At 43.5% G+C, this 144,179-nt stretch overlaps 5 protein-coding genes across 14 annotated transcripts in view; all 5 read left to right on the forward strand.

Annotated features, from left to right (window-relative positions):
• mta2 (metastasis associated 1 family, member 2) overlaps positions 1–26,364 on the forward strand; it is a 32,023-nt gene extending 5,659 nt beyond the window's left edge. The window contains exons 2-18 of one of the 2 annotated variants that reach the window (XM_020491667.2): positions 3,121–3,188; positions 6,612–6,705; positions 11,249–11,366; positions 12,769–12,832; positions 14,933–15,050; positions 15,779–15,881; positions 16,376–16,475; positions 17,651–17,839; positions 18,018–18,092; positions 18,242–18,300; positions 18,396–18,496; positions 18,631–18,788; positions 19,032–19,260; positions 19,358–19,447; positions 22,133–22,254; positions 22,594–22,736; positions 23,229–26,364. In XM_020491667.2, coding sequence (XP_020347256.1) covers positions 3,121–3,188; positions 6,612–6,705; positions 11,249–11,366; positions 12,769–12,832; positions 14,933–15,050; positions 15,779–15,881; positions 16,376–16,475; positions 17,651–17,839; positions 18,018–18,092; positions 18,242–18,300; positions 18,396–18,496; positions 18,631–18,788; positions 19,032–19,260; positions 19,358–19,447; positions 22,133–22,254; positions 22,594–22,736; positions 23,229–23,382 — 1,985 coding nt within the window. In that variant the 3' untranslated portion in view covers positions 23,383–26,364. The remainder of the gene's footprint in view (positions 1–3,120; positions 3,189–6,611; positions 6,706–11,248; positions 11,367–12,768; positions 12,833–14,932; positions 15,051–15,778; positions 15,882–16,375; positions 16,476–17,650; positions 17,840–18,017; positions 18,093–18,241; positions 18,301–18,395; positions 18,497–18,630; positions 18,789–19,031; positions 19,261–19,357; positions 19,448–22,132; positions 22,255–22,593; positions 22,737–23,228) is intronic. The other variant, XM_020491668.2, reaches the window with a different exon arrangement.
• Positions 26,365–27,074: 710 nt separating this feature from the next.
• Positions 27,075–29,225, forward strand: cth1 (cysteine three histidine 1). The gene is made up of 2 exons (XM_020490731.2): positions 27,075–27,546; positions 27,943–29,225. Exons 1-2 carry the CDS (start codon positions 27,538–27,540, stop codon positions 28,867–28,869), a joined length of 936 nt encoding a protein of 311 aa, XP_020346320.1. The 5' UTR covers positions 27,075–27,537; the 3' UTR covers positions 28,870–29,225.
• Positions 29,226–52,040: 22,815 nt separating this feature from the next.
• On the forward strand, positions 52,041–114,796 carry LOC109897114 (EH domain-binding protein 1-like protein 1). 9 transcript variants are annotated; one of them, XR_004211070.1, is made up of 26 exons: positions 52,042–52,358; positions 68,344–68,401; positions 69,195–69,290; positions 69,407–69,460; positions 69,725–69,906; positions 70,414–70,562; positions 71,349–71,408; positions 80,241–80,300; positions 82,764–82,920; positions 88,683–88,946; positions 90,353–92,430; positions 92,524–92,590; positions 92,913–93,092; positions 93,474–93,983; positions 94,530–96,938; positions 97,199–97,289; positions 97,517–97,683; positions 97,840–97,888; positions 98,013–98,534; positions 98,649–98,706; positions 99,424–99,461; positions 99,631–99,914; positions 100,240–100,313; positions 111,603–111,717; positions 112,055–112,216; positions 112,248–114,796. XR_004211070.1 is itself a non-coding variant. In XM_020491669.2 (26 exons), exons 1-26 carry the CDS (start codon positions 52,255–52,257, stop codon positions 112,149–112,151), a joined length of 7,851 nt encoding a protein of 2,616 aa, XP_020347258.1. In that variant the 5' UTR covers positions 52,043–52,254; the 3' UTR covers positions 112,152–114,796. The 9 variants fall into 9 exon arrangements, 8 of the variants coding, with proteins under 8 accessions (XP_031688360.1, XP_031688356.1, XP_031688357.1 ...); XM_020491669.2 differs by having other exon boundaries at positions 52,043–52,358; positions 99,631–99,742; positions 99,815–99,914; positions 112,055–114,796; XM_020491670.2 differs by having other exon boundaries at positions 52,043–52,358; positions 98,655–98,706; positions 99,631–99,742; positions 99,815–99,914; positions 112,055–114,796.
• Positions 114,797–120,502: 5,706 nt separating this feature from the next.
• si:ch73-40a2.1 (tyrosine-protein kinase receptor TYRO3) lies at positions 120,503–133,575 on the forward strand. Its single transcript, XM_020491675.2, has 15 exons — positions 120,503–120,820; positions 121,244–121,308; positions 121,587–122,235; positions 122,433–122,588; positions 122,870–123,205; positions 123,672–123,843; positions 124,546–124,637; positions 124,803–124,922; positions 125,042–125,122; positions 125,503–125,595; positions 125,737–125,852; positions 125,967–126,076; positions 130,177–130,336; positions 130,553–130,686; positions 132,792–133,575. The coding sequence occupies exons 1-15, from the start codon at positions 120,739–120,741 to the stop codon at positions 133,114–133,116; spliced, it is 2,691 nt and encodes an 896-aa protein (XP_020347264.1). The 5' UTR covers positions 120,503–120,738; the 3' UTR covers positions 133,117–133,575.
• A 785-nt stretch (positions 133,576–134,360) lies between these two features.
• rab1ba (zRAB1B, member RAS oncogene family a) overlaps positions 134,361–144,179 on the forward strand; it is a 13,900-nt gene continuing 4,081 nt past the window's right edge. Inside the window, exons 1-6 of the mRNA XM_031832502.1 lie at positions 134,361–134,658; positions 138,581–138,653; positions 138,782–138,877; positions 141,920–142,015; positions 142,243–142,374; positions 143,762–144,179. The exon at positions 143,762–144,179 is cut by the window's right edge and continues 4,081 nt beyond it. Coding sequence (XP_031688362.1) covers positions 134,645–134,658; positions 138,581–138,653; positions 138,782–138,877; positions 141,920–142,015; positions 142,243–142,374; positions 143,762–143,956 — 606 coding nt within the window. The 5' untranslated portion in view covers positions 134,361–134,644 and the 3' untranslated portion in view covers positions 143,957–144,179. The remainder of the gene's footprint in view (positions 134,659–138,580; positions 138,654–138,781; positions 138,878–141,919; positions 142,016–142,242; positions 142,375–143,761) is intronic.

The following is a 144,179-nucleotide window of genomic DNA, read 5'->3' on the forward strand; positions in this document are numbered from 1 at the left end:
TTTTTCAACAGACTGTTGGAAAAGCACTCCAGGTGAAGCTGGTTGAGAGAGAGCCAAGTGTGCAAAGCTGTCATGAAGGCAAAGGGTGGCTACTTTGAAGAATCTAAAATATATTTTATTTGTTTAACACATTATTTTGGTTACTACATGATTCCATATGTGTTATGTCATAGTTTTGATGTCTTCACTATTATTCTACAATGTATAAAATAGTAGAAATAAAGTTCCCTGGAATGAGTAGGTGTGTCCAAACCTTTGACAGGTACTGTGTGTGTGTAAACACATTTTGTTATAACATAACACCTGAATAACGAATGAACCGTATATAAAACAAACCAGCCTATTGAACATAAGTGTTGTTCCAAAAAATAAGGCTATAAAAACAATAACCCACATTTGGAAAGGCTACAAATTACAAAAATGGGCCCAAATAAAGTCAACCAAATAGCCTTTGTACGAAATTAACCAAATAAATGAGTGCAAGTAAGTATTTCAAGGCACACTTAACAGAATATTTTAGCCTGGGCCTGAGCTACATTTCCTTCGAAATAAGACGCATCTGTGAAAAGGTTTTGAAAATTGAACAAATAACTGCAATGAAGAACATTTCGGCCTATGTTCCTTTTCGTTATATCTTACCTAAAATGTTTCTGGCAAGGAACACAAGCATGTTCACCTTTTCTGGCTTTAATAGACTCTGGAGTGTGGTAACAATCAGTAACCTATTGCCTGTTGCATTGAAAACACAATAAGACGGAAGACTTGTTGCACAGATGCAGAGGTAGGCCTATTTGCGGGCGACGTTGGCCCAGAGAGCAAAGTGACCCTCATTCGCTCTCCACCATGAGTGGGTCATCAGATCCACCGATGACATCTTCGAGTAGGTAGAATGTGAGCTCTGCGCTGGCCCACTGTGTGACAGGTTTACTCCGCTCTCCCAAGTCGACCGCCCAGGGATGTCTTCTATGGTGAACATGCGCACTCGGTCTCAGTGGAAATGGTCAGAAATCACAATTTGAAAGGGTTTCGTATCACACAGGAGGTCAACGATGTGTGGTTACAAATCACCATTCAAAGGTGTCTGGTACAACATTACCATATGATTTGGTTTATATTTGTTTATTTGCAGACAAGAAAATATGATTTCCACATTGTACGCCAATGATTAGATTTAGGGTGGTTTGTGCATTACACAGGGTCGTCACTAGTTGCCACAGACATAAATCCCGCCTATTTCTTCAATTCTTTAATTAAAATCTGCTTTTAAACCTCACCCTAACCTCCACCCTAACCACATTTCTAACCTTAAATTAAATATATATTTCCCCCTCATTAATTTTCTCGATATAGCCATATTGTTTACTGCGTTGCTCGGTAACTATGCGCTTCCCAAGCCCCGGAATTAAAAAACAACAACTATATCAACGATGTTTGGACAGGTCGAAGGGAGGATGTGTCATTCCAGACATTGCCCAACCCTAGTATTTCATCACCAGTTATCATATATTTGCTTGTGTTTTGTAGATGTGTTGAACAGGGCTTTTGATTAGTCAGGACAGTCATTTAGCTGAGAGATATGGTACAGGCCCAGTGGTCTTTGCTGTGACCTGCAAATGACCCCTAAAACACACGGGTAGGTTTCCCTTCCACTCCACTGCTAGAACCAAAATATTGGCCACATGGGGCAAAATATCATGCGTCATGGCATATAACTGGTGAGGAAGCCGTTATGGTGGGTTAAGGTTTGATATTGTAACCTAGACCTTGTTTGTAGGCTAGGCCTATAATAGTGCAGGCATACAGCAAACCTATTTTTGTGTTGTCTTGGAAGTGATTGGAAATGAGTAACATCCTGGTTAATTCATTATCACTTCAGCAACTCTGGAATAACCGACTACTCTTCCTTGGTCAAACATTGGTTAGCCTAGTATTTAAATCAAATCCAATTTTATTGGTCACATACACATGGTTAGCAGATGTTAATGTGAGTGTAGCGAAATGCTTGTGCTTCTAGTTCCGACAGTGCAGTAATATCTAACAACTAATCTAACAATTTCACAACAACTACCTTATACACACAAGTGTAAAGGAATGAATATGTCCATATAAATATATGGATGAGTGATGGCCGAACGGCATAGGCAAGATCCAGTAGATGGTATAGAGTACAGTATAAACATTATATAGAGTGGCATTTAGGCTGTGCCATTTGAAAATAAACCCATCCTAGCCAGTGTGAAGGCCGACTAGTAGCTATAATCTTTAGGTAGCTTGTGTCCGCTGAGGAATTTAGCCTGATGACACTGCAGGCAGTCTTTTGAATGGGATATTCAGTGTTCGTCAAATCAAAGTTTATTTGTCATGTGCACCCGATACAACAGGTGTCACCTTACAGTGAAATGCTTACTTACAGGCCCTTCCCAGCAGTGCAATTTTTAAGTAAAAAATTGGTATTAGGTGAACAATAGATAATTACGGAAATGACATTAAAAAGACAGTGAATAATAACAGTAGCGATGCTTTGTACAGGCACTGGTTAGTGCCGTTGACCCTGGATAAACTATCATTGGGCTGTGTGAAAGAGATGCAGGCCCACCGTCTCTGTAGGTAAAGTCTTAGAGCTTAGTTCATTGAATGGAAGTCTCATTTTTGTTCACTTTTTTTAGTCACACCAGTGTCTTTCATAATGTAGCTGTATTCTGAGAAGTGAGGGAATTAAATTCCTAGACCTCGCAAGCAAGCACCAATCATGTTAGGAGGTAGCCTGCCATGTCCGAGTGGATATTACCTCACTTGTCTTTTGAAATGGAAGACACACAGACAGGACAGGACGTGTTGTGCAAAGCTATTTGCTCTCCCTACCCAGCACCAGTCGCCATTTTTGCTAGATTGATTTTGCCTGGCCAAAGCCAGCCTGCGTGACGTCATTACTGTAGTGGGTTCCCGTTTAGTCATATTTAGTAATTGACTGTACAAGGACTCACAGTCCCAAACTCCTCACACAACAGGGGTTTTCCTTTGAACATGTTACAGTAACCGAAGAGATCAAGTTCAAAGTCCTACACACTGAATTGACATGATACAGATTTGTATGATTTCTACTTTCTCTTTCCCTTTCAGATTACGTGTACTTTGAGAATTCCTCCAGCAACCCTTACCTGATCCGCAGAATAGAAGAGCTCAACAAGGTTGGTGGAATAATCGGTCCTTCACATCTAACCTCTGATTTGGTGCGTTTACATTTAAAAAAATCTTGCTGACATTGACAACCCCTTTATAAAGGTTATCATGTCTGACCTTCTAGCCAGTCTGTCTGTAACCCATTCATACCCTGGGATGGTGCTGGTGGTAACACACACACACACACACACACACAAACACACACAGACAGACACTAGTGACAAGATGCTGGTGCAAGAGCCATTACATAACGTGGCTAGCTGTAGCAGTCGTGTAGCGGCGTATGGCACATGCTTGTTTCCCAGTCAAAGGATTAAGCTCATTTATGTAACACTCTTAAATTGAAGGGTTTGTGGCAAACACCACTATGAAAACTCAATCTAATGGAAGTAGATGAGAAGAGGAATAATCTACAGTTGAAGTCTGAAGTTTACATACACCTTTGCCAAATACGTTTAAACTCAGTCTTTCACAATTCCTGACATTTATTCCTAGTAACCATTCCCTCTCTCAGGTCAGTTAGGATCAACACTTAATTTTAAGAATATGAAATGTCAGAATAATAGTAGAGAGAGATTTATTTCAGCTTTAATTTATTTCATCACATTCCCAGTGGGTCAGAAGTTTACATACACTCAATTAGTATTTGGTAGAATTGCCTTTAAATTGTTTACTTGGGTCAAAGGTTTTGGGTAGCTTTCCTCAAGCTTCCCACAATAGGTTGGGTGAATTTTGGCCCATTCCTCCTGACAAAGCTGATGTAACGGAGTCAGGTTTGTAGGCTTCCTTGCTCGCACATGCTTTTTCAGTTCTACGGGATTGAGGTCAGGGCTTTGATGGCCATTCCAATACCTGCCATTTTGCCACAACTTTGGAAGTATGCTTGGGGTCATTGTCCATTTGGAAGACCCATTTGCGACCAAGCTTTAACTTCCTGACTGATGTCTGGAGATGTTGCTTCAATATATCCACATAATTTTCCTTCCTCATGATGCCATCTATTTTGTGAAGTGCACCAGTCCCTCCTGCAGCAAAGCACCCCCACAACATGATGCTGCCACCCCGTGCTTCATGGTTGGGATGGTATTCTTCGGCTTGCAAGCCTCCCCCTTTTTCCTCCAAACATAACGATTGTCATTATGGCCAAACGGTTCTATTTTTATTTCATCAGACCAGAGGACATTTCTCCAAAAAGTATGATCTTTGTCCCCATGTGCCGTTGCAAACCGTAGTCAGGCTTTTTTATGGTGGTTTTGGAGCAGTGGCTTCTTCCCTGCTGAGCGGCTTTTCAGGATATGTCGATATAGGACTGATTTTTACTGTGGATATAGATACTTTTGTACCTGTTTCCTCCAGCATCTTCACAGGGTCCTTTGGTGTTGTTCTGGGATTGATTTGCACTTTTCGCACCAAAGTACGTTCATCTCTAGGAGACAGAACGCGTCTCCTTCCTGAGCGGTATGACGGCTGCGTGGTCCCATAGCGTTTATACTTGCGTACTATTGTTTGTACAGATGAACGTGGTACCTTCAGGAATTTGGAAATGACTCCCAAGGATGAACCAGACTTGTGGAGGTCTACAATTTTTTTTGAAGTCTTGGCTGACTTCTTTTGATTTTCCCATGATGTCAAGCAAAGAGGTACTGAGCTTGAAGGTAGGCCTTGAAATACATCCACAGGTACACTTCCAATTGACTTCAATTAGCCTATCAGAAGCTTCTAAAGCCATGACATCATTTTCTGGAATTTTCCAAGCTGTTTAAAGGCACGGTCAACTTAGTGTATAAACTTCTGACTCCCTGGAATTGTGATACAGTGAAATAATCTGTCTGTAAACAATTGTTGGAAAAATTACTTGTGTCATGCAGAAACCTACTTGCCAAAACTATAGTTTGTAAACAAGAAATTTGTGGAGTGGTTGAAAAACGAGTTTTAATGACTCCAACCTAAGTGTATGTAAACTTCTGTACCAGTCAAAATGTGGACACCTACTCATTCATGTTTTTTTAATATATATATATTTTTCTACATTGTGGAATAATAGTGGAGACAAACTATGAAATAACACATGGAATCATGTAGTAACCCAACAAGTGTTGAAACAAATCAAAGTATATTTATTTTATATTTTTCAAAGTTGCCAACCTTTGCCCTGATGACAGCTTTGCAGAAGTCTTTTCCAACATTCTTGAAGGAGTTCCCACATATGCTGAGCACTTGTTGGCTGCTTTTCCTTCACTCTGCGGTCCAACTCATCCCAAAACATCTCAATTGGGTTGAGGTCGGTTGATTGTGGAGGCCAGGTCATCTGATGCAGCACTCCGTCACTTCTTTGCAGCAGTTTGACCATGAATGCCTGATTCACGTAGTCTCCTCTGAACAGTTGATGTTGGGATGTTTCTGTTACTTGAACGCTGTGAAGCAATTTCTGAGGCTGGTAACTATCTTATCTTAACTCTGGGTGGCGGTCCTCATGGGAGCCAGTTTCATCATAGTGCTTGATGTTTGTTGCAACTGTTCTTGAAATGTTTCGGATTGACTGACCTTAATGTCTTAAGGTAATGATGGACTGTTGTTTCTCTTTGCTTATTTGAGCTTTACTTGCCATAATATGGACTTAGTGCTATTTGGTAAAAGACCATCTTCCTTGTCACAACACAACTGATTGGCTCAAACGCATTAAGAAGAACATCAAATCCACAAATTAACTTTGAAGAAGGCACACCTGTTAATTGAAATGCATTCCAGGTGACTACCTCATGAAGCTGGTTGAGAGAATGCCAAGTGTGCAAAGCTGTCATCAAGGCAAAGGGTGGTTGCTTTGAATAATCTCAAATGTAAGATATATTTTGATTTGGTTAACACCGTTTTGGTTACTACATGATTCCATATGTGTTATTTCATAGTTTTGACGTCTTCACTATTCTACAAAGTAGAAAATAGTAAAAATAAAGAAAAACCCTTGAATGAGTAGGTGTCCAAATTTTGGCTGGTACTGTATGTATCTATGCATGTATGTATGTATGTATGTATGCAGTTTCATTACTATTATTTTGACTGAGGATGCGTCAGAAATGGCATCCTGCTTCCTATCTAGTGCACCACTTTTGTCCAGAGCTTCATTGAGGCTGCCATTTCATGTCAGGCTGAGAATTGCCAAGGACCTTACGACAAGATGTTATCATGATACTTCGGTGCTGATACGATGTATTGCGATTCTATATGCGTTATGATTCAATAACGTGATTTTATTGCAATTTTTCCACACGTATTGCTCACTACGTTATATGTCTGCTGCAGAGAGACGAGAGCTTGAGATTTGTTTTGATCAGTCATGGAAATAGAAAGACAAATATTCAAGAAAGGCAATTTGGCAAGCTTGGGAAGTGCCGCCCAATAGTAATTGACAGCTCTTGTCACGTCTCTCTCAGACGGCCAATGGGAACGTGGAAGCCAAGGTGGTGTGTCTGTTTCGAAGGAGGGACATCTCGGGCAACCTCAACACTCTGGCCGACAGCAACGCAAGTGAGTACAACCGTCTTTCTACCTGTCTACTTCAGTCTCTCTCTTAGTCTGTCAGAACTGCTTTTCACTGCTTTCTAATATATACTGCTTGAGAGCGGGCTAACTCGTATCTCTATGCTAAACTAATGCTGTGTAGTCCATGCTCTCTGTAAAGTTATTGAAGAGCATTATTAGTCTAGACGAAACATCCTCTTTCATAAACCAGTTTATTATCTCCATCCAGGATATGAGTACTGTTTTGTGTTCCAATCAGATTGGCATCTCCCTCTGCACTACCAGCAGGCAATTGGCTCTCTCTCTAAGTAGAGGGATGCTCCGGTTGCATCCCAAACGGTACCCTATTCCCTATGTAGTGCACTATTTTTGACCAGATCCTTATGGGTCTTTAGTGCGCTACTTTTGACCCATCTATGGAATAGGGTACCGTTTGGAACACACCCTCAGTCTCCTTCTGAAGCACAACTGTGTGTGAGAGACTGTGCATAGTGCTGTTCCACTGCAGCTTTTAGTAGGAAGCGGATACTGATGTAGGATTCATTTTCTATGGAGAAGGGAAAGTTAGTTTTTGTTTCTATCGTGAATCACACTGTACTTGTTTGTTGTAGTAGGACTAATAGTGTCTGGTTATTGGTTTGAGAGTCAGTGTTTAAATCACACACAGTCAAGGGTATCTCACTGAAGTGACCTGGTGCAGAGAGGTGGCGATGAAGGGGTAGAGAGGGAGAGAAAAGCGGGTGCCGAGGTAGTTAGGTGATGCTAATGACACACCGATGACTGAGAGTTCTCCTTGGATTCTCTCTCTCTCACACACACACACATATCTAACATGGTGGGCTGCATTCAGTGCTCCAGACAAGACACAACGATCCACACCTCAAAATGGATGCATTATCCATCGACCTGGAATGCAAATTTATAGTAGTAAGTCACTCTGGATAAGAGCTTCTGCTGTGAAGTAAAACTTTGGTCATGTCTGTGGCTGTTTAGTGACATTAGTCGGTCTAGTAGGAGGCAGGCATGGCCAGGAGGAGCAAGGTGGATGGGTGATCTCCTCTCCTGCCTCTCAGCCCTGGAGCTCTGCTAGCCGTGTGGTTATGTCACCGCGGTGTGCTGGCGTTATCTGGCCCTGTGGCCTGTGTGCTGTGGAGGTATTCCATCCACCCTCCCCTGGAGGTCAGCGGAAAAACAGACAGAGGGCCCTCAAACTGGCTGAAACCAGTCTATGAGCCTGGGAGAGAGGAGGAGGCTGAGGTTGTGTTCCAAATAAACGGCCACAACTGGTCCGGAGTGCCGACCGTGTCCAGTCTTGCCCCAGTCAACCTTTGAGAACTGGTCTGGCCTTGCTGCCTGGTCCGCTCTGGTCTGGCATGCTTTTGTATATACACCCGCTTTCGGCCGTTACGCTGCTCTACGTCTTCGTTCTCCCTCTCCTGCGTTTTGGCTCTGGCGCCCCCAAAACAAAATGCCTGTACTCCAGCCTCTCACTCGGCAGCACGCGCCACTGCTTTGGCACTGTCCTGTTATACAGGACCAGGGCTTCTTTCTCCTCTCCCACCAGACCCCCTCCTGCCCCCCCAACACCCCCTCTCATCTTAGTGCAGCCCCCTGCACCCCTCCCTCTCTGCCTATCCTCTGGCCCAGGCACGCTGCTCAGAACAAAAGGCCCTTGATGTGTCCCACAGGGCTGCGGCACGCAACGGGTTAACTCTGACTTGCCTTGTGTCTTTGTCAGGGAAGAGTGTATGTGAGAGACTGTGTGCAGGGAGAGAGAGAGAGCGCGTGCACTGCTCTGCCCATTTGTGTGTCCCTCCTGTCTCTGTGTGTGTGTACAGTATGCGTTTCTTTTTTACGTGTGTGTGTGTGTGTGTGTGTGGGTAGATAATGGGGGGGATGGGCGCCTCAGGTTTGGTGCACAGGGTTTCCCACTTAGTCTGGCAGGGACTCGCCGGACAAGGGAGGGGGGGATGGTGGAGGAGGGGGGATTGAGGGATGGCAGGAGGGGTTAACAGAAAGGGGTGTGGTCTGAGGTCCCGTCCCCTCTCTCTACCACTGACAGGGTTTCCTTTGGCTGAGTGCAGGGGCGGAGTCCGTGGAGATCGAGAGATAGTCCTGCCCAGTGCTCTCTCCCCGCTCAATTCACCACCCCCGCCACCTCACACACATTACTGACTCACCCTCCTGAAATTTAGGAATGTACAATCTAGTAGTGTAACACAAGGTATAATACAAAACTGTCTTCCGTATGAGGAAAATGAATGTTTCTTTATCAGCATGGACTCATTTTAGCCTGCCAGATCATAAAGGCTATATGCAGTATTTTTTTTTACATTGTAAGGGCATACTAGGTCAGTCCCTAGAATAGACAGGAATAGTTTGTCCTTCCGAGTAGGAAAGGATGTTCATGGTCGTATTGGTTACACTTACGTAGTAGGGACCGGTACAAGATAAAGTACCAGGGCATACAGTGCGTTCAGTATTCAGACCCCTTCCCTTTTTCCACATTTAGTTACGTTACAGCCTAATGCTAAAATGGATTAAATAAATGTTTGTCCTCAGTCGACACAAAATACCCAATAATGACAAAGCGAAAAACAAGTTGTTTAAAAAAAAGAAAAGAAATGGCAGATGTTTAAAAAAGAAATATACCTTATTTACATAAGTATTCAGACCCGTTGCTATGAGACTCGAAATTGAGCTCAGGTGCATCCTGTTTCCATTGATCATCCTTGACATGTTTCTACAACTTGACTGGACATTGATTTGGAAAGGCATACACCTGTCTATATAAGGTCCCACAGTTGACAGTCCATGTCAGAGCAAAAACCAAGCCATGAGGTCGAAGGAAAGGTACCAAAACGTTTCTTCAGCATTGAAGGTCCCCAAGAACACAATGGCCTCCATTTTTAATTGAAAGAAGTTTGGAACCACCAAGACTCTTCCTAGACCTGGCCGCCAGGCCAAACTGATCAATCGGGGGAGAAGGGCCTTGTTCAGGTAGGTGACCAAGAACCCGATGACAGAGCTCCAGAAATACCTCTGTGGAGATGGGAGAACCTGCCAGAAGGACAACCATCTCTGCAGCACTCCACCAATCAGGCCTTTATGGTAGAGTGGCCAGATGAAAGCCACTCCTCAGGAAAAGGCACATGACAGCCCGCTTGGAGTTTGCCAAAAGGAACCTAAAGGACTCTGCCAGTGAGAAACAAGATTCTATGGTCTCTTTGGCCTGGTTGTCAAGTGTTACGTGTGGAGGAAACCTGGCACCATCCCTATGGTGTAGCATGGTGGTGGCAGCATCATGCTGTGTGGATGTTTTTCAGCAGCAGGGACTGGGAGACTGGTCAGGATCGAGGCAAATATAAAAGGAGCAAAGTACATAGAGATCATTGATGAAAACCTGCTCCAGAGCACTCAGGACCTCAGACTGGGGCGATGGCTCACCTTCCAACAGGACCACGACCCTAAGCACACAGCCAAGACAATGCAGGAGTGGCAAATCTCTGAATGTCCTTGAGTGTCCCAGCCAGAGCCTGGACTTGAACCCAATCTAACATCCCTGAAGAGACCTGAAAATAGCTGTCCAGCGATGCTCCCCAAACAACCTGACAGAGCTTGAGAGGATCTGCAGAGAAGAATAGGAAGAACTCCGCAAATACAGGTGTTCCAAGCTTGTAGCATCATACTCAAGGCTGTAATTGCTACCAAAAGCTATTCGACAAGGTACTAGGGTCTGTAATGTGTCTGAATATTTATGTAAACGTCATATTTCAGTTGTTTTTTTAAATGAGTAAGTTAGCTAACATTTCTAAAAACCTGTTTTTGCTTTGTCCTAATGGGTTATTGTGTGTAGATTTAAAGTTTTTTTTAAAATTGAATCAATTTTAGAATAAGGCTCTAATGTAACAAAATGTGGGGGGTCAAGGGGTGAAAAAGTCAAGGGGTCTGAATGCTTTCCATTTGCACTCTATATAAAGACAGACATTCTTGCATTTCCAGATTTATATGAAATGTGACCTATAATTAGTTCAATGTAAGTGAAGTAGTTTTCCTTCCATAAAAATGGTAATTAAGTTTGTTAAAAGCAGATTTTCTGTGTTGGAATGGAGTGGGCGTACCCCTAATTGGGCAGCTCATCATGACATCATCCTCTGAGGGAATTGATTTTGTAAATCTTTTTTTTAAATGGTCTGCTTGAGATACAAATTTGAGGTGGGGTTTTTGAATTGTGTCCACCCCACCCCATTTTTTCCCCCTCCAATTTATGCTTCGCCACAAATAGGAGTATAGGATGAGTCAACATATGTCCCCGGAGGCAGCTGTTCGATCCTGTGTTCCGACACTCACTTTCTGAGCTTTATCCTTTTACTGTAATCCATCAAATGTTTATTTCTCAATAAAACTTGAAAAATATATATATTTTAAAGAAAATATACAAAGAAAGGTAAAGCGGGATCTTCATAGCCACAATTAGCAATCAGTTGTGTTGATGTGAATTGGAAAGTGTGCTTTGTTGCTCATTTTGTTTTTGTGTGTGTTTTCATAGGAGACTTTGAGGAGGAGTCCAAGCAGCCCACAGTGTCTGAACAGCAGAAACACCAGCTGAAACACAGAGAACTCTTCCTCTCTCGGCAGTTTGAGTCTTTACCAGCCACTCACATAAGGTAATCGAGAGAGAGAGAGAGAGCGTGTGTGTCCTGAGGCGTAGACTCACCACATAGCAGTAGCTGCAAACAAGAGTTCTGCCATTGAACCAGTTCAACCCTGACAAGATATAGTGTCATATGACAGGACTGATATGTCCAGTCCTGACTTCCCTCATCAACTCATCCATGACCACTGGCTGTATCCTCTCTGACTTTAAAATGGCCACAGTTGCGCCCCTTCTCAAGAAACCAACACTCGACCCCTCTGACGTCATAAACTACAGACTGGTATTCCTTTCTTTTCTCTCAAACACTTGAGCATGCTGTCTATGACCAACTCTCTCGCTATCTCTCTCAGAATGATTTTCTTGACCCTAACCAGTCAGGCTTCAAGACGGGTCACTCAACTGAGACTGTTTTCGGTGTCATGGAGGCTCTCCTCACTGCCATAGGAACTCTCTCTCGCTTATGTTCCCATCCTACCGAGTTCTATCCGATGCCTTCGACACGTGAACTATCGGATCTTCCTCCCCAGCCTCTCAGGCCATTCCTACCAGGTGACGTGGAGAGGATCTGTGTCTGCACCACATGCTCTTACTTCTGGTATCCCCCAGGGCTCAGTTCCAGGCCCTCTTCTCTTTCGACACCAAATCACTCGGCTCTGTCATATCTTCACTGGTCTCTACTATCATCGCTATGCGAATGACACTCAACTACTCCCCCGCCCCCCCCTTCTCACATCCAGGTCGGCCCACCACTTCAAGCTCAACATCAACAAGAATGAGCTGCTCTTCCTCCCAGGGAAGAGTCCTTAAGGTCCTTAACTCCCGTCTGGACTAGTGCAATTTGTTTTTGGCTGGGTTCGCCACTCGTGCCATCAAACCCCTGCAACTTGTCCTGAACACCGCAGCCCGCCTGGTGTTCTCCCATGTCACCCCACTCCTCCACCCCACTCCACTCCACTGGCTTCCAGTCGAAGCTCGTATCCACTACAAGACCATGGTATTGCCTACGGAGCAACTACCATGCCCCTCCCTACCTTTAAGCTATGCTCAAACCCTACACCTCAACCGGAGTACTCTGTTCTGCCACCTCTGGTCTCTTGGCCTTCCCACCAAAACGTATCTATGGCCTATTCATGACCATTAAGCCAGCAATGTGTTCAAACTGTCCCTTCGTAACATGAACCATCACAGTTCAGGCTCTTGATCTCAAAATAAGTTAAGGGGTTATAAGTGTAAAAATACTTGAATTGTGTCAAAGTTTTCTTCAATATTTACAACTTGTTCATTTACAGCATTTTCCAATGCCTTATTGGGGATATATTACAGTAGTTAGGATTGGTGCAGGTCAGTTCAGATGAATAGTGTGTATTGCATGGTACCTTCTAGAACTCTGAATGCTCTTCCCTGGTCCCCAGGGGGAAATGTAACGTTACACTCCTCAACGAAACAGACGTCCTCGCCGGGTACCTGGAGAAAGAGGTGAGCTTCACTTTTTCTTTACAATGATGCAAACTGGACACTAAGGATTTATTCCAAAATATTTGCATCCCCCCCGAATATATTTGTATTACTCTTTGCGCAAGGACTGTAAAACACAAGGAGAAATTAGTACTGTAGGTACTGAAGCATTGAGTGACTGTGTAAATCCGGGATGGGTAACTGATGCAACTCAATAGATCAGGGGTCGGCAACCTTTTTTGTGTAGATTGTCAATTTTACAATTTGTTCTACCAATTCTAACGATCTGCGTGCCAGTAATGATTTGCATATGTGCATTACAACTAATTGTCTGTATTGAACATCTAATGGCCCACAAACAGATGAGTTCCATAGGTCGCTAAACAGAGGACCTGTCCATTAGCACCACGGGCTTGATCTTGGAACACAGATTCTCCTGGTGAATGTGATCCTGACAATCTGATCTAAAATCAGCTCTGTGAAGCCTTTGTTTCCCCACCATAGCGGGGCCACTGTCAGTTGTAATAGCCAATAGCTCTCTCCTAAAAATTACCTGCGATGGCTAATGCCACATATTTCCCTTGAGTAGTATAGTGCATGGGTTTTATCCCTGCTCTGAGTCAAAGTATCATGGAATGTCATTCACATCCACACTCATCAAGAGCCACACAGGTGCATCTTTTACCGCTACAGTTTGCTGGTCCTATACATTTCCGTCCATCTCGGTAACATGCCTTTTCAACAGTTCTGGCAGACACAAGCATGCCTTTTATCTTTGGGATGATTGTCTTTGTTCGGCCATCCATCAAATAAAGCCTGTGAACTACTGAGGGAAGCCTCCTTGATATATTCCCCATTTAGTAAATGGTTTTCCATGTTTAGGAATGCACTGCTCAACTCTCTCTCCCCTCTGTAGCTTGATTTCTGACTGCATGTAGATTTGTAAGAACACTGCTTTGCTTTTCATACCTGGACATGGCCCTCTTGATTCCTTCATTATTGTCCGCCTCACCCAGAAGTTTTTCTCATATCTCGTTTCAAAATGACGCCGTACACTTGATGTCCGACAAACCAAAGTTTTTACGAATCCACACTCCTTTGTCCAAGTGGCAATACATGAGTGGACATCTGCCTTATTTTCCTTTGGACATTTTGTGTCCTGAACGTTTTGAAATAACAAAAGAAGGCTTGCTAGCTGCTTGGCATGTGGAAACGAATCTCATCTTCAGTGTTGCCTTGGTTTTGAATTTGGCGGGAGAGGCGAGGTGGGTCGTCTTGCACAGAACTAATAATATGAAACTCCTGCGAAATCTTGAAAGCCCATTGGCTAATCAGGGTTGACATACCTTGGGAACTACAACATTGCAGTGAATCCCAATGTAATTTTGAAACCAGTGCCTGCAATTTCAATTATTTTCTCCAGTTTATACCAAATAACCTATTGCCAAAAAGAAGTGAGATAATAAACGTCAAACCAAGGCTTAGCACGCCACGCTAAAACCTGTATTACACTTTTATCTTTTTTGGGTGGGTGGATTGCCAAGCCTTGGCCGTTTATTGTCTCACCGGTTGCCGACCCCTGCAATAGATGTTAGCCAATATGCAAAGTAACACTTGTTAGGTAGCTAAGATAGGCTAAATATGACTAAACTGGAAAGTACATTTCCTGAAGAACGTTTGTGGGCTTGCTTCAGCTCAATCAAGATATTTTTTTGCCATTCCATAGCCATTTAATCTTTTGATACATTGAAAGAGCAAGTTATTTCAAAAGGCATAACAGGCGTTCACCTTCCGGGGTGGGGGGGGGGGGGGGGGGGTTAGAAGTCATGGAAAAAGTAATGACATTTGATCTTTCAAAATGTATATGAATTCTGGCTAGAGTAACTTAGAGTAACCAATTATTCTTTTTTAAATTAAAGTTAGCTGACATGGGCTAATTGAGTAACTGTCAGTTACATAAGAGAAAAGAGAAACTGTTTATGCGCACAACCCGTATGTGTTGCTATTCTAACTCTCAACAGTAAGTTAAGAGTTATATTACTGAGTTTCTGAGTGGAAATTGGTCAGAAGGGGGGCTGTCTGCCTCTAACCCCATCCTTCCATCTGTTTTCTGTGCTCCAGGAGTGTTTCTTCTACTCGCTGGTGTTTGACCCGGTCCAGAAGACCCTGCTGGCGGACCAAGGAGAGATTCGGGTGGGCTCCAAGTACCAGGCCGAGATCCCCGACAAGTTAGCCGAAGGTCTGTGTCTGTCTGTGTGTAGAAGGGGGGGGGGTGTTTGGGTGGCTGAACTCTGACCTTTTACACCGGCCTATCAGGTTGCAGCCTATTATAGTGATCATAGTGCTGTCAGACTAAACCCACATTTAAGTTGTGCCCCATTTCTAAAAGTGCTAGGTTTGAAGAATGTCTGCTATCTGTCACGTGTCTAAATGATTTGAGTTGTATGGGATCGTAAGCCTGTGGCATTCAAAAAAACGACTCGGCTGTACTTTTTTTATTGCCAAGTAGGGAGAAATCGGTCATGTTTTGGAATGAAAAGGGGGAATCTGTGTTCCTGTTGGAGAACTCAATTTTCTGACCAGTGAACACGACATCACTTCCCTTCTGGCAGCAAGTAATGTAGTTAGATGTTGCCCTCTTGTTTTATCTTCCCTTGTGTAGCCTAGCCAGTGTTAAGTTGAAGGTTGCCATTTTGTGAAGGTTGTTTGTGCCCTTGTGACACTAGTTCAGTCTGGTTAGACCGACGTGCATACTTGTCCATTTAGTTGTTTTCACCTTCTGCTCTCATTCATCCTTTTCTATTTCTCTTTGACTCATCTCTCTCCTATTACTTTATTTCACCATTTCCTCTCAAGTCTCTCATTCTTGTTTCCAAAATAGTGGGTCACGCAACCACAACCAGTGTCTCTGTCTGCAACATTAGTTAACATGTCTGATGGTTGTCCTCTTGGTGTCATCCCTCCCAGGTGAAGAAGACACCCGTATTCAGGAGAAGCTGGAGGTCAAGGTGTGGCACCCCGACAACCAGCTCAAAGACCCACAGATCGACCAGTTTCTGGTGGTGGCTCGGTGAGTGTCCCCTGGCCCTGCCCCCCTCCATCTGTCACACGTTGCCCTGGTTACGCACAGTTGCTATGGAGGTCCTTTGCTGGCCTTGTTGTCATGAGCTTGGAACACATTCTGATCTGAAGTAATGTAAACTAGATAGCTTTGAGTTGCAAAGTGTCCACCTTTTTGAGCTTGATATTAGTGTATTGAGATGTTGCAATGTTCTCAAGTCATCTTTGAAGGGTCTTGCCTAAGCGGTGTAGTAGCAGTAGGACCCCAGTCAACATACAGCATGTTTGGGCCCAAGTCTGTTTTTGGAGGGAATCAAAATTATGTAGGGAATGACCTCAAGCTGCAGCACCATCTAGTGGCCATGTGGTGAAAATTCACACTGATTTACAAAACTGCAGTCGATAGGGTATTTTTGTCTAGTTCTTGATAAGTTAGGAGTTTGTTTGTTTCAGTACTGGGTTTGTCATTTGATTCTAATGATATTTGATGGTTGTGTGTTCCAGTGCTGTGGGGACGTTTGCCCGAGCCCTGGACTGCAGCAGCTCTATCCGTCAACCCAGCCTGCATATGAGTGCTGCGGCCGCCTCCCGAGACATCACGCTGGTGAGACACACACTTTGTCCATGTCCCATGGTCACGAGACAATCACTAAGCGCCCTACATATAACCCTTAAAACAATGGACATCTACCGTATCCTAATTAGTACATGTAATGTTATTCATTATATTGGACTATACACTCAGTGGGCAGTTTATTAGGTACACCACCCCGTTCATGAAAATGGTTCGCTCCTACAGAAGGTGAGTCACGTTGCTGTGGCTTGCTATATAAAGCATGCAGACAGGCATCAAGGCATTAAGTTACTGATCAACTGAAAGTTAGAATTGGAAAAACCAGCGACTTTGAGTGTGATATAATCATCGGTGCCAAGCACACCGGATCCAGTATCTCAGAGACGTCCGCCATCCTGGGCTTTTCACACACGACAGTGTCCAGAGTTTACTGAGAATGGTGCAACAAACAAATAACAATCACTCAGCTCAGGCCTGTGGACGAAAACAGCTGAGACGTCGAAGGAGAATGGGAAGAATTGTGCAAACTAACAGGCGCTCCACAAACAGTAAAGGACCACACAGGGTTCTACCCTTATCACTTAAAAACAAGAAGAAGCGTTGGGCACGAGATCACCAACACTGGACAATTTGAAAAGTGGAAAAAGATTGCCTGGTCCGAAGAATCCCGGTTCCTGTTGCGTCATACTGATGTCAGAGTCAGGATTTATCATAAGCAGCATGATCCCATGGACTCATCCTGCATGGTATCAACGATACAGGCTTCTGGGGAATGTTCTCCTGGTACACATTAGACCGCTGCGCCACTCAGGACCTAAGGCACTGCATTTCAGTGCTAGAGGCGTCACTACAGACACCTTGGTTCGAATCCAGGCTGTATCACAACTGGCCGTGATTGGGTGTCTTATAGGGCGGCGCACAATTGGTCCAGCTTCGTCCAGGTTTGGTCGGTATAGGCCGTCATTGTAAATATGAATTTGTTAATAACTAGCTTGCCTAGTTAAATGAAAAAAATATTTCAGGCAGTTCTGGGGGCAAAGGGGGTTCCGACCCAGTACTTGATGGGTGTACCTAATAAACTGGCCACCTAGTTTACCATTCTAATACCATGTAATGTCATTTCACATTTTTAAAACATTTTGAATACGGTAACCTGTGTCTAAAATGAGCAATATATCTAATGGTCCTCCGCTCTCCCCCTCTAGTTCCATGCAATGGATACCCTGCAGAAGAACGACTACGACCTGGCCAAGGCCATGTCCACACTGGTGCCTCAGGGCGGGCCCGTGCTCTGCCGTGACGAGATGGAGGAGTGGAGCGCCTCGGAGGCCATGCTGTTCGAAGAGGCCCTGGAGAAATATGGCAAGGACTTCAACGACATCCGCCAGGACTTTGTAAGTGTCCTCCCGTATTCAACTAATAGATATCTGGCTTGTGTTCAGAAGGAGCAGTAGGTCAAATGTTTTGAATCAAGAAAGAGAAGTACCTCCGGAACACCTCTCTATATTAACTGTATCCTATGTGCTTTCATCTGGTCAGTGTTGAAGGATGTTCTGTCTCTGTTGTCCCCAGTTACCATGGAAGTCACTAGCCAGCGTGGTTCAGTTCTACTACATGTGGAAAACCACCGACCGCTACATTCAACAGGTAAAATACACCACTCTGCCGTTCAGAGCCACACTCTTACGAAACAATGAGATCGTACAATGCATTGGCTTAAGTGATGTATAATGCAGAATTGTCTTCACAAGCAGAGCTACTTGTTGTTACTTTGCAAATGGAAATGTTTGTTTCAGAAACGACTCAAGGCAGCGGAAGCAGACAGCAAGCTGAAGCAGGTTTACATCCCCACCTAGTGAGTAACTGTCTGAACTGCAGCAGAGCCAATGCACAATCTCCATCGTTACCACAGTAACTAAACACATCAACTCTCTCTCTCTCTACCTCCAGCACCAAGCCCAACCCCAACCAGATCATGGCTCCTGGTAACAAGCCTGGCATGAACGGGGCCGCTGGCTTCCAGAAAGGACTGAGCTGTGAGAGCTGCCGTAGTGAGTATTCTGCCATACAACTTTAGTTTGTGTTTTGTGTCTGGTCTGTTGTCTGTCTGACTAACTGTAGTGAATAATCCCATGTGTGTAGTGTAGATGATTTTGACGTATTTCTTTTTCTGGACATCTAACAGACCTCCCCTCTGTTGCAGCCGCCCAGTCAGCACAGTGGTACGCGTGGGGTCCTCCCAACATGCAGTGCAGACTGTGTGCATCCTGCTGGATATACTGGAAGAAGTACGGAGGCCTGAAGACCCCCACACAGCTAGAGGGGGCCGCAAGATCTGGCTCAGTATGTCTGCTTTTATTAACCTGCTACCCTAAACCACTCAAATACTGGGTGCACCTCAGTAGCCTAGCTTTCCTTTATCTGCATAGGACAGGGAAGAGCGAGTTAATATCGTTTTAATTTCCGAGTTCTTGGTGGCCTAGCCGGTGTTATCAGATCATTACAGCGGCAGCAGAGGAGAGGAAGCCAATGTAGACTTAGCTATTCAATCATGATATTTCGATATGTTAACTCTTGGCCCCTCAGGAGTCAACCCCCCGAGGTCACATGACCCGCCAGGAAGTGCAGGGCCTGTCACCGTTCACGACTAGTGGGGGGCGGGCCAAGCTGCTGGCCAAAAACCGGCAGACGTTCATCCTGCAGACCACCAAGCTGACGCGCATCGCCCGCCGTGTCTGCACTGACATCCTGCAGCCCCGCAGCGCTGCACGCCGCCCCTACGCCTCCATCAACGCCAATGCCGTCAAGGCCGAGTGTGAGTATATGGACACGCATGAACATACACACACATTATATATATATATATATATACACACACACTTTCTGTAATGCTTATGGTGTTATTTTCTCAGGTATGATAAGGCTGCCTAAAGCGACCAAGGCCCCTATAAAGAACTGCTCGATCCCTCGACCACCGCTGGCCACCATAGTGAAGGAACTGGGTAAGAAAATAGTCCAATCACAGAAGAAATGATCATTGAGATCCTGAGAGGTCTTATGTCGCTGACACTGTGTATTTACCCACGGTTGGCACGAACACTAAAATAACTTGTGTGTAGTTTTTCTCCCTAATTGCGTTTACGTTTCCATGCTCCAGCTGTCGAAATACAGTACCAGTTAAAACGACCTCCTCATTCCAGGGTTTTTCTTTATTTTTACTATTTTCTACGTTGTAGAATAATGGTGAAGACATCAAAACTACAAAATAACACATGGAATCATGTATTAACCCAAAAATTTTACACAAATCAAAATATGTTTTAGATTTTAAATTCTTCAAAGTAGCCATCCTTTGCCTTGATGACAGCTTTACACACTCTTGGCATTCTCTCAACCAGCTTCACCTGGGATGCTTTTCCAACAGTCTTGAAGGAGTTCCCACATATGCTGAGCACTTGTTGGCTGCTTTTCCTTCACTCTGCGGTCCAACTCATCCCAAACCATCTCAGTTGGGTTGAGGTCGGGTGATCGTGGAGGCCAGATCATCTTATGCAGCACTCCATCCCTCTCCTTCTTGGTCAAATAGCCCTTACACAGCCTGGAGGTGTGTTTTGGGTCATTGTCCCACTAAGCGCAAACCAGAAGGGATAGCATATTGCAGCAGAATGCTCTGGGTGTCATGCTGGTTAAGTGTGCCTTAAATTCTAAGTAAATCACTGACAGTGTCACCAGCAAAGCACCATCACACCACCTCCTCCATGCTTCACGGTGGGAACCACACATGCAGACATCATCCGGTCGCCGCCTCTACGTCTCACAAAGACACGGTTGGAATTATAAATTATAAATCTCCAATTTGGACACATCAGACCAAAGGACAGATTTCTACCGGTCTAATGTCCATTGCTCATGTTTCTTGGCCCAAGCCAGTCTCTTCTTATTATTGGTGTCCTTTAGCAGTGGTTTCTTTGCAGGAATTTGACCATGAAGGCCTGATTCACACAGTCTCCTCTGAACAGTTGATGTTGAGATGTGTCTGTTACTTGAACTCTGTAGCATTTTATTTGAGCTGGTAACTCTAATGAACTTATCCTCTAGAACAGAGGTAACTCTGAGTCTTCCTTTCCTGTGGCGGTCCTCATGAGAAACAGTTTCATCATAGCGCCTGCACTTTGCGACTGCACTTGAAGAAACTTTGAAAGTTTTTGAAATTTCCCACTTTGACTGACCTAAATGTCTTCAAGTAATGATGGAATGTTGTTTTTCTTTGCTTATTTGAGCTGTTCTTGACATTATATGGACTTGGTCTTTTACCAAATAGGGCTATCTTCTGTATACCACTCCTACCTTGTCACAATTGATTGGCTCAAACGCATTAGAAGGAAAGAAATTCCACAAATTAACTTTGAACAAGGCACACCTGACCTCTAGTGACTACCCATCCCGCATGCGGGAGCGTAATCATCGACTGATACTAATTAGCATAACGCAACGGACATAAATATTCCTATTCATGAAAATCACAAATGAAATATATTGAGACACAGCTTAGCCTTTTGTTAATCACCCTGTCATCTCAGATTTTCAAAATATGCTTTACAGCCAAAGCTAGACAAGCATTTGTGTAAGTTTATCGATAGCCTAGCATAGCATTTTGTCCAGCTAGCAGCAGGTAACTTGGTCACGGAAATCAGAAAAGCAATCTAATTAAATCGTTTCCCTTTGGTGAGCTTCGGATATTTTCACTCACGAGACTCCCAGTTAGATAGCAAATGTTCCTTTTTTCCAAAAATATTATTTTTGTAGGCGAAATAGCTCCGTTTGTTCTTCACGTTTGGCTGAGAAATCGCCTGGAAATTGCAGTCACGAAAACTCTGAAAAATATTCCAAATTAGCTCTATAATATCGACAGAAACATGGCAAACGTGGTTTATAATCAATCCTCAAGGTGTTTTTCAAATATCTATTCGATAATATATCCGCCGGGACAATTAGTTTTTCAGTAGGACCGATTGGAATAATGGCTACCTCTGTATTTTACGGCGAGAATCTCTCTGGGAGCCATCAGGTGACCACTTGCGCAATGTAGCCGCTTACGGGTATTCTTCAACATAAATGCATAAAACTACGTCATAATGCTGTAGACACCTTCGGGAATACGGAGAAAGAGTAATCTGGTTGATAGCCCATTCACTGCTCAATAGGGATGCATTGGAACGCAGCGCTTTCAAAACATGAGGCACTTCCGGATTGGATTTTTCTCAGGCTTTCGCCTGCAACATCAGTTCTGTTATACTCACAGACAATATTTTTACAGTTTTGGAAACTTTAGAGTGTTTTCTATCCTAAGCTGTCAATTATATGCATATTCTAGCATCTTGTCCTGACAAAATATCCCGTTTACTACGGGAACATTATTTTTCCAAAAATGAAAATACTGCCCCCCTAGTCACAAGGCTTTACTGTTAATTGAAATGTATTCCAGGTGACTACCTTTGATTTAACACATTTTTTGGTTACTACGTGATTCCTTATGTGTTATTTCATAGTTTTGATGTCTTCACTATTATTCTAAAATGTAGAAAATAGTAAAAAATAAAGACAAATCCTGGAAAGAGTAGGTGTGTCCAAACGTTTTATTTGAAGTGGCTTCGTTTGTGATTGGGGTTCTCCTTTCCTCTCTCCAGCCATCCAGGCTCCACTCAAGCTGAAGGCCCCCAGAGGCACCCCCACCCCCATCAACCGCAACCAGGCCAACCAGCCCCGCGGGGGATCGGCCCTGCTTGGGAAGAGGCCCTTTGACAGCAGCGTGAGTACTCCTCGCACACGCATGCACACACACACAACACAACTGCCATTTTTACTTCCTCTGTCTGTCAATCCATACATGTGACACTGACAGGTTCTGGTTTGGTATACAAGGCCTCATTTACTGTAACCTTGGGTAGTGTCTCATGTCCCTGTCTACTCAGACTGCAGAGAGGGACAGACTGGCGCTGGTTCTGGTTCCTCTGTAACAGTGGGAGATTTACTGACCATCTGTCTATCTCCATCACCGCTGAGCATAGCAGCATGACCACAGCTTGGGCCAAGTGGCCACACACACACACACACACACCTCTCACCGTTCTTCTCTTATTGGTCATAGGCGTTGGCACTGCCGTTCCCCACCAATGGGAGGCCGTTCACATCAGGCATGAGGACCACCTCTCAGTCAGTGATCAAGCGTCAGAAAGTGAACCAAGGAGACGCGCCAAACCCTGTGGTTTTTGTTGCTACTAAATACACCAGGTAGGTCCTGGTCTCTGAGCGTCTGTTATTCTCTTTAGTAGCAGTCAGCTCCGGAAGATACAAATGACCTTCTGTGCTTTTTGGTTGAGAAATCTGCATAGTTCTGTATTGAACACCTGACAAAGGGATCAATCTTAGTCAAAACAAATTCTCCCACTGAATTTTTTGCTATAGACCTGATTGATCCCTTTGTCAGGTGTTCAATATAGTACTATGTAGATTTCTCAACCAAAAAGCACAGAACGAAAATGATGAATGTTTAATATTGCATGTAACTAGTTTTAAGATGAAGGTTATTCTTCTTTGCACCTGTGCACTTTGACATTAGGATGTGTTTTTATACAGGCAGCCCAATTCTGATCACATCTTTTGCCAATAATTGGGCAAAAAATTAGGTGCTACCTGTGTCAACAAAGCATTGGACTCCTAGGTGTGCCAATGTTGATCTGAGTCCTACAGATAATTCACCGTGTGTATTTCTGTCCCCTCCAGGGCTCTGAGGAAACACTTGACCCAGTCTGAGATGCGACGGGCAGCCAGGAAACCACACCTCCCCGTCAGGGTCAAGCTGCCCCTGCCTCCCCGGCCCCTGGCTTTAGCCATTCTGCCCTCCAGCACCAGCGAGCCCATCGTCCTGGAGGACTAACCCACCCCACTGCGAAACAGGGAGGGCGCACCACCGCGCACCAACCTGCTAGTGTAGCAGCACAACCCCATACCAGTAGTTGTTTTCTCTCGTCGTATTTTTTAAATCTCGTCTTCTGTTCTGTTACCTCCCAAAAGCTGACGTGCTGCTCCCCCCACACACACACACACACACGAGTGACACCCGCATGTATGCATTACATCTAGTACATGGCATCAATTCTTTACACACACACTATGCATACACTGAGTGTACAAAACATTAGGAACACCCCCTTTTGCCCTCAGGAATGTCTCAAACCCAGCAGCGTTGCAGTTCTCGACCCACTCAAACCAGTGCACCTGGCACCTACTACAATACCCTGTTCAAAGGCACTTAAATATTTTGTTTTGCCCATTCGTCCTCTGAATGGCACACACAATCCATGTCTCAATTGTCTCAAGGCTTAGAAATCCTTCTTTAACCCATCTCCTCCCCTTCATCAACACTGATTGAAGTGGATTTAACAAGTGACATCAATAAGGGATCAAAGCTTTCACCTGGTCCGTCTATGTCAGGGGTGGGCAACTCCAGTCCTCGGGGCCTGATTGCCTCCCCTGGTCTATCTCATGGAAAGAGCAGGTGTTTGTAATGTTTTGTACACTGAGTGTATACACAGACACAACACCCCCCACATACACACACTAGGCTTTGGGCTTTACTATTTTATTCTGGCTCTTTTCGCTTAATAATTTTTTGCTCCCCTTTTTTTAATGGTAAATCATTTTAACTGTGTAATTTAAAATCAGAAATATTTCTCATCCTGGAATAATGGTGATTTAAACACACTTTATTTTTTCCTCCAGGTCCTTTCTTATCTGTGTAAATATTAGCAGCATTTTGAGGGGTTGACACCTAATTGTTTGGGGACTGGTAGGGGCGTGGTTGTGGGAGGGCCATGGAAATAGAAATACTAGAACCACAGCAATTTGACTAAATGTCTGTTCTAGTTATTCATATTCTATAGGGAGGGCTATGTGGGGCAGTTTTTTTAGCATGTTTATGGGAAAGTCTATTTTGACCAAGGTTTCACCCGCTTGTTCCATCATAGGTCTGGGAGGTTGCAGTAAAGTGCTTTGTGTGACCCATCCTTCAAGGATACTTGTCAGATTCTACGTTAGACACCCGTCTTCTCTTACACCATCACATCAGGCCCCACCCCCTCTCCACACCTAAATTAGACCTGATCCTGCCCCCTGTCTCTCCACAATCCTATCAGAAGTTACGTATGAGGGTTTGATGGTGAGGAAATCAATTCTGTTGAACCCCCCCGGGTATTTTTAACATTAGCAGCTTTGTACCCAACTCCCTCCCATAACCTCTAGGTGTTGAGCTCTGTTTTTCTACTTAATTGTCGTCACAATCAATTTGAGTCCTGTCTTGTTTACCATCACTTGATTGACACACTTTTTACAGATGTTTATTTACCCATCTGGAGAGAGACAGTCGGGATCCTTCTCTGTAAATGCATTTTGGTTTTGACTGAGAAAGACCGCATGGGTTGCCTGGCTACCCAGCCACATCGTTCCCATTAACTGACGTTCCTTCTCCACGATGAGTCTGGATTTGCCTGCCTCCCCCGACAATTTCTAGAACGCAAACACATTCTGACCGTTCTGATTGGTCCCTGAAACCTATGGGTTGGGCCAGAGCCTGCCTACATGCTGACATTATCAACTTTGATACACTGATTGGTTAGACTATCCAATCACTGATGGATTTTGTTTTGGTCAACGCCCCTCATTTTGAAGTCAAACGAGCAACGTCTAGGATGGCAGTTTGAGACTGAATGAATGTATCGACCGATAGAGCAGAGGAATTAAATTCAGGATGAGTCGTCAGGCAACCGCTTGAGTACAGAGGTCTTGTCTCTTCAATACTATGGTAGGCGAGAGGGAAAAGTAAAGGTTTAGGAAATGGTGATGTAGGTTAACAAGGTAGATGAGGTTCATATTGTGTACGTTTGGAAGATATTCAAACAGGTGGTTCTGGATGTGGATCTGATTGCTTGGGAAAATAGATACTGTTCTCTTTGAGGTCCTTATTGGGAGAAATATGGGTTTGTTTTAGTGGAGTCAGAATTGAGCCATAAAAAAAGAACATTCTAGGTGTAAAACTCCATTCTTAGACAGCCCCTGTTCATTTTGTCACCTGTACCAATAAATCATTTGCCTTCAGCTCCCCCAAACAGACTAGGCCACCGCAATTATGACAATGGACTGTTTGGATCTTGGGTTTGAATGAAACTGGCAAATGATGCTATGAGCTGGTTGTTGTCAGATACTGTTGTTACTAAAGCAGCTATATGTATTGGCTTGGGTGCTGGAGTCATGTCTTTGATGGGAGTGGAATCTCCAGTGATGTCTCAACTTGTGGGTTGATTTGGTTTGAATCTTTATTTTCCCTTTTTGTGTTTATTATGAAGAAAGGGTGCGTTTAGGTTAAATTAATTCTTAATTGGATATTATAATTCCTCTTTCTCTTCCAGGCTCTGTGTACAATGGCAGCCAGTATGGGGGTAGAAAGGACAGATGTATAAGCAAGTTTGGTCCCAATGTGGGCTTTTGTAATGTTTCTAAAACAATTTGAAGTGTTAAAATACTAATCTGAAGAAGACAATAAAAACTTGGCCTGTTGAAAAGTTGTTTTTTTATATTCAATCTTTGGGGAAGAAGGCTTGTAATTACTCCATATTGTGGAGAGGGTTAAAATACTGTACATGTGAACATTGCTCTCCATTGGGTGGGTTTGGGGGAGGGGGGGGGGGCGGCAAATCAGAGCTGGTGGGAGGGATGTAGAGGGGGTTAGAATTTTGTATGTTGGAGAGAGAATTATGCTACAATTAATGGTTTTTCTCAAGTGTTTTTTATTCCAATGTCTCTGTATCCTTTTAATGTATCTTGATAAGAAAATAAAGATTTTTTTTTTCTTTGTGGTCCTATACATTTATCTGGTGTGTGCTTTTTCTGGATGTGTATGATACAATGTTGCATATATGTCAGTGTCAAATGTAAACACGCATGATTAACGGGCTCCCGGACGGCCCAGTGTTCTAAGTCACTGCATCTTCGTGCTTGAGGCGTCACTACGGACAGCCTGGTTCGATTTCAGGCTATATAACAACCGGCCGTGATTGGGAGTCCCATAGGGCGGCACACAATTGGCCCAGCATCGTCCGGGGTTGGCCGGTGTAGTCTGTCATTGTAATTAAGAATTTGTTCATAACTGACTTGCCTAGTTAAATAATTTAATGATGTCCTTTATTCTGTGGAAAATAAATGTTGTAACCTTAGACTAGTTCCGCCAAACAAGAACAATTTATTGTATTATTTTTAAACTGAATAATACTATGATCAATCATGAATACACATTGGCTACATACACACAGGCAGGCCAATTCTGATCTTCCCATAATTATAGGCGAACTATCTTATCTGATTGGTCAAAAGACCAATTAGTGGAAAAATATCAGAATTAGGCTGCCTGTGTAAGTAGCCAAAATGCCACACAAAGGTTTATATTTCCCCCCTAACAGACAGCATTTAATTAACAAATTACTCAGGTGTGAGGTTGACCTCCAACTGTGGTGTGAATTGACACAGAACAGAATAATAGTTTATGTACCCAATGGGCTTGACGTTAGTAATCAGGGCATTAATTGGCATATGTTTATTGCGCCAGTGCTAAGGACCAGTTCATCCGGGGCTAAAACTGCAACGTTGTCGCAGAGACTCAACGCCATTGGCCGTTGCTAATCGAATACCAGCTACATTGCATCTGATTGGTGGATTCGAACGCCCTACTGGCGTTTAATGTTGCACAGCTGATCCTCGTTTTAAAGGGAAGGCGGGAGTGGGAACTGGGTCAAGTTAAAAATACAGAGGACACAGGCGCAAGATACGTGCTACTTCATAACAAAGCAAGTAGGGTGGCCGGTAGTTCACTTCATTAACGGGCAGTAGGCTAGAATAGGTTTTAACGTTTCTTTTATTTCTACGAATTTCATGCGGAAAACACAGTTCTTTAGAATTTGGCTTGGACATTGAGGTTACAGTCGAACAACAGGTGGAGAGCGTCTGGGGCACAGTCGTTGGGCAATATCTTCAATTCGTAACAATGTTTGAGGTATGGTAAAGCTTGTTTTATACTTTGTTTCAGATGCTTCTTTGTGATTCTTCAGGTTACCCTGCTTGTATTGGATATTCGGTATTAAGAAATTGCTTTCCAAATTAGATGTGGTTGTTGATTGCCTTATTTTTTTTTTAAATCAACCTCCTTTATCCAGGTTAGTCTCATTAATACATTCTCTACTTCAAAGGACCAATGTTTGAGAGAATATTCTGTCATGTGATGAGATTAGTGTGAAGTCACTTTTTTTGACTGCATAATTGCAGTCATTGTGGTATGTACACAGAGCTACTTGCTAGTGTACTGTTGCATTTTGACTGTCTCCTGACTGAGTGGTTTACCATCCAAGTAAATCCTTTCAAACCTGATTTAAAATGGTTCTCTACTCCTCAGAGAAGCAGTGATGACCTGCCCATGTTCCCCTACCATGAGGGACGAGATGACCTGTTCCCTAGGGAGCACTGCTCAGCTGGAGTTGGGGGAGGCATGTCCCTGGCTGAGGCCCTCCTGCCCCTAGTGGAGTCTCCCTCCCAGATCCCCTGGTTGTGCTCCACCCGCTATAAGACGGAGCTGTGCAGTCGCTATGCCGACACGGGCTTCTGCAAGTATGCTGAGCGCTGCCAGTTTGCCCATGGCCTCCACGACCTCCACGTGCAGTCCCGCCACCCCAAGTACAAGACGGAACTGTGCCGCACCTTCCACACGGCAGGCTACTGCGTCTATGGCACCCGCTGCCTGTTCGCCCACACTGCCAAGGAACAGCGGCCCCCCCACCGCCGGCGCCGCAACATCCCCTGCCGCACCTTCCGCTCATTCGGTGTGTGCCCCTTTGGCACACGCTGCAACTTCCTGCACATTGAGGGTGATGGCGGCCTGGAGTCCCCAGGCAGCGCTCCTGAGAAGGCCCCCATTGCCAGGCCCCAATCACAATCCCAGGACTGGAAGCCCCGCGGGGCCCTGTGCCGCACCTTTAGCTCCTTTGGCTTCTGCCTCTACGGCACCCGCTGCTGCTTCCAACATGGCCTGCCGAGCAGCATCCAGGGGGGTGCCCGCACCCATCTGCTGTCCCTAGCTTCAGACAGGTTCTCATCTCCCTGCTCCTCATCCTCCTCCTCTCCACCATCTGGACTGCCCTCCCCGGTCTGGCCTGATGATTCATCCACCCCGCTGAACAACCCCGTGGCCCACAATGCCTTCACCTTCTCCAGCCAGCTGAATGATGTGCTGCTGCCTCTGGCCCTCAGGCTCCAGCAGCTGGACAACAGCCAGGCCATGGAGGCTGCCTGCAACATGCAGGGTGTCTGGGGGAACAAGCTTTAGTCACTCGGCAAGAATGGTATTGTAACTAATGTGATGTATAGCCAGCCTACTGTATATTGTGATGGTTTGCTATGATCTTGGAAGCCATATGTATTTTAATAGGGGGGTGGTGCAAGTGTCTTTTGGGATGTTCCATGTGACGATCTTCAATGTTAGTTTGGAGAGACTGATTACTGTCCTGCATTACAATTTGTATGGCCTCATTGGTGTTCTGACTGGTCCACTCATTTTTTGTTTATGTAGATTAGGCCTTGTAACTGTACATTTTAATGAGGTTATACATGTTTATTTATGAGTTTTAACTTAAGTTTTTATTTATTGTGATACTTCTGCCTTGAATAAACCACAATTTTTAATTACTTGCCCTTCATTCACTGAACTAGCCAGAACTTTTCACTGCTATCATGCATTCCATTTTAGTAATCTGTTTTCTATTTTTCGCCAATGGGCAACTCCTTTTACCTTGTCTGGGTAGGCTTTAATTACGTTCTTAATGATGGAGACTTCCTGAACTGTACTTGACATTTGGGATGCAAGCCCCATTTGACTTGGCCTGCACTAAAAGGGCATGCTCTTCTTCCCTTCCTGACTGCTGCTGGCCTTAATTTTAAATGACTACTTGCAATCACTTGATTCCTTGAACGTGCTTGATTGCACTGACTGAAGACTTGGCTCATTGTATCTTAATATAGTCTTAAGCTCAAAAGAATCAATTCAAACGGGGAAGCATTTTGCTGAGCTTGGTCATCAATTTGACAGCTGTGTGGCTGCACTACGCATTTACACCACCGAGGATCTTTGTTTTAAATTAAAGGGCAGGGGCTTGGTGTTCGGCATGATGGACAATTCCTGATCTGCTAAGTGAGCAAGTCTAGAATTGTGTGTGTCGCTTTGCACAAATCGGTTGGCATTGGTGCACTCAAAGTGGCTAGTTTACGACTTAACAAACAATAGTTAGCTTGCACAAGTTGCACCTGTGGTTTATCAGCTATGTCCACGAGGCGGCGCTGTAAGCATGGTGGACAGGGAGCAGAGGCGCGTCACTGAAGCGTACAACGAGTCAAACTCACGAGTCATGGCCGAAAGTGCGCGAGTTAAGCTTAGTGACGATGTGGCTGCTTTGCTGGCTGAAGATGTCTGCTCCCGGCTTAGGGAAGCCACACAGGTACATAATGAAGCAGTTAAATCAATGGAGATTGTTCGATGGCGTTAGTGTGGCCAGAAGCGAATATATATTTTTAAACGAGACGAGGCACAATCTCTAAACCAAAGAGATTCGCTGCTGAAGTGTCCAACCGATGTGGAGAACAAGCCTCCAAGGACGTTCATTCGCAGAGACGGACGAACCCCCGCTCGCTGGTTCTAGCAGTGAAGAGGGCGAACCGGATGAGTCCGAGCCGTGCACTTCCAACGATGATGACAGCTCCCTGGGTGGACAAGAACAGGTGGTCGCACCAGGCTTAGCCACACCTCCAAACAATGCTGGCAGAGACCCTACTATCTGAGACCCGGACTCAGATTCGTCGCGATATGAATGGATCTTTACGGGATATGTTAGTGCAGGCTGGGCCATATCAGGATAAGGTAGGGAATTTGAGAGTTGAGGGGCAACGAAAATGTTCGGTGGCCAACTACAATATGAGGATGGCGAACGGAGAGAGAGTGGAGATACCATGGCTCGTTAATTCCAAGCAAAATGATGCGGCCTTCTATTTTTGCTGTTTTTCACGAGGGCAAATCTGCGCTGGTCATGGATGGAACCAGGGACTGGGAATAATCTGTGCCACCTCCTCAGCTCGCATGAGAAGTCGCATGACCGCCTAGATAGTATCCAGAGGTGGAAGGAGCTGGAGATCAGGCTGGTGTCCAAGGAAGCTATCGATGCCCAAGCCCAACGGGCTATTGACAGAGAGACTCTCCATTGGCAGTATGTGCTGCAGAGGCTCATAGCCCTGATATGTGTAATGGCCACCCAAAACATTGCGCTACGTAGGACCAGGCTGAACGAGCCAAATAATGTGAACTTTCTGAAGTTCTGGATTTCTTTGATTTGATTTCAGGACCATGGACAGCTACCGAGAGAAAACATCGCTGACTGCAATGCAGCATCACAGCAGAGGGAAGAGACCACTCTAGGCGGGCCACGAATTGAAGAAATGCTGAAATGTATGTTGGACAATCAAATTCGGTATGTAAATAAACCATATTTGGTAAGACTGGGTCATTGACAGAAAGCGTATTTTACACTGCTCCAGCAAAACGAGGCCCGCCATGTATTTATGAAAGCACTTGTTTCCAAAGCTCAAATGATCTCACTCCTTTTACAGTTCTAAAGGAATATTAAATGATATGTTAGATATGTTAACTCTGATGCAGGGGTTAAAGTAAAATTCATTTTTGCCCGGTAAGGGACCTCCTATATGTGCACGCGCGCACCAACTATTTTTATGGGCCAAATCATATAATTACATGTAGAATTGGAGCCTATTTCGTCCTATTCAAAAAACGTGGTAGGCCTACCTGTTTGACAAATACTATTATGCTATCCATAGATGTCGGTATAGCCAAATCCTCCAATACTGTCCCATGCACTCCTTAAATACATATCAAGTCAGAAGTTTACACTTAAGTTGGAGTCATTAAAACTCGTTTTTCAACCACTCCACAAATTTCTTGTTAACAAACTCTAGTTTTGGCAAGTCGGTTAGGACATCTACTTTGTGTGTGACACAAGTAATTTTTCCAACAATTGTTTACAGACAGATTTTTTCACTTATAATTCACTGTATCACAATGCCAATGGGTCAGAAGTTCACATACACTAAATTGACTGTGCCTTTAAACAGCATGGACAATTCCAGAAAATGATGTCATGACTTTAGAAGCTTCTGATAGGCTAATTGAAGTCAATTGGAGGTGTACTTGTGGATGTATTTCAAGGCCTACCTTCAAACTCAGTGCCTCTTTGCTTGACATCATGGGGAAATCAAAAGAAATCAGCCAAGACCTCATAAAAAATGTGTAGACCTCCACAAGTCTGGTTCATCCTTGGGAGCAATTTCCAAACTCCTGAAGGTACCACGTTCATCTGTACAAACAACAGTACACAAGTATAAACACCATGGGACCACACAGCCGTCATACCGCTCAGGAAGGAGAAGCATTCTGTCTCCTAGAGATGAACATACTTTGGTGCGGAAAGTGCAAATCAATCCCAGAGCAACAGCAAAGGACCTTGTGAAGATGCTGGAGGAAACGGGTACAAAAGTATCTATATCCACAGTAAAACGAGTCCTATATCAACATAACCTGATAGGCCGCTCAGCAAGGAAGAAGCTACTGCTCCAAAACTGGCATAAAAAAGCCAGACAACGATTTGCAACTGCACATGGTGATAAAGATTGTACCGTGAAGCACGGGGGTGGCAGCATCATGTTGTGGGGGTGCTTTGCTGTAGGAGGGACTGGTGCACATCACAAAATAGATGGCATCATGAGGGAGGAAAATTATGTGGATATATTGAAGAAACATCTTAAGACATCAGTCAGGAAGTTCAAGCTTGATCCCAAATGGGCAATGACCACAAGCATACTTCCAAAGCCACCATATTAAAGTCAAATCAATGCACATTCTGTGTTTATGAGATGTAGTAACATTTATAGTGACTATGATTTGTTCTCTTACTTGTGAACATGTCTTTCTGTATCTGATAGGAAAGGGAACCTGGAAGTTTAAGATACAGGTAAGGGCTCTGAGTAAATGTGAACATTGAGTGAGATTTACTCCCATAGCTTTTGCAGAGTTGTTGAGCCCTCTCTTTGCCCTCCTTCAAATTAACCGGTGCTGTACAAACTCTCTCTGAGCATCTACTTAAGTACAATCAGCCTATCACCTGGCTCATACTAGGAGAGGACCCACCCCTTATGAAGGCACACTACAGTTTTCCCCTGAGATCTCCATGGAATACAACTCAATTGAGTGGAGAAACTGTTGAAATCGCTCTATCATGTAATACATGGAGGATGAACTATGTATTCTACAGGTGGTTTTGCTGGGTCTCCAGTCCAACTGTAAGACTGCTTCCCTCCTGCAATAGTTTGTACATGTCATCAGTGGGGTATGTTATCCTTATTTCAAACATTTAAAAAAATCTAACTTCATTAATGTCACTTCATACATTCAATTGTCCAGTCATTTAGTGCCTATAGGGCACAGAGTTTATCTTGACCACATGACCTGACCAGGGCTGATCATTTTGGATGACAGTAATTGTCCAGCCAAATGACTACAGTCACCATAACTGATTGAGTAGCATCTTTCCCCCTTTCTGTACTAAATCCATGCTTCCTTTTCTATACTAAATGTAGCTAATACTATATTTCATATATCCCCTCTCATTCCCCCCCCCCCCCATGTGAAGTCTGTCCTCCTCTCATCCACCCCTTTCTCCACTCTGCCCACCAGGTGAAGTCTGTTCTCCTCTCATTCACCCCTCTCTCCACCCCCCCCCCCCCCAGGTGAAGTCTGTCCTCCTCTCATTCACCCCCCCCCCCCCCCCCATGTGAAGTCTGTCCTCCTCTCATCCACCCCTTTCTCCACTCTGCCCACCAGGTGAAGTCTGTTCTCCTCTCATTCACCCCTCTCTCCACCCCCCCCCCCCCCCCAGGTGAAGTCTGTCCTCCTCTCATTCACCCCCCCCCCCCCCACCCCCCCCCCCCCCCAGGTGAAGTCTGTTCTCCTCTCATCCACTCTGCCCCCCCCAGGTGAAGTCTGAGCCATGAACTAGGGCAGCTTAACTGCGTTATCCATATGGTGAAGAGCCTGGTTCAGAACCCTGTTCCTCGGCATCCTGTTAAAATGTCTTTTCATTTCCTCTACACAAGTTGGTGGAGTAGAAACATGGCCATACTTCAACCATTGATCTATTTTCCGTGTCTTTGCCAGGACCCATGGAGACCTGGTCAGTGGTCTGTTTTCTCTGCAGAAGGTTCTGTCAGACCCGGTCCACCCGCTGTGTTCTCACTATGGAGTTGTAGGGGGCTACATGCACTTAGAGGAAATGTATCCACCTCCCATCCATCTTGTATCCATCTTATCTATGTATGAAAATAGAATTTCTTTCATTTAGAGATCCTTGGCTTTGTTGATCACTGTGTGTTGTCTGTCTTTGTAGGCTATTGAGCGAGTCATATACCCTTACCTGCAAGCTGTCCTGGATGACTACTCTGTCTCCAATGCCCAGGTGAAAGCAGACAGACACAAGTCTATGGAGCAATCCTGGTGAGAACAGCAGACCAGTCACTGAATCTGAAATGTTTTCTGTGATGCAAACAGAGCTGTCCAAAGTAATACAAGAGAATCCCAATAATGAATTGTTACAAATTGCATTTATGTATGACCTTTCACCCAATCTCAAAGCACTTTGCATTTTATGTTGGTTAAACTCCCTGTCAACCACCAAGTACCAATGCCCTCTCTGTCCTGCAGGTGGCAGTGGAGCACCTGCTAAAGATTAGAGCCCTGTCTCTGTCCCTGCCAGCAGAGGGGTCGGCAGCACCCAGCCAGCCACGCTTCGGGAGTGTGATTTCCGCCGGGCTCAGCCTCTCTCCGAGGCCACCCTGGGCATCGTCAGTCCCCTGCAGGGACCTGGGGGAGCTGGAAACCCCTGGAATGACTGGACCACATCCCCCTGCCCGACATGTACTGTGAGCAGGTGGTTAAGAGTGTTGGGCTAGTAACCAAAAGGTTGTTGGTTCGAATCACCGAGCCTACGAGGTGAAATTTTCTGTCTGTGCCTTTGAACAAGACACTCAAGTCTAATTGCATTGCACCTGTAAAGCACAGCTGTCGCTATTTGATATTTGATATTATTTATAAATATTTGATTTAGTTGCATATATTATTAAGTTGCATACAATAACTGTACAATTTACAGTGTACTTCTCTGTGCAAACAGGTAATTACTTTCTATCATCTTACACATTGTCCTTGGGATTGGTGGACAGTCAAACTGAAAGGAAGAAACTTCTATTGCTTAGGGATGGATCGACATTTACATAATGGGTACCTGATGGAAAATGTGTGAGGTTCATGCTTTTAATATTTCAGTCAAGGGGTTTCATTTAAAAAAAATGTAATTTATGAAATGTAAATATTTTTCAGTTGCTTATTAGGCTATATATACACATCTGCATTGTTTGCTGTTTGGGGTTTTGGTCTGGTAATGTAAAAAAGGCTTTATAAATACATTTGATTGTGTTGGAGTTTATTTCTTCCTATTTAAGAAATAACAGGTAGCCTGCTATATCCATAGATTTGTCAGTCAATTCCTCCACCCACAATGCACTCTTTAAATAGCCTATCTCTGTGTCAGTGAAGTGACGGGCTTTCCGAGTCTTTTAGGTGAGCCTACTCATTTGGCTCCACACCGCTCTTCGTTCAAAATGCTTAAAAGTGACAAGCCCTGATCTGTTTCACCTGTCTTTGTGCTTATCTCCACCCCCCTCCAAGTGTCGCCCAATTTCCCCCATTATCCCCTGTGTATTTCAAATCAAAATCAAATCAAATGTATTTATATAGCCCTTCGTACATCAGCTGATATCTCAAAGTGCTGTACAGAAACCCAGCCTAAAACCCCAAACAGCAAGCAATGCAGGTGTAGAAGCACGGTGGCTTGGAAAAACTCCCTAGAAAGGCCAAAACCTAGGAAGAAACCTAGAGAGGAACCAGGCTATGTGGGGTGGCCAGTCCTCTTCTGGCTGTGCCGGGTAGAGATTATAACAGAACATGGCCAAGATGTTCAAATGTTCATAAATGACCAGCATGGTAGAATAATAATAAGGCAGAACAGTTGAATCTGGAGCAGCAGCACGGCCAGGTGGACTGGGGACAGCAAGGAGTCATCATGTCAGGTAGTCCTGGGGCATGGTCCTAGGGCTCAGGTCCTCCGAGAGAGAGAAAGAAAGCGAGAAGGAGAGAATTAGAGAACGCACACTTAGATTCACACAGGACACCGAATAGGACAGGAGAATTACTCCAGATATAACAAACTGACCCTGATACTGGAGGCTGAGACAGGAGGGGTCAGGAGACACTGTGGCCCCATCCGAGGACACCCCCGGACAGGGCCAAACAGGAAGGATATAACCCCATCCACTTTGCCAAAGCACAGCCCCCACACCACTAGAGGGATATCTTCAACCACCAACTTACCATCCTGAGACAAGGCTGAGTATAGCCCACAAAGATCTCCGCCATGGCACAACCCAAGGGGGGGCGCCAACCCAGACAGGATAACCACATCAGTGAATCAACCCACTCAGGTGACGCACCCCTTCCAGGGACGGCATGAGAGAGCCCCAGTAAGCCAGTGACTCAGCCCCTGTAATAGGGTTAGAGGCAGAGAATCCCAGTGGAAAGAGGGGAACCGGCCAGGCAGAGACAGCAAGGGCGGTTCGTTGCTCCAGAGCCTTTCCGTTCACCTTCCCACTCCTGGGCCAGACTACACTCAATCATATGACCCACTGAAGAGATGAGTCTTCAGTAAAGACTTAAAGGTTGAGACCGAGTTTGCGTCACTGACATGGGTAGGCAGACCGTTCCATAAAAATGGAGCTCTATAGGAGAAAGCCCTGCCTCCGGCTGTTTGCTTAGAAATTCTAGGGACATTTAGGAGGCCTGCGTCTTGTGACCGTAGCGTATGTGTAGGTATGTACGGCAGGACCAAATCAGAGAGATAGGTAGGAGCAAGCCCATGTAATGCTTTGTAGGTTAGCAGTAAAACCTTGAAATCAGCCCTTGCTTTGACAGGAAGCCAGTGTAGAGAGGCTAGCACTGGAGTAATATGATCAATTTTTTTGGTTCTAGTCAGGATTCTAGCAGCCGTATTTAGCACCAACTGAAGATTATTTAGTGATTTATCTGGGTAGCCGGAAAGTAGAGCATTGCAGTAGTCTAACCTAGAAGTGACAAAAGCATGGATAAATGTTTCTGCATCATTCTTGGACAGAAAGTTTCTGATTTGTGCAATGTTACGTAGATGGAAAAAAGCTGTCCTTGAAATGGTCTTGATATGTTCTTCAAAAGAGAGATCAGGGTCCAGAGTAACGCAGAGGTCCTTCACAGTTTTATTTGAGACGACTGTACAACCATTAAGATTAATTGTCAGATTCAACAGAAGATCTCTTTGTTTCTTGGGACCTAGAACAAGCATCTCTGTTTTGTCAGAGTTTAAAAGTAGAACGTTTGCAGCCATCCACTTCCTTATGTCTGAAACACATGCTTCTAGCAAGGGCAATTTTGGGGCTTCACCATGTTTCATTGAAATGTACAGCTGTGTGTCATCCGCATAGCAGTGAAAGTTAACATTATGTTTTCGAATAACATCCCCAAGAGGTAAAATATATAGTGAAAACAATAGTGGTCCTAAAACGGAACCTTGAGGAACACCGAAATTTACAGTTGATTTGTCAGAGGACAAACCATTCACAGAGACAAACCGATATCTTTCCGACAGATAAGATCTAAACCAGGCCAGAACTTGTCCGTGTAGACCAATTTGGGTTTCCAATCTCTCCAAAAGAATGTGGTGATCGATGGTATCAAAAGCAGCACTAAGGTCTAGGAGCACGAGGACAGATGCAGAGCCTCAGTCCGATGCCATTAAAATGTCATTTACCACCTCCACAAATGCCCTCTCAGTGCTATGATGGGGTCTAAAACCAGACTGAAGCATTTCGTATACATTGTTTGTCTTCAGGAAGGCAGTAAGTTGCTGCGCAACAGCCTTTTCTAAAAATTTTGAGAGGAATGGAAGATTCGATATAGGCCGATAGTTTTTTATATTTTCTGGGTCAAGGTTTGGCTTTTTCAAGAGAGGCTTTATTACTGCCACTTTTAGTACGTTTTGTACACATCCGGTGGATAGAGAGCCGTTTATTATGTTCAACATAGGAGGGCCAAGCACAGGAAGCAGCTCTTTCAGTAGTTTAGTTGGAATAGGGTCTAGTATGCAGCTTGAAGGTTTAGAGGCCATGATTATTTTCATCATTGTGTCAAGAGATATAGTACTAAAACACTTGAGCGTCTCTCTTGATCCTAGGTCCTGGGAGAGTTGTTCAGACTCAGGACAACTGAGCTTTGAAGGAATACGCAGATTTAAAGAGGAGTCCGTAATTTGCTTTCTAATAATCATAATCTTTTCCTCAAAGAAGTTCATGAATTTATCACTGCTAAAGTGAAAGTCATCCTCTCTTGGGGAATGCTGCTTTTTAGTTAGCTTTGCGACAGTATCAAAAAGGAATTTCGGATTGTTCTTATTTTCCTCAATTAAGTTAGAAAAATAGGATGATCGAGCAGCAATAAGGGCTCTTCGGTACTGCACGGTACTGTCTTTCCAAGCTAGTCGGAAGACTTCCAGTTTGGTGTGGCGCCATTTCCGTTCCAATTTTCTGGAAGCTTGCTTCAGAGCTCGGGTATTTTCAGTGTACCAGGGAGCTACTTTCTTATGAGAAATGTTTTTAGTTTTTAGGGGTGCAACTGCATCTAGGCTATTGCGCAAGGTTAAATTGAGTTACTCAGTTAGGTGGTTAACTGATTTTTGTCCTCTGGCGTCCTTGGGTAGACAGAGGGAATCTGGAAGGACATCAAGGAATCTTTGTGTTGTATGTGAATTTATAGCACGACTTTTGATGTTCCTTGGTTGGGGTCTGAGCAGATTATTTGTTGCAATTGCAAACATAATAAAATGGTGGTCCGATAGTCCAGGATTATGAGGAAAAACATTAAGATCCACAACATTTATTCCATGGGACAAAACTAGGTCCAGCGTATGACTGTGACAGCGTATGACTATACCTGTGTTCTCTGTTTGTCTGTTGCCAGTTCGTTTTGTTCGTAGAAACAAGCAGCGTTGTTTCCCTGTTCCTTGCGCCTGTTTTCTAGTTTCCCGGTTCTGACCGTTCTGCCTGACCTGACACTGAGCCTGCCTGCTGTCCTGTACCTTCCACCCTCTCTGGATTATTGACCCCTGCCTGCCTCGTCTTGACGTTTGCCTGCCCCTGTTTAAGGAATACACTTTTGTTTCTTCAGCACTGTCTACACATGGGTCAAACCTTAAAACGTGAAAAAAAGTCTACCTAGAATCCTAGATATAGCAAATGTAAAGCCCAAAAGGTAGGCTACTGTTATGTCAGATCGTGAAATGTGTTTTCAAATACATTTTGACCTGTCTTCATTTTTATTTTTTTTTCTCCTTTTTTTTTAACACACAGAAAAATTTTGCGTGGACCAGATTGGCCGTTCTCCCCACTATTTTTTGTTTCTTCAATTAAGATTCACAATTATTTTGTATCTGCAGAAAAATGTTGTTTTGAGCTCAACAAGCAGTAGCATCAGTATACAAATCAGGGAGCCAAGTGAACAGCTCTTTTCTTCGATGCGTTCACCAAAATGATCCGTTCAAAAAGAGCCGTAACGACTGATCACTATGGCAGTGAAGCGCTGTTAAGTGAAAACCACGACTTGAATTCAGGAAGTAGGAGAGGGTATGCCATAGGCCTACTTTTTATTAAAGAAAATGGCAAAAAGCACAGGCCAACCTCTTGTTAGCTTAAGATTTTGAAGAAAATAAAATGGATCCGATTATATATAACGATCTATAACAGCAACATGTAGTGTTGGTCCCATGTTTCATGAGCTGAAACAAAATAAAAATGTGTTTACATCCCTGTTAGAGACTTTTTCTCCTTTGCCAAGCATATCAACAAGCTAATTATGCAGCTTGCACACAGGTGCACCTTGTGCTGGGGACAGTAAAAGGCCAATCTAAAATGTGCGGTTTTGTCACACAACACAATGCCACAGAGTTTTGAGGGAGCATGCAACTGGCATACTGACTGTGGGAATGTCCACTAGAGCTGTTGCCAGATAATTGGATGTTAATTTCTATACCATAACCTCCAATGTCTTTTTAGAGAATTTGACAGTATCTCCAACCGGCCTCACAACCGCAGACCACGTGTAATCACGCAAGCCCTGGACCTCCACATCCAGCTTCTTCACCTGCGGGATTGTCTGAGACCAGCCACCCGGACAGCTGATGAAACTGGGTTTGCACAACCAAGGAATTTCTGTAAAAACTGTCAGAAAACATCTCAAGGAAGCTCCTCCCTGTGCTCGTTGTCCTCACCAGGGTCTTGACCTGACTGCAGTTCGGCATCGTAACCGACTTCCGTGGGCAAATGCTCACCTTCGATGGCCGCTGGAGAAGTGTGCTCTTCGCGGATGAATCCCGGTTTCAACTTTCCCGGGCAGATGGCGTCGTGTGAGCGAGTGGTTTGCTGGTGTCAACGTTGTGAAAAGTGCCCGGTGGTGGTGGGGTTATGGTATAGGCAAGCATAAGCTATAGACAACGAACAACATTTGCATTTTATAGATGGTAATTGTAATGCACAGAGATACCATAACGAGATACTGAGGCCCATTGTCGTGCCATTCATCCTCCGCCATTACCTCATGTTTCAGCATGATAATGCACAACACCGTGTTGCAAAGATCTGTACACAACTCCTGGAAGCTGAAAATGTCCCCGGCCTGCATACTCACAAGACATGTCACCAATTGAGCATGTTTGGGATGCTCTGGATCAAGGTGTACGACAGCGTTTTCCAGTTCCCGCCAATATCCAGCAACTTTGCACAGAGGAGTGAGTCAACATTCCACAGTCGACAATCAACAGCCTGAGCAACTCTATGCGAAGGAGGTGGCAAATGGTGGTCATGCCAGATACTGACTGGTTTTCTGACCCACGCCCGACCTTTGAAAAAAAGGTATCTGTGACTGATAGATGCATATCTGTATTCCCAGTCATGCGACATCCATCTATTAGGGCCTAATGAATTTATTTCAATTGACTGATTTCTTTGTATCAACTGTAACTCTTTGAAAATCTTTGAAATTGTTGGATGTTGTGTACATTGGCCCTAAAGCAGTCTTTTGAACAGCATACACTACTCTACACTATCCTCAATAACAAACTACAACAAGCAAGAGCCTGACTTTCAACCTACCACATCCTCAGAACTATAGATGGGGCAAGCAAGCCTACATATCTACTATATTCCGAGGTAACCAGAGAACGGTTCCCAACTCTCTCCATTAGCATTACAATTCAGTCTTTCAAAATATACAGTATATGGTGATTTGGTCCTCTGTTCTGCTATAGCAGTACAGCTAATAGTCTTCCTCTTGGAGATGGATACATATATTTATTTGTTTAAAACAACTTTAACAGATATGTGAATATGACCACCAGATGGTAATCTAGTCTACACGTAGGCTGCTAAGGGCCATTAAAGTAATCTTGATTGTAAATATGTTTAAAAGATTATATATTCATAGTCAAGAGATAATATTTATTTGGACTATGTAGAATGATGTAAATCATGTGATGCAGTGAGTTTCTTTTATGAATGTAAAACCCGTAGAAGGCTTGTGTTTGTGTATTCTGCCTGTGTTTGTGTATTCTGCCTGTGTTTGTGTATTCTGCCTGTGTTTGTGTATTCTGCCTGTGTTTGTGTATTCTGCTTGTGTTTGTGTATTCTGCCTGTGTTTGTGTATTCTGCCTGTGCTTGTGTATTCTGCCTGTGTTTGTGTATTCTGCCTGTGTTTGTGTATTCTGCCTGTGTTTGTATGTACAATACAGTTTAGTGACAATGTTTTTCTACATCCTCTGTGTGTTTTAAAAAGATAAGAGATAAAAGTATCTGAGAAGCCAGACAGTCTTAACAATAACTAATAACAGACAGTCTTAACAATAACTAATAGCAGACAGTCTTAACAATAACTAATAACAGACAGTCTTAACAATAACTAATAACAGACAGTCTTAACAATAACTAATAACAGACAGTCTTAACAATAACTAATAACAGACAGTCTTAACAATAACTAATAACAGACAGCCTTAACAATAACTAATAACAGACAGCCTTAACAATAACTAATAACAGACAGCCTTAACAATAACTAATAACAGACAGTCTTAACAATAACTAATAACAGACAGTCTTAACAATAACTAATAACAGACAGCCTTAACAATAACTAATAACAGACAGCCTTAACAATAACTAATAACAGACAGCCTTAACAATAACTAATAACAGACAGCCTTAACAATAACTAATAACAGACAGTCTTAACAATAACTAATAACAGACAGTCTTAACAATAACTAATAACAGACAGTCTTAACAATAACTAATAACAGACAGCCTTAACAATAACTAATAACAGACAGCCTTAACAATAACTAATAACAGACAGCCTTAACAATAACTAATAACAGACAGCCTTAACTAATAACAGACAGCCTTAACAATAACTAATAACAGACAGCCTTAACAATAACTAATAACAGACAGCCTTAACAATAACTAATAACAGACAGCCTTAACAATAACTAATAACAGACAGCCTTAACAATAACTAATAACAGACAGCCTTAACAATAACTAATAACAGACTGTCTGTTATTAGTTATTGTTAAGACTGTCTGTTATTAGTTATTGTTAGGACTGTCTTAACAATAACTAATAACAGACAGCCTTAACAATAACTAATAACAGACAGCCTTAACAATAACTAATAACAGACAGTCTTAACAATAACTAATAACAGACAGCCTTAACTAATAACAGACAGCCTTAACTAATAACAGACAGCCTTAACAATAACTAATAACAGACAGTCTTAACAATAACTAATAAGACAGTCTTAACAATAACTAATAACAGACAGTCTTAACAATAACTAATAACAGACAGTCTTAACAATAACTAATAACAGACAGTCTTAACAATAACTAACAACAGACAGTCTTAACAATAACTAATAACAGACAGCCTTAACAATAACTAATAACAGACCGTCTTAACAATAACTAATAACAGACAGCCTTAACAATAACTAATAACAGACAGCCTTAACAATAACTAATAACAGACAGCCTTAACTAATAACAGACAGCCTTAACAATAACTAATAACAGACAGCCTTAACAATAACTAATAACAGACAGCCTTAACAATAACTAATAACAGACAGTCTTAACAATAACTAATAACAGACAGTCTTAACAATAACTAATAACAGACAGTCTTAACAATAACTAATAACAGTCTTAACAATAACTAATAACAGACACAATTGGCATTTGCAGGGCCAGCTGTGCTATCTCAAATCAAATAAAAACACATTTTATTGGTCGCATACACATGGTTAGCAGATGTTAATATGAGTGTAGCAAAATGCTTGTTTTCCGACCGTGCAGTAATATATAACAAGTCATTTAAGAATTTCACAACAACTACCTTATACACACAAGTGTAAAGGAATGAATATGTACATATAAATATATGGATGAGTGATGGCCGGACGGCATAGGCAAGATGCAGTAGATGGTATAGAGTACAGTATATACATATGAGATGAGTCATGTAGGATATGTAAACATGATATAAAGTGGTATTGTTTAAGTGACTAGTGATACCTTTATTACATCCAATTATTAAAGTGGCTAGAGATTGAGTCAGTATGTTGGCAGAAGCCACTCAATGTTAGTGATGGCTGTTTGACAGTCTGATGGCCTTGAGATAGAAGCTGTTTTTCAGTCTCTCGGTCCCAGCTTTGATGCACCTGTATTGACGTCGTTTTCTGGATGATAGCGGGGTGAACAGGCAGTGGCTCGGGTGGTTGTTGTCCTTGATGATCTTTATGGCCTTCCTGTGACATCGGGTGGTGTAGGTGTCCTGGAGGGCAGGTAGTTTTCCCCCAGTGATGCGTTGTGCAGACCTCACTACCCTCTGGAGAGCCTTATGGTTGTGGGCGGAGCAGTTGCCGTACCAGGTGGTGATACAGCCCGACAGGATGCTCTCGATTGTGCACCTGTAAAAGTTTGTGAGTGCTTTTGGTGATAAGCCGAATTTCTTCAGTCTCCTGAGGTTGAAGAGGCGCTGCTGCTGCACCGTGGTGAGTGTTCATCTTATTTAATGAAAACTGAACACTGAATAACAAAACAACAACTGGAACAGTTCTGTCTGGTGGAGACACACAAAGACTGAAAACAACCACCCACAAAACACAATCGAAAACAGACTACCTAAAAATGGTTCTCAATCAGGGACAACGATTGACAGCTGCCTCTGATTGAGAACCATACCAGGCCGAACACAGAAATAGAAAATCATAGAAAAACTAACATAGACAACCCACCCAACTCACGTGTCATGAGAAACAAAGCATTTTAATTTCTCCCACTCCATACTAATGACTCAAAACTAACAAGAATGGCATGCCTATAGGTACTCCAGAAACAATTGTGGTTTTTCTTGCAGTTTCATAATGTACCTTTCTTTTACCAAATCAAATGGAAACTGTACCTTATCTTGTGAGAGGAGCTCTCTGATGACGCTTTGTCATTGACAGCAGCCCAGTTAGTGGTAGTTCTGCCCTGCTTAGACTCTGTTTCTGTGTGAAAGAGTGAGGGCCCGTGGACCATGACTCAGAGCCTGTGCCCAGTACTGGCAACCCTGCCCTGGCGCCAAACCAGCCAGCTGCCCAGCCTCCTAGGCACCCACATTGCCTCTCTAAACACATCATCCACAGCAGTGCTTATTAGGTCATTCTCTTGAATTAGGTCATTGTGAGGGTGTTAAACTGGATGTGGGTATGCATTGAGGTGGTATCTTCCTAGTTATCATTGGATATAGGAATATGTTTTTGATGTAATCTCACTGTTGCTGAGATTTGTACTATGGGTATGAGATTGTGTTCGGTCTTTTCAGTACTGTCTATATGAATGATATACAGATTTTAAGATGACGACACGACCGGAATATCAATAAGACCAGCAGCATACCACTGCTGGCTTGTTTCTGAAGCTAAGCAGGGTTAGTCTTGGTCAGTTCCTGGATGGGAGACCAGATGCTGCTGTAAGTGGTGTTGGAGTGCCAGTAGGAGGCACTCTTTCCTCTGGTCTAAAAGAATATCCCAATCCCCAGGGCAGTGACACTGCCCTGTGTTGGGTGCTGTCTTTCGGATGGGATGTTAAACGGGTGTCCTGACTCTCTGAGGTCATTAAAGATCCCATGGCACTTATCGTAAGAGTAGGGGTGTTAACCCCGGTGTCCTGGCTAAATTCCCAATCTGGCCCTCAAACCATCATGGTCACCTAATAATCCCCAGTTTACAATTGGCTCATTCATTCCCCTCCTCTCCCCTGTAACTATTCCCCAGGTTGTTGCTGCAAATGAGAATGTGTTCTCAGTCAACTTACCTGGTAAAATAACAGATAAATAAAATAAGTTTAGTATAGACGTTTTTTCATAATATTTTAGTTTAATTAGGTCCAATGTGATGATATTATAAAAACATAAAGTGCATATTTTTCTCTAATGACCATTTAATAAAAACATTACAACTCACCATGTTGCTGAATCAGTGGGAGCCCTGAGCTTGTATCCCGGCAACAAGATGGTCCCATCTAGGGGTGATGGGAGACAGTGACATGTTCCTTATGTCCAGTCTACTCCGTAATTTCGTTTTTTTTTTGGCGTCATTGCGGAAAACCCTGCTTTGCAGAAATAGGATGTTGGAAATGGAAGCAACGTTTTCAGTGCTTTTGTGGCTATCTCAGGATATTCAGCCTTGATTTTAATCTAGAAGGTCGGCAGAGATGAACTTACCTCAAACATACTTTTAAGGCCACCGTCATTTGCAACCTCAAGTAGTTGATCTTCTTCCTGCACGGACATGGACGGTTCACCTGGGACATTCACAAATGTGTCGCGGATCCATTCCTGTGCATTTTGTGGGTCTTTGGCGGTTGGAAAGTTATGCTCGAACTTCGTTGACAGCGAAGCTAGGTGATCGCGCACCAGCTGGAAGAAAGACGGCCTGGTCTCAGTCTCTCCCAAAATCTCCACCAATGTTTGGAACATGTCAAATATGTCCCTGTCCACTCACCGTCCCCACAGTTCTACTGACTTTCAAAACATGCTTCTGTCCTTCTTGTTCGTTTTCTTCGCTCAAAGTATTCAACAGTTTTGTCTGGTGCTTGGATTCGATGTGCCGAAGCAGTTTTGAGTTCTTCATTGCCTCGTTAGAGCTCCACATACTACACACGGGGGCTTGGAGCATGTGAGTCGCAATAAAGCCATATTTTAGGTAGGACTGATCATATTTTATATTGAATGAAGCTTGCTTTTTTTTGGCAGTCTCGGGCTCTGCTGTCTCTGCATTATTGACATCGTCGTTGGACCTTTTACCTCCCTTACCCCTTCCGAAGAAGCTCTCCAGCAACGTTTGTTTTTATTCATGTCAGCTAACGTAGCTAGCTTGTACAAAGTTGTCAGGCAACACAGCACACGCGGACCGTGTTGAACTCCTGGTGCACGCTGCTGTGGCTCTGATCTGTCTCCATGACTAATCTCTCTCCATTAACACCATGTTATTATTTCACTCTTAGAAAGAGAGGGCCATTATGGCCTTTTCTCAGTCAACTATTTAGTTGGCAACTATTGGAATTCCCCTAAATTCCAATGTGAACTGACGATTCAACTTTGTGTCACAGAAAAAGCTTGTGACAGAAAATAAACTAGCCTAATTAACACAGACTTAATGGATGCTATGATGACCTCCTGTGGCTGAGACTTCCCACCCATTCATCCTCTACCGATATTGTAAACAAACCTGGACAGGATCCTTATCTCAAACGGTGCTCTCATTAGAGGCGTGACATGTTGTGCCCCATTTTGTTTCTAAACCCTCCATTTGAAGTCAGCTGTTTGCATACAGTTGCTCTGAAGTGCCATTTCCCCCAGCACATTTGTGGACCCAGGTGGCACTGAATAACAGTGCAGCTGGAAAACAGGAAGTGGAGCGACCAATGGGTGGCCCACCAACAGGAAATATATTGATGTGGAAACATATTACCTCTAAATAACACCCTAGAACCTGTCTACATTAGTTAATAAGGGAGTTATTCTCATCTCTTGGGGCAGAGAGTGTGATAGTTTGTGCTAAGTAAAGTAAGTCAAGTCAATTCTTGGGACAAAGGGAATGGCCATTGTATAAAAAGCTTGTCAGACAACAGCAGTGGTGTAGTGGAGGTACACGCCATTTCAATTAATACGGCTGATGGAACAGATCATAATGCTTATCTGAAAATGTTAACATATTATTCATTCACATTTTAGGTGCAGCAATGTGCACAGGAGACGGCAGGGCCATAACTAGGGTTTGAGTCGTTAGGTCCGGAAGGAGGGAATTCTCCCCAGGTTATTTTTTGAACGTTGAAGCTTATTTACTTGCTTTATATATAACAAATGCTATTTGGAGAACAGCAAAAACAAGCAAAAATGACCCTTTCCATTACCACATTGGCTGCTGTAGGTACATTCAGCTATATTTAGCTATGCAATGGTAATGCTATACCCCTGAAATTTGGGAAGTATGATAAATGATTCACACTGACACGTAGCAACAGTGACAAAACAAAAACGTATGACATTTTGAAACTGTATTGTTTGAATTTTGATAGCATTTTAATATCGGCCTTTAGGGAAGATAGGCAATGTGGATATATTCATATATATGTTTCAATATCTTATTTTTTAAAAGTTCCTAACTTGTTTGATAAGATTGGTACAAGTTTAGGAACAACTGTGCTAACTTGTCTCTGCTTGCTTCCGCGATGACCTAGCTAAACGGCGCATGTGGAGGATACATTCAAGGTAATGTGGACTGAGAAAGAAATGCATTGCTTTACAAGGTGTAACCTTTCCATGCACACTAAATGTTTGGAATTTTGGTGACTTGACCTACATTACTCTGTCAATATTGCATGATTTATGGACTGTATTTAATTTTTTATATTTTTTAATTGAACCTTTATTTAACTAGGCAAGCCAGTTAAGAACAAATTGGAAACAGAGATGGAAACATTCGTTAGAAATGTAGAAAGAGGGGAGATCTAAAGATGCAACAACTATCATGGGTTGCTAATATGACTAGGATAATGCCTTTGGCTGCTCGACAATGAAAGAAAGTTGAAAGAAATCCAGTAGAACAGGATAACACATATGAGGAAGTCTTTATAAAATAATTGCATCTATGTTTCTATGGTGGGATTTTGGCTATAGACTACTTTGAATCAAGGAAAGCCATGCCTCATAATATGAAGTAAAACGTCAAAGTTTCAATCTATTAAGGAACAGGAACATATAGAGAAGGTAATGATAGGCCTAACTGTCTTCTGGTATTTGGAAAGGCTTCCCAAAAACCTTCTCTATTAAATGTTAATTAGCTACAAAGAAGCCAATGCCTCCCTGGCAGAATTATATGATTATTTCTATCAATCCAGTGGCCATTTGTCTTGCAAACTGGGTAACTACACTCAAATCAAAATGCATTAAATTTTTTCCTAGCTGAGGAAAGCTCAACTCTGTTCTCTTATATTGAGGCGGAGTTGAGTTTGGTAATTGGTTGCAGGTTTTTGCTAGCAACAACATTGAGTCACCATCAGTAGCAGTGCATCGGTAAAATCCCTGAGGATGCAAAGCCAAGCCAGTCAAAAGGCCATATTACAACCTATGTTGTGATAATTGCGTTGTTTTCTCTGTAACACATTTCGCCACCGTGATATACAATTTACAAGGCCGTGACAACAAAAAGGCAACAGTCACACAGTGGCAGAATAAATGTAACTACACATACGTTTGTTTCATCACAAAACCGGAGAGCAACAAAGCAAATATAGCATGTAAGAAACATTCATATGACCTGCAGCATGGTCAAGAAAGTTAATGTTTTTGACAGTTTACTAAACAATTACTGATTTACAACTACAGAGTTACCGCAAGTCAGCACAAAGACAACAGGAGCCCTGCCTCCGCTATTCCAGCACCATTTTAACTTAAACATTTAAACATCATCAAATCAACAAGGCTACATATGTTTAGTTTAACACACGGAAAACAAACTTTAAAAATACCAAAAACAATTTAGTCCAATCAATTTAGCTAAATATCACATGACTGTCCATCGTACTGATTTCTGTCTCGCTCTGTGTGTGTATGTTTGTGCAAGTACAACAAAAATGTTTGGACTCACTCTACTTGTAGACTAGTTGAAGGCCAATGCCATCCTTCTGTCTTTGGCGAAACGGTCTATGGCTCTATCATTCAGTACACTTGTAGTTTTTGTTGTCATAGGCTACCTAGCTAAAATGCTTGCTTGCCTAGCTTCCTTGCATTGGCAATAATGAATTAGCTAAGTTAGCTAGCTAGTTAACGTGAGTCTGCTAGGCTACATCTAGTGGCACAACTTATGAATCTATGTTTAGCTCAGAATTGCCATCATAATCATTGGCCTGTACAGAGAATTAAGTCAAAACCAGAAGTCCAAATCCCCATCTCTATCCATGGTTTAGGAAAGGACTGATTTAGAAAGCTAGCTACTGCAGGACATCAACACAAGCAGACCAAAAACAGACACCTTTTTCTGAAAATGACATTTAGCTTAGGAAGTGATTTGATTGGTGTGAAGCGAAATCCAAACTGGCCTCCCATCGGAGGGCGTTTTGTTGCACCAGCACTACCCACAGGTGAGGTCAGCTCAAAGCTGATTTAGCTAATCCTTTCATTTTAAAAAAGCATCAAGGGAGACTAAATGCTTTCTGGCATCAATCAATCAAACAAACGCTATGGTAAAAACATGTCATACTCTTTTGGTCCAAACAGCATCAGATACATGGGCTACACTGAGACAGAGGGGCTTGGTTTCCCTACCTCCAATGATTTCTCCGGTCAGATTCAGCTACTTGCGAATTGACAGAGAAATTATGAAAACACAGACAGAGACTAAAGATTCATTTAATTGAATTTATATAATAGTTTTACTGGTCAAATTTTGGCCCTGGCCATCCATGAATATACACCACTGGTCACCATTAGTTGATTCTTGTAAAAATGTCAATTCTGAAAACTCTTACCTGTACCTACAGTATGTTTGTCCTGTACAACCAAGGTCCTTTCGCCGGGTGCTGAAATTCATACTTTTAATAAAAACTTTTATTGAATACAACCATCGATTTAAAAAATGTTATGATTCCCCCCCTCATTTGTGTTGCTCAGCTCAGCGTGAATGTGCATGTGTCAATTGAATTGTTCAGTGCTATTCGGATTTCCTTGGGACGTCCCTACCCTAAACCCTAACCTTAACTCTTACCCTAACCATAAACCTTACCTAACCCTTCCAGGAACCACTACACCACTGGCCAACAGGTACATATTTGTCCTCATTTGATATATGAGCAGCTCAGCGTACAGGAACAATAACATTAAAATCTATGAACTCCCTGACCCACATTACCAAAAATATTGTTAACATATTGGAATGGGATTAGGTCCTGGGAAGACCTGCAGTTTTACATTCCAGAGCAGATATTTGGACTGGTACTGGTATCAGAGTCCTCACATTTCCAAATATATAGTTAATATATTGATTAACTTGGTTAATGTATTCGTTATAGTTAACATAGGGTTATAGTTAACATATTGGTTAGTATAGTTAACATTTTGGTTTTAGTTAATGTATTGGTTAATATAGTTAACATATGGGTTATAGTTACCATATTGGTTAATATAGTTAAAGTATTGGTTAGTAGAGGTAACATATTACGTTGTGGGCTGTCCTGGGATGTTGCTTTGCAGGGAATATTTCAACAAGTTAGTATATGTATCAGAGTCTTAATGTAGCTTCAAATAACAAAATCCGTTCCTAAATGTCTACACTAGTGTATTAAATAGTTATAACACTACTGAGCTGTTGTCTGTTTCCAGAATTTAAAGCTCTGTAATTATAGCTATTTGGGACCAGGAAATACAATTCCAAGAATAGTTTATCAGATAAACATAACCTCACCATAATGGACCTTTGGCAAAGGACCAACTAGAAAAAGACTAGTATTCCCATGTGTGCTGAACCCTCTCGTTTCTTCCTTATTTCTGCCTTTAGCTGGCTGGACTTTTCCAACCCGAATCCAGCTGCTTCCCAACTCAAGCCCTGCTGAGAAGGAGGATGTGTGTGTGCAGACAGGCGAGGTTAAGCACACATGGAAGCAGCTCATAGGAATGGGCTGGGAACAGAACCCATCATTCAGCGTCTGTCAAGGACTCACAACATAGCCTACATTTCGCGACAGATTTATGACCTCACAAAAAAAGAGTCTAGGAACTGACCAATGGCATTGCTCCACCAATATGACTAGATAAAGTAACCCTATGGCAACATATTAGGATTTAGACTCATAGAAAATAAGAAAAAAAACGGAATATTTTTTATTCATATTCAGTCATAGAATAATCGTATATAAACTGTTACATCATATAATGTATTGGGCAGCCATGGGAAGAGATATGGTTGTATTGCTTCTTGTTTTTTCTTCTTAGGGCCAGTAAGAAAATCCCCAGCTGCCTGTGTCTGTCGGCATTGCGCCACTGTTTATAAATAAACGGCAGATTAAACAGGATCTGTTATTGGGGACAGTGTACTGTAGCCTATGGTTTGCTGTGTGAAGGGGCTAAACTCCAGCATATTGGCCTGACATGTTTCCTGACCCCACAAGAATTCCAGGTCTCGCGTGTTCCCCAGTTATTTTTGTAGGCTATTGGTACCTGTTGAATATCACTTACCACACCTAAGCAAAAACAAGCAACCTAGTGAGTGTTTTTTACCATGGGATGACATCATACTTTGAATAATTGACAAACATCATTTTCAAATTTAACCAACATAATTTGCATATTCCCCTCCCAGCCCTTTACTCTAAAAAGGTACATTGCTTTCCCACCTTCATCTCAAACAATGGTCTAAACCAGGCAATGCTTTCTGTTTTTTCAGACTTAAAAATATATATATATCAGTAAAATATGATTTAAACAACATACAGGTCAAATGTAAACTTGTAATTGTTTTTAATAAAGTCATAGACTACTAGGGATAATGCATTCACTCTAATAATTTTTAATTACAAGTGTTATGATTAGCTATTAAGTTTTGTGTTTGGGGTGCCACCGCTCGTTCCTGTCGCAGCGTGCATTTGTTTTGCCTCAGTTCTGTGTGTTGTGACATTCTAGACGTGAAGTTGTGAACACGTCAGTAAAGACTGTTGAACATTGAGTGAACATCGACTGTCTTTCTTGCGCAGCAAACGCAAGTGCTGCATCAACAGACTCCTTGGCAGAACGCGAGGAGGGCAGAGGGGTACTGTGACGACGATTTTAGTAATGTCTCTTGAGAAATAACATTATAGCGTCTCTAAACATGACTTCGGTGTGGAAGAGACTTCAGCGTGTCGGCAAGAAAGCGTCGAAGTTCCAGTTTGCGGTGACTTTTCAAGAACTGACAGTAGAATGCACGAAGAAATGGTAAGTAAACATGGTTTTTTTTGTTGCCTTGATAATAATGGTCACGTCTGAACCGATAAAACGCAACCTCGTGGGACCTTTGTCACTGACTGTGTCCCCAGCTCGAGCTGTGATGTTTTAAGGGCATACTTTTAGATTCACATTTGGTTGGTGCAAAGCTATGTTGTCAGTTATAGGCTAAATGATGGTTTAATGTTGTCAGTTGCGTACTGCTATCACATTGTCTTCCCCATTACTTTTTTGTTGTTGATTGTACACGTTTATGCCATCAGTGCATCGTGCATTACACTGTACTGTACAGCTTTGGATGAGCGTACGCCTTTGACAGCCAATGCACTTCCGCATTTGCCCTTTTCCTATTCTAATCATCGTCATGCGACAAACATCCTAATTGACATTCAGTTATTCAGAGGGGAAACATTAAAACGGGTTGTTTTGAGGGTAAGCAATAGATGTGTCCCAATTCAAATATGAAAATGTGTAAGCCTAAACTATGAAGTATCACAGGTCTATAACAGGTGAATGAACTACAGGTGATGCTGTACGATGATGATGATGTCATTTATTCATGGTTCATCATTGTTGTCATCACCGTTGTCATGATGATGATGATCATCATCATCATCATCACCTGTAGTGCATATAATTTCCCCTTGTTCCAAGCAGGTGTTATTATTTTTCGACCATACAGTGCATTCAGAAAGTATTCAGACCCCTTGAAATGTTCCACATTTTGTTAAGTTACAGCCTTATTCTTAAATTGTTTTCCCCCCTCATTAATCTATACACAATATCCCATAATGACAAAGTAAAAACTGTTTTTTAGAAATGTTTGCAAATGTATTACAAATGTAAAACTGAAATATCACATTTACATAAGTATTCAGACCCTTTACTCAGTACTTTGTTGAAGCACCTTTTGTCGCGATTACAGCCCCGTGTCTTCTTGTGTATGTCGCTACAAGCTTGGCACACCTGTAGTTGTGGAGTTTCTCCAATTCTTCTCTGCAGATTCTCACACCCCTGTCAGGTTGGATGGGGAGCTTTCAAGTCTGGGCTCTGGCTGGGCCACTCAGGAACATTCAGAGACTTGTCCCGAAGCCACTCCTGCGTTGTCATGGCTGTGTGCTTAGTGTCGTTGTCCTGTTGGAAGGTGAACCTTCGACCCAGTCTGAGGTCCTGAGTGCTATGAAGCAGGTTTTCATCAAGGATCTCTCTGTACTTTGCTCCGTTCATCTTTCCCTCGATCCCGACTAGTCTCAGAGTCCCTGCCGCTGAATAGCATCCCCACAGTATGATGCTGCCACCACCATGCTTCACCGTAGGAATGGTGCCAGGTTTTCTCCAACGTCTAGTTTGATTTACATTTGGTTGAGTTGTCAACTAACGTGAATTCAAAGTGAAATCAACCAAGAATGTTCACCTAATCATAGGATTTAGCTTAAAAGTTAGGTGGGGATTTTTTTTTCTCCCTTACCTTGATGACTTTTTGCAAATCCAATCAGTTATCCATGTTGATTCAACGTCATCATATAACATTTTTGTTGTGGAAATAATGCGGAAACAATGTTGATTCAGCCAGTTTTTGCCCAGTGGGATGTTATTTCAGCATTTTAAGCTGATACTGTATCTCTTAGTCTGACCTAACCTAATATAATCATGTAATCAATCGCTCATGTGGAATAAAGACTCTCAGGCTGGTGAGGCAGAGTGCTATGCAGCCCCTCTGACAACCCAATGCACGGCTGCCTATGACTGCTGTGCAGCCAGGTGCTGCTCACACAGGCGGCAGGGTTTTAACTTAAGTCAGTTCTTATGTATGTATGGAATGCGCGTACAGCCAGTGGTGCTATGGTTCCTGTCTGGGCCCTGGCTCTGCTTGAATTCCATTAGCATTACTCACATTGTACCTAGAATGTGCTTCCTCCAACTGCCCAGCCCTAGCTGGCAGACGACCTCCTTGTCTCTCTACCTTCATTGTTCTATTATACACCCCCTTAGTAGTATTAGCATGTTCTTGGTATTGCTGTCTATCGAACCATTCTCCTATACCTAGTGTATGCATATTCAGCTTGATGATAACATCATTCAGTACAGTATCATTTTAATGTGGTAAGAGTCAAGTTTGACCAGTTTTAAAACAAGGTCATCAATTGCATGGCTTTTATGACTGTTTGATGTATGAGATTAACACAAGTGGTGTTTTGTCAGCTGGTGATGGAGTCAGTATGTTTTGGTGATCTGACTCTTGGCAGCAAACTGTGGGTTCTGTATGGGCCTCTGCTTGTTCACTGTTTAGCAGTAATATCATGTGATGCTGTGAAACCACAGACCACGCAACGTCACATCAGTCACTCAACAAGCCCCAGCAGCACAGCATTAAAAGGCCAATATCGGCAGTTAATATTGTTGAAATGATATATTGGTCCGACTCTACAGAGAATAGCAGTAATGTTACCAGACGTGGTGTACGTTTCCATGTTTCCAGTTCGCAAGAAGAATGTGAACAATGTGGATCAGCTAGACAGGTCGTCCTGCTTAACTGATTAGCAAAATGACTGTTCAGTTTGCAACAATAGAGGTGTGTAAGGATCTTGTAAGTCGGGCCTGCATTAAAGATCAAAGTTATTTAAAGAAAATTGTGATAAAAAAAAAAGATATACCATTTTCATTTAAGGACCAAAAAATGTACAGCTGTGTCATATAGATTGCAAAATAGTTGTGAAGACATTTTCGATGTACCGATTCCATGGTACAACTGATATGCAAAACGACACCGGATTCAAAACTTCACATTTTTCAATTTAAATTATTATACATTTACCTGGCAACATTTACCTGGAGCTAACGCTGCATATAGCAATACTGGGTGATTTGAAAAGTCATAGTCAATCGGTCAATAATATAATAACACTTTTAGTAAAAAAATTGATCTTTAATTTACAATCTGTAGAAACTATGAGAATAGAAAAGTTCAGAACTTTTGTGAAACAGCACAGTTAAAAAAATATATGTCAAATAGAAATCCAATATGGATGATGTTAAGCGATAAATGGGAGGGGTTGAAAGGAGCTGAAGGGTGGGACTAATAACAACAAGATAACAAATGGAAAATATACTGTGTCTATAAAATGTATATAGGTTCACAACTTTTGGGAAACAGCACAGTTAAAAAAATATGGCAAATAGAAATCAGACTGGATGGAAAGTCAGAAATAGATGGGGAGAGGTTGAGGGTAGTGGAAAGACAGGACTCAAAACAAACAAAGTATAACTATTGTCAAATAAATTGTGTCCGTAAAAGGTATATAGTGTTTATAAGTGTTGTTGTTCATTAGTTTACACCAATTAGGGGAGGGGTGGTAGGGTTAGTGGAAAATAATAAAGTAAATATATTTTAAATAAGATATGTGTATGTGTGTGTGTATATGTACACTAGGGTTCAAAAGTTTGGGGTCACTTAGAAATGTCCTTGTTTTTTGAAAGAAAAGCACAATTTTTGTCCATTTTTAAAATAACATCAAATGGATCAGAAATACAGTGTAAACATTGTTATTGTCGTAAATAACTATTGTAGCTGGAAACGGCAGATAAAAAAAAAAATGGAATATCTACATAGGTGTACAGAGGCCCATTATCAGCAACTATCACTTCTGTCTTCCAATGGCATGTTGTGTTAGCTAATCTAAGTTTATCATTTTAAAAGGCTAATTGATCATTAGAAAACCATTTGGCCATTATGTTAGCACAGCTGACAACTGTTGTCCTGATTAAGAAGCAATACAACTGGCCTTCTTTAGACTAGTTGAGTATCTGGAGCATCAGCATTTGTGGGTTCGATTGCAGGATCAAAATGACCAGAAACAAATAACTTTCTTCTTAAACTCGTCAGTCTATTCTTGTTCTGAGAAATGAAGGCTATTCCATGTGAGAAATTGCCAAGAAACTGAAGATCTCATACAAAGCTGTGTACTACTCCCTTCACAGAACAGCATAAACTGGCTCAAACCAGAATAGAAAGAGGAGTGGGAGGCCCCAGTGCACAACTGAGCAAGAGGACAAGTACATTAGAGTGTCTAGTTTGAGAAACAGATGCCTCACAAGTCCTCAACTGGCAGCTTCATTAAATAGTACCCTCAAAACACCCGTCTCAACGTCAACAGTGAAGAGGCGACTCCAGGATGCTGGCCTTCTAGGCAGAGTTCCTCTGTCCAGTCTCAATGTCAACAGTAAAGAGGTGACTCCGGGATGCTGGTCTTCTAGGCAGAGTTGCAAAGAAAAAGCCACATCTCAGACTGGCCAATAAAAATAAAAGATTAAGATGGGCCAAAGAACACAGACACTGGACAGGGGAAGATTGGAAAAGTGTTATGGACAGACAAATCTAAGTTTGAGGTGTGAGACGCAGCAAAAAAATGAAAAGATGCTGGAGGAGTGCTTGACTCCATCTGTTAAGCATGGTGGAGGTGCTTTGGTGGTGGTAAAGTGGGAGATTTGTACAGGGGAAAAGGGATCTTGAAGAAGGAAGGCTATCACTACATTTTGCAACGCCATGCCATATACCCTGTGGACGGCACTTAATTGGAGCCAATTTCCTCCTACAACAGGACAATGACACAGCTCCAAACTATGCAAGAACTATTTAGGGAAGAAGCAGTCAGCTGGTATATTGTCTATAATGGAGTGGCCAGCACAGTCACCGGATCTCAACCCTATTGAGCTATTGTGGGATCAGCTTGACCGTCAAGCCAATCCAACTTGTGGGAGGTGTTTCAGGACGCATGGGGTGAAATCTCTTCATATTACCTCAACAAATTGACAACTAGAATGACAAAGGTCTGCAATGCTGTAATTGCTGCAGATGGAGGATTCTTTGACGAAAGCAAAGTTTGAAGGACACAATTGTTATTTTAATTAAAAATCATTATTTATAACCTTGTCAACGTTTTGACTATATTTCCTATTAATTTTGCAACTAATTTCATGTATGTTTTCATGAAAAACAAGGACATTTCTAAGTGACCCCAAACTTTTAAACGGTAGTGTATGTTTTTCACAATTTCTGACATTTGATCCTAGTAAAAATCCCCTGTTTTAGGTCAGTTAGGATCACCACTTTATTTTAAGAATGTGAAATGTCAGAATAATAGTAGAGAGTGATTTATTTCAGCTTTTCTTTCTTTCTTCACATTCCCAGTGGGTCAGAAGTTTATATACACTCAAATAGTATTTGGTAGCATTGCCTTCAAATTTAACTTGGGTCAAATGCTTCAGTAGTCCTTCCACAAGCTTCCCACAATAAGTTGGCTGAACATTGGCCCATTCCTCCTGACAGAGCTGGTGTAACTGCGTCAGGTTTGTAGGCCTCATTGCTCGCACATGTTTTTTTCAGTTATGCGCACAATTTTTTTATATGATTTGAGGTCAGAGCTTTGTGATGGCCACTCCAATACCTTGACTTTGTTGTCCTTAAGCCATTTTGCCGCAACTTTGGAAGTACGCCTGGAGTCATTGTCCATTTGGAAGACCCATTTACGACCAAGCTTTAACTTCCTGACTGATGTCTTGAGATGTTGCTTCAATATATCCACATCATTGTCCTTCCTCATGATGCTATCTATTTTGTGAAGTGCACCAGTCCCTCATGCAGCAAAGCACCCCCACAGCATGATGCTGCCACCCCCTTGCTTCACGGTTGGGATGGTGTTCTTCGGCTTGCAAGCCTCCCCCCTTTTCCTCCAAACATAACGATGGTCATTATGGCCCGAACAGTTCTATTTTTGTTTCATCAGACCAGAGGACATTTCTCCAAAAAGTATGATCTTTGTCCCCATGAGCAGTTGCAAACCGTAGTCTGGCTTTTTTATGGCGGTTTTGGAGCAGTGGCTTCTTCCTTGCTGAGCGGCCTTTCAGGTTATGTCGATATAGGACTTGTTTTACTGTGGATATGGATACTTTAGTACCTGTTTCCTCCAGCAATCTTCACAAGGTCCTTTGCTGTTGTTCTGGGATTGATTTCCACTTTTCGCACCAAAAGTACGTTCATTTCTAAGAGACAGAACGCGTCTCCTTCCTGAGCAGTATGACGGCTGCGTGGTCCCATGGTGTTTATACTTGCGTACTATTGTTTGTACAGATGAACTTGGTACTTTCAGGCATTTGGAAATCGCTCCCAAGGATGAACCAGACTTGTGGAGTTCTACAAAACAATTTCTGAGGTCTTGTCTGATTGCTTTTGATTTTCCCATGATGTCAAGCAAAGATGCACTGAGATTGAAGGTAGGCCTTGAAATACATCCACAGGTACACCTCCAATTGACTCATGTCAATTAGCTTATAATAAGCTTCTAAAGCCATGACATACTTTAATGGAATTTTCCAAGCTTTTTAAAGGCACAGTCAACTTAGTGTATGTAAACTTCTGACCCCCTGGAATTGTGATACAGTGAGTTATTTCAATGTATTTTTTCCAGTTTCGAATTAAATATACCTTCCTCCATCCCGCCTCACCCAATGTGGTACAGATCTGCTATTTTTTAGATCTTATAACTGGAAGCTCTATCAGAAGCTAGCCGTTAGCTACTAGCTATTTAGTCATTGTTAGCCACTGCTGGCAGTCTTTACCTTTAGCTCAGACACTAGACGCTTTAGCCTGGATAATACCTGCCAGTCTGCACAGCGTGATATCAGCCATGAGCATATCGGACTGCTTTTCTCCACTACATCACTGGATTCTTACAGCAAGCTCTGGACCATTACACCGGATCATCGCAGCTAGCTAGCTGCTACCGAGTGGGTAATGTGGCTATTGCCCTTGTCCAGAAGCAAGCACCAGTTAGCCTGGAGCTAGTCTCGAGCTAGGCCCATCTCCCGGCTAGCCAACGAAGTACACCAACTACAGTACCTCTCTTGCCAATTGACCTGGACCCTTTGTCTACACGGAGCCCCGCCGATCCATCACTACTGGTCTGCTGACGTAATTCGGCCGATGTGCTCTCAGCCGGCCTCTGCGTTGTGTATGTCTGCTAGCCCCGGCCCGCTAGCTTTCTGAACGCCGTGTCTCCCACTCGCCTAGCATAGTAACGACTACCGAACGGCTCCTTGTTTCATCTATTGCTGCTCATTGAACCCTATGATCACTCGGCTACACAGCTGTTGCCTGCTGGACTGTTCATTAACATGGTACTTCATTTTGTTTATCTGTCGGCCGCAGCCTCGAACTCAGGCCCTGTGTGTAGCTAACTGACCCTCTCTGCTCATTCATCGCCATTTACCTTTTGTTGTTTTAGCTGTTTACCCGTTGTTGTCTTAGCTCTCCCAATCAACATATGTGATTGCTTTATGCCTCTCTCTAATGTCAATATGCCTTGTATACTGTTGTTGAGGGTAGCTCTCCTTGTTTTATTTTACTGCGGAGCCCCTAGTCCCACTCAACATGCCTTAGATAGCTCCTTTGTCCCACCCCCCACACATGCAGAGAGCTCGCCTAGATTAACTGGTGCCTCCAGAGATGCAACCTTTCTCATCGTCACTCAATGCCTAGGTTTACCTCCACTGTACTCGCACCCTACCATACCCTTGACTGTACATTATGCCCTGAATCTATCCTACCACGCCCAGAAATATGCTCCTTTTATTCTCTGTTTCCAACGCACTAGACGACCAGTTCTTGTAGCCTTTAGTCATACCCTCATCCTACTCCTCCTCTGTTCCTCTGGTGATGTAGAGGTTAACCCAGGCCCTGTGTGTCCCTAGGCGCTCTCATTTGTTGACTTTTGTAACCATAAAAGCCTTGGGTTCATGCATGTTAACATCAGAAGCCTACTCCCTAAGTTTGCTTTATTCACTGCTTTAGCACACTCTGCCAACCCTGATGTCCTTGCCATGTCTGAATCCTGGCTTAGGAAGGCCACTAAAAATTCTGAAATTTCCATCCCCAACTGCAATATTTTCCGTCAAGATATAACTGCTAAAGGGGGCGGAGTTGAAATCTACTGCAAAGATAGCCTGCAGAGTTCTGTCATACTATCCAGGTCTATGCCCAAACAGTTCGAGCTTCTAATTTTAAAAATGAATCTCTCCAGAAATAAGTCTCTCACTGTTGCCGCTTGTTATAGACCCCCCTCAGCTCCCAGCTGTGCCCTGGACACCATATGTGAATTGATTGCCCCTCATCTATCTTCAGAGTTCATACTGTTAGGTGACCTATTATTTTTTTCATGTTTATTTAACCATGTAGGCCAATTGAGAACAAGTTCTCATTTACAACTGTGACCTAGCCAAGATAAAGCAAAGCAGTGCGACAAAAACAACACAGAGTTACACATGGGATAAACAAATGTACAGTCAATAGCACAATAGAAAAACCTGTATACCGTGTGTGCAAATGAAGTAAGGAGGTAAGGCAATAAATAGGCCATAGTGGCTAAGTAATTACAATTTAGCAATTAACACTGGAGTGATATATGTGCTGATGAGGATGTGCAAGTAGAAATACTGGTGTGTAAAAGAGCAGAAAAACAAATATGGGGATGAGGTAGGTAGTTGGATGGGCTATTTACAGATGGGCAGTGTACAGCTGCAGCAATCTGTAAGCTGCTCTGACAGCTGATGCTTAAAGCTAGTGAGGGAGATATAAGTCTCCAACTTCAGTGATTTTTGCAATTCGTTCCAGTCACTGGCAGCAGAGAACTGGAAGAAAAGGCGGCCAAAGGAGGTGTTGGCTCTGGGGATGACCAGTGAAATATACCTGCTGGAGCGCATGCTACGGGTGGGTGTTGCTATGGTGACCAGTGAGCTAAGGCGGAGCTTTACCTAGAAAAGACTTATAGATGACCTGGAGCCAGTGGCTTTGGTGACGAATATGTAGAGAGGGCCAGCCAACGAGAGCATACAGGTCGCAGTGGTGGGTAGTATATGGGGCTTTGATGAAAAAACGGATGGCACTGTGATAGACTGCATCCAATTTGCTGAGTAGAGTGTTGGAATCTATTTTGTAAATGACATCGCCGAAGTCAAGAATCGGTAGGTCATGAACAGTCAGTTTTACGAGGGTATGTTTGGCAGCATGAGAGGAGGCTTTATTGCCAAATAGGATTAGTCTTGTTCAAGGAGGTGACCAAGAACTCGATAGTCACTCTGACAGAACTCCAGAGTTCCTCTGTGGAGATGGTAGAACCTTCAGAAGGCCAGACGAAGCCACTCCTCAGTAAAAGGCACATGACAGCCCGATTTTCTGGTCTGATGAAACCAAGATTGAACACTTTGGCCTGAATGCCAAGCGAGCAAAGTACAGAGAGATCCTTGATGAAAACCTGCTCCAGAGCACTCAGGACCTCAGACTCGGGCGAAGGTTCACCTTCCAACAGGACAACAACCCTGAGCACACAGCCAAGACAACACAGGAGTGGCTTCGGGACAAGTCTCTGAATGTCCTTGAGTGGCCCAGTCAGAGCCCAGACTTGAACCCGATCAAACATCTCTGGAGAGACCTGAAAGTAGCTGAGCAGTGACGCTCCCCATCCAACCTGACAGAGCTTGAGAGGATCTGCAGAGAAGAATGGGAGAATCTCCCCAATTACAGGTGTGCCAAGCTTGTAGCGTCATACCCAAGAAGAGTCAAAGCTATAATCCCTGACAAAGGTGCTTCAACAAAGTACTGAGTAAAGTGTCTGAATACTTATGTAAATGTGATATTTCAGTTTTTTATATTTAATACATTTGCATAAATTTGGAAAAACCCTTTTTTGCTTTGTCATTATGGGGTATTGTGTGTAGATTAATGAGGAAAAAACAATTGAATCAATTTTAGAATAAGGCTGTAATGTAACAAAATGTGGAAAAAGTCAAGGGGTCTGAATACTTTCCGAATGCACCATATGTCCTGGTTCGTTCTGCACGTTCTCTCCAAATACAGCGCATTAGTCTGTCAAGTGTTCTTCCTCAAGAATGCATGCTGGGAGTGGGAACAAAAACATACACTCATGTGACAGGATGTAATATGAAAGTGTTATGGTACAGATTATCTCTTATAACACCGTGACCTATAAGACGATGTGGTCCCATTCACACAACTATGATTATTTCCCTTAGGCTACTTGGTATAACTACCCCTGTAAACACTTGTTTCAGTGGCATCAGCATGTTGAGTGACCCAATTAGGTGGCAGGTCAGTCAGTGGCAAGCTCGGGTTAGTTACCGACCATTACGTCTCATGTATTTCCCAATTAGGTAACTTCATTGTGCAACACAGCAGTGCTTATGTTGGGCAGGTCCTAAAATGTTCTACTGCTTGATTACCGGCACCTCTTATATAACATTGTCTCTAGAAAAGTTCATAAACCGTACAATACATCCCCAAAGGTTGATATTGGGCTGGCAGGTGTATGGGGCAGGCTGATATTGGGCTGGCAGGTGTATGGGGCAGGCTGATATTGGGCTGGCTGGTGGGTGAGTTAGCAGTTAACCTAATGGTTAAGCCCCACCATTCCACAGGTCTATTTCTGTGGCCCCCCCACCACCTCACCTTTCCCCCAGCCTCCTCTACTTTGCCCTTACTCTCCGATCCTCCCAGCTTCTATAACTGGCCTGCAACATGAGAGAGGCCCATCCCGTCCAGTCATACTGTTTACTCTACCCTTACTCTCTACCTCCCTACTTCTCTCATCCTCAGCCAGCAAACAAGTAGTTAGTTACTCACAGGCAGTTCAACTTTTAAGAACCTATGTTCATTCTAGCGTACTAAGAAGACATAAGAGTGCATTCTGTTACATTTCCACATGCAAATAGCCCGTTGCTCGTTTTCTGTCGGAGTCGTACGGACTGACTATCTTGCCGACTCTCACTATTGGTTCTTGTTATTGGGAGATTAAAAAAGGTCAACAACATGGCACTAGGTTATTTCACATCCACACAACGAATCTCTTCTAGGATTACATAATAGCTGATCTAGTCTAGAATAGGTCTGTTGGTATACAACCATCTTTGTGTGACGTACATGTAGGAGGTAGCTGACCGCAGCTGCTGGAGACAAGGTGAAGTATTGTGGCCTGACGGTTGCTAGGGACCACACCCTCCAGTAATAGGGCACTGAGGACTGTAATTGCACAAGTGAAAAAAAACATGCCCAAGCTGAGATGTGTTCAGTAGGGAGCAAGGAGGTGTGAAACATGGAGTGTAACATGGAGGTTCTACCTACCCCAAACGTGTCCAATGATGATGTTTTAGAAAGTTTTTGCTACAGTGGGACCTGCTGAACACTACACTCATCATGTGTCTCATAGCAGAAGCAACCAGAGGAGGCATCCTCTTTGACACTCAGGCTATAGTTAGTTTGTTGATGTTGATCCCATTGTGGAGTTCATTCTATACTCAGTCTGTTAGTTAGAGCTTTGATTATTTCAATCAGATGTGTCGTGCACTCGGGGGCGGGACCAAGCCCTGAGTTACAGCCCTGAACAGAGTCACAAGATGGCTGACGCTTCCCCTCCTTCTCTTGTGTTTACGCAGCAGACGGATGTGTGTGTTTGTATTTGAGAGAAGGCCAACGGGTCATTCCTTAAGCTTTTATCTTTGTGTCCCTTAATTCCAATCACTTTATGGGGGGGGGGGGGGGTATTCATAAACCCTCGACTTAGTCCACATTTTGTTGTGTTACAGCCTGAATTCAAAATTAATAGCTGTAAGACATTCTTGGTAAGAGCTTTGAACACCTAGATTTGTACGATTATTTTCCAATTGTTATTTTCAAGCTTTGTCAAATTGGTGGTTGATCATAGCTAGACAACCATTTTCAAATCTTGCCATAGATTTTCAAGCAGATTTAAGTCAAAACTGTAACTCGACCACTCACTGTCTTCTTGGTAAGCAACTCCAGTGTAGATTTGGCCTTGTGCTTGAGGTTATCGTCCTGATGAAAGGTGAATTAATCTCCCAGACTGAACCATGTTTTTCTTTAGGATTATGCCTGTGCTTAGCGCCATTCTGGAAATGTTTTATCCTGAAAAACTCCCCAGTCCTTAACAATTACAAGCATAACCATAAGATGATGCAGCCACCACTATACTTCCAAATATGGAGTTGGTGGTACTCAGTAATGTGTTGTATTGAATTTTCCCCAAAGTGAATTGCTTTCCCACATTTTTTGCAGTAATACTTTAGTGCCTTGTTGCAAACTGGATGCATATTTAGAAATATTTGTATTCCTTCCTTTTTTCACTCTGTCAATTAGGTTAATATTGTGGAGTAAATACAATGTTGTTGACCCATCCTCAGTTTCTCCTATCACAACCATTAAACTGTAATTATTTTAAAGTCAACATTGACCTCATGGTGAAATCCCTGAGTGGTTTCCTTCCTCTCCAGCAACTGAGTTAGGAAAGACACCTGTAACTTTGTAGTGAGTAGGTTTATTGATACACCCCCCAAAGTGTAGTTAATAACTTCACCATGCTCAAAGGGATATTCAATGTCTGCTTTTTTAAAAGAAGAAGTGCCCTTTGTGAGGCATTAGAAAACCTCCCTGGTCTTTGTGGTTGAATCTGTGTTTGAAATTCACGGCTCGGTTGTACAGATAATTGTGTGTGTGGGGTAAAGAGATGAGGTAGGCATTCATGTTAAACACTATTATTGCACACAGAGGGAGTCCATGCAACTTGTTAAGCAAATGTTTGACTCCTGGACTTATTTAGACTTAGCATAACAAAGGGGTTGAATACTTATTGACTCAGCTTTAAATATTTTATTATTTTGCAAAAACGTAATTCCACTTTCACATTATATGGGGTATTGTATGTAGGCCAGTCACAATTTTTTATTTTTGTTAATCATTTTTAAATTCAGGCTTTAACACAACAAAATGTGGAAAAAATAAAGGGGTGTGAATACTGTTCATAGTATGTGCTTACATGCAGCATGTTTGTGGCATGCTGTGACCAGAAGTAAGGAACAGAGGATACACTGAGAGCTCTGTCCTGATAGTTATTCTGTGCTATACTTCCTATGCACTGGACACAATTTGAATACCTCAGGCTAGGCTTGAGCGGTATCCAGATGTTCATTTCGTCATACCGTCCTTCTCTCATCCCGGGGATTTACGCTATTACGGGTGAAGCACACAAGGGGGTGCTAAAAAGGCAAGAAAAGCCCATTGGACCTCTATTACCAGAATGCTAATAACATTTTCACAAACTAATAGCGAAATCACATAAGAAAACTAACATAAACTAATTGCAAAGACGGCTCAAAGTTATCCAAGCATAGCTAGTAGTTATTAAATCTCATTTTCGATAAGTGTGGACATTTACAAGTGAAAGGGAACGATATAAATTGTGCAAATGAACAAAGTTGTTATGCATGCTTTTCTGAAGGAAGTACATGGAGCAGAGGGGAGAAGAAGAGAGGAGAAAAGAAAACCTGTGTCGGAAGCACAGGGAAAAAATGGCAACTGTACAGATAACTCATGCAGAGTTCTTTGACTTCTGGCAGAAAGACATTATAAGATATCTGCTGGCAAACATTTAGTAGTGAATTGAATAACTTCATCACCTCATGTACGCTGAACAACAGACTCACTGATAGATATAGAACTTTATGAACTCAGCAGCTCCCGCTTTCTCCCGGTGTGCTATTTACAAACAAACACGTGACTGGCTCAACTGTTCTGGGGAACTACAGTAAGCTTCATAATGTGAAATAATGTGACTGGCTCAACTGTTCTGGGGAACTACAGTAAGCTTCATAATGTAAAATAATGTGACTGGCTCAACTGTTCTGGGGAACTACAGTAAGCTTCATAATGTAAAATAATGTGACTGGCTCAACTGTTCTGGGGAACTACAGTAAGCTTCATAATGTAAAATAATGTGACTGGCTCAACTGTTCTGGGGAACTACAGTAAGCTTCATAATGTAAAATAATGTGACTGGCTCAACTGTTCTGGGGAACTACGGTAAGCTTCATAATGTAAAATAATGTGACTGGCTCAACTGTTCTGGGGAACTACAGTAAGCTTCATAATGTAAAATAATGTGACTGGCTCAACTGTTCTGGGGAACTACAGTAAGCTTCATAATGTAAAATAATGTGACAGGTGAAATGAAGAGCGCAATCTGCTTTATCTCCTAGTGTATTGCACAAGTTGACTGCAGGTAAATATTCACATTTATTGAACATCTTCAAATAAATCATTTTGACGGTATTGAAAATCATCCTGTAGCTTTTCCCAAATACCCCAGTATGTGGTATATATGAAGAATGCAAGGTAGCCTAGTGGTTAGAGCGTTGGACTAGTAACCGAAAGGTTGCAAGTTTGAATCCCTGAGCTGACAAGGTACAAATCTGTCGTTCTGCCCCTGAACAAGGCAGTTAACCCACTGTTCCTAGACTGTCATCGAAAATAAGAATTTGTTGTTAACTGACTTGCCTGGTAAAATAAATGTATATCTATTATTACCTGAAGTGGGTTAGGTAATCAAATACTGCATTTTCAAAGGAAACACTGATCCCTCAGGGCACAGATGATATTGGTTCAAAGTCACTGGTTGAAACAACATTGATTCAACCTGTGTGTGTGTGCCCAGTAGGATATCCCAGCTTACCTTAGGGCGATTCCACACCAGCATGGCCGGAATTGTTTTGGGGGGGTATCTCAGATTGTTCTGGTAATTCTCACATAGAAACTTAATTGGGAGAAAGGATGTTTAACATCGTTTTTACATTTGTATCACAAACCATTTTGGGGAAAATCATGGCCAACTTAGGCTCTTTTTCAGACCTATACAGTCCCTGCTTCCTGTAAGACCCAATGATCTGTGAACCGTACATGATACAGACAACACATTGTCATTATACTCCTAATAGTGTGTGTTTTAAAATATGGAGTATGTCTATATTGTGAGAAAATAAATATACACATTAATTTATTCAACATTACAAATATTAATATCTCAAAAGTACAATTTTTTTATGTTGTTAATTTGAGACATATTGTTTGGAATACTCTTCAAACACATCAAATATACAGAGTGTGCTTTCTGCTACTTTTTTTCTACATTAGAAATTGACATCACAGCCCTCCATTCAGCAAATCACCAGCAGAGGGAGGTCCCATTGAATCCATTTTCTCATTCAGCTGTGTTGGTGGTGGTCATAAAATGTAGCAGAGAGCCCACTAGACATTTGATGCACTTGTAGAGTATTGTAGGCAAACAGTATATGTCTAAAAAGGGCCTAAAATTGCCTCATGATTTTCTGAAAGATGCTCATGTAAAAAACATATCAAACAAGCTTCCTCTCAATTAAGTGAGAATTGGCAGACAAATCAGAGTATTTTTGTTAACAATGTTAATGTATGTTCAGACATTGTATTTTTTTTACCCCTTTTTTCTCCCCTATTTCATGGTATCAAATTGGTAGTAGTTACAGTCTTGTCTCATCGCTGCAACTCCCTTACGGACTCGGGAGAGGCGAAGGTCGAGAACCATGCGTACTCCGAAACAGAACCCAACCAAGCTGCACTGCTTCTTGACACAGCACCCATCCAACCCGGAAGCCAGCCGCACCAATGTGTCGGAGGAAACACCATACACCTGGTCAGCGTGCACTGCGCCCGGCCCGCCACAAGAGTCGCTAGTGCATGATGAGACAAGGATATCCCTCCCCAATCCGGATGACGCTGGGCCAATTGTGCACCGCCCCGTGGGCCTCCCGGTTGCGGCCAGCTGCGACAGAGCCTGGGCTCGAACCCAGAATCTCTGGTGGCACAGCTAGCACTGCGATGGGAGGCTTACTTTAACATTGTTAATGTATGCTTATACAATGCGTATGTGTGCTGTTACAGTGTGTATGTGTGCTGATACAGTGTGTATGTGTGCTGATACAGTGTGTATGTGTGCTGATACAGTGTGTATGTGTGCTTATACAGTGTGTATGTATGTACAATGCTTATTATGTGAACTTCATTGTTCTGTGTTTTTGTTACTTTCAGGCAGCCAGACAAACTGAGAGTAGTATGGAGCAGGAGAAACCGGAGAAATTGCACCAAGGTAATATGGGGAAGGAACTTCATTCAACAAGTAGACTAGTGACATATGTAGGCCTGTTTGTCTAGCACTTGTCATCACGATAAAGTGTGATAAGGCCCCTAATGTATGTAGCCTACCTGAGGGTGTGTAGCCTATAAGGTGAAAGGTCAGATTTTCTGGTGTTTGAGGAAATGGAACCATGTATTACATAGAAGTGTGGTATGTTTTGAGTTCAGACATAAATCATTCTGGCTTTATTCATCACAGTAATTGCTTCATTAATCACATCACATTTAAGGTGCACTATGCAGAAATCACTCCGCCATTTCCTGGTTGCTAAGAATCCAATAGTTGGCATTATTTCAGTTTATGTGACAAAATAAACAAGTGTAGTGTAGAGAATTATAGTACCATCTAAACAGCTGTGAAACATCTTTTCCAGAACCAAAACTATAGTATTTCCAGCTGTTTGAAGCTGGTGTACAAAAACAAAAGTAAAAGACAGGAAGCATAGAAATATCGCACATAGAAGAGATCTACCGTTTCTTAGACTTGCTTTCAATGAGAATGACAGATCTATAACTCCCATTTCTATGTGAATTTGGTCAGGTCGCCCAAAAAGTGACACAGTGCAGCTTTAAAAGGCTCATTTGCTTATAGTCACAATGTGTTCATTATTTAGCACGTTCAACACTCTATTAAGCCACACGTGACTTATTCAGTATACAGTACAATTCATAGGTATGACTGGGTTCCCCCAGTCAGCGTATTATCAGATCCTTTCCCTGACTTGATATTTACCCCATTTCCTCAGCTGCATGGGTGGCAGCCTGGCATCAAGAACCCCTACAGGGGCACGGTGGTGTGGCAGGTGCCCGAAAACCTGGACATCACCGTCACACTCTTCAAGGTATGGAAACTCACCCCTGGAAAGATATGTGCAAATGATTGGGAAATTATTTAGATGAATCTGTGTTTGGATGGACAAAACATGTTTCCTTATTCTCAGAATCGCTCTTCTTTTAGGACCCGACTGCAGATGAATTTGAAGACAAGGACTGGACATTCATCATTGAGAATGTGAGTCTTTTTGTCTGATGTGGTGGCATGAGTAGATGTTTCTATCAATTAGAATTTTGAGTCAAAACACACATACAGTACATTGAGTGTTTCAAGTTTGACAGAGCTGTTGCGGATGACATAGTGCATGTTACCAAAAACATTTCCTGGGTTTAAGCCTTAATACAGTTTAGGGGGAAAAAATCCTCTAGGATATACCAAAGTATTGGATTTAAACAGCATCAGTAGGAAAGCCTGAGTTAACCCCTGACCTTTGCCTCCCAGGAGACTAACAAGGGCCACAGGAAGGTGCTGGCGTCGGTGGACGTCAACATGAAGAAGTTTGCCAGCGCCACCCCTGCCCAGTACGACCTGACGCTGAAGCCCAAGCCCCTGTCTGTGAAGGTGGTGGAAGCCACACTCAAACTGACCTTGACCTGCGTCTTCCTCAAAGAGGGCAAGGCCACGTGAGTTGCCATTTATCTAATCAGTCATGCTTATCACAGGCTGACCGTATTATGTTGAGTCCCTCGGCTACTAAAATGCTTACCGTATTATGTTGAGTCCCTCGGCTACTAAAATGCTTACCGTATTATGTCGAGTCCCTCGGCTACTAAAATGCTGACCGTATTATGTCGAGTCCCTCGGCTACTAAAATGCTGACCGTATTATGTCGAGTCCCTCGGCTACTAAAATGCTGACCATATTATGTCGAGTAGACAGAGATAGAGATACTAAATGGTTTACCACATTATGTGAAGTAGAAAAGGCCTTGAGTCAACGGTCTCTCAACAAAGCTTACCGTTAAAAAAACAAAGCTTTGTGATGGCGTATAACCTTTTGAGTTTATTACTGACCTGTAATGTTATAGTCATGTAATGGTGTTTAGTGATTAGTCATATACAGTCAATTAGACAGTATTACTGTTTCTGGACGAGTTATAATACAAGGCTTCTTCCTTTGTAATCCAACAGAGATGAGGACATGCAGAGTCTGGCCAGTCTGATGAGCCTGAAGCAGAGTGACATCGGCAACCTGGACGACTTCAACGATAGTGACGAGGAGGAGGGCGAGAGGAGGGTCAGCATCGGAGCCGGCATGGGCCCCGCCACTCCCGTCACAGGTATGGGTCTCGACACAAATGACAAGTCATTCAGCTCTCGCGTTCCAGGAGCGAGTCAAGACGGAGAAGAATGTGTACGAGACCGAGACACTCAAAATGCTCTGGTCTTGACACTGATAAACACAGTAGCTTTGTACAGTACTAACCCTGCATGCACACCGGAAAACAAATGCCCACTTATCCACTCAATCTCACAGGTAAACAAAACTGCCATAGGAGATGCTTACTTTGCATATGTTTGCCAGCCTTCTGAGGTGTGACAGATTTGAAGTGTTTAATGTTTGAAAACATTGCTCAATACACCTGCATGGCATATTGCTCCACTCTCCAGCCTCACACATAATGTCTCAACTACGGTTGCCCAGTAGGAACTCACAATTGCCCTCCTATACATTTTCCCTTTCGAATGTATGAATGCCAAACAAATCTCTTTCCACGCCAAATCTCTTTCCACGCCAAGCTTCCCTTTCCACGCCAAGCTTCCCTTTCCACGCCAAGCTTCCCTTTCCACGCCAAGCTTCCCTTTCCACGCCAAGCTTCCCTTTCCGTAATAAATCAATATCCTTTCCTTTCCTTCCTTTTCTTTTCTTTAATATTTTCCTCTCCCTTCCCTTCCCTTCCCTTCCCTTCCCTTCCCTTCCCTTCCCTTCCCTTCCCTTCCCTTCCCTTCCCTTCCCTTCCCTTCCCTTCCCTTCCCTTCCCTTCCCTTCCCTTCCCTTCCCTTCCCTTCCCTTCCCTTCCCTTCCCTTCCCTTCCCTTCCCTTCCCTTCCCTTCAACTCTGAAAGCACCCACGAGAAGAATACGTGATCAGGCATGGAGGCCTGTGATTGACCCAGAGCCCACAGGTAACTTCCTGTTTCTGCCCCTGCTCCCGCCTCCTATGAATCCTGATTGTATCTTTTCCCTGGCTCTGGTCCTATCCCCTCTCCTCCTATATAACATCCCATCCCTCATTTGAAATGTTAATATTTATGTGTTATAAGCATTTATCTAAATATTGATCATCAAACTATTCACATAATTTGTATGGTTTGATTAATCATATTTATTAAACCCAATGGATATTAGCCAATGAGGTGTCAGATGAAGTTGTATACCTCATTACATTCTCATGTTAAATCATTAAATCAGATACTCTCTGCAAGGCAGTACATGTACCTCAAACTTGTCTGTCCATAACACTTTTTTCCAATCTTCCTCTGTCCAGTGTCTGTGTTCTTTTGTCCATCTTAATCTTTGATTTTTATTGGCCAGTCTGAGATATGGCTTTTTCTTTGCAACTCTGCCTAGAAGGCCAGCATCCCGGAGACGCCTCTTCACTGTTGACGTTGAGACTGGTGTTTTGCGCATACTATTTAATGAAGCTGCCAGTTGAGGACTTGTGAGGCATCTGTTTTTCAAACTAGACACTCTAATGTAATTGTCCTCTTGCTCAGTTGTGCACCGGGGCCTCCCACTCCTCTTTCTATTCTGGTTAGAGCCAGTTTATGCTGTTCTGTGAAGGGAGTAGTACACAGAGTTGTATGAGATTTTCAGTTTCTTGGCAATTTCTCGCATGGAATAGCCTTCATTTCTCAGAACAAGAATAGACTGATGAGTTTAAGAAGAAAGTTCTTTGTTACTGGCAATTTTGAGCATGTAATCAAACCCACAAATGCTGATGCTCCAGATACTCAACTAGTCTAAAGAAGGCCAGTTGATTTGCTTCTTTAATCAGAACAACAGTTTTCAGCTGTGTTAACATAATGGCCAAATGGTTTTCTAATGATCAATTAGCCTTTAAAAATGATAAACTTGGATTAGCTAACATAATGTGCCATTGGAACACAGGAGTGATGGTTGCTGATAATGGGCCTCTGTACACCTATGTAGATATTCCATTAAAAATCAGCAGTTTCCAGCTACAATAGTCATTTCCAACATTAACAATGTCGACACTGTATTTCTGTTTAGATGTGTTGATGTTATTTTAACAGACTAAAACATGCTTTTCTTTCAAAAACAAGGACATTTCTAAGTGACCCCAAACTTTTGAACGGTAGTGTAAGTAAACAAATTAGAAGTCGTTTCAATAACTGTTTGAAGCGATGGAATCTGTTGCGTGTTAATCTTTATAGTTACACAATATGGATTCCTAAAGTATCCTACACCCATAAGAGCTCACCTTTTCCTTTTAAATTCCTATCAAGTATCAAATGTACTATAATTAAACTGTGGAACTGAATACTGGGGCCTGACCAGGAATTCTGGTCCCTGGTTTGTTGGGATGGGACTAGGATGTAGTCATTTATAATGAAGAGTTACAGTGAGAGAAACCATTAATTTGAGCAACTGTACCGTTTGAAAGTCTGGGATGAGTATCTGAGTACTATTCTTATCCATTTCTTATCTACTTTCATTCTTCCCCTCTTTCCTTTTCTCACTTCCCCTTCCCTGCTGTTCTCATTTTCCCTCCTCTCTTTTCTCTGGAACCCTCTTCCTCAACTGCATTTCATCTATTTTAATGTCTTTGATACCTGTATATCTCTACAACACTTTGTCTCTACTTTCTCTTCTGTTCTCTCCTGCATCTGTCCTCCTTCCTATCTGCTGCTCCACCTCTTCTCCCTCCCCATCACCTCTTCTCCCACCCCATCACCTCTTCTCCCACCCCATCACCTCTTCTCCCACCCCATCACCTCTTCTCCCACCCCATCACCTCTTCTCCCACCCCATCACCTCCACCCCCCCCGCCCTCTTTCTGCCCATCACCTCCCCTTCCGCCCCGCCCTCATCTCTGACCCCACCTCCCTCTTTCTGCCCATCACCTCCCTTTCCGCCCCGCCCTCATCTCTGACCCCGCCTCCCTCTTTCTGCCCATCATCTCTCCTCTTACCCCACCCTCATCTCTTTCACCCAGCTGCCAGTGAGATAGTGCCAAATGAGCTACTCCAATCTGTCTCTACCATCTCACTCCTGTCACACCCCCCTCTGCCCATACCCCTCGACCCCTCTGCCCCGCCTCCTGCTCCCGACTCAACACCAACCCCGAGGGCCCCACGCCCCCCTCTGCCCATACCCCTCGACCCCTCTGCCCCGCCTCCCCCCCTGCCTCCCGCTCCCGACTCAACACCGACCCCGAGGGCACCACTCACCCGGCACGACCCTCTCCCTATGCCTACCAAGTGCCAGCCTTTGTCTGCTCCTACCCACCTGCACTGGCAGAAATCTTCCAGCCCCGCCGCTGGCTCAGGTACTGGCAAACAGACTGACTGACTCACGGTCTTATCACTGAGACCACACCTATTGTAATAAGTAAATAGTCAAGTTGCAGCTTTTATTCAAGGAGTGAATACCCGCATGTTTGATTCTGTGCATAGCGTTAACTAGTACATCAGGTAGAATATTTGTTTGACATTTGATACATGATTAAAGGTTGATTGCTTTAAAGAGAAGAGAGAGTTCTGAGAAATTGAGAGCGGCATTTGTTGTTTGGGAATTCTGACTCATGGGAAGACATTAAAGGGGCCTCAGACTTGTTATATAATGTAACTGTCTATGGTCTGAGGCACCCCCTGCTGTTGAAAACAGTTTAGCCACAGCAAGATTGAGAAAAACACGTCGACAGATTCCTGGACGAATGAACTGAATGTCCTGAATGTGCTGAATTACCTTGAGACATACACAGGCCTGGAATAATTATTTTCTCCACGGACCGAAATGCTAGCCGGCAAGTTTTATTGCCGAGGTTGCCAGGGGCGACTGCCTCATTTCCATAGCAACTGTCCTAACTCGCAGTGAATTTGTTCATCAAAGCGGTGACATATTTTATGGTTTCTGGCGTTGGTCCATTTACTTCCTGTCATGACTGTTGCTAGGGAAGTGAGGTCGCAGTTAATAGGGCTGTTCAGGGAGATTTTTGGACACACTAGAGGAATGCTTCTTTGCTGGATTTCTATGTGGAGTAGTTTAGTTGTTGAGTGCTTTACTTTATTTAGGCTAGTTTTAAGAGAAAGCATGTTCTTTTTTTGAGAACATTTAGCCAAGCTTAATGACGATGTATTTTCTGTATTTTCTCCGTACTGGTCGGAGTACTAGTAAATCCATGACGTTATCCACAGATGTTGGCATATTTCCCAGCATGCTCTGTTGCAGGTTTGTTTCAATATCTTTGTTTTCGCATGTGCATTGATTGTTTTTTATCTTGAGCTCCACAAGGATAAGAAACGCACATTTTTCTAATCAAATCTCTAAGTGGTTGGATTCATAGCAACCGTTAGTTGTTGGTGGAGGTAGTCTTCTTGTAGTATATATTCGAACCTACTCTCTGGCATTTTAAATGGAAAAGTGATTGGATATCACATTGCAAACCACCCTCATAACACAAAGGAAGTCAACTGAAACAGAAATGTACTTTGCTGTAGTTGATTTTTTTAAATGAAAAACAACCCAGAAAAGTGTAAAAAGGCAAAGGGAGTTGGTTAAAAAACGACAGTGAAAACAGTAACATGGCAATTGGAGTTAAATTTAAGAAACTCTCTGAGAGTTGGATGTTTACTCCATTTAGTGTCGTTTTGACTCCAAAAATATCAACACCATGACCAGAATACTTTTAACACAAAATAGGGTTGGGAGCATATAAACCCCAAAATAGTGTTCAATTTGACTCCCTAGAAGTTGAATTAACGCTTGCAATTTTACTGGCTTCCAGAGTGACCCGGCTCTGGACCCTGACAGTCTTTCTGAGGGCCACATGGCTCCGGGTCTGGATCCTGACAGTCTTTCCGAGGGCCACATGGCTCCGGGTCTGGACCCTGACAGTCTTTCTGAGGGCCACATGGCTCCGGGTCTCTCCACCGTCTCTCCATCAAGACCCCTCTCAGCCTCCATCACTAGTCATTCCTCCACCTCTCCTCTCTCCTCTTCCCCCTCTTCCCCATCCGTTCTTCCACATCCCTCTTTCTCTGATATTCCACAGACAGGTACTGCATGGGGAAAAAATGATGGGGTAGTTTCAAGGAATTTGTCCGTAGTTGTAATTTTCTTTATTCCAATCTCATCTCTCTTTCTCTTTATTCCAATTTTATCTCTTTCCCTGTCTTTATTCCAATCGTATCTCTTTCTCGCTCTCTCTTTATTCCAATCGTATCTCTTTCTCGCTCTCTCTTTATTCCAATCTTATCTCTTTCTCGCTCTCTCTTTATTCCAATCGTATCTCTTTCTCTCTCTCTCTTTATTCCAATCTTCTCTTTCTCTCTCTTTATTCCAATCGTATCTCTTTCTCTCTCTCTCTTTATTCCAATCTTACCTCTCTTTCTCTCTCTTTATTCCAATCTTACCTCTTTCTCTCTCTTTATTCCAATCTTACCTCTCTTTCTCTCTCTTTATTCCAATCGTATCTCTTTCTCTCTCTTTATTCCAATCTTCTCTCTCTTTCTCTCTCTTTATTCCAATCTTCTCTCTTTCTCGCTCTCTCTTTATTCCAATCTTCTCTTTCTCGCTCTCTCTTTATTCCAATCGTATCTCTTTCTCTCTCTCTCTTTATTCCAATCTTCTCTTTCTCTCTCTTTATTCCAATCGTATCTCTTTCTCTCTCTCTCTTTATTCCAATCTTACCTCTCTTTCTCTCTCTTTATTCCAATCTTACCTCTCTTTCTCTCTCTTTATTCCAATCTTACCTCTCTTTCTCTCTCTTTATTCCAATCGTATCTCTTTCTCTCTCTTTATTCCAATCGTATCTCTTTCTCTCTCTTTATTCCAATCTTCTCTTTCTCTCTCTTTATTCCAATCTTCTCTCTCTTTCTCTCTCTTTATTCCAATCTTCTCTCTCTTTCTCTCTCTTTATTCCAATCTTCTCTCTTTCTCTCTCTTTATTCCAATCGTATCTCTTTCTCTCTCTTTATTCCAATCGTATCTCTTTCTCTCTCTTTATTCCAATCTTCTCTCTCTCCTTCTCTCTTTATTCCAATCGTATCTCTTTCTCTCTCTTTATTCCAATCTTCTCTTTCTCTCTCTTTATTCCAATCTTCTCTCTCTTTCTCTCTCTTTATTCCAATCTTCTCTCTTTCTCGCTCTCTCTTTATTCCAATCTTCTCTTTCTCGCTCTCTCTTTATTCCAATCGTATCTCTTTCTCTCTCTCTCTTTATTCCAATCTTACCTCTCTTTCTCTCTCTTTATTCCAATCTTACCTCTTTCTCTCTCTTTATTCCAATCTTACCTCTCTTTCTCTCTCTTTATTCCAATCGTATCTCTTTCTCTCTCTTTATTCCAATCTTCTCTTTCTCTCTCTTTATTCCAATCTTCTCTCTCTTTCTCTCTCTTTATTCCAATCTTCTCTCTCTTTCTCTCTCTTTATTCCAATCTTCTCTATTTCTCTCTCTTTATTCCAATCGTATCTCTTTCTCTCTCTTTATTCCAATCTTCTCTCTCTCCTTCTCTCTCTTTATTCCAATCTTCTCTCTCTCCTTCTCTCTCTTTATTCCAATCTTCTCTCTCTCCTTCTCTCTCTTTATTCCAATCTTCTCTCTTTCTCTCTCTCTCTTTATTCCAATCTTATCTCTTTCTCGCTCTCTCTTTATTCCAATCTTCTCTTTCTCGCTCTCTCTTTATTCCAATCTTATCTCTTTCTCGCTCTCTCTTTATTCCAATCTCTTTCTCTCTCTCTCTTTATTCAAATCTTATCTCTTTCTCTCTCTCTCTTTATTCAAATCTTATCTCTTTCTCGCTCTCTTTATTCCAATCTTATCTCTTTCTCTCTCTCTCTTTATTCCAATCTTATCTCTCTCTCTTTCTCTCTCTTTATTCCAATCTTATCTCTCTCTCTTTCTCTCTCTTTATTCCAATCTTATCTCTTTCTCGTTCTCTCTTTATTCCAATCTTATCTATTTCTCTCTCTCTCTCTTTATTCCAATCTTATCTCTTTCTCTCTCTCTTTATTCCAATCTTATCTCTTTCTCGCTCTCTCTTTATTCCAATCTTATCTCTTTCTCTCTCTCTCTTTATTCCAATCTTATCTCTCTCTTTCTCTCTCTTTATTCCAATCTTCTCTCTTTCTCTCTCTCTCTTTATTCCAATCTTATCTCTTTCTCACTCTCTCTTTATTCCAATCTTATCTCTTTCTCTCTCTCTCTTTATTCCAATCTTATCTCTTTCTCTCTCTCTCTTTATTCCAATCTTATCTCTTTCTCTCTTTATTCCAATCTTATCTCTTTCTCTCTCTCTCTTTATTCCAATCGTATCTCTTTCTCTCTCTCTCTTTATTCCAATCTTATCTCTTTCTCTCTCTCTCTTTATTCCAATCTTAATTCCTTTTCTTATCTAACCACCCATATACAATCCCTCTATTTCTCCCTCTTCCTCTATTTCTCCCTCACCCCCTCTATTTCTCTCTCACATGTCTCTTTTTCCCCCTCACATCCCTCTATTTCTTCCTCACCCCCTCTATTTCTCCCTCACATTATTCTATTTCTCCCTCACAACCCTCTATTTCTCCCCTTTCAAATCAAATCAGCCCTTCGTCCATCAGCTGATATCTCAAAGTGCTGTACAGAAACCCAGCCTAAAACCCCAAACAGCAAGCAATGCAGGTGTAGAAGCACGGTGGCTAGGAAAAACTCCCTAGAAAGGCCAAAACCTAGGAAGAAACCTAGAGAGGAACCAGGCTATGTGGGGTGGCCAGTCCTCTTCTGGCTGTGCCGGGTGGAGATTATAACAGAACATGGCCAAGATGTTCAAATGTTCATAAATGACCAGCATGGTCGTATAATAATAAGGCAGAACAGTTGAAACTGGAGCAGCAGCACGGTCAGATGGACTGGGGACAGCAAGGAGTCATCATGTCAGGTTGTCCTGGGGCATGGTCCTAGGGCTCAGGTCCTCCGAGAGAGAGAAAAAAAGAGAGAATTAGAGAGAGCATATGTGGGGTGGCCAGTCCTCTTCTGGCTGTGCCGGGTGGAGATTATAACAGAACATGGCCAAGATGTTCAAATGTTCATAAATGATCAGCATGTTCGAATAATAAGAAGGCAGAACAGTTGAAACTGGAGCAGCAGCACGGCCAGGTGGACTGGGGACAGCAAGGAGTCATCATGTCAGGTAATCCTGGGGCATGGTCCTAGGGCTCAGGTCCTCCGAGAGAGAGAAGGAGAGAATTAGAGAATGCACACTTAGATTCACACAGGACACCGAATAGGACAGGAGAAGTACTCCAGATATAACAAACTGACCCTAGCCCCCCGACACATAAACTACTGCAGCATAAATACTGGAGGCTGAGACAGGAGGGGTCAGGAGACACCGTGGACCCATCCGACGATGGGACCCATCCCTTTCCATCCATCCCTGGACCCATCCCTTTCTCCCTCTATTTCTCCCTTTCTCCCTCTATTTCTTCCTCACCCCCTCTATTTCTCCCTCACATTCTTCTATTTCTCCCTCACATCCCTCTATTTCTCCCTCACATCCTTCTATTTCTCCCTCACATCCTCTCTCCTGTCCCTCTTTTTCTCAAACTTGTGCCTTATTTTAATCCCTTGTTACCCTTCCCTCCCCCATTCTTCCCCTTCTCATCCCTCCCTCCGTTCTACCCCTGCTCATCCCTCCCTCCGTTCTACCCCTGCTCATCCCTCCCTCACAGTTCCTTGGCAGAGTGAATGGAGGCCGCCCAAATCCCAGGCCCCTCTGGCCCAGCCAGGCCAAATTTCTGCACCCCTCTCCCCCTGAGCCAGTAGAGCTGGTGCCCCTGGAGCAGACAAAGCAGAGCATGGCAACATGTAATCCTGCTTTGTGTCCCTCCGTGTCCTTCTCCCTTGATGTGTCCCCTTCTCCCATGTCACAGTCTCCTCTCCCTTCAACACCCTCTCCCCTTCCTTCACCTCCTTCTCCCCTCACCTCCCTGTCTCCTCACCTCCCTCTCATTTCACCTCTCCTCTCCCCTGTTGCCCCATGTTGTGACCCCGCTCCTGGTCCCTCCCCTGATGCTATTGGTGCTTCTCCGTGTGCTGCAGATCCCACTTCTGCCACTGTCCCCCAGTCAGGTATAGATCTCAAAGATAGACTCAGCCCCAAGCATTGACATTGGACAAATGCTTGTCTAACCAGTCTACAAAATTATACTATTATCGCAACTGGTTGATACGTTTATGAATCAAATTCTTTCCTCTATTCCCTCTTTTCTCCCTTGTCCTTTCCTTTCCTTCCTTGTCTTCCCTGTGCCCTACTTTTCTCTGCCCTCCTCCGGCACTCCCCCCTCACCCTCTCCTCTCACCCCCTATCCTGCTCCTCCTCCTGGGCTCTCTCCTGGCCAGCCCACTCAGACTCAAGTCCACAATTCCCCCCTCCCAGTACCAGTCACTACTCCCCCGTCTGTCCAAGAGACAGGTATACAACCTGAGGCAACAGACAGAGAAGGCAATCACTGACAAAGTCCTTTCATGTAATAATGAGGGAAATAACTGACAGAATGTTATGATGAAAACATGTATTCCCTTCTCAGTCTTCACATGAGAACACCTGGCACCTGGCTAGTTGTTTTGGTTGTGACAGTCTCTTGCCAATTCTAGTTGAATGTAAGAATTGTATGTTAGCGTTATATGTTTCCTTCATTCATTGGTCACATCACAGGTGTCAAGCCGGTTGCCATGCCAACTCTCTCGTTCAGATAATCGTGTCTAACCAGGTCCTGTCTGTCCCCTTCTAGAGTTTCAGAGGCAGTTGAGCACTCTGACAGAGGAGGAATACAGCACTGCCACAACTCCCAGTGAGTAAGACCTAATGCAAACACAATGCCTTTTAGGAACATCCCCAAATCTATACAACAGGGCCAAATCCTAACTTGAGATCCGTGTGCTTAACTTTGCTCAAAACTTCAAATTTATAGGGCACAGTGTTAAAAAGGCTATGATATACTAGCATTTTTTTTGTGGCAATATTGCTAAACAATGTTGCTTGGCAACGGATAGGGGTATGAGACACTGGAGCAATGGTGAGCAATGAGCAACATGGACATGAATAATAGATTTCATATGAAACGTAGATCAACTTAAAACTTAATTTCCCCATTTATTTACTCATCTTCTATACCAATACCAATATTTCTTGTTATCAAACTATAGTTTTGGCAAGTCGGTTAGGGCATCTACTTTGTCCATGACTCAAGTAATTTGACCAACAATTGTTTACAGACAGATTATTTCACTTATAATTCACTGTATCACAATTCCAGTGGGTCAGAAGTGTATATACATTAAGTTGACTGTGCCTTTAAACAGCTTGGAAAATTCCAGAAAAGGATTTCATGGCTTTAGAAGCTTCTGATAGGCTAATTGACATGACATTTGAGTCAATTGGAGGTGTACCTGTGGATGTATTCCAAACGCCTTAAGGTACCACGTTCATCTGTACGAACAATAGTACACAAGTATAAACACCATGGGACCACGCAGCCGTCATACCGCTCAGGAAGGAGAAGCATTCTGTCTCCTAGAGATGAACATACTTTGGTGCCGAAAAGTGCAAATCAATCCTAGAACAACAGCAAAGGACCTTGTGAAGATGCTGGAGGAAACAGGTACAAAAGTATCAAAAACCCTATATCGACATAACCTGATAGGCCGCTCAGCAAGGAAGAAGCTACTGCTCCAAAACCGCTAATAAAAAAGCAAGACTACGGTTTGCAACTGCACATGGGGACAAATATCATACTTTTTGGAGAAATGTGTTCTGGACAAAAATATAACTGTTTGGCCATAATGACCATCGTTATGTTTGGAGGAAAAAGGGGGAGGCTTGCAAGCCGAAAAAACACTATCCCACCCGTGAAGCATGGGGGTGCAGCATCATGTTGTGTGCGTGCTTTGCTGCAAGAGGGACTGGTGCACTTCACAAATAGATGGCATCATGAGGAAGGAAAATTATGTGGATATATTGAAGCAACATCTCAAGACATCAGTCAGGAATCCTAAGCTTGGTCGCAAATGGGTCTTCCAAATGGACAATGACCCCAAGCATACTTCCAAAGTTGTGGCAAAATGACTTTAGGACAATGAAGTCAAGGTATTGGAGTGGCCATCACAAAGCCCTGACCTCAATCCTATAGAAAATGTGTGGGCAGAACTGAAAAAATGTATGCGAGCAAGGAGGCCTACAAACCTGCAGCTTTGTCAGGAGGAATGGGCCAAAATTCACCCAACTTATTGTGGGAAGCTAGTGGAAGGCTTGTCGTGGAAATTTCCTCTATTTACCAAATCATGAGAGCAAACAACAACACAAGTCAGAGTTAGTTATCAAAGTCCATCTTTAATTATATGAGCTCTATCATAACCCTGTGACTCTCAGAGAAATCCATTCAGTGTCTCTCCATGAATTCTCTGAGAGCCCCTTCTGCATTGCAACTGCGATCCTTTAAAAGCAAAGAACACACATAGTCAGACAGCATAGACATAATAAATTGTTCAGCTTTGTCTCCTTACTCAAACCCTAGAACCATAAACCAATCCTCCATATCAACAGGCATATATCAAATTGTCATTTAGATACAACCAACTCTAAATACAACCAATCCTGGACAAGCTCACGGAGAGGATAGAATGATTCCAGACACTGCCATCCTCCTTTCCCCAATGGGAAAAGTAGGGAGTGACTGGCACACAGACACAGTGGAGCAAAAGATATGTTTACACATGATGACCCCTTGACCTCTTCCCTCTCTGCGGCCCATGCAACTTAGTCTTGACATAGAACAGATACTGCAACCCTGCCACAGTATTATACAAAAATAACATTCTTGATGAGAAGTAACTTACAAACATATGATGAATATAAAACATCTTACCTATGTTTACCCACCAATTCTGATTATTCCCCAACAGGCTTCCCGAAACGTTTGATCCAAGTTAAACAATTTAAAGGCAATGCTACCAAATACTAATTAGGTGGATGTAAACTTCTGACCCACTGAGAATGTGATGAAAGAAATAAAAGCTGAAGTATATCATTCTCTCTTACTATTATTCTAACATTTCACATTCTTAAGATGAAGTGATGATCATAACTGACCTAAGACAGGGAATTTTTTACTTGGATTAAATGTAAGGAATTGTGGAAAAACTGAGTTTAAATGTACTTGGCTAAGGTGTATGTAAACTTCCAACTTCAACTGTAGCTGGTGTATCATCGGGGTTGACTTCAGCTTCATGATGCCCTTCACTGTTATCCCCTCTAGACCACACTGCTGAAATGATCAGTATTGCCAGTCAGAGGCCAGACCCATCAACATCCACACTTGACCCATTGGCTAAGCCCTTTGGGACAACAGTCCATGAGAGAAGGCAGGAGGCATTCTCAATGTTTGGAGTGGAGGTTGTCCAGGCAATGGCAGGGTGAGTAAATTCAAAGGTTGTACAGATATAGACTGTTTGGTTGTCTAGCAACAAAACCGACCTGTGGTTGTCTCGCAACAAAACCGACCTGTGGTTGTTTAGCAACAAAACCGACCTGTGGTTGTTTAGCAACAAATCCGACCTGTGCGCAACTATGGGGCAAAACAGATGGGGTTGTCTTGGAATGTTGACAACGTGTAAACTATATTTCATATCCAATGTTTATTGAAAACATAAATACATTTGCACAATGAGCACGTGTTGTCTCTCAAATACATAATTACAGTTATTGGTTAGCTAGCTAGCGAATTTTAGCCATATTAGCAATGAAATTAAATTAATCAAAAACATCTCAAAACAAGACATGGTATCAAGAACAAGATGAAACTAGCTGAAACGAGCCTCTGACGATTCCCCACATGGCAGCTTCGTGTCATTGTTGCTCCCTGTCTGGCCATCCAGAATCACAACAACTCACAAACATCTACCTCATTGAAGCTTGCTGTCACAGATCCCTCTGGAACTGTGTCATTACGCACACCTGGTCCCCATTTCCCCGATTGTAATTGTGTAAATGTGCCCTTTGGTTTCCATTGGGCTGTTGATTATTGTTCTTATGTCCGTTGGTCGTGTGAGTACCTGTGCTGTGTTGTTTTGGCGTTCGGGCCACATGTATTGCGCAGATGATTACAGGTCTCACCCCGGTGTATTTATTTGAGGTACTCCTCGCACTTTTGTATAGATTTCAACCATGTGTTTTGTATACGTGTTTGTTTGGTCTTCGATCCCCGTGCCTTTACACGGCACGCTGTAATTTGGGTAAATAAAAACCCTATTACGTATTCCTGCGCCTGTCTCCCGATCCCTTTATACCGACATGCACGTTGCTTTGGTGATGTTGTTTTATTTTTTTTATTTTACCTTTATTTAACAAGGCAAGTCAGTTAAGAACAAATTCTTATTTTCAATGACGGCCTAGGAACAGTGGGTTAACTGCCTGTTCAGGGGCAGAACGACAGATTTGTACCTTCTCAGCTCGGGGATTTGAACTTGCAACCTTCCGGTTACTAGTCCAACGCTCTAACCACTAGGCTACCCTGCTATTTGTGGCGGTGATTATTATTTCTGCTTGGAATGACTGGATTGGTTTTAACCTTTGCATGATGGAAGTTTGTAAGACAACAACGGAAGATGACACTTTGAAAGAAAAAAAAGTGTGTTAATTTATCCTTAATTTGTGAATTTCACCTTCCTACTAACTTGAAGTAGGCCTAAAACATTTGTGGTACAGCATATCATGGAATATCAGGGGCAGTATAGACGTGTCTTATTAGTTTATAATGGTGACATAGATATACTGTCATGGATAACTGTATGAAGGAGTTTTTCCTAAATTGTTGGAAGAATGGCAGGTTTCATAAAAGTTGTAATTATAACCACTTGTTCGCTGTGGCACAAGATAGAACTACATATTCTTTCACACTCAGGATGCATGGTCACTGTAACAACGTATTTGTGTAACCGAAATGTCGCTGGATCAAATACCCGACAAGGTGACAAGCTGACAACGTAAAAATCTGTAATTCTGCCGCTGAACAAGGCAGTTAACCCACTGTCCCCCGGTAGGCCGTCATTGTAAATAAGAATTTGTTCTTAACTGACTTGCCTTGTGATTCATTGAAAACTACTGGAAACCAAAATGATTGTATAAGTTTCCGGTTGGCAGACCGATAGTGTGTCAAGTTTCCTCAAGCTGCAATACTGTTGCAATACATATCAAATCACTGCTCATCTTGACCCAGGGATGGTCTTACACGATTGGCTTCTTTTTACTGAACGCTTGCTGGTTGGCTACTCTGTGTACAGTCTAGTAGTACGCTACCTCAGGTAGCATGCCAAAGAATTCATGTAAGCTCCTTAGCAAAGCTCTTCTTACAGTAGCACCCCATAGAAGGGTCTCTGACCGTGCTTGAGATGGGCAACCGTGCCTGTTTTTTTGTCTGCATTGTTGCCATGGAGATACAAGCTCCCCCACCCTTGAGCTCTGAACTCTGACCTTGATTTGTTTGTCCCTCAGACCTGAGAGCATGACCCCTCTCTTACCCTTTAGCCCCAGAGGCACCCTCTGTTCCGGGACTCCAATATTTTGAGATGCCATAACTGTAAAAAGCAAAGAGTTAGGGAGAGGGGAGGTCAACCAGGGCACTCCCAGTTCCAACACCCCCAACAACCTCTTCCTTCTGCACCCATGAAAGGGTCTGGCTTACCTGAGCCCACAGCCATTAAGTCACATGACAGAACAATGAGTCACTTGATCAAGATGTCCATGTAGATAGGGACACCATTATGCCAAAACCAGAGCCTGAACAGATTGTGGCGGTAGCCATTGGATATCAGAGCGTGCTGCCAAAAGGGTCTGACACTTGGTCCCTAAGAAAGACACTCCTAAAGATTCTCCCAAAAGAACAAGAGGGTACAAGATGTTCAAGAGGTTTCAAAATAACAAGTGGTACCCATGGACTGGGGGTGTGGCATGGTGCACAATCACTACACACCCATGTTCCTCAATGTGTCACTCTCATTAAACTAGTTCTAAAAGATGTAAGCATGTCCTGAAGACATGTAATACTAATGTAGGTTTGCATTTCAATAAATATTAAGGGCTTTTCCCACTAGTTATTTAAATACAATAGCATGTTTTGGGAACTACATTGGCACCATTTTCTGGGATATTTCCTTGGTGTCCCCTGTTCCTTTAGAACTAAAAGTATGGCTGCCTTGCTGCCATCTTGTCCAAGAGTGTGCAGTTTTACTGGTTTCCCAGCCGTATTGATTAAGAACAGACTTAAGGCTTGACCTGAAGAATGGCCCATTAATAAAAGCCCATTATGGGAGAAGCCACTGAAAGGAACCCCAATAATCACCACTGCTCCTGAAAGATCGGATGAGGACCAGAAAGTAATGGAACATATGGCTGCCCTGTTGCTAAGTTATCCAAGGGTAGCCAGTGTTCCTGGGTTCCCCTCGGCACAACAATCCAAAACAGAAAGACCAGCACAACAACCCAAAACAGAAAGACCAGCACAACAACCCAAAATAGAAAGACCAGCACAACAATCTAAAACAGAAAGACCAGCACAACAACCCAAAACAGAAAGACCAGCACAACAACCCAAAACAGAAAGACCAGCACAACAACCCAAAACAGAAAGACCAGTAAAACAACCCAAAACAGAAAGACCAGCACAACAACCCAAAACAGAAAGACCAGCACAACAACCCAAAACAGAAAGACCAGCACAACAACCCAAAACAGAAAGACCAGCACAACAACCCAAAACAGAAAGACCAGTACAACAACCCAAAACAGAAAGACCAGCACAACAACCCAAAACAGAAAGACCAGCACAACAACCCAAAACAGAAAGACCAGCACAACAACCCAAAATAGAAAGGCTTGAAAAACAAATGGAACCAAGTACGGGGAATCTAGCGCCAACTTGCACAAGGGTATCCAGTGTACCCGGTTTGGCCTCCAGGAAACCAAAGAAGACTGAAGGGGCTGTAGATAAGAAGCTGCTATGGGAGAGATCACATGATGAGAAGACAGTTATAGGGCTTTCTCCATCAGTTGCTTTAGACAAGGTGTATTCGAGATGTTGAAACGTATGGTAGAACTTGTCACATCTTGTCTAAGTGAGAGTACTTTTCCTGGTTTTCCATCTGTTCCAAGGCCCAAAGCCCAGGTTGTGCCCAGCATACATACATAATGCCAACTTGCCCAAGGGTATCTAGAGTTCCTGGATTGCCAACCACAGACCAAACGAAGGCAATAGACTGGTCAGTAGATATTAAGTCTCTGTTTAAGAGGTCACCTACAGATGTAGAATTATTGATGGTCCGTTTCGAGGATGTTGACACAGTCTATCATGATAGTGAAAAGAACAAGGAAATAGTGTCTCTTGCACCGCCCTGCCCAAGAGCAGACAGTATTCCTGGCTTTCCCTCTGCACTAGGGCAAGCGCCAACCAAATGACCCAATGTTGGGATAATAAGCCTTTCTGAATCTGAGCCGAGTATGGTGAACCTTCTGCTTACATGCCCATTAATGGCTAGAGTTTCTGGTTTACCCTCTTAAACAGCCAATTAGGTCAGATAATGTTGACTGGCATGTCACTTTTGGAGAGGCCATTGAAGAAAATAACTTACAAATAACATGGTACAGTAGATATGTTACCATCTTGCCCAAAGAAAGCCAGGATTCCTGGCTTCCCTTCTGCAACACAAGCAAAAGATCTTATAGCAGCAAAAGGGGGGACCAACTCCATATTAATGCCCATGAAGTGTGGGCTGTAGATCAAAGACCATTCTGGAAAAAAAGACAGATTGAGATTCCAGCTTTTGGAGTCAGTAGATCCGGCGATGCAAAGGGTATGGCAGCTATATGTGCTTGTTTTCCCTTCAGCACAGCATCCAATTATAGAACCACGAGAGCCAAACATGGTCAGTCTACAAGAGTCAAACATGGTCAGTCCACAAGAGTCCAACATGTTCAGGGACCATGCCTCAGGACTACCTGGCCTGATGACTCCTTGCTGTCCCCAGTCCACCTGGTCGTGCTGCTGCTCCAGTTTCAACTGTTCTGCCTGTGGCTAGGGAACCCTGACCTGTTCACCGGACGTGCTACCTTGTCCCAGACCTGCTGTTTTCGACTCTCTCTCTCTCTCTCTCTCTCTCTACCGCACCTGCTGTCTCTAACTCTGAATGCTTGGCTATGAAAAGCGCTTGGTTCCTCTCTAGGTCTCTTCATAGGTTCCTGCCATTCTAGAGTGTTTTTCCTAGCCATCCTGCTTCTATATCTGCATTGCTTGCTGTTTGGGGTTTTAGACTGGGTTTCTGTATAGCACTTTGTGACATCAACTGATGTAAAAAGGGCTTTATATATACATTTGATTGATTGATTAATTGATTCAGTCTTTTGCCAATTTGCCCAATGGTTAAACATGTCTAAAGGATCCCATCTACAAAAACGCTAAGTCAAGAGGATCCTCTGATTCAACAGTGGCCTGTGGAGGAGAGGCCATTTTGGGAAAATACACTGAAAGAGGAAACAGTGAAGTCTGGCTCCCGCGCATGATGAATTAAAGAAGGGAATGGTGGCTGTTGCCATCTTTCCCAAGTGAGGCCATTGCCCCTGGTTTTCCATCGACACTCAAACGCCTCTGTGATTCTTCTCTCCATCTGTGTGGGCAGAGGAGATCTATGACTGCAAGAAGGAGAGCCATACAGAGCCTAGCTACAAACCTCAACTAACCAAAGTAGTGCTGAATGAGAACAAACAAGAATCTGAACATGGCTCAGTGTTGGAGGGGCTCAAAGAGGGGGGCATTGAGACCAGATATGAGGCATAGGAAGTGGGTGTTCTAGAAAAAGGGTGAGTTGAGTGGGAGTAGGAGAGCAAACAATTCCAAATCTGCATTATGACGTTTTTCTAAAACTTTAAAGTACATTTCTATGCCTGTCAGTTGAATTTAAACCCTGTTTTCAGACACTTGCACCGCAGAATGTGGCTCGCCATTCCTGCAGACATGTCATTATTCTTGACTGTCAGAGATAGGTGGGTTGTGTTTATTTGCTGCAGGAGAACCATCTCATCCACATCTGACTGACATTACTGTGCTTTTTGCACTATTGCGAGGCGCATGCCCTGTGCTCTTTTCCCTCATTTATTTAGTATCTCTCTTCGTGTCGCTCTCTTTCAGCCCTTCATGTCAGTCTCCCATCCAAGTGGGACAGACATTGCGGTATGGGATGGGAGCAACTGTTGACAATGAGCCAAAAGAGCCAGACCACAGCCAGACCACTTGTGAGGTTGTGGCCCTGGCAAAGTGTCAAGTTGTAGAGGACTTGGAGATGATATGTAAGGAAGAAATGGAAGAGGAAGTCATAGAGTCAGGCTCCGGAATAGAGCATTCTGGGAAGGAAGAGGTTACTGTGGCTAGGCAGGTGGAAGTGTATGAGATGCGGTAAGTGTATAAGGGCCACAGCGCTCAACCTCACTACCTGCCATAATGGTGCTGGTTTAGTAGTGTTGACCTGCATGGTGCTGGTTTAGTAGTGTTGATCTGCATGGTGCTGGTTTAGGAGTGTTGATCTGCATGGTGCTGGTTTAGGAGTGTTGATCTGCATGGTGCTGGCTTAGTAGTGTTGATCTGCATGGTGCTGGTTTAGGAGTGTTGATCTGCATGGTGCTGGTTTAGGAGTGTTGATCTGCATGGTGCTGGTTTCGTAGTGTTGATCTGCATGGTGCTGGTTTCGTAGTGTTGATCTGCATGGTGCTGGTTTAGTAGTGTTGATCTGCATGGTGCTGGTTTAGAAGTGTTGATCTGCATGGTGCTGGTTTAGAAGTGTTGATCTGCATGGTGCTGGTTTAGTAGTGTTGATCTGCATGGTGCTGGTTTAGTAGTGTTGATCTGCATGGTGCTGGTTTAGGAGTGTTGATCTGCATGGTGCTGGTTTAGGAGTGTTGATATGCATGGTGCTGGTTTAGTAGTGTTGATCTGCATGGTGCTGGTTTAGTATTGTTGATCTGCATGGTGCTGGTTTAGGAGTGTTGATCTGCATGGTGCTGGTTTAGGAGTGTTGATCTGCATGGTGCTGGTTTAGGGGTGTTGATCTGCATGGTGCTGGTTTAGTAGTGTTGATCTGCATGGTGCTGGTTTAGGAGTGTTGATCTGCATGGTGCTGGTTTAGGAGTGTTGATCTGCATGGTGCTGGTTTAGCAGTGTTGATCTGCATGGTGCTGGTTTAGTAGTGTTGATCTGCATGGTGCTGGTTTAGTAGTGTTGATCTGCATGGTGCTGGTTTAGTAGTGTTGATCTGCATGGTGCTGGTTTAGGAGTGTTGATCTGCATGGTGCTGGTTTAGTAGTGTTGATCTGCATGGTGCTGGTTTAGTAGTGTTGATCTGCATGGTGCTGGTTTAGGAGTGTTGATCTGCATGGTGTTGCATTTCTATTGTCGTTTTTGCGGTTGGGATTTAAAACAACTTAAACAGAGCATTTAGCCCCCTGCAGCAATGGAATAAAATCACATTGTAGGATTTGTGCTTCTAGACTTATTCATTATATTTTGCATTCTCCATTTTAATTTGGATGAATATATAACATTTTGCAAGCAAAGGCTTTGAAAAAGGATTTACATTTGATTGTGTTGTATGGTATTTATGCACCTTGGCCGGCTCTTATCTCGATTTAAACGGTTGCGTTATTAACTGTCATTTTCATGAATAGTCAGATAATATTTTTGAGCGTGAGTTTTGGTTTGTGTGTGATAGTTTTAGAACTTTCCATTTGATTGCTTTGTTCTTACTGGAAGACTCTGCTTTCTTGGTTTTCATAATCACCTCTGACCATGGTCTCCCCTCTCCTCAGACCTGAAAACATGGTTTCTCTGCCGCCATCATGCCTAAGAGTTGCCAGTGCACCAGGGTTTCTATCCACTCAAGCATCCTGTTCAGAGGCTCAGTTAGAATACCGTCCAGTGGACAATAGCATATTATGGGAGATGCCAAGAAAGGATGGGTCAGAGCTCTCTATCGAAAGATCAAAAGAGAAGAGAGACACGGTGAGAGGAATGGCAGATATGGTCTCATCTTGTCCAAGCACTGTCAGCATTCCGGGATTTCTGTCTCCACATCTGTCCAAGGAAGCCAAGTTAGAGAGGGAACCTAGCATGGCAGATCTAATGCTATCCTGCCCAAGATTGGCTGGCACACTCGGATTCCCTTCTCTTGAAAGTCAAGTAAAGGAGTGTACAATCAACATTGAGGCCATTTGGGAGAAGCCCCCGAAGGGGAAAAAAAGGATGGCCTTTATGTCCACTCCACATTTGGACAGATTAAACGAAGACAAAGAGCTAATGAAACACATGGTGGCTCTGGTACCATCATGTCCTACTACAACAAGTATTCCTGGCTTCCCCTCTGCACCACATCCCAAAGCTGAGGTATATCCTAGTATGTTGAGTCTTGTGCCAGCGTGCCTTAAAGTGTCCAGTCCCCCGGGTTTTGCATCCACTGGGGGGGCTACAACATTAGAGTGGCTTGTTAACCCAAAGTCTATGTTTGAGCACTTGCAGAAAGATAAGGAGAATAAAGAAGAAAACGTTTTTCCAAAATACAGATCGAAAGAACACAATGAGAAAGTTAAAGCAATGGTTGCTATGGTGTCATGTGTCTCAGATGTATCCACGATTCCTGGCTTCCCCTCTGCTCCACATCCAAAAACTGAGGTGGGGCCAAGTAGTGTGCATCTTGTTCCCTCCTGCACTAAGGTTTTTAGTCTCCCTGGTTTTCCATCCATTGAGAAGGATAGGTGGGCAGGGTGGGTTGTTGACCAGGGGCCATTGTTGAAGAGACCACTAAAGGAGAGGAAAGTCATTATTGACAGCTCAAAAGCAGACCAAGAGGAAATGAAAACCAATGTTCCTTTGAGGCTATCATGTCCACACGCTGCAAGGATCCCTGGCTTCCCATCTGTACCACAACCCGATAGGATGATTATTTTGCCTGCTTGCTCTAAAGCTTCCAGTGAGGTGGCTCTGGTACCATCATGTCCTACTGCAGCAAGTATTCCTGGCTTTCCCTCTGCACCACATCCCAAAGCTGAGGTAGAGCTAAGTATGTTGAGTCTTGTGCTCGCTTGCCCCAAAATGTCCAGTCTCCCTGGTTTTGCATCCACTGATGGGGCTACAGCATTAGAGTGGCTTGTTGACCCAACATCTATGTTTGAGCACTTGCAAAAGAAGAAGGAAGAGGAAGAAAACATTCTCCCAAAAGTCATCGGCAAAACGAAAGCAATGGTTGCTTTGGTGCCATGTTGCCCAGAAGAAGGCAGGATTCCTAGCTTCCGCTCTGCACCACAACCTAAGAGGGAGCTTAATAGTGTGGATCTCACGCGATCTTGCCCCAAAAGCTCCAGTCTCCCAGGTTTCCCATCGACGGCCAACGTCCAGACAGGAGATTGGCACGTTGAACAGAAGCCTTTGTTTGAGAAGAAGCTGAAAGATAAAACCGTAATAATCAAAGATAGGTCACCAGAAGACAGAGCAAATAGGGTGTCACTGGCGCCATCTTGCCCATGTGAGAGTCTCACTTCTGGGTTCCCGTTCTTTACACAACTAAAAGCAATAGAAGAACAAACCGTGTTTTCCCTAATGCGAGCTTGTCCAAGTGAATCTAGAGAACCAGGATTACCTTCTAGACAGCCATCTGAATTAGCTCGAACCCAGGGAGAAGAATCTGTGAGTTCTATGCAGCCAATGTGGGAAAAACCATTGAAGGATAATAGGTCAGAGGATATGGTGCTTTCCAAGCCTGACCTAAGCAGTGCAGTTGGAGATGAAAACCTAAAAACGTTGCTTGCACTGGTACCATCTTGCCTCGAGGCAGCAAGCTTTCCTGGTTTCCCGTCTGCCCCTCCTCACAGTCTAGAGTCTATAGAGGCAAATGGTAAGGCGTGTGTGGTTAGGCATGCAATATCTTTTTTTCCAGTGCCTCGCATTGCAAGTGGAAAGCAACATACTTTGTTTTTTGGTTTCTAAGAGACAAGTATGCAGACAGAGAAGAGAGAGGTTACTGGAGAACCAGCAGAGTGTGTTCTAGATAAGGGGTAAGTGTTTGAGCATATGGCTCTCTGCATGGATTGCAGTGGCAGTGAAACATAGTTTTATGTTTGGTCTGCAACGGCCACTGTAAAGCCAGATATTTTAGCTTTGGCAAACCTCTTAAGACTACATGGCGTGATACTCTGCATCTGAGATGTGTTTTGGGTCTGTGAACCTGTTACATGGAGATAATATATTATAGGGTGATATTCCTTCTAAATTTGTGACAGATGAGTTGTTTTGGTGCATGCCAATGCATGTGTGTTTTTCTGTGTGTAGCATGGATTCTGTAGGGATGTTCTTTTCAATGTTCACCTCTCATGTTAGTGTCCTCGGCAGCCCACAAATAGAGAAAATCCCATCTGAGGAAATCCAGAAGTCCTCTGCAGTGTTAGAACCAGAGCTGGTCTTAGGATGGGAGGTGTTGGAGGCTGAGGGGTCTGTGGCAGAGAAGCAGCAGGAGGCCTCTGGCCTAGTACAGACCATTTTTGGTGTCTTCTCCAGGGGGTAAGTGGGAGATTGTAGGCTCCTATGTAGCACGGCAAAGTGTGTGGTGTGTTCTGTAGATTCTTAGTGGAATTGTCACCCGTGTCACCCTCAATTTCACTAGGTTATTTATATTACTGCTTGCATACAATGGCATTTTCTAGTTTTGATCTGAGTCATTGATTTAACAAATCCTATTTTGGTCAAATCAAGTACTTTTAGCAACTCTCACATACAGTTAATAAAATACATGTATTGAAGTTTGAATGATCTGTGTTTAATCTCTCACATCTTTAAATGTGTTGAGACTTTTTTTTATATGGTTTCGAATGCTCCCAATGTTTACCATGCCTGTTTTAAATCTCAGTCCCTCAATTACAGTAAGTCATCCCTCTCTCACAGTTATGAAACAGTAGCAGCCATGCTGGGTCCGTCTGGCTCCTCTCCAACAGAAGGTGCAGCCCCATCAGAGAGCTCCTCTGAACCTGTCCCAGATACATCTACCCTCGTCCAGGAAGCAGTGTCTGGAAAGGCACCGCACCTTGAGGGTGAAACCAAAAAAACAATTGAACTCCCAACCACCGCTGAGCCATGCTTGTTGAATATGGAAGACCAACAGTCAATGAGTGAGGCAATGAGACAAGACACTGAGGATGGGTTTGTTCAAGTCCAAGATCTAAGCAGTATGAGAAAATGGCCGTCATTGACAGAGGCTGACCTTACTGAGATCTCCAGAGGAAAATTTGTGGTAGCTGGGGAAGAAGAGATTTACCTTGACTTGTGGGCGCAAATAGGGGAGAAATCGACGTTAAAAGCACAGGACTCTGGACAGATAACAGGTTATGTTGACATTTATTCAGCCGGGTCACCTGTCGAGACAGAATTATCAACTTCATTACACCAGGACAAGGGGTGAGTGTCCTGGCAGCAAACCGGTGTCTGAACTATTTGGCTGCACTGCTTGAAAATACAAATGCGGTATTATGTCATAACATTGTCTTTTGTTCGCATAATGTTTGGCTCAGCCATGCTTGCTACTCAGTGAACTGTGATGGACAAGTCTACAGTATGTGTCAAATTTAAGCTGCGTCTTGATGTTTAAGGCACTTGTTTGTGGGCCCAGGTGTTCTAATGTTAACTAAGGTCTTCAGTGTCTCTGTGTACTGTTTATGCTGCTACCTATGTCATGCACGTTTGTCTCGTAAAGAAAAACCTGTGGCTTTTTCTTAGTTATAATCAGTCAATGTGTTGAGTTTTTCTACATCTGGAACACTTCTCCAGTGTCTGCTCAGTGGAATGGGATATGTAATCGCTTCAGTGAGGTGTGCCAGCTTGTGGACTGTGAGGGGCTGCTTTACTGATATTACCATTTCAATAGTCATTTAATAGAATGTAATTATATAGCAAGATCTGAGCCATGATATTTTCTCACCTTTTATATTTTTTTTTAACCTTAAGCGCCCAACATGCAAGCACAGAGGAAGCCTCTGCCCCTACCTCACAACCTACTACAGACAAGTTGCTGTTAGAGGACAAGGCTCAAGAACATATAGTCCCCATCCCAGATAAACCCTCTGATGATCAGACACTCACCTCAGATGAAACACAATCGGAAGTTGCCCTTGTTGTCGCTGGCCAGGCTGTCCCTGCACAGGTAACAACTGAACTGGTCGCTCCTCATCATGCAAAGAAACGAGACGGTAGTCTTCCTCCAGAAACACAACAGGAAGCTGATGATCAAGGGATTGTTTCTAAGGTAGTCCCTTCACGGCCTCCAAGGAGAAAAGACTGTCTCACTTCAGAGCGCAAACAGAAATCTGAGAATGTATCTGTACAGAAGCCCACTGAAGTGAGAGGAGACCGTGTTCTTTCAACAGAACCTCTAAAGAAAGATGATGTCCAGAAGGGTTTTACTGCCCAGGCACCAGAGGAGATGGTACCATCACATCCTGGTAGGAAAATAGATTGTTGTCTTTCAACAGAGCCTCAACCAAAGACTGATGCCCCTGTCCAGGTGCCCACTGAACTGGTCCCTCCTCGCCGTACTAAGACAAGCCTCACTAAAGAGACACCACAGGCAACCGCCGTTATCCCAGCTCCACGCACAAGGGGAACCTATAGTGCTTCCAGTGCAGAACGTTCACAGAAACCTGGCCAGGGAGCCACTGAACTGATTCTACCATGGCCTGTGAAGAAACAAAACAGCTTCACTCCAGAGCCATATCAGAAAGCTGATGAGCCAGAGAATGTGATTGCCCAGGCGGTCGCTAAGCTGATTCCACCTCAACGCACCAGGAAAGCATCTCTCTCTCCCGAACCGCGACCGAAAGCTGACGATTTAAAGACTGTTACTGGTAAGGCCACAATTGTTCCCCTAACTCCATATCATGTACCTACAGAGTCATACCCCGAGTTTGGTGTGGGAGAGACTGCCCCCCTCTCGATCATCAGAAAAATTGCCCCGCCCAGGCGCAGCAAAAGAACTCATTCTCCCCCAGTGGAATCAAGGAAAGCAGAGGATGGCGCAGATGAAGCTATGGCTTTAGAGGCCCTGAATGCTGCCAACCAGGGGTCTACAGCTCCAGCCCAGATACAGGATCTTATGATAACCTTTTCAAAGGAGTCTGAGGTGGAGACGCAGTCTCCGGAAGTGACAGAAACAGCCACTGAGTCACTCGAAGATGAGCCAGCTCAGAAGTCCTCACCAGAAGTTACAGACCCATTCGAAAAGGTTGAGGCGGAGAAGCAGACCTTGGAAGTGATTGAAACAACCAATGATTCACTTGAAGATGAGCCAGCTCAGAAGGCCTCAACAGAGGACATTGCACCAGGAATAAAGATGAAAGGCAAGCAGGAGATCTTTCCAGTCCCAAAGCCTCGTGGGAAACAAGACCCAACCCCACCTGTCCAAACAGATGCTACCCGACCAAAGACCTGGCATGCCTCTATTGGGGATAACACCCAGTCTACCAGAGATGGACGACAGTCACCTGCAGCCTCTGGGCTGGTACCACCTCAACGCAACAAGAGGAGCAGTAGTCTTCCTCCCGTACCCCCTCGTGGCCAGCTTGCAGCATCTGGGGAAGTGGTGGTTGCTCCTCTGCGTAAAAGGAGCAGTAAGCTAAACATAAAACAATCGAGCATGCCTGTTCCAGTTCCCCGCTCTAAAAAATGCCTTAGTTCCTCTTTTTCTGATGGAAATCCTCCAATGGACTCCTCATTCACCAGGCAGACGGACTCCCTTGAGGGCTCACTGTCTCTCTCTCAGGAAGACAAACAAGACACCAGTCAGGAAGCCTCAGAGGGTTCAATATCATTAACCTCAAACATGGCCTCCGATGGGAGCTTTGTCACTATTTCTCGCTCAGAGATGTCACCAGAAGTACAACTCTGTGAGAAGGGACTGGAGGAGAGCGGGGAGAGCTGGATCTTCACAGAAACCACTATGTTCACAGAGGCCTTCACAGAAACTGCTATGGTCAGTGAGTTCTTCGTAGACACTGTAAGAGAGGACATTGAGAGGGGTTCAGAGGTAGAGGCTGACTTTGAGAAGGGACTGGAGGAGAGCATGGAAAGCTGGACCTTTACAGATACTACCATGGTCACTCAGGCTTTCACAGAAACCCCTATGGTCACTGAGTTTTTTGAAGACACTGTAATCAAGGATATTGAGAGAGGTTCAGAGACAGAAGTGCTTGACATGACCTCTCCAACCACCGGTACACCAGCTGAGGACGACTGGTTACATGTAGAGGGAGCCAAAGAGACAGAGCAGATGGAGGTAGAGAGCAAAGACATGTGGGTTGAAGAGATGGACTTTGGCTTTGAGTCAGTAGACATATCTGCTGGTGGCTTAGATGAGGAGAGGTACGTTATGTTGAGTTGGACACGCCTGTGCAATACAGTGGTTGATTGACACGTGGCAGTTTTCTGAGTGCATTTACATATAGTTGTTGATAATTCTGTGTGACTAGAATGCTTTTATGAAAGGAAACTGATTGAGAAAATGCCATATATTTAATCCTTTAGCATTATTTGAAATGAGTTGCTTCTAAACTGTTAGAACTAAACATCCAGAATATGCTGTGAAGTCAGGTCATATTAAATCCCGGTCTTTCTCTTTTTAGACAGCAGGGGGCAGCAGACGAGCCAACAACGCCTAAAGGCAGAGCTGTAAACTCTCAGGAAGCGGGTCTAGGCAGTGCTGAATCCCCAGAAGTATGTTATTTATAGTCTATCAGTTGACCAATCCTCCACCATCATTTTGCATCAGTGACCTTTGAAATGAAATTCTGATTCATAACTGTCCATTTTGTCAATGACAAAAGCAACTTTTTTAGGTTATTACAGTGTGATACCTGGTCATTTCTGCACCATAAACTGAAATGCCACATGTATTTTACTCTGAATTGACCTATTTTATCTGATGTCATTTGTTGTCTTAGGGCCTCATGGCCAGTCCTGGCCTTGTTACCTCCAGCCAGTCCCTACTGGAGTGGTGTCAGGAAGTCATCAAAGAACACAAGGGGGTCAAGATCACCAACTTCAGCACATCCTGGAGGAACGGCCTGGCCTTCTGTGCCCTGCTACACCACTTCCACCCGGACAGGATGTAGGTACCCCCTCTGTGATGCGTTTAGACATAAACGTGAGCAGGCATTGTGTTATGGCTTGTTTGTTAACCTTTAAAAATGACATCATCATTTTTGTGTTAACGTGTTTCCTGTTCTTGTAGTGTGTATTGATTCTCTATTTCTTCGCTGCTTAGAAACTTTGAGATGCTGGACCCTTATGACATCAAGCGCAACAACAAGAAGGTAGTTTGTTTTCTTTATGTTATCTCATCATGTCATAATCACTATCAACAGCCAGGCCTTAAATGTGACCATCAACTGCTGAATATTTTCCCCACCCAACCCATCTTCTCTCATTTCCCCCAAGGCCTTCGACGGTTTCGCAGAGTTGGGCATCTCTCGGCTGATAGAGCCCTCGGACATGGTCCTCCTGGCCGTGCCTGACCGCCTCATCGTCATGACCTACCTCAACCAGATCCGCACCTACTTCACGGGCCAGGAGCTGAGTGTGCTGCACATTGAGGCGGACAGCAGTGAGTCCAGTTACGGCATGGCCGGGGAGAGCCGGGAGGGCCCCGACCCGGAGGCCGCCGCACGCTACTGTCAACGGATCCAAGATGAGGCCCTCACAATGGAGACCAATGTGGGCGCTGCAGAGAAGAAGGCAGATAGTGACACTAAGGAGGGCACCAATAGGGAAGTGGTCCCACCCCCTAGAACCAAACGGCTGCAGGCTGCAGGGGAAGCAGGAGGGGCCCAAGCCCCCGTCGTACCCCCCAGGACACATTTTTTATCTGCCAAGTCTGGGTTCTCCCACCTAAAGGATGTAGATCTGGTTAAGAAACGACGGTCACAACGCAGGTCAATAGACGAGGCAGACTCAACCGAGGTCAGTGGCCTACGATCTCTCTCTCTTCACTTTCTCTCCCTCTCACCCCCCCCCCCCCTCTCTCTCTCCACTTTCTGCCACTTAATCTCTCTGTGAGTGATTGCTTTGTTGTAGTTACAGGTTGCTGCAGCACAGGAAGAGAGTGGAGCTGACAGAATAAAATTGGAAACAGGTACATACAGTATATTGATTTTGTATGATGTGTTCTGAGTTCACACACACACACACACACACACACACACACACACACACACACACACACAGACAGACTTACTGAGTCCCCAGTTTCCCAGGTACCTTATGATTGTGAACCACCCCTCAGAGGAGCAGTGGAGAGGAGAGATGGAGAGGAGAGATGGAGAGGAGGGATGGAGAGGAGATATGGAATGGAGAGATGGAGAGGAGAGGAGGAGAGATGGAGAGGAGGAGAGATAGCCATGGAGAGGAGAGATAGCGATAGAGAGGAGGAGAGATGGAGGGGAGAGATGAGGAGGAGAGATGGAGAGGAGGGGAGGAGAGATGGACTTGTGTCTGTACTCCATCCCCTGAGCGGAGAGAGAGAGGAGAGATGAAGTACAGACAAGTCATCACAGTTGTCTCTGTTGTACTTGGCTCATCCATCCCCTGAGAGGAGAGATGGAGTACAGACACAAGTCATCACAGTTGTCTCTGTTGTACTTGGCTCATCCATCCCCTGAGCATTGACTCATTCTAATTACTTTGATGGCTTCCTGTCGTTAGGATTAGAGTCCTTAGCCTATCAAACGATGTTAATTACCTCATCATCACAGTCTAGTTTGCCACTTTCATTCTCTTCCAGTAATTGGAGCTACTGCATCATGTTGCTGTGTATCTCGTTACGCTGTGTGTGTGTGTGTGTTTCATATAGGAAGGACAGCTGTTGAAGAAGGACGATCGGCTGAGGAGGTCTGTCACTTTCACAAGTCACTGTCTGCAGCTGTCATAAACACTGGAAATACCAATGGTCTGTATCAGAAAGAAGTATCATTCTCTTTGTGTGTGTGTGTGTGTGTGTGTGTGTGTGTGTGTGTGTGTGTGTGTGTGTGTGTGTGTGTGTGTGTGTGTGTGTGTACAGGACACCAGCCAGTATGTGCTGAGGGAGATGCAGGCCCTAGAGTTTGAACAGAAGCACATTGACAGCAGGGCAGACATTGTGGAAAGTAGTCTACGGCGACTGATGGAGTCAGGTGAGAGGAGGATGGAGAAAGAGAAAGAAAAATACCCTTGTAATGATGCCCTCTCTGTCTCCATACATGTAGGTAGTGACAAGATGCAGGAGGAGAAGCTAATTCAGGAGTGGTTCACTCTGGTCAACAAGAAGAACGCCCTCATCAGGAGACAAGACCAACTACAGCTACTGTAAGATCCACCATCCCCACCATGTTCTCCACCGTTACCTATTTTTTAAATTTAACATGGCAAGTCAGTTAAGAACAAATTCTTACTTACAATGATGACCTACACCGGAAAACTCGGACGACGCTGGGCCAATTGTGTGCCGCCCTACGGGACTCCCAATCATGTCCGGTTGTGATACAGCCTGGAATCGAACCAGGGTGTTTGTAGTGACGCCTCAAGCACTGAGATGCAGTGCCTTAGACCACAGCGCCGCTCAGGAGCCCTAAACACTGACATATTATAGACACATTACATTGATCTAACCACAAGGCATTCTGCTCCACAGGCAAGAAGAGCAGGACCTGGAAATGAGGTTTGAGATGCTGAACCGAGAGCTGAGAGACATGATGGCTATTGAAGGTAAGACTACAGTACCAATATACTGAACTACAAGATCCATGATGCTACTCTATTCTGTGATACAGCTCATTAATGTGGCCAGATGTGGTCATAGTGACACTACAAACCATACAATAACAAAAATATCTCTGCAAAGGAAATGAGAATAGTGTGCTGTTCCGTATGGCAGTGTTAGTTTCTAATTTCTGGTACAATGGACGGACTCAGACAAACTCTAACTAAATATATGCAACACACTGTGTGTTGCAGTTACAGAGCACAAACATACACTGACAGTGTCATCTGCAAAACACCATCACACCTTTTCCTCCGTGCTTCACGGTGGGAACCACACATGCGGAGGTCATCTGTTCACCTACTGTGTCTCACAAAGACTGCGGTTGGAACCAAATATCTCAAATTTGGACTCATCAGACCAAAGGACAGATTTCCACAGGTTTAATGTCCGTTGCTCGTGTTTCTTGGCCCAAGCAAGTCTTATTCTTACTGGTGTTCTTTAGTAGTGGTTTCTTTGCAGCAATTCAACCATGAAGGCTTGATTCACGCAGTCTCTTCTGAACAGTTGATGTTGAGATGTGTCTGTTACTTGAACTCTGTGAAGCATTTTTTGGAGCTGCAATCAGAGGTGCAGTTAACTGTAATGAACTTATCCTCTGCAGCAGAGGTAACTCTGGGTCTTCCTTTCCTGTGGCAGTCCTCATGAGAGACAGTTTCATCATAGAGGTTGATGGTTTTTGCGACTGCTATTGAAGATACTTTAAATGTTCTTGAAATGTTCCGTATTGACAGATGTCATAAAGTAATGATGGACTGTCATTTCTATTTGCTTATTTGAGCTGTTAATGCCATAATATGGACCTGGTCTTTTACCAAACAGGGCTATCTTCTGTATACCACCCCTACCTTGTCACAACACAACTGATTGGCTCACACGCATTAAGAAGGAAAGAAATTTGAACAAATTAACATTTAACAAGGCACACCTGTTCATTGAAATGCATTCCAGTTGACTACCTTATGAAGCTGGTTGAGAGAATGCCAAGAGTGTGCAAAGCTGTCATCAAGGCAAAGGGTGGAAACTTTGAAGAATCTCAAATATAAAACATATTTGGATTCGTTTAACACTACATGATTCCATATGTGTTATTCCATAGTTGTGATGTCTTCACTACTATTCTACAACGTAGAAAATACTAAAAATAAAGAAAAACCCTTGAATGAGTAGGTGTGTCCAAACTTTTGACTGGTACTGTATATTTATACCTTCTGATTAGACTGAGTGCCCTCCGTGTATTTCTAGGATAAACAATCAGTCTCTGAGTCTGTTCCTCCTATTGGTATTGTCGTGGCCCAGCCTGAGTCCAGAACCTTGGTGCTCCTCCGTGCCTTTCACAGGTCTTCTGATCAGTCAGGAGAGGCTTTGAGTTATTGGGAGGACACATCCGCACAGGTGAATTTTTTTGTCTTTTTTTCACCTTTATTTAACCAGGTAGGCTAGTTGAGAACAAGTTCTCATTTACAACTACGACCTGGCCAATATAAAGCAAGCAGTGCAACACAAACAACAACACAGAGTTACACATGGAATAAACAAACATACAGTCAATAATGCAATAGAAAAAGTCTACATGCAGTGTGTGCAAATGAGGTAGGATAACGGAAGGCATAGTGACAATTAATAGGCCATAGTGGCGAAATAATTACAATATAGCAATTAAACACTGGAGTGATAGATAAAAGTATGGGGATGAGGTAGTTGGATGGGCTATTTACAGATGGTGTCACAACTTCTGCCGAAGTCGGCTCCCCTCCTTGTTCGGGCAGCGGTCGACGTCAACGGCCTTCTAGCCATCGCTGCTCCATTTTTCATTGTTCCATTTGTTTTGTCTTGTTCCCCGCACAGCTGGTTTACATTCCCTAATTACACTGCATATATATATTCCTCTGTTTCCCCCATGTCTTTGTGTGGAATTGTTTTGTTACACGTTTAGTGTCACGCGCCAGACAGTTTTTTCCCCGGGTATCGTGTTTTGACCTGTAGTATGTTTATTGTCATACATTTGCATTATTGTGAGTGTTTTCGCGCTTATTCACTTTTTCCATTGGCTGGAGGTTTCTTGACGCAGTTGCGTCTGTCTTTTGTGCTTCTGACAAATAAAGTGCTCCTGATCACAACTCTCTGTTCTGCACCTGACTTCTTACCAGTAGCGCACAACCTTGACAGAATTCCACACCATCCATGGAGTCAGCGGGAGCAGGTATCCCGTTCAGAGGAGTCGAGGAGCGCGTCCGGGAACACTCGGCGATGCTGCAACATCTCGGCACCACGATGGATCGCGTTGTCCAGACCATGGAGTCAGCAGGAGCAGGTATCCCATTCAGAGGAGTCGAGGAGCGCGTCCGGGAACACTCGGCGATGCTGCAACATCTCGGCACCACGATGGATCGCGTTGTCCAGACCATGGGGTCAGCAGGAGCAGGTACCCCGGTCAGAGGAGTCGAGGAGCGCGTCCGAGAACACTCGGCGATGCTGCAACATCTCGGCACCACGATGGATCGCGTTGTCCAGACCATGGCCTCGAACAGCACAACCAGGGGTATCTCTACCCGTCCCTCCTGTATCCGGTCCCATTGGGATGCGTCTCTCCCTTCCCAGGGAGTATGATGGGACGGCAGCACAGTGCCAGGGGTTCCTTTTACAACTGGGCCTCTACCTGGCCACCGTTCACCCAGCTCCCTCGGGAAGAGAGAGGGTGTCCGCCCTTGTCTCGTGCCTCTCGGGGAGAGCTCTGGAGTGGGCAAACGCTGTGTGGGGAGATACGGTGTTGGACCACTTCGAGGAGTTCACCCACCACTTTACCCTCGGACGGATGGTCGAAGAGGCAGGGTTCGAGGAGTGCCCAGGAGTTCGCCCTGGAATTTCGGACCTTGGCCGCCGGAGCAGGATGGAACGACAGGGACCTCACCGACCACTATAGATGCAGCCTGCGCGAGGACGTCCTGTGGGAGTTGGCCTGCAGGGATGCCACCATCACCTTTGACCAACCGGTGGATCTGTCCATCCGGTTGGATAACCTGCTGGTCACCCGCGGGCGTCCAGAGAGGACTCTGTCGGTTCCATCTTCCAGCACCACCACTCCGGTGCCAATGGAGCTGGGAGGGGCTGCGCATAGGCAGGCTGGAGGAGGGGCCTTCACGTGCACCATCTGTGGCCGCAGAGGGCACTCTGGCGTCACGCTAGGTGAGTCTGCACCACTCTCATCCAGAGTCCTCTGTTGTCCATCGGTTTGTTTTCCTGAGCATAAGGCGCTCGTCGATTCAGGCGCAGCTGGGAATTTTATCGACAGAGCGTTCGCCCTTAGTTTAGGGATCCCCATTGTTCCTGTGGTTAGACCTTTTCTGGTACACGCTCTGGATAGTCGACCTTTATGGTCTGGGTTAATTAGGGAAGCCACCATCTCCCTGGTCATGGTGACGCAGGGGGGTCACAAGGAGAGAATCAGTCTCTTCCTCATAGTCTCTCCTGCGTTTCCCGTGGTACTAGGCCTTCCCTGGTTAGCTAGTCATGACCCCACCATTTCATGGCAACAGAGGGCTCTCACGGGGTGGTCGCGAGAGTGCTCGGGGAGGTGTGTAGGGGTTTCCGTTGGTGCTACCACGGTGGAAAGTCCAGACCAGGTCTTCACCGTGCGCATCCCCCCAGAATATGCCGATTTGGCTCTCGCCTTCTCCAAAAAGAAGGCGACTCAATTACCACCCCATCGACGGGGGGATTGTGTGATAAATCTCCTGGTAGACGCTACACTTCCCAGGAGTCACATGTATCGCCTGTCGCAAGCAGAGACGGTGGCTATGGAGACTTATGTCTCTGAATCCCTGCGTCAGGGGTACATTCGGTCCTCCACTTCACCCGCCTCAGTTTCTTTTTTGTGAAGAAGGAGGGAGGTCTGCACCCGTGCATTGACTATTGAGGTCTAAAACAAATCACGGTGAGGTACAGTTATCCGCTATCTCTCATCGCCATGGTGATTGAGTCAATGCACGCGGCACGCTTCTTCACGAAATTGGATCTCAGGATCGCTTACAACCTGGTGCATATCCGGGAGGGAGACGAGTGGAAGACAGCGTTTACTACCACCTCAGGGCTTTATGAGTACCTCGTCATGCCGTACGGGTTGATCAGTCCATCAGTCTTCCAATCCTTTGTAGACAAGATTTTCAGAGACCTGCATGGGCAGGGTGTAGTGGTGTATATCGATGACATTCTGATATTCTCCGCTACACGCGCCGAGCATGTGTCCTTGGTGCGCAGGGTACTTGGACGACTGTTGGAGCATGACCTGTACGCCAAGGCTGAGAAATGCCTGTTCTTTCAGCAGGCCGTCTCCGTGCGTAATTGTCCGTTTCCCACCACAGGAAAAGGAGGGGCAGTGGTTTAGGGTTTGCCAATTACTACCTGAGATTTATCAGGGGTTTTGGCCAGGTGGCTGCTCCCATTACCTCACTGCTGAAGGGGGGGTCCTGTACGTTTTCAGTGGTCGGCTGAGGCGGACAGGGCTTTTGGGCATCTAAGGGCTCTGTTTACCTCGGCTCCCGTGCTGGCCCATCCGGATCCCTCTTTGGCGTTCATAGTGGAGGTCGACGCGTCCGAGGCTGGGATAGGAGCCGTGCTCTCTCAGCGCTTGGGTACGCCACCGAAGCGCCGCCCCTGTGCTTTCTTCTCGAAGAAGCTCAGCCCGGCGGAGCGGAACTATGATGTGGGGGACCGGGAGTTTTTGGCTGTTGTTAAAGCTTTGAAGGCATGGAGACTTTGGCTTGAGGGGGCTAAACACTCTTTCCTCATCTAGACTGACCACCGCAACCTGGAGTACATCCGGGCAGCGAGGAGACTGAATCCTCGTCAGGCAAGGTGGGCCATGTTCTTTACCCGTTTTGTGTTTACCCTGTCCTAAAGACCAGGTTCCCAAAATGTTATCTTCTTATGGCTGCAGGGGCAGTATTGAGTAGCTTGGATGAAAAGGTGCCCAGAGTAAACTGCCTGCTCCTCAGTCCCAGTTGCTAATATATGCATAGTATTATTAGTATTGGATAGAAAACACTCTGAAGTTTCTAAAACTGTTTGAATGATGTCTGTGAGTATGACAGAACTCATATGGCAGGCAAAAACCTGAGAAAAATTTCAAACAGGAAGTGGGAAATCTGAGACTGGTCGATTTTCAACTCAGCCCCTATCGAATACACAGTGGGATATTGGTCAAGTTGCACTTCAAACATTTATTTTGGAACTAGGATTCCTGGGAGTGCATTCTGATGAAGATCATCAAAGGTAAGTGAATATTTCTAATGTTATTTCTAACTTCTGTTGACTCCAACATGGTGGATATATATAAATGTTTTCTATGCGCCGTTCTCAGATTATTGCATGGTTTGCTTTTTCTGAAATCTGACACAGCGGTTGCATTAAGGAGAAGTATATCTATAATTCCATGTGTAACACTTGTATTTTCATCAACATTTATGATGAGTATTTCTGTAAAATGATGTGGCTCTCTACAAAATCACTGGATGTTTTTGGAACTACTGAATGTAACGCGCCAATGTAAACTCAGATTCTTTGAGATAAATATGAACTTTATCAAACAAAACTTACATGTATTGTGTAACATGAAGTCCTATGAGTGTCATCAAGGTCATCAAAGGTTAGTGATTAATTTTATCTCCATTTGTGCTTTTTGTGACTCCTATCTTTGGCTGGGAAATTGGCTGTTTTTCTGTTGCTTGGTGGTGACCTAACATAATCGTTTGTGGTGCTTTCGCTGTAAAGCCTTTTTGAAATCAGACACTGTGGCAGGATTAATGAGAATGTTATCTTTAAAATGGTGTAAAATACTTGTATGCTTGAGGAATTTTAATTATGAGATTTTTGTTGTTTTGAATTTGGCGCCCTGCACTTTCACTGGCTGTTGTCATATCGATCCCGTTAACGGGATTGCAGCCCTAAGAAGTTAAGGCAGACGCATTGTCCCGGCTGTATGACACAGAGGAGCGGCCCATGGATCAGACTCCCATACTCCTGGCCTCCTGCCTGGTAGCGGCGGTTGTGTGGGAGCTGGACGCGGACATTGAGCAGGCGTTACGTACAGAGCCCGCTCCCCTCCAGTGTCCCATCGGGCGTCTGTACTTTCCGTTTGCTGTCCGTGACCAGTTGATCTATTGGGCCCACACGTCATCCGGGGATCGGCCGGACGGAGCGCTGTCTGAGTGGGAAGTACTGGTGGCCTACCTTGGCAAAGGACGTGAGGGTTTATGTTTCCTCCTGCTCGGTGTGTGCCCAGTGTAAGGCTCCTAGACACCTGCCTAGAGGTAAGCTACATCTCTTACCCGTTCCACAACGGCCTTGGTCACACCTGTCGGTGGATTTTCTGACCGATCTTCCTCCCTCACAGGGAAACACCATGATCCTGGTTGTTGTGGATCGTTTCTCTAAGTCCTGTCGTCTCCTCCCTCTGCCCGGTCTCCCTACAGCCCTACAGACTGCGGAGGCCTTGTTTACACATGTCTTCTGGCTCTATGGGGTGCCTGAGGATATAGTGTCTGATCGAGGTCCCCAGTTCACTTCGAGAGTCTGGAGGGCGTTCATTTTTAAACATTTTATTTCACCTTTATTTAACCAGGTAAGCTAGTTGAGAACAAGTTCTCATTTACAACTGCGACCTGTCCAAGATAAAGCAAAGCAGTGCGACAGAAACAACAACACAGAGTTACGTGGAATAAACAAGCATACAGTCTATAACACCATAGAAAAAAAGAAAGTCTATACACTAGAGGTCGACCAATTAATCGGAATGGCCGATTAATTAGGGCCGATTTCAAGTTTTCATAACAATCGAAAATCTGTATTTTTGGGCGCCGATTTCCGATATATATATATATATATATATTTTTATAGCTTTTATTTAACTAGGCAAGTCAGTTAAGAACACATTCTTATTTTCAATGACTGCCTAGGAACTGTTGGATAACTGCCTTGTTCAGGGTCAGAATGACAGATTTTCACCTTGTCAGCTCAGGGGTCCCAATCGTGCAACCGCACAGTTAACTAGTCCAACGCTCTAACCATGGCACTCCACGAGTAGCCTGTCTGTTACGCGAATGCAGTAGAAGACAGGGTAAATTGCTAGCTAGCATTAAACTTATCTTATAAAAAACAATCAATCATAATCACTAGTTATAACTACTGATCCAGTTTAGCAGGCAATATTAACCATGTGAAATTGTGTCACTTCTCTTGCATTCATTGCACGCAGAGTCAGGGTATATGCAACAGTTTGGGCTGACTGGCTCATTGCGAACTAATTTGCCAGAATTTTACGTAATTATGACATACATTGAAGGTTGTGCAATGTAACAAGAATATTTAGACTTAAGGATGTTAGATAATATACCGAATGGTTCCGTATTTCACTGAAATAATAAACGTTTTGTTTTCGAAATGATAGTTTCCGGATTCGATCATATTAATGACCAAAGGCTCGTATTTCTGGTGTAACCAATGTGAAATGGCTAGCCAGTTAGCTGGGTGTGCGCTAATACTGTTTCAAACGTCACTCGCTTTTAGATTTGGAGTAGTTATTCCCCTTGCGTTGCAAGGGCCGCGGCTTTTGTGGAGCGATGGGTAACGATGCTTCGAGTGTGGCTGTTGTCTATGTGTTCCTGGTTCGAGCCCAGGTAGGGGCGAGGAGGGGGACGGAAGCTATACTGTTACACTGGCAATACTATAGTGCCTATAAGAATATCCAATAGTCAAAGGTATATGAAATACAAATGATGGTATAGAGAGAAAGTCCTATAAATACTATATTAACTACAACCTAAAACCTCTTACCTTGGAATATTGACGTCTTATGTTAAAAGGAACCACCAACTTTCATATGTTCTCATGTTCTGAGCAAGGAACTGAAACGTTCGCTTTTTAACATGGCACATATTTAGCATGGCACATATTTAACATGGCACATATTTAGCACGGCACATATTTAACATGGCACATATTTAACATGGCACATATTTAACATGGCACACATTTAACATGGCACATATTTAACATGACACATATTTAACCTGGCACATATTTAGCGTGGCACATATTTAGCATGGTACATATTTAACATGGCATATATTTAACGTGGCACATATTTAACATGTCAAATATTTACCATGGCACATATTTAACATGGAACATATTTAACATAGCACATATTTAACATGGCACATATTTAGCGTGGCACATATTTGGCATGGCAAATATTTAGCATGGCACATATTTAACATGGCGCACATTTAACATGGCACACATTTAACATGGAACATATTTAACATGGCACATAGTTAACATGGCACATATTTAACATGGCACATATTTAACATGGCACATATTTAGCGTGGCACATATTTAACATGGCACACATTTAACATAGCACATATTTAACATGGCACATATTTAGCATGGCACATATTTAACGTGGCACATATTTATCGTGGCACATATTTAACATGGCACATATTTAACATGGCACATATTTAACGTGGCACACATTTAACATGCCACATATTTATCGTGGCACATATTTAACATGGCACATATTTAACATGGCACATATTTAACATGGTACATATTTAACATGGCACATATTTAACATGGCACATATTTAACATGGCACATATTTAACATGGCACATATTTTTATATGTATTTTTATTGCGTTCTTCTCCAACACTTTGTTTTTTAATTATTTAAACCAATTTGAACATGTTTCATTATTTATTTGAGGCTAAATTGATTTTATTGATGTTTTATATTAAGTTAAAATAAGTGTTAATTCAGTATTGTTGTAATTGTCATTATTACAAATAAAAAATGTTTTTTTTTAAAATAACATTGGCCGATTAATCGGTATCGGCTTTTTTGGTCCTCCAATAATCGGTATCGGCGTTGAAAAATCAAATCGGTCGACCTCTACTATATACAGTGTGTGCAAATGGCATGAGGAGATATGGCAATAAATTGGCCATAGTAGCAAAGTAATTACAATTTAGCAGATTAACACTGGAGTGATAGATGAGCAGATGATGATGAGCAGATGATGGTGTATATAAGTAGTGATACTGGTGTGCAAAAGAGCAGCAAAGTAAATATAAACAATATGGGGATGAGGTAGGTAGATTGGGTGGGCTATTTACAGAGGGACTATGTAGCTGCAGCAATCGGTTAGCTGCTCAGATAGCTGATGTTTAAAGTTAGTGAGGGAAATGTAAGTCTCCAGCTTCAGCGATTTTTGCAAATCGTTCCAATCACTGGCAGCAGAGAACTGGAAGGAAAGGCAGCCACGGGAGGTGTTGGCTTTGGGGATGACCAGTGAGATATACCTGCTGGAGCGCGTGCTACAGGTGGGTGTTGTTATCGTGACCAGTGAGCTGAGATAAGGCGGAGCTTTACCTAGCATAGACTTATAGATGACCTGGAGCCAGTGGGTCTGGCGACGAATATGTAGCAAGGGCCAGCCAACTAGAGCGTACAGGTCGCAGTGGTGGGTGGTATAAGGTGATTTGGTAACAAAACGGATGGCACTGTGATAGACTGCATCCAATTTGCTGACTAGAGTATTGGAAGGTATTTTGTAGATGACATCAACAAAGTCGAGGATCGGTAGGATAGTCAGTTTTACTAGGCTAAGTTTGGCGGCGTGAGTGAAGGAGGCTTTGTTGCAAAATAGAAAGCTGATTTATAGATTTGATTTTGGATTGGAGATGTTTGATATGAGTCTGGAAGGAGAGTTTACAGTCTAGCCAGACACCTAGGTATTTGTAGTTGTCCACGTATTCTAGGTCAGAACCGTCCAGAGTAGTGATGCTTGTCGGGCGGGCAGGTGCGGGCAGCGAATGGTTGAAAAGCATGCATTTGGTTTTGCTAGCGTTTAAGAGCAGTTGGAGGCCACGGGAAGGAGTGTTGTATGGCATTAAAGCTCGCTTGGAGGTTAGTTAACACAGTGTCCAAAGAAGGGCCAGATGTATACAGAATGGTGTTGTCTGCGTAGAGGTGGATCAGGGAATCACCAGCAGCAAGAGAGATATCGTTGATATATAGAGAAAAGAGTCAGCCCGAGAATTGAACCCTGTGGCACCCCCAAAGAGACTGCCAGAGGTCCGGACAACAGGCCCTCCGATTTGACACACTGAACTCTATCAGAGAAGTAGTTGGTGAACCAGACGAGGCAGTCATTTGAGAAACCAAGGCTTTTGAGTCTGCCGATAAGAATGTGGTGATTGACAGAGTCGAAAGCCTTGGCCAGGTCGATGAATACAGCTGAACAGTATTGTATTTTATCCATGATGGTTATGATACCGTTTAGGACCTTGAGCGTGGCTGAGGTGCACCCATGACCAGCTCAGAAAGCAGATTGCATAGCGTAGAAGGTACGGTGGGATTCTAAATGGTCTACTGCCGTCCGCTAGATAATTACACCTCAAATACACAAAAAGCTTAAACCTAACACTACTTTCCAATCTCTATGAATATTTAAACTGTATATTCATTCTAAGAGTATATAATGATATAAAACAGTGACAATATATAAGAACCGTAATTTATGATCTATCAGCTCCAACTTATGGCTCCTATTCAACCCTAATGGACTCATTCTGGCACTCAGAGACAGCCCTCTTTGTACTTTCCCTCTGCCCAAATACAATGCTCATAGATCATTCCATCTGACCCATGTTTACTGCTGCTAGGCTTATTTAAAATTAGAAACGGATTCAAAAGGGCTCAAGTCAGAGTCTCCAAAAGCAGTACATTTTGGACTTGATTGACTCACACAATTAATGTCTGTTTCGTAAAGTCAGACTTCCCAACTATGCCGTGGTATCTGTCCACCTGCTGGTTTGAGGAAGTGATCCTTTCTTTAATTACGTAATTTATTGTAATCCTTTGTTTACTTCCAGTTGAATCACGAGTGTATAGTTTGAAATGAAACACATTGCAATAAAAACCTGGTCATGGAACTCAATTTCATGTTGGCAAAGCAACAACTGTCTTCTCTACTCTGTACCACCCTCAATCTCTTACCGCTCTCTCCCTCTCTTCCTCTCCTCTGCTCACTGTCTCCCCTCTTTTCCTCTCTCTCTCTCTTCCACTCACTCTCTCCCTCTCTGCTATCTTCCTTTCTCCCTCTTCCTCTCTGCTCACTCTTCCTCTTCCCCTCCCTTCCCCTCCCTTTTTCCTGTCCTCCAGAGTGGCAGAAGACAGTGGCCCATAAACACAGGGAGCAGCTGCTACTGCAGGAGCTGGTGTCTCTGGTCAACCTGAGGGACGAGCTGGTCCACGACATGGACGCCAAGGAGAAAGGGTGAGACAGCCAGGGCTGCATCCCAAATGGTACCATATTCCCTATATAGTGCACTACTTTTGACTAAAGCCTAATTGGCCCCTGGTAAAAAAAAAGTAGTGCACGATATAGGGAATCGGGTGCCATTTGGGATGCATCCCATGGCCCAGCTGAGTCACACACGCTGAATACACACAGCAAACACAGAAGCTCATCTGGGTGGACGGGATGCTATGGGGTGAATGAGATGTCAGGTGTCTTTGTGAGTTTTGTCTTCCCCTGCCACACAGTTGAACGTAAGTCTGAGAGAGTGACTGTTTGATATGAGACTACTGTTCTACCTGTTCTCTGCGTCTAGGGCTCTGGAGGAGGACGAGAGGCTGGAGAGAGGCCTGGAGCAGAGACGAAGGAAGTACAGCAAGAAGAGCAAGCAGGAAAAGTGTGCACTGCAGTAAGGCCTGGCGTTGGACACACCCGAACCAGTGGAAGGTCACACCTGAACCAGGCAGCCCAGTGGAAGGTCACACCCGAACCAGGCAGCCCAGGGGAAGGTCACACCCGAACCAGGCAGCCCAGTGGAAGGTCACACCCGAACCAGGCAGCCCAGTGGAAGGTCACCTGGGTGCACATTGGGACTAAAGTTGTATGTGTGTGGATCATGACATCAACACTGCATGGAAGAGACTGAGAACTGTGTTATGGGACTGCACTAGGAGGACATTAAACAATGTTCACTCACCCCCCTCTATGATATGACTGAGCCTCATTGCAACCTATGACTGGTTGTCAACAGTCACCCTGCTCTTCAATTTGTGTTTTGATTGGATTTAAGTTTAGTTTTTTTGTGCATAGTGTGTGTATACTGTTGGGTTTTAATTTTGAGTAAATAACTCAAGGACACTAGAGAAGCTTAACCAAGTTGAATTCTTCCAAAAGGGTCGATATAGCTGTAATTCAGACAAAGACATAGCTTCCCCCGCGGCAGGGTAGCCTAGTGGTTAGAGCGTTTGGACTAGTAACCGAAAGGTTGCAAGTTCGAATTCCCGAGCTGACAAGGTACAAATCTGTCGTTCTGCCCCTGAACAGGCAGTTAACCTAGTCCTAGTCATTGAAAATAAGAATTTGTACTTAACTGACTTACCTAGTTAAATAAAGAAATTAGTAAAAAAATGTACTTCAGGTCACAAAGACATATCCCTAACGAACTAATCACCAGATTAAGTGCCTTACACTTTTAGAAAAAAGCATTCCAAAATGGTTCTTCAACTGTCCCCATAGGATTTTTGGTTCCAGGTAGAACCTTTTTTGGTTTCAGGTAGAACCCTCTCGGGTTTTACATGGAACACAAAAGGGTTCTACATGGAATCAAAAGGGTTCTACATGGAATCAAAAGGGTTCTACCTGGAACCAAAAATAGTTATTCAAAAGGGTTCTCCTATGGGGATAGCCAATTAACCGTTTTAGGTTCTAGATAGCACCTTTCTTTCTAAGATACTGTAGAATCTGTTACAGTAGTGTATTATGGGTTACTTCAAAAAGGTATTTTCTACTGAATGGGATATTAGGGAAGGGGCAGGGCTCCTGTACTTAGCTACATCAAATACCTACATTAGACCCATGCGGCAGGTGGATTGATTCACCCCTTTTCACCTATTGTTAAATAAGCAGTCTGATTATTGAAAATTACAATGGCGAAATGGAAGTGAAATGCTGAATTTGTGCAAAAAAAGAATGCCAAAACGAGCTTCCTCATTTATTGCAGTATGTTGGCTTGGACTGTGCAGACAGCACACAGCGAGCACCTGTTGTCTGATTCTTCATTGAGGTGAATGTATGTGGATGCTCCAACACTCAAGCAGAGTGGGAGATCTTGGATGAAAGAGGCAAAGGACAGAAGTCAGTATACTGCAGCTTGGTGTCTGAAAGAACAAAGCAGTTTAAACGTGTTGGAAATATTTGAAGCTTTTATTTATTGAATAGGTATTCGACAGATAATCCTACCTATCCTGCCTGTCATATGTGCCTTTACCAGATCCAGAGTAAAAAACAAATGTTCAGAAGTAGGACTCAACTTTGTGTTCCTAGTTCTCAAATGTTTATGCAGTGAGTTCAGTTACTGTTTGTGACATTAGTCTTGTCATGCCTTGTTTTCCATTGATTGTTTGTTGTTGTTTCGAAAGGTAAATAAGGAAGCGGTGGAGTCTGAAAATGATCCATTTCAAGATGCTCTAAAATGCTAGAGAACAGGAATATTCAAACGGAAAACATGAGGCAAATGCATGTTTCTTAGTGTTTCCATCTTAACCGTACAACTATCAATTGCTATAGTCTTATGCACATTCTTATTAGCAAATCTGTAACATGCAAAAGTGTATGCGTTAAATGAATAACCCTCATACATGATACAAAAAATACACTTTAGCTAAAATATATTCTAGTATTAAAACTCCAGCACTTCGCTACAGCAGGATTACTGCAGATGTAGGATCTGAATTTGAGCCAGTTTTCTACAGCAGGAAAATAATCTTGCTGCAACAGGAAATGTGAATTATTATGTGGATTATAAGTAATGGACATTTTGTATGGGGTTGATACATTTATAATTATGGCAAATCAAGTCTGAAATTTCAAAGTGGAAATTACAAACATTAGAAGCATTTTTAAAACTCAAATACACTACAAGTTTGTGTTTCCTGCAACAAAAGAGTGATCAAATGAAGATCCTACATCTATATTATTGGCCAGGCAGGAGTGCACCAGAGCATGATATTTGCTTGACATCTTCTCCACTACACTTTGTGTAATGTTAAGTTATCATGAGCGCAGGCGTTTCTATTTCAGTGGGAGGAACTACTTAACAGAGTAAAAACATGATTCTGTCCGGAGTTATTTTTTAGAAGGTTTTGAATTTGTGTTCCAGCTTGTTCCCCCTCTGCCCCACTGTTGTTAGTTACTGTGTTAATGTTCCTACCACTGTGTGAGTTTGAGAGATTTTACTTTCAGTTTTCTGAAATAGCTTTTGGGGAAGGTTTTGTTTATTTTAATGTACATTTGCACTATTTGTGATGTTTGGAGAATTAAAAGGTATCTTGGATCAGTATTTTGGATCAGTATTTTTGTAAACGACATCCACCTTGTTTATTTTAATTCAGATGGATATCATATATTTACATTATGAATCCATCAGGATTATCAGTTGTACATTATATAATACAAAGTACATTTATATTCTCACTTAACCCCCATATTGATTTGTCCTTTAATGCTATAGCCGATAGAAAAACGTTGAAACAGTCCAAAAATAAATCATAAGGAATAAGGTTTAGAAGTGTCTGTCCTATATCTAAGAGATAAGAAAGTTCAGGATTTAACCCCTTTTTTTTGTCGGTACAAAACTACTTCCATAATTCCTTCCATTAATTGTTTTAACCAGAACAGGGTTACCTTCAGACGAGTGTTTTGCGAGAGTCTCCCCTTTCCATAGTGGGGTCATATTAGTTTGTAGCCTGAACCGTTAGGACGCTACAGATGTTTTCATGAGAAGACTGATTTTCGGGATGTCTCCTGGTCTGACAAACAGCACTGTAGGTCTTCCGCGGCAGATGGGGAAGGCCAACATATGCAGATGTGGTGGATTGAGATGTAGTCCATAGTGACCTCAGCTGAAATAGAGTATAAAATTGGGTATATGTAACAGTATAACGCACCGCTAACTAAGCTAGCCGTTTCACATCCGTTACATATAGAAAGCCTTCCAAACTTTTTGGGACGCTGAAGCCCTGGGACGGTTCCCAAGAATGACGTTAGGGGAGGAAGAGGAAGCATTGAAAACAGGAAAACAATTCTGGGGATTTTGGTGGGGATTTTTGTATTACGTTAATTATATTGACGTCAATCGATTCATTAACCAACAATTATACCTGGCTACACTTCAAAACCGAAACATATCCATAACTGAACGTCAGTGCTGAGAACCAACACCTCAAATGTATTTTTTTATATATTTTTTATTTAACCTTTATTTAACCAGGCAGGCTAGCTGAGAACACCTTTATTTAACCAGGCAGGCTAGTTGAGAACACCTTTATTTAACCAGGCAGGCTAGTTGAGAACACCTTTATTTAACCAGGCAGGCTAGTTGAGAACACCTTTATTTAACCAGGCAGGCTAGTTGAGAACACCTTTATTTAACCAGGCAGGCTAGCTGAGAACACCTTTATTTAACCAGGCAGGCTAGTTGAGAACACCTTTATTTAACCAGGTAGGCTAGTTGAGAACAAGTTCTCATTTACAGCTGCGACCTGGTCAAGATAAAGCAAAGCAGTGTGAACAGACAGCAACACATAGTTACACATGGAGTAAACAATAAACAAGTCAATAACACAGTAGAAAAAAAGGAGTCTATATACATTGTGTGCAAAAGGAGGTAGGCGAATAATTACAATTTTAGCAGATTAACACTGGAGTGATAAATGTTCTACTGCTTGAGCTCCTGTTCATCTAATAGAATATTAGCGCAAAAGTATTGTGCAGCTCCTAAATATAATACGTTTCAGCAACCAAAATGAGTACCGGCACATATTTGAGTTCAAGTCGAGCACTGCTGACCGTAGAAATCGACTTACTACCATTAAAGCCATTATTAGTGTGCCAATGCGTGGATGCTATTTCCCTTCGGGTTGTTTTTACTCCCAAACTATCTTTTGATATTTGTTTCATTAGTCCATTGTTGGTATAGTCCCAAAATGTTTTGCATGTCAGCCATCAAGATGTCAAGATATATAACTTTCAAAATAGAGAAATACAGCCGCTATTTCCCTTCAGGTTGTTTTTACTCATTAATTTCCATTCCACTGAGAGTTGGTCATCATTGTTAGTCTCAGTGTATTGCCTATGGGCACAATGATGATTTAGTTAGTCCAGGGCACGGAGCTCTAGATCTGGAACTATAGGGGCCTGCACAACAATAAAAACAATGTTAATCGGGAGTATCCCATCAAAGGTATGTTGTTTAGATTGGGTGCTGGATCATGTTGTAATGCGTTTTCCTGTTATTAAGGAAACGAGATTGAATCTCGGGAATAATACAGGACTGCCCACTCCTGAAAAACTTGTTAACCCCTTATTGTCTCATGTCAAAGGATTATGTAAATTGCTCCTGGCCATAGAGAAATATGTACTTCCCTGACCTCTCCAATACATTTTTAAAAAATGTATTGTATGTATGTGAGCTATCAAAAATAACATTTCCAGAGAGCTGGTGTGTAATACATTGTATGCCACTGGTATGGCCTGAAACTAAGAAGGATAGTATACTTAATTATAAAGTGCTGTGAAAAGTAATCATTCAGGAAACAGGCTCGAACCGCACACATGCAGCATGTCTGGCTACACAATGCATCCCCATGGGTCATATCCACAATGCTTTGTCAGCATGAGAAACAGTTACAGTGGGGCAAAAAAGTATTTAGTCAGCCACCAATTGTGCAAGTTCTCCCACTTAAAAAGATGAGAGAGGCCTGTAATTTTCATCATAGGTACACTTCAACTATGACAGACAAAATGAGAAAAAAAATCCAGAAAATCACATTGTAGGATTTTTAATGAATTTATTTGAAAATTATGGTGAATAACAAAAGTTCTCCACTTTGACTCGCGCTCTCTCCCTCCCTCCACTGAGACATAACCAAGAGTAACGAATTTACGTATGCCTACAGTGGCAATTTTAGCTGTAAATCTTGGTGGGGCAAACTTACATTTTTGTTGTTGATGCATGCCAGCAAAGCCACCACACAACACTAAACAATACATGAACTGCACTATAATGGTGACAAACGGTGCCCATAAAGCCTACATAAAACTGTCCCAACAGCCAAGATTTGTTTTCAGCACAGTGGAGTGAATCCTTGCCACCGCTACACCTGGCTATCAGTGGAGCCTTGTCTGGCAGCGAAACAGTTCATGCAGTCTCATTTACTGCCTTTAAAAAAACATGGCTGACTTGCTTAAACAAATGTAGTTTCTTCTGACAATTGAGATGTAAAAACTATGGCATAAGGGGACAATGAGCGGATCAGAGGCAAGCCGTAATTTAGATTGACATTAATGAGCGAGCTAAGACGGATGTAGTCAATATAACTATTTGTTCAGCACTTTTGATATGTACAGTGACAGAATTCAGAACATGGAGCGTTCTTACAGTATTCTCCCTGTACACCAAGTCAGAACCGTAGGATAAATAAAGGGGGCATATAAGCAGACAATGAAAGCTCTTACAGTGTTCGATTATGACATTTCTCTAAAACAGGCTATAGGCTACATGTACACCACCAATTTAGAACAGTAGGCTAAGTTATGAGGGGGAAAGGGACCAAATGAGGGTGAGCCACATGTGCTACGAACAGCTTACTACACAACATACACTTAGTATTATTGTCGTAGCTACAGTATACATATCTCACTGGAATATTACATAATTTATGCAGCAGCATACAATATGTTGTTGGACTCACCTTGTTGTGCTGTGCTCACTTGAACAGCAAAGCTGCATGGCGGTCCTTCTTGTGGGCAAACTTTGTCATCAAAGTCTGGCATTCTCTGGATTTGTGGAGTTTAACACAACTGGGAACTCTGAAAAAAAAACTAGGTTAAATCATGACATCAGTGATCTTCAGGTCAGAGCTTTAGGAAGAGGCCTGAGTTTCCGACTTGGAATTCCAAGTTGGACAACTGTTCAAAATGTATTTTCCCAGTCGGAGCTTGTTTTTTTCCTAATTCCCAGTTGTTTTGAACTCACTGGTGTCTGAGATTTCCCCATTCTGTGTTTCCAGTTGTTTTGAATGCAGCTGATGTCACGCTGGATTGACAGCATGGCCAATATATGTAATATTTTCTGGCCAGTGGTGTTGCATGTGAATGTTTATCATTTTAAGCTTGGAAAAGTGAGCCTTAAAACCAGACTTGGACCACCTCTCCACTGAATAGAAGGCTAGTGATTGCTTTGCAGTTAGCTAACGCTTGCAATTAGCCACTGATTCCTTCCAAACCACTCTGTTGAATTTGCGATTTCCAACTTGTTGTGTAATGTTAATGTCTAATGGCCGATGAGCACCGATATGTTTTATCTATAATTTCTCTTCATATGACAAGGATTTGCCAGTATATTGTCAACATAATTCTTGATGATGACTGCTTGTCTAGCTTTCTAGCTAAGATTTTGAAAGTATGATGTTGACATGATCAGTCCAATCAAGGCTACAGTAGATATAATGTGATTTGACGTCATTTTATCTGTGCCCAATAACCTTGAGCCTTATTGGATTGGCACTTCTAATGTAAATCTATGGCAGAACCCAAGGGGCTTGAATTTTCGAGTTCTCCCCGTAGATTTTGTGGTGACGTAGTGTCCCCATGAATGACATAACACTGATCCAATCACTGCGCAGCTAGAGAACATTACCAACGCGTCCGCTCTGTATTTTAAGCTGGCTGCCCCACCACCACAGAAAGCACTGAGCTAGGCTGAAACATCTGCATTTTGAGGCAGCCTTTGTTGGCAAACTAATATGTGATACGTATTGTCGCCAAACAAACATGCAAAACTTTCTCTCTTTCTCTCTCTTTCACAATGACCGGTAGCAACTGTGCCTACAAGACTACTTGATCTGAAAAGTGAAGTCACAGTCAGATTTTTTGTTGTGTGCGATAGATGACAGCAGAAAAATATTTAAAAGTTCGTAATACAACTAAAAAAGTATTTACAAGCAAAACCAGCCAAGATTACCATTTGTACAACATAACTGTCATCGATGACAGTTGGCCCACATACTGCACATTTTAGCTGGCCCTGCCATCAGTAGATTTCTGCCTACGCCACTGAATTGAACTAAATGAAAACCTAGAGTGCATTTTAAGAAGCTATTCATTAGACTTCTACTTCTTCTACTGTTTACCATTACTCTACAATGATTGTTGCGACACCTCAGTCTTATAAGCAGGCCACAAATATCTGTTTTCTTTGTTCTTGTACTGTGGAAAGCAGAAATTGACTGAAATGGCAAAGTCATGTGATTTAAAATCTGAAAAAAAGAAGAAGTGGGAGATATTGACCAATACTGGGCATGTGTTGATCAGTGGGAGGACACGCATCCTTCATGGGATAACAGTACGTCTGTACGGGATGACATCAGAAAGAAACGAGTGAATAATATGCCTCTTCTCAAGACTTCTCTGCCTTCATATGACCTGTTATGAGCAGTTTTGTATGAGTGATTTTACACCTTTCTAAGCTTGATGAAGTTAACAACCTGAAAATCATCTTCATAAATAATATTTGATTGGTTGATCATCATCATCGTCATCAACAAAAAACAACAACAACAGAGAAAACAAAAACACTCCAGTGTTAATCTGCTAAAATTGTAATTATTCGCCTACCTCCTCAGGCCTTTTGCACAATGTATATAGACTCCTTTTTTTCTACTGTGTTATTGACTTGTTTATTGTTTACTCCATGTGTAACCCCCCCCCCCCCACTGACCCTTTCAGAATTATACTATTCTTCTAATGTAAATTATTCTAAAAAGTATTCTGAAAAATTTGATTATTTTGATAAAGAAGGTAGGACTAGGCATCTATGCATTTTTAATGGAGCTACTACTATAGGATATTTGAGTGACGGGATGGAGGTTATCAAATTAACTTCACGCCTCAGCACTCTAATCTTCCTTTCTGTCCTATTGTTATTCTAGCAAGGGGTGAGTGGAGGAGGGAACAAAAAGTAATGTAATAGCCTTCAGGCGTAGCGACATTCTTATGGTCAAACTGAGGATTCCAGGCTGAAAGAATTTCCCGCTATCGCAATATGACCAAAATATTTGACATGTAGCCCAGTTTAGCGATAGACTTCTTACAGACCAAATGCATTGTGGAAAAAGTGGTTCCTGTTTAAACTTCTTCATAATAGCACTTCGTCATCGCTTGAAGACAGCGTGTTCTGATGTATATTGACAGAACTTGAGAAGATTGGGAAGTGTGCGGACGATGTCGGCCGTCATGTGGAATGTTGTACTTTGGTTATGTATATACTGTGGCTGCACCTTTGCGCAAACAACCTCGCGAGAAGGTAAGTCAGTCATACAGGTGTTCAAGATGACGTCCGAATGATGTACATTGTTGTGTATACGTTGACGAGCACGCAAATAGCCTGGACTGTATATTTGATCATATTTTCAGATTAACAATAGTTTTCTTTTCAATTCTCCTGGTAGTAATATGCCTCTGTATTGTACATTACACTACTAAAATGAATAAAATTATACTTGTATTTATATATATATATTTGAAATAGAATAGAACGTTTTGTATAATGTAATTACTGCCACTGTCTGTGCACTTCACAGTATGTACATTTCATGCCAGAACACCATGTTATTTGAGAGCTGCAAAAGGCTTACATTATGGGTCATATAAACCACTTTTACTTCCAATCCTCTCCCGTCGTTCCCCGCCTCTATCACCTCTCTCCTCTCTCTCCTCTTCCTTTCAGTGGAGCTCTTCAACTCAGTCAAACAGGCCAGTCTGAAATGGACATCTTATCCAGACCCCAAAGCAGTACGTAGAATGGCTACCCATTCTGCTCTCTATGTCTAGCAGAAACACTAGATGCTGTGGAGGTTTAGACCAGTTACTTTATAGATCATTTATGAAATACATTTTTGGCCGGTTTCCCTGACACAGTTTAAGCACGAGAATCTCTGTTGAAGAGGCTTTTTAGTCCATTACTTGGTTAAATCTGTATGAGGGAAACTGCCCCCTGGTGTTTTTGGCCCTGTCCTACAGTAGGCTGTATGCCTAATAACATGTTGTATCCTTCTCTCCTGTCACTACAGTGGAGTGAGAAATTACTGAAGATGGGTTCAGAGACCCAAGTCCCAGTCTATCAAGCCTGCGCTGTCAACAACAAACCCAGTTCAAGATCACTACTGACTAATTGGATTGCACGGAAGGATGCCCTGCACCTGCTATTGGACCTACAATTCGCCCAGGAAGAGGAGTCATCATCTAATCAGCTGAGTCCACTCCAGGTCCACCTTCTGGAATCAGACTCTCCACTCACCAAATTTAGTGAATCCCAGAATCCCCTCAATCTAAAAACCTCTCAGACTTTCAGCACCACAACAGAAGTGCATCGGATCAAGGAGTACCTTAAAAACAGCCTGGAATTAGTGTTAAACACTGAGCCTCTCTCACACGACGGCTTCCATCTTGGATTCACCTACTCAGGGCCCTGCATCTTCCTATCCTCTGTCAGGCTGTACTACAGGAGATGTCCTCGTTTGGTCAGCCACCTTGTTGGGATTGAGGGAGCGTCTGCAGGAGCGGGGCCATTGACAGGGTCCTGTGTTGAAGGCGCCGTGGGGGTAGAGGGGCAAGTGGAGCCCCCTCAGAGGGAGTGCCAGGTGAATGGGGTGTGGGGTCCACTGCAAGGGGGGTGCACCTGCGCCCCGGGTCACCAAGAAAAGGTGGACTCTTGTGAAGGTATGTGACGACCAACCCGAAAAACACCACTATGATGAGTTTGACTCTAGTAGATACACAGTATATTTTTGGGGACAGGAGTTTTTCCAGGTCAGGTCGCATAGTCGGGAAAAGCTCCTGGCCCCATGCATCTTATAAGGGCTAGCCGTCTATTTGTGTAGTAGCCTTGACAGATTTATTTGGGTTTCTTCCAACAGCCTGTGGAGTTGGATACTACAAGGCAGCCAATGAGAGTGGGGGTTGTCGCTCGTGTCCACCCAACAGGAAGACAGACAGGGAGGGTGCAGAAGGGTGTGACTGTCGTCAGGGGTACTTCAGCCTCCCGGGTGACCCGTATGTCATGGGGTGCACACGTAAGACACTCCGACGAGTTCCTCAAACCACATTATTTTTGTAATTTCGCAGAAGTATCAAACAAGATTTATGGATGAGTTGTGTAGAATGTAGTAAATAGTTCAACAACTTGCTTCAACTGAATAGGGATGTGCCATATTAGAGGAGTCAGAGGTCATTCATGAATCTTAATAACAATGGGAAACAGGTTTGTAGATGACAACCATGTTTCTTTCATTTCCTAATTTTCTTATGTTGCAATATCTCGAGCTGTTTGGAACTTAGTATTTCTCTTCCACAGGACCACCCTCTGCTCCTGTAAATGTAACAGTCCAGCACCTCAATGACTCAATACTGACTCTGCTTTGGGACCCTCCCATTGACCTGGGGGGGAGGCAGGAAGTGATGTATGACGTGGAATGCTCAGAGAGAGAGGGAGGGACTGCTGATCAGTGGGCAGTGTGTGGGGAGGCGGTCATCTTTCTCCCTGCCTCAGCGGGACTGACCGTCACTGCAGTCAACCTCACATGGGTCAGCCCATGGTCGGACTACCGGCTGTCGGTCCAGGCAAGAAATAATGTGTCATTCCACCAGGGGGCAGCAGCGTCATCAACAGCATCCATAATCATTCATAGATGTGAGTGTCTGGATGATGTCATTACTACTACCTCATTCTAACACAGCTGTAACTGCTGCTGCTGATACAACGGGTGGGTCTAATCCTGATTGCTGATTGGTTAAAACTAAGGAAGAACATGTGAGTCATGATCAAGATAAGAATTGTACCATCCTACTGTGATCATACCCTTATCATATCATAACATGTCATCGTGAGTTTGGATGATGTCATCACATTTGGCATCGCTGTTACGGTATATTAACAAAACCAACACGGCTGATGCTAACAACGCTGCTTAAAGATAATCATGACTCAGAGCACTAACCTTGGCTGTTAAAAGCCTCACTGTGCCGATGCACACATGTGCAAGGTTATGGGTAACACATACAGCTCATTTCCTTTTGATGTAGAAGGACATGGAATGTCAGGACAGATATGAATCCAACCCACTTCAAATGATGTGAAGATACCCGTCTGTCTACAGGGAAATCTCTAGTGATAAACACCCCTGGTTCCATCCCCCTGGATCCCCACCACTCCCATGTGGAGGGTCCCTCTCCCTGGGTGATCATAGGAGCTCTACTGGGAGTCCTACTGCTGTTGATTCTGGTCCCTGCTGCTGTTTATTCTCTGCTACGCAAATACACCAAGCTCAGGTAAATACACCAAGCTCAGGCAAATACACCAAGCTCAGGCAAATACACCAAGCTCAGGCAAATACACCAAGCTCAGGCAAATACACCAAGCTCAGGCAAATACACCAAGCTCAGGCAAATACACCAAGCTCAGGCAAATACACCAAGCTCAGGCAAATACACCAAGCTCAGGCAAATACACCAAGCTCAGGTAAATACACATAGCTCAGGCAAACCAGAATACCCACCTGGGGACCAGAGGAGGCTGGTGGGAGGAGCTATAGGAGGAGGGGCTCATTGTCATGTGTGAAATGGAATTATTGGAACCGTATCAAACACATCAAACATATGGAAATCACATTTGACTCTGTTCCAAAAATGACATTCCAGCCATTACAATGAGCCCGTCCTCCTATAGCTCCTCCCACCAGCCTCCTCTGCTGGGGACAGAGCCTTTGTGATCTAGCTTGGATGTAGAGGTTCATATATATATATATATATATATATATATATATATATATATATATATATATATATATATATTTTGGAACAGAGTCAAACGTGATTTCCATATGTTTGATGTGTTTGATACGGTTCCAATAATTCCATTTCACACATGACAATGAGCCCCTCCTCCTATAGCTCCTCCCACCAGCCTCCTCTAGTCCCCAGGTGGGTATTCTGGTTTGCCTATATATATTTATTTATTTATTTCTTTTCCAGTCAAGACCAGGAGGTGGAGCTGCTGCCTTCTCACTCAGGTGTGAGCTATGGTCGTAATGAGGGCCCACACGCTGCCCCTCAGGAAGTCAACAGTGAGTCTGAGACACGGCCAAGAATTCACTATAAACAGTAGACACAGCATTTGACTCAGAAAGACAGGACTGTCAGATGAACTATGTAGATAACAGTGTTGTGTCCCCATTTGACTCCCCCCTCCGTTCTCTTTTGCCCCCTTTCCTTTCTCTCGTCTCCTATAGTGGTGTTGGTACCTGGTGTGGTTCAGTTGCTGGAGAGTGTTGGTGACAAACTACTTACCAGTCTGAGGGATGTCCTGGTGGACAGGAACCAGCTGACTCTGGGAAAGGAGCTGGGAGCTGGTCAGTCAAGGAGACGTATCATATAACATTCTATTCTAGTCTGCAGCCTGCTTTTCTATTCTATCCTGATAATGAAGCATGTTCCAGTGAATTATAATGGGTTTTGACTGTACCTCCAGGAGAGTTTGGCTCTGTCTACGAGGGGATCTTTACTCCAGAGGAAGGGATAGACATCAAAGTAGCTGTCAAGACTATGAGAGGTACACATCATTCAGGGAATTATCCCCATGTAACACGAATGGATATCTTGAAATATCCACATGTAAAATGAATGGATATCTTGAAATATCCCCATGTAAAATGAATGGATATCTTGAAATATCCCCATGTAAAATGAATGGATATCTTGAAATATCCCCATGTAAAATTAATGCAGTCTATTCCTTAGTACTGTATGTCTGTAGCACAGGATGCTGTTGAAGGGAGGACAGCCCATAATAATGGCTGAATGGAATGTTATGAAACACATGGGAACCGATATGTTTGATACCATTCTATTCATTCCATTCCAGCCATTAATGAGCCCTCACCTGTGGTTTATATAGCTTATACCGTATGTTTTCTCCCTATGTGGCTTCAGTTGGACTCGACAGGCAGGAGGACTTAGAGTCGTTTCTGAAGGAAGCAGAGATCATGCAGCACTTTGACCATAACAACGTTGTCAAACTTCTTGGTAATTCTGCCTTACTAGCTCACCTTACTCTGTAACGTATTTTAATGACGACTTTAATGGCATCACTCAACATTCCATCCATCCTTCAAATTCTTGTTGCAGTATTGGCATCCTCTGAAAGTATCTGTGTTTGTCCTGCAGGGGTCACCTTGGAGCAGGATTCTCCTTTGCCAGTCCCTCTGGTGATACTACCCTTCATGAAGCATGGAGACCTGCGCCGGTTCCTCATCGCTACCCGCTACGGGGATATTCCCATGGTGAGACACACACACCCACACACAAAGAGGCATGGACACAAGGACGCACATCACACGTGCACAGTCTCTGACTAATATGTATAATCTAAATGAATACCTCTTCCCTCCTCACAGTTTGTGCCTCACCAGAGTCTTCTGCGCTTCATGGTTGACATTGCAGCAGGGATGGAGTATCTGAGTTCACATGGCTTTTTGCACAGGGACCTGGCTGCACGCAACTGCATGTAAGTCCACCAGGGGGTGCCAATCAGTCAGAGTGTACTTACACGGGAGCCTCAGATAAGGAAGACCGCATGCATCTATGTCACAGGAGGTCGGTGGCACCTTAATTGGGGAGGACGGCTGGTGGTAATGGATGGAGTGGAATTGTATTAAATACATCCAACGCATGCGTTCGATGCCATTCCATTTGCGTCATTCTAGCCATTATTATGAGCCGTCCTCCCCTCAGCAGCCTCCACTGATGTCCACACCATTGGTATTCAGCTAAGGGAATACTATACGATGAAACCTACCAACATGTTCAATGAGGATGGGTAAGGTTCTTCCAGGCCTTCGAGGACATGGTACCAAGAAACACAGACTGATATCAGGATAGTGGGATGGATGAATACACCAGTTGGTAAATCAATTGAAACAAAGCCTTGTCACACTGAATATGCCTACAGATCACCATGCAATAGTAAACATGGTTTCTTTGTAGCTGTAAGTACATCTTATTAAATAGTGTATAACGTAGTTGACTACCAATCAGACTTGTTGTGTCTGTCATCTGTGTCTGCGCTCGTGTGTGTCTTTCCCAGGTTGGGGATGATGTGTGTGTCTTTCCCAGGTTGGAGGATGATGTGTGTGTGTCTTTCCCAGGTTGGGGATGATGTGTGTGTCTTTCCCAGGTTGGGGATGATGTGTGTGTCTTTCCCAGGTTGGAGGATGATGTGTGTGTGTCTTTCCCAGGTTGGGGATGATGTGTGTGTCTTTCCCAGGTTGGAGGATGATGTGTGTGTGTCTTTCCCAGGTTGGGGATGATGTGTGTGTCTTTCCCAGGTTGGGGATGATGTGTGTGTCTTTCCCAGGTTGGAGGATGATGTGTGTGTGTCTTTCCCAGGTTGGAGGATGATGTGTGTGTGTCTTTCCCAGGTTGGGGATGATGTGTGTGTCTTTCCCAGGTTGGAGGATGATGTGTGTGTGTCTTTCCCAGGTTGGAGGATGATGTGTGTGTGTCTTTCCCAGGTTGGAGGATGATGTGTGTGTGTGTGTTTGTGTGTCTTTCCCAGGTTGGGGGATGACGTGTGTGTGTGTGTGTGTGTGTGTATGTGTGTGTGTGTCTTTTTCAGGTTGGGGTATGATGTGTGTATGTGTCTTTCCCAGGTTGGGGGATGATGTGTGTATGTGTCTTTCCCAGATTGGGGGATGACGTGTGTGTGTGTCTTTTCCAGGTTGGGGGACGATATGTGTATGTGTCTTTCCCAGGTTGGGGGATGATGTCAAATCAAATCAAATGTATTTATCACATACACATGGTTAGCAGATGTTAATGCGAGTGTAGCGAAATGCTTGTGCTTCTAGTTCCGACAATGCAGTAATAACCAACAAGTAATCTAACTAACAATTCAAAAACTACTGTCTTATACACAGTGTAAGGGGATAAAGAATATGTACATAAAGATATATGAATGAGTGATGGTACAGAGCAGCTTAGGCAAGATACAGCAGATGGTATCGAGTACAGTATATACATATGAGATGAGTATGTAAACAAAGTGGCATAGTTAAAGTGGCTAGTGATACATGTATTACATAAGGATGCAGTAGATGATATAGAGTACAGTATATACGTATACATATGAGATGAATAATGTAGGTTATGTAAACATTATATTAGGTAGCATTGTTTAAAGTGGCTAGTGATATATTTTACATCATTTCCCAACTATTCCCATTATTAAAGTGGCTGGAGTTGAGTCAGTGTGTTGGCAGCAGCCACTCAATGTTAGTGGTGGCTGTTTAACAGTCTGATGGCCTTGAGATAGAAGCTGTTTTTCAGTCTCTCGGTCCCAGCTTTGATGCACCTGTACTGACCTCGCCTTCTGGATGATAGCGGGGTGAACAGGCAGTGGCTCGGGTGGTTGTTGTCCTTGATGATCTTTATGGCCTTCCTGTAACATCGGGTGGTGTAGGTGTCCTGGAGGGCAGGTAGTTTGCCCCCGGTGATGCGTTGTGCAGACCTCACTACCCTCTGGAGAGCCTTGCGGTTGTGGGCGGAGCAGTTGCCGTACCAGGCGGTGATACAGCCCGCCAGGATGCTCTCGATTGTGCATCTGTAGAAGTTTGTGAGTGCTTTTGGTGACAAGCCGAATTTCTTCAGCCTCCTGAGGTTGAAGAGGCGCTGCTGCGCCTTCTTCACGATGCTGTCTGTGTGAGTGGACCAATTCAGTTTGTCTGTGATGTGTATGCCGAGGAACTTAAAACTTACTACCCTCTCCACTACTGTTCCATCGATGTGGATAGGGGGGTGTTCCCTCTGCTGTTTCCTGAAGTCCACAATCATCTCCTTAGTTTTGTTGACGTTGAGTGTGAGGTTATTTTCCTGACACCACACTCCGAGGGCCCTCACCTCCTCCCTGTAGGCCGTCTCGTCGTTGTTGGTAATCAAGCCTACCACTGTTGTGTCGTCCGCAAACTTGATGATTGAGTTGGAGGCGTGCGTGGCCACGCAGTCGTGGGTGAACAGGGAGTACAGGAGAGGGCTCAGAACGCACCCTTGTGGGGCCCCAGTGTTGAGGATCAGCGGGGTGGAGATGTTGTTGCCTACCCTCACCACCTGGGGGCGGCCCGTCAGGAAGTCCAGTACCCAGTTGCACAGGGCGGGGTCGAGACCCAGGATCTCGAGCTTGATGACGAGCTTGGAGGGTACTATGGTGTTGAATGCCGAGCTGTAGTCGATGACCAGCATTCTCACATAGGTATTCCTCTTGTCCAGATGGGTTAGGGCAGTGTGCAGTGTGGTTGAGATTGCATCGTCTGTGGACCTATTGGGCGGTAAGCAAATTGGAGTGGGTCTAGGGTGTCAGGTAGGGTGGAGGTGATATGGTCCTTGACTAGTCTCTCAAAGCACTTCATGAGGTTTTTTCAGCCCTAGTTGCGCAATCGATATGCTGATACAATTTAGGGAGTCTTGTTTTCAGATTAGCCTTGTTAAAATCCCCAGCTACAATGAATGCAGCCTCAGGATGTATAGATTCCAGTTTGCAAAGAGTCAAATAAAGTTCGTTCAGAGCCATCGATGTGTCTGCTTGGGGGGGAATATATACGGCTGTGATTATAATCGAAGAGAATTCTCTTGGTAGATAATGCGGTCGACATTGGATTGTGAGGAATTCTAAATCAGGTGAACAGAAGGATTTGACTTCCTGTATATTTCTGTGATCACACCACGTCTCGTTAGCCATAAGGCATACGCCCCCGCCCCTCTTCTTACCAGAAAGATGTTTGTTTCTGTCGGCGCGAAGCGTGGAGAAACCCGCTGGCTGCACCGCCTCCGATGTTTCCGTGAAGCAAAGAACGTTACAGTCTCTGATGTCCCTCTGGAATGCTACCCTTGCTCGGATTTCATCAACCTTGTTGTCAATAGACTGGCCATTGGCGAGAAGAATGCTAGGGGGTGGTGCACGATGTGCCCGTCTCCAGAGTCTGACCAGAAGACCGCCTTGTTTCCCTCTTTTACGGAGTCGTTTTTTTGGGGGTCGCCGGCTGGGATCCATTCCGTTGTCCTGGTTGAAAGGCAGAACACAGGATCCGCTTCGTGAAAATCATATTCTTGGTCGTACTGATGGTGAGTTGACGCTGATCTTATATTCAGTAGTTCTTCTCGACTGTATGTAATGAAACCTAAGATGACCTGGGGTACTAATGTAAGAAATAACACATAAAAAAACTAAAAACTGCATAGTTTCCTAGGAACGCGAAGCGAGGCGGCCATCTCTGTCGGCGCCAATATTGACATGCCATGTGACGTGTGTGTGTGTGTGTGTGTGTGTGTATGTCTTTTCTACGTTGGGGGATGATGTGTGTGTGTGTGTGTGTGTGTGTGTGTCTTTTCTACGTTGGGGGATGATGTGTGTGTGTGTGTCTTTTCTACGTTGGGGGATGATGTGTGTGTGTGTGTCTTTTCCAGGTTGGGGGATGATATGTGTATGTGTCTTTCCCAGGTTGGGGGATGACGTGTGTGTGTGTGTGTGTATCTTTTCTAGGTTGGGGGATGATGTGTATGTGTGTGTGTGTCTTTTCCAGGTTGGGGGATGATATGTGTATGTGTCTTTCCCAGGTTGGGGGATGACTTGCGCGTGTGTGTGGCTGACTTTGGCCTCTCCAAGAAGACATACAGCAACAACTACTACAGACAGACAGTGACTATCCGAATGCCGGTCAAGTGGATGGCCATAGAGAGCCTTTCAGAGTCCATCTTTACTAGCAAGAGTGACGTGGTAAGTCACACATGACTAAGAGATGACTTGCTTGCATGACATCTGACTGACCCATCACTTGGACCAGCAGTGTGAGCTGACCCTGTGACCTGACCAGGGCAAACTCATTCCTGAAGCTAGCAGAGGGTGATCCTAAAGATAGCTGTAAATAACTGGCTGTTATGCCAATGCATGTTTAAATTGAAGAAAGTGCGTGTGTGTGTCCCTTTACTACAGTGGTCATTTGCGGTCACCATGTGGGAGATAGTGTCCAGGGGAAGGACACCGTATCCTGGGGTCCACAACCATGAGCTCCTGGAGCTGCTGAACGCTGGACACAGACTCAAGCTTCCTGAGTGTGATGACAAACTGTGAGTCCTCACTTTATTCTTGTCTAGTTTAGTAGTATGACCTCACTTGTTATGGAGTCAATGGGGGAATGTAGCTCAATGCATGTTCACAAGAACTGATGCTAGTTTTGTGAACGTAGATATGGTTACCAGTAGCCTGTGTTTACAATGTAATGTGTGAGTGCAATAATTCATTGAATTTGAAGCTGTATTTAGTGAAAACTTCAGTTTACAGATTCACACAGAGTTGCTGACAACTTGGGCCATGTTTGAATCCCACTGGGCAAAAACTGGTTGAATCAATGTTGTTTCCACGTCATTTCAGCCAAAATCTGTAATGTGATGACGTTGAATCAATGTGGAAAACTGATTGGATTTCCAAAAAGTCATCAACGTCAGGGAATTTTGTATTTTTTCACCCAACTTTTAACCTACATCCAATGACAGGGTGACATTTTTGGTCGATTTCACGTTGAATTCACGTTATTTGACAACTCAACCAAATGTAAATCAAAGCCAGTGGTGAAAAAAGTACTCAATTGTCATACTTGAGTAAAGATACCTTAATAGAAAATGCCTCAAGTAAAAATGAAAGTCACCCAGTAAAATACTACTTGAGTAAAAGTCTAAAAGTATCTGGTTTTAAATGTACTTAAGTACAGATGTGGAAGAAATGCTAAATTGTCATACTTGAGTAAAAGTATGAAGTAAAAGTGAATGCTGTACATCAAATTCCTTTTATTAAGCAAACCAGATGGCATGATGTTCTTGATTTTAACATTTACGGACAGCCAGGGACACACTCCAACACTCAGACATAATTTACAAATGCAGTATTTGTGTTTAGTGAGTCCTCCAGATCAGAGGCAGTAGGGTTGACAACACGTTATATTAATAGGTATGTGAATTGGACCATATTGCTGTCCTGCTGAGCATTCAAAATGTGACGAGTACTTTTGAGTAAAAAGTACATATTTTCTTCAGGAATGTAGTGGAGTAAAAGCAAAGTAATGTTCAGATACCCTCCAAAACGACTTAAGTAGTACTTTAAAGTATTTTTACTTAAGTACTTTACACCACTGATCAAAGCTAGATGTTGAACTGACGTCTGTGCCCAGTGGGACATAAAGTGCGCCTGGTTTCTCCCCAAATATTTATTGGCTAGCTTCTGGACCTCCCCTGTAGTTCTAACTAATTGAATCAACGTGAGCCTTATTGGCACGACAGGCTGTAACTGAGAGCTGGGCAACATGGAGCATGTCCACAGAGGTGATATTGTCTGTGTAATTAATTATATGTTCACCCTGCCTCTCCCTCTCAATCCATCTTCCTTCCTCTTTCTGATACGGTGTCTCTTTTCTTTGTTCTCTCTCAATCCATCTTCTTCTCTCATTCTCTCTTCCTTTCTGCACTGTCTGACTTATTCCTCTCTCTCCCTCCCTCCCTCTCTTCCTCCCTCCCCCTCACTCGCTCCCTCCCTCTCACTCGCTCTCTCCCTTCCTCTCACTCGCTCTCTCCCTCCCTCCCTCTCACTCGCTCTCTCCCTCCCTCCCTCCCTCTCACTCGCTCTCCCTCTCACTCGCTCTCTCCCTCCCTCCCTCTCACTCACTCGCTCTCTCCCTCCCTCGCTCTCTCCCTCCCTCTCACTCGCTCTCTCCCTCCCTCTCACTCGCTCTCTCCCTCCCTCTCACTCGCTCTCTCTCTCCCTCCCTCGCTCTCCCCCTCCCTCGCTCTCCCCCTCCCTCCCTCTCACTCGCTCTCCCCCTCCCTCTCACTCGCTCTCTACCTCCCTCTCACTCGCTCTCTACCTCCCTCTCACTCGCTCTCTACCTCACTCTCACTCGCTCTCTACCTCACTCTCACTCGCTCTCTACCTCACTCTCTCGCTCTCTACCTCACTCTCTCGCTCTCTACCTCACTCTCTCGCTCTCTACCTCTCTCTCCCTCCCTCTCTCTACCTCCCTCTCTCTCTCTCCCTCCCTCTCTCTACCTCCCTCTCTCTCTCTACCTCCCCCTCTCTCTCCCTCATCTCATGAGATGAGGGAGAGAAAGTAGATATATATATACTGTATATATGCACTGTATATCTACTCATCTCATCCCTGCACCTCTCATCTCCCCCCTAGTTATGAGGTGATGCTGAGTTGTTGGCACAGGGAGCCAGGACACAGGCCTGATTTCAGGGAGCTGGGGGAGACGCTCAAAGCCCTTCTGTTTGAGCTGCCCCCGCTGGAGGCCAGCCAGGAGGCCCACTACATCAACCAGGGCCTGGAGGCTGCCACTTACAGTCCGTGGGTTGCCGATGGATATGACAACCCCGGTTTCGAGGAGGGCGCAGTGGGGAACGTGTACCTGCCCACCCCTGTGGGGGCTGGGGCTAATGCTAAACCTCCACCCAAGAAAGATGAGGAAGGATATCTGTTGTGTACGAAAACTGAGTCTGCTGTGTAGACAGTGGATTAGGAAGGCATTGTGGGTGTTTTATAGATGATATTTGTGAAAGAGACTCTGCTTTTTAAAAACGTTCTCTGGTGTTTTTGTGTTTCAGTCAGTTTGGTGTTTTATGTTCTGTCAGCTACGGTTATAGCCTACAACAATCCAAGCGTGTTTGAATGTGTTTATTCCATGCGTCATCTCTGTGGTTAGATACCTCGGCACAAATCAACATATCAAATTTCGATAAATTCAAATCACCTTGACACTTTTATATGTACAGTATCTCTATGTGTGTGTGTGGCAGACAGATTGCTGGCCATTACCTTCTCTACTGATGATTGGTGTGCCACAATGTTTCTCCAACTTCTGTAAATAATGTTTGATAATCAAATATGTATTTTTTTTATAATGAACATTGTTTTAGGGATGATCTTTGAAATCCATAACTACATAAAAGCATTACATTTTTCCAGAGTTCAAATTTGCATGAAGAAAGAGTGATATTGTGCAAGAATAGAGTGCGATGTGTCACCAAAGACAGTACAGTAGGAAGATAAGCTAAAACTGCTTCTCCAAAATAAATCCCCGATCACACTTGTTTGCGAGCTCATGGCGACGTTAGCTTGCAATGCTCATGCGTAGATACACGTCATCGGGTCTAACCGTCATCTCGAGCGGAACTGCACATATGCAGGGCGTCAAATCAAAGGCACTCCGTTATAAAGTTGTTTTTCACGAAAATGTAAACGTGTCAGTTTGTCACTTTCGCTAGTTTGGAGTAATAACATGTTCAACTACTTAAGACATTGGCTCTGATCTAGGTTGTGCCTTTAGATTTCGAAATCCCGGCCGGTCTGTTTGGTCTGTTTCGCTAGCGTTCGCAGCAGTCTCGCGATGTTGCGCCTTTGGGCTTAGAAAGTCTGCGGTGTCACCATGTCCAGGTATGGTGTATTCATGACAACTGGGAACTCGAATAGAAACTAGGTCAAATCATGACGTCAGTGATTTTTAGGTCGGAAAGTCGGAGCTCTAGAAAAAGGTCCGAGTTCCCAACTTGGAGTTGGAGCAATTTTTTTTTTCTTCCGATTTCCCAGTTGTCTTGATCGGAGATTTCCGAGTTCCTAGTTGTCTTGGTCGCACTAAAGTCGGAGATTTCCGAGTTCCTAGTTGTTTTGAACGCGGCAGTAGACTTTGAACTACAACTCCCATCATCAGACCCTTTCTAGATTTGTCTGTAGTGCCACATCATTTGATGTCACTGCCGCACCTGCGCAGCCATCTTGTACTTCTAGCGAGGAGCGGACACAGAAAGAAATCAAAAGGACCAAATAAACCTGTCAAAACAGAAGAAAATAGGAATGTCTTTAAACGTTATATAGCCTCATAACGATTAGACACCCAAGAAGGACAAGGTTAGGTAAAAAAAAAGACGGTGAAATAGACATTCAAGTGCTTCGGATATCCAGACCTCATCTATCTTTTGCTTGTGAGTGAGAGGAGGAAGGAACAGTCAAATCGCCGAAAGAAAAACATCAGTCAAATCATGAATCCAGAATAGTGAGTAGACCCGCCGACCACTAATATATTTTACTGTAATGGTACATTAATTATCAAACAAGCTATTGTTTGGTGCGGGCAGTTCCATAACAAGAGTTTCGAGCGGTATGTAGCTATTCAGCTAGCTAGCGTCAGCTGATCTCTTTCCCGTGCCAACCAACGCTAGCTAGCATAATGTTTTACATACACATAGCTAACTAGGCATCACGTCATTGATATAACGTTACGCATTGTCAATAAATACAGCTAGCTTTCTTGTCCCTCAAACATCTGTCACTTGTGTGTGGCCCTGAAATGCTCGGTGCCGTGGCGACCGGAGAATTAGGACGTTGTGCTTAAACGTCACCCGGGTGCAGTAGTTACAGTAGCAGGTGAGATCTGAGATCGCTTTGCCAGAAACACACACTCACAGGTCTGTGAAGGTTCTTTGTCTCTAGCTGCAACGTAATGTAGCTAATTAGCTAATAATAACTTTGTTAATGTTCGGGCCAAAACTTAGGTGCTACTGAGCCAGAGTATATGGGCTTGAGGAGACGAGATCTGCTCTGACGCACAGGATCCTTCAATTCAAAGTCCCATTGACCAGTTGTGCAAACGTTATGTCAATTCCTTTCGGTACTCAACAGAATATGCAATTTCGCCGAACAACTATCATCATTACTGCCGTTGCCAACGTTATGTACTTAAAAAAAAAGGTCTAAATAAAAATAATATTCTTTCGCGATACTGTAGTGCTGCTGGATCAGTCGACCTGTGCGCGGCAGTAATGAGTGATTTTTATCGGAGGTGCTGAAGGGAGAAGGAGCCTCGTAAGGAGACCAGAGTGTGGGTGTGTCAAAAGCGCTCTGCCATAGATTAGACCAGGGATTGGGCAATTTTGATGGGGGTGGGGGCCACAAAAAAACGGAACTCATCATGAGGGGCCAGTGGCTCATGGGTCTGCATACCCACATTGATACCCCCCACCTTGCAGGCAAAACATTTTAGCAGCCCCCCTCTTGACAGTGAAGAGAACATTTACGTTTTAAAGTTCATTTCCTGCAATTCTACACATTTTTCCATAGGGTGGAGGCAGATGTTTGCAGTTTTTAATATAACTGATGATCAATTGGTTTAGATAGTTGGCCACTAGACTAATTTACCAATCTATAAAATGTTAGCTGACACGGGCTAATTGAGTGACTGCTGATTCGTTTTCCATACACCCACTCGTTTCCGTACACCCACTCGCCCATACTCCGGTCGCCATATTGGACTGCAGCTAGCCATACTTGGCCGAAGGTGGATTAGGCAGTACATACCGTGTGTAACGGCAGTAATGGCAGTCATGATGATAGTTGCTCAGCATAATATGAAACATTTAGTTCTGTGTACAGCCAGAGGCACAGCTAAATGCCCTATGTAGAAGTAGTTGCTTGAACACAAATTAATATTGGTATCACCATGATGTGATCATTTCTTGCCTCGGCAGTCTTTAGTAGTGTTCCAAGGTATACTAGTACCACCGCAATATCACGGTGCCAAAACATAATTCAACTTATGATACCAACATTTTAGAATACCGTTTCAAATGATACTACCACATTTTTCAGCCCTACCGATCGAAAGAACCTGCTGGCGCCTGTTGTAAGATGTTTATAAAGTCCTTTTTGTTGATAAATTCAGTTGAATTTAAGAAAAAGCCATTAGTCTCCTTGTATGCGCAGGTCCAATAATATCCATTTCACTTTCATGCACATATCACGTGTGGCAGCTGTAATCATCGAGCTACATCCTCTGCCAGCCCTCACTCACCACCTCCTCTCCATCCTCTCTTCATGCGCATCTATTTTTCCATCAGTTTTTAAAATATAATTAAGCCATGATGGCGAGCAGGGATGCAGACCCTGATGAGTCTTCTGTTAGAGTTGTACATTTGTTACATTGGAGCAGCGTGCAGAGTGTGCCATGTTGATACATTGTATAATTTCATCGCCTGTTATAACCAAGAGCACCCACCAGCCTGTGTAGACTTTGCAAGTTCACTGTCATGCCGCCTCTGAGTGTCAGAGAGGGAAACTGGAGCACCGTTCGCGACAGGCATGCCTGCACCTTTACAGCAAAGAAAATGGTTTGTCTCTAGCCTAAACGGTTCAAATATGACCCATATTACCAGAGGTCTTGTCTCTAGCCTAAACGGTTCAAATATGACCCATATTACCAGAGGTCTTGTCTCTAGCCTAAACGGTTCAAATATGACCCATATTACCAGAGGTCTTGTCTCTAGCCTAAACGGTTCAAATATGACCCATATTACCAGAGGTCTTGTCTCTAGCCTAAACGGTTCAAATATGACCCATATTACCAGAGGTCTTGTCTCTAGCCTAAACGGTTCGAATATGACCCATATTACCAGAGGTCTTGTCTCTAGCCTAAACGGTTCAAATATGACCCATATTACCAGAGGTCTTGTCTCTAGCCTAAACGGTTCAAATATGACCCATATTACCTATTGGGATTAGCACACATTTTATATAATTTCACAAACAACGTTGTTCAGTCATGTTACCAACTAGCTGACAGTAGGTCTAGGCACATTTGATTGGCCCAGGAAAAAAGGACAAGGCCCTGCTCTCTTGAGATGTATTTCAAAAAGTACGATTCATATAGGCCTAATAACTATTTCAAAAATCTATTTCTTACAAGTGCTCTTTAAATTCTGTTTGGTTCCTAACGTCTTAAAAGTTGGTAGCAGTGTGTGTGAATTTGTTGGAGAGGGAGACCAGGGAGGGTGTGCGGAACAGAGGGAAAGTGTGTGTGTCTGTTAACTGAAGGGTAAAGAAGGTTTCATGTTGTGTTTTCCCCTTACTGCTACAATAACATGTAGATCATTATGCATGTATACTGAATGAAAATATAAACGCAACAATTTCTAAGATTTTACTTAGTTATAGTACATAGAAGGAAATCAGTCAATTGAAATAAATATTAGGCCCTAATCTATAGATTTCACATTACTGGGCAGTGGCCATGAGAGGGCATAGGCCCACCCATTTGGGAGCCAGGCCCAGCTAATCAGAATGAGTTTTTCCCCACAAAAGGGCTTTATTACAGAAAAAAATACTTCTCAGCAACCCCCCTCCTCAGACGATCCCACAGGTGAAGAAGCCAGATGTGGAGGTCCTGGTCTGGCTTGATCACATGTGGCTGTGGTTGTGAGGCCAGTTGGATGTACTGCCTAATTCTCTAAAATGACGTTGGAGGCGGATTATGGTAGAGAAATGAGCATTCAATTCTCTGGCAACGGCTCTGTTGGACATGCCTGCAGTCAGCATGCCAATTGCACGCTCCCTCAAAACTTGAGACATCTGTGGTGTTGTGGGACACAACTGCACATTCTAGTTGCCTTTTATTGCATCCAGCACAAGGTGCACCTGTGTAATGACCATGCTGTTTAATCAGCTTCTTGATATGCCACACCGGTCAGGTAGATGGATAAACATGAAACACTTTGCATGTTTCGATTTATATTTTTGTTGAGTATATATTCCTTCCTCCCATTCCTCCAGCCAAATCACAGATATGCCTTTGCAAATATGAGCAAATCAGCCATTCTATGCCGTATTTTATGTTTGTATTGAGTGAGAAGTGTGAATTTCAGTGACAGGTTTATGCGTAAAACGTTTAGAAAACGGAAACAACCGTCCGGGGGACGGGGCGAACAGGACACTAGGCCACTGATTATAAAAATGTTTCTTCCCGTGGTATTGCGATACTACTCTATCATATCGTTAGTAAAACGTTGGTACCGTGACAACACTAATCCTAAATAGAATAAATTGATGCAACTTGACATCAGTAGTAGGGCTTATTACTAGAGTCAAGTAGCAACAGTGTTTATAATGTCTAGTCTTTGGTCTAATGCTGGATGCTTTCATTTCAGTGACTACCTGTTCAAGCTCCTCCTTATTGGTGACTCCGGTGTGGGAAAGTCCTGTCTTCTGCTCCGCTTTGCTGTAAGTCTACTCACTGTATATACTATTACTGTACACAGCTATTTAGTAAGTGGCGTTCGTTCTGGTGCCTTCTGTCAAAAATGCAGTTTCCTAGATCTGTCTAACTGTTCTCTCTTCCCTGCCTCCAGGATGACACCTACACGGAGAGCTACATCAGCACCATCGGTGTAGACTTCAAGATCCGCACCATCGAGCTGGACGGCAAGACCATCAAACTACAGATTGTGAGTCTGACACAATGACCACCTCTACCAACACCACTACCACAGTCGACCGATTTATGATTTTTCAACGCTGATACCTATTATTGGAGGACCAAAAAAAGCAGATACCGATTAATCTGACAATTTTTTAAATTCATTTATTTGTAATAATGACAATTACAACAATACGGAATGAACACTTATTTTAACTTAATATAATGCATAAATAAAAATCCATTTAGCCTCAAAAAAATAATGAAACATGTTCAATTTGGTTTAAATAATGCAAAAACAAAGTGTTGGAGAAGTAAAAGTGCAATATGTGCTATGTAAAAAAGCTAACGTTTGAGTTCCTTGCTCAGAACATGAGAACATATGAAAGTTGGTGGTTCCTTTTAACATGAGACTTCAATATTCCAAGGTAAAGAGGTTTTTAGGTTGTAGTTAATATAGTATTTATAGGACTATTTCTCTCTATACCATTTGTATTTCATATAGCTTTTGACTATTGGATGTTCTTATAGGCACTATAGTATTGCCAGTGTAACAGTATAGCTTCCGTCCCTCGCCTCGAACCAGGAACACATCGACAACAGCCACACTCGAAGCAGCGTTACCCATCGCTCCACAAAAGCCGCGGCCCTTGCAGAGCAAGGGGAATAACTACTCCTCAGAGCGAGTGACGTTTGAAACGCTATTAGCGCGCACCCAGCTAACTAGCTAGCCATTTCACATCGGTTACACCAGCCATTAGGCTGATAGGCTTGAAGTCATAAACAGCGCTGTGCATGCGAAGAGCTGCTGGAAAAACGCACAAATGTGCTGTTTGAAGTAATGCTTACGAGCCTGCTGCTGCCTACCACCGCTCAGACTGCTCTATCAAATCATAGACTTAATTATAACATAACACACACAAATACGAGCCTTTGGTCATTAATATGGTCGAATCGGGAAACTACCATTTCGAAAACAAAACGTTTATTATTTCAGTGAAATCCGGAACCGTTCGGTATATTATCTAACGGGTGGCATCCCTAAGTCTAAATATTCTTGTTACATTGCACAACCTTCAATGTATGTCATAAATATGTAACATTTTGGCAAATTATTTCGCAATGAGCCAGGCAGCCCAAACTGTTGCATATACACTGACTCTGCGTGCAATGAACGCAAGAGAAGTGACACAATTTCACCTGGTTAATATTGCCTGCTAACCTGGATTTCTTTTAGCTAAATATGCAGGTTTAAAAATATATACTGTGTATTGATTTTAAGAAAGACATTGGTATTTATGGTTAGGTACAGTCGTCCAACGATTGTGCTTTTTTTCGCAAACGCGCTTTTGTTAAATCATCCCCCAGCGTTGCATCGATTATATGCAACGCAGGACACGCTAGATAAACTAGTAATATCATCAAGCATGTGTAGGTATAACTAGTGATTATGATTGATTGATTGTTTTTTATGAGATAAGTTTAATGCTAGCTAGCAACTTACCTTGGCTTCTACTGCATTCGTGTAACAGGCAGGCTCCTTGTGGAGTGCAATGAGAGGCAGGTGGTTAGAGTGTTGGACTAGTTAACTGTAAGGTTGCAAATTTAAATCCCCCGGGCTGACAAGGTGAAAATCTGTTGTTCTGCCCCTGAACAAGGCAGTTAATTCACCGTTCCTAGGCAGTCATTGAAAATAAGAATGTGTTCTTAACTGACTTGCCTAATTAAATAAAGGTATAAAAAAAATCTGCACCCAAAAATACAGATTTCCGATTGTTATGAAAACAACTTAAAATCGGGCCTAATTAATCGGCCATTCCGATTAATCGGTCGACCTCTACTACCAACATCACCGCACCACCACTACCAACAGTGTGACTACCACCACTGACCCGAATTATTCGTCTGGTTCAAGATTTTTTGTTGTGTCGAGCAGCAGCAAATGTACAGTGCCTTGCGAAAGTATTCGGCCCCCTTGAACTTTGCGACCTTTTGCCACATTTCAGGCTTCAAACATAAAGATATAAAACTGTATTTTTTTGTGAAGAATCAACAACAAGTGGGACACAATCATGAAGTGGAACGACATTTATTGGATATTTCCAACTTTTAGTTGGACTAAAACTTAACTTTTATACTATATGCATATTAAAACCATAACTGGCATGCAGATTGGTAGAAATTGTAAGATAAATGGACGTTCCACATGAGACAGTTTGCAGACTCTTTGTGTAGCCTTTTACCGGCAATTTCCGGAGAGTAACGACAGAATCTGGGAAAGCCAGTAGGAGCGGGAAGAGGATGGTCGGGACAGGTTAGGTTTTTTTTCCTTCTGGTTATCTGTATCTCTGGCTCCCTCTTGAGTAATTTGTGTCTTATTTCATCGAACAGTGAGCTTAAAGCATCAGACAAGCTCAATGCATATATCGTTGATTTGATTAAAACAACACCACCATTACTGCCACTGCCCACTCCCAACGCCACTGCCCACTCCCAACGCCACCGCCCACTCCCAACGCCACCGCCCAACGCCACCGCCCACTCCCACCACCGCCCACTCCCACCACTGCCCACTCCCACCACTGCCCACTCCCACCACTGCCCACTCCCACCACTACCCACTCCCACCACCATTTCCTGATGTTCTAAAGGCTTGAGTAGATTTGATAAACGGTTCAGTAACCTAGTTATGTTGCTTAGCTTTACCTCCTGTGTTTGCTCTGTAGTTTACCTAGTTATGTTGCTTAGCTTTACCTCCTGTGTTTGCTCTGTAGTTTAATGACTCACCCTAAGGCTAAACAACAGGGACCCCGTTCTGTTCCTAACATGCCTCTTTAGATCCAAGGAGAGGAACTATAGATGTTAGTGTGATTTTTCTATTGACCATACATACCTAGTGCTAATCCAGATGCTTTCAGGACAAGAATGATGTGAACTTGGGTGACGACAAGCAAGTGTGTGTTTTTTAGTCATTTAAATGAACCTGGTCTGTTTTGTTTGTTGGCATTAAACAACTCTCTCTCTCCCCTCCATGTCACTTTTGTCATTCTCCACTCCCTCCCTCTGTCAGTGGGACACTGCTGGTCAGGAGAGGTTCCGCACCATCACCTCCAGTTACTACAGGGGCGCCCACGGCATCATCGTGGTCTATGATGTCACAGATCAGGTGGGTCATTAGTCCAGAGGTGATCTGTGCTAAGACCTAGTCCTACTGGGTTTGAACTATTCTTAATCAAATGCTGTACTTCCCAAGTCCTTTTGACATACTAAAATGTTGTCTTTTGCATGGACATATTAGCCCTCTACCTGTTTCTCACATGCCTGTAGGATAGGCAGCCATTCACTGTCACTAATCTCACACTCTGTCTTGTGTATCTCCGTCCTGCTCTGTAGGAGTCGTACAACAATGTGAAGCAGTGGCTGCAGGAGATCGATCGCTACGCCAGCGAGAACGTCAACAAGCTGCTGGTGGGGAACAAGTGTGACCTCACCACCAAGAAAGTAGTGGACTACACAACAGCCAAGGTACAGCTACCATACAACACCTACAATCCCAGATGAAATGCACTCCCAATGAGTAGTGTTTAGGAGATTTTAGGCTACACAAATCAATTATTGAATTTCTTTGTTTTGAGCGCTCAATATCTCTCTAAATCTATATCATCATTAATGTGGTGATACCTGAGGGGATCGAATGCATAATATTAGATCTTTTAACATTTTTTATTTCATTGGTCAGATAAAAAAATATACTTTGAGTCAAAAGTACAGGTATAATATTGTGATATGCAACTGTATAAATAATTTCCCCACCACTAGTGCATATTAAACTCACAGACAATATTACGCACCATACTGCCAGTACTTTTTGACAATTTAAAGCATACAATACCAACATTTTTGAACCGTTATACAGCTTTTTAATGAACAATACAACAGGCTGAGAGAGGCTGGACTGAGGGCTTGTTGGCCTGTTGGAAGGCAGGTCCTCACCAGACATCACCGACAACAACGTTGCCTATGGGCGCAAACCCACCGCCGCTGGAACAGACAGGACTGGCAAAAAGTGCTCTTCACTGACGAGTCGCGGTTTTGTCTCACCAGGGGTGATGGTCGGATTCACGTTTATCGTCAAAGGAATGAGCGTTACACCGAGGCCTGTACTCTGGAGAGGGATCGATTTGGAGGTGGAGGGTCCATCATGGTCTGGGGAGGTGTGTCACAGCATCATCGGACTATGCCCGCAATGAAAACAAGCTATCTCAATGCTGTGCGTTACAGGGAAGACATCCTCCTCCCTCATGTGGTACCCTTCCTGCAGGCTCATCCTGATATGACCCTCCAGCATGACAATGCCACCAGCCATACTGCTCATTCTGTGCGTGATTTCCCGCAAGACAGGAATGTCAGTGTTCTGCCATGGCCAGTGAAGAGCCCGGATCTCAATCCCATTGAGCACGTCTGGGACCTGTTGGATCGGAGGGTGAGGGATAGGACCATTCCCCCCAAAAAATGTCCGGGGACTTGCAGGTGCCTTGTTGGAAGAGTGGGGTAACATCTCACAGCAAGAACTGGCACATCTGGTGCAGTCCATGAGGAGGAGATGTACTGCAGTACTTAATGCAGCTGGTGGCCACACTGTTACTTTTCATTTTGACCCCCCTTCTTTCAGGGACACATTATTCAATTTCTGTTAGTCACATATCTGTGGAACTTGTTCAGTTTATGTCCCAGTTGTTGTATCTTGTTATGTTCATACAGATATTTAAACATGTTAAGTTTGCTGGAAATAAACGCAGTTGACTGTGCGAGGACGTTTCTTTTTTTGCAGAGGTTACACACACACACACACACACACATAAAATACATACGTTTGACCCCTATCTATTCTGTCCCTATTTGCCGCCTGCAGGAATTTGCTGACTCCCTGGCCATCCCCTTCCTGGAAACGAGTGCCAAGAACGCCACCAATGTGGAGCAGGCCTTCATGACCATGGCTGCTGAGATCAAGAAGAGGATGGGCCCCGGGGCCACAGCTGGAGGGGACAAGCCCAACCTGAAGATAGACAGCACCCCTGTCAGGCAGTCTGGAGGGGGGTGCTGTTAAACTGGACTCTGTTCTGGATGCTCTCCTCTTCTTCACCCTCCCTGCTCTGGGCTTCACTTCCTCCACCTCTTAATCCCTCAGCCTCCCTCCCATCTCCCGTTCTCTTACTCTTGCCGCGGGATGGGTGGTTGGATAGGGAGGGGAGGAGTTGAGGGGTGAGAACTGGGGACTGACTTTAAGACCGTATCTCCCCACAAAAAAGTAAAGAGAAAAGTTAGGTGGG

The sequence above is a fragment of the Oncorhynchus kisutch genome, linkage group LG9 (genome assembly GCF_002021735.2).
Source record: "Oncorhynchus kisutch isolate 150728-3 linkage group LG9, Okis_V2, whole genome shotgun sequence".
Taxonomy (NCBI): Eukaryota; Metazoa; Chordata; class Actinopteri; order Salmoniformes; family Salmonidae; genus Oncorhynchus; species Oncorhynchus kisutch.

Coding starts and splice junctions, on each gene's coding strand:
- si:ch73-40a2.1 (XM_020491675.2), top strand. CDS start 120,739: ATGTCGGCCGTCATGTGGAATGTTGTACTTTGGTTATGTATATACTGT. Junction 122,236..122,432: donor AAAGGTGGACTCTTGTGAAG/GTATGTGACGAC, acceptor TTCTTCCAACAG/CCTGTGGAGTTGGATACTAC. Junction 130,687..132,791: donor CCTGAGTGTGATGACAAACT/GTGAGTCCTCAC, acceptor TCTCCCCCCTAG/TTATGAGGTGATGCTGAGTT.
- LOC109897114 (XM_031832496.1), top strand. CDS start 52,255: ATGACTTCGGTGTGGAAGAGACTTCAGCGTGTCGGCAAGAAAGCGTCG. Junction 71,409..80,240: donor GATTGACCCAGAGCCCACAG/GTAACTTCCTGT, acceptor GTCCCCTTCTAG/AGTTTCAGAGGCAGTTGAGC. Junction 93,984..94,529: donor TCATTACACCAGGACAAGGG/GTGAGTGTCCTG, acceptor TTTAACCTTAAG/CGCCCAACATGCAAGCACAG.